The sequence below is a fragment of the Platichthys flesus genome, chromosome 12 (genome assembly GCF_949316205.1).
Source record: "Platichthys flesus chromosome 12, fPlaFle2.1, whole genome shotgun sequence".
NCBI lineage: Eukaryota > Metazoa > Chordata > Actinopteri > Pleuronectiformes > Pleuronectidae > Platichthys > Platichthys flesus.
The window spans coordinates 4602897-4724792 of NC_084956.1; the positions used below are offsets into that span (position 1 = coordinate 4602897).

The 121896-nt window shown below is 41.7% G+C and overlaps 7 protein-coding genes, 2 long non-coding RNA genes and 1 other non-coding gene across 14 annotated transcripts in view; 5 read left to right on the top strand and 5 right to left on the bottom strand.

Annotated features, from left to right (window-relative positions):
* LOC133966089 (uncharacterized) overlaps positions 1-30307 on the bottom strand; it is a 50986-nt gene extending 20679 nt beyond the window's left edge. The window contains exons 1-2 of the long non-coding RNA XR_009923917.1: positions 30024-30307; positions 20516-20569 (exon numbers count right to left, since the gene is read on the bottom strand). This is a non-coding gene — a long non-coding RNA (uncharacterized LOC133966089). The remainder of the gene's footprint in view (positions 1-20515; positions 20570-30023) is intronic.
* LOC133966656 (uncharacterized) lies at positions 571-9167 on the bottom strand. Of its 3 annotated transcripts, none has more exons than XM_062401663.1 (6): positions 8891-9167; positions 7341-7411; positions 3422-4449; positions 3048-3203; positions 2161-2253; positions 571-1897 (listed from the first exon to the last, which is right to left on the bottom strand). In XM_062401663.1, exons 3-6 carry the CDS (start codon positions 4424-4426, stop codon positions 1580-1582), a joined length of 1572 nt encoding a protein of 523 aa, XP_062257647.1. In that variant the 5' UTR covers positions 4427-4449; positions 7341-7411; positions 8891-9167; the 3' UTR covers positions 571-1579. The 3 variants fall into 3 exon arrangements, with proteins under 3 accessions (XP_062257647.1, XP_062257646.1, XP_062257648.1); XM_062401662.1 differs by lacking the exon at positions 8891-9167 and adding an exon at positions 8419-8449; XM_062401664.1 differs by lacking the exons at positions 7341-7411; positions 8891-9167 and adding an exon at positions 4738-4755.
* Positions 30308-36326: 6019 nt separating the features above from the next.
* On the bottom strand, positions 36327-68967 carry anapc1 (anaphase promoting complex subunit 1). The gene is made up of 53 exons (XM_062400847.1): positions 68814-68967; positions 67555-67794; positions 67214-67378; positions 66803-66845; positions 66601-66698; positions 65969-66048; positions 65709-65782; positions 65460-65605; positions 65213-65370; positions 64980-65111; positions 64612-64830; positions 64412-64507; positions 64127-64217; positions 63970-64035; positions 63707-63844; positions 63336-63479; positions 61903-61963; positions 59897-59952; positions 59458-59589; positions 59267-59341; positions 58910-59020; positions 58436-58605; positions 57233-57324; positions 56800-56948; positions 54646-54724; positions 54015-54051; positions 53704-53777; positions 53360-53538; positions 53109-53195; positions 52739-52878; positions 52440-52558; positions 52103-52233; positions 51619-51759; positions 50431-50583; positions 50196-50277; positions 49867-49958; positions 49624-49758; positions 49241-49323; positions 48629-48707; positions 48422-48496; positions 47937-47989; positions 47637-47784; positions 47255-47451; positions 44619-44705; positions 44249-44366; positions 42238-42315; positions 42063-42130; positions 41546-41684; positions 40746-40832; positions 39180-39275; positions 38676-38865; positions 37456-37587; positions 36327-36940 (listed from the first exon to the last, which is right to left on the bottom strand). Exons 2-53 carry the CDS (start codon positions 67768-67770, stop codon positions 36798-36800), a joined length of 5934 nt encoding a protein of 1977 aa, XP_062256831.1. The 5' UTR covers positions 67771-67794; positions 68814-68967; the 3' UTR covers positions 36327-36797.
* LOC133966091 (uncharacterized) lies at positions 45636-48079 on the top strand. Its single transcript, XR_009923918.1, has 2 exons — positions 45636-46482; positions 47269-48079. It is a non-coding gene; the product is annotated as an uncharacterized LOC133966091 (long non-coding RNA).
* An 897-nt stretch (positions 68968-69864) lies between the features above and the next one.
* On the top strand, positions 69865-69937 carry trnar-ccg (transfer RNA arginine (anticodon CCG)). Its single transcript has one exon. It is a non-coding gene; the product is annotated as a tRNA-Arg (tRNA).
* A 6588-nt stretch (positions 69938-76525) lies between these two features.
* Positions 76526-82027, top strand: vip (vasoactive intestinal peptide). Its single transcript, XM_062401295.1, has 6 exons — positions 76526-76620; positions 77470-77574; positions 78053-78157; positions 79306-79431; positions 79907-80018; positions 80390-82027. Coding segments are annotated over exons 1-6 (459 nt in total). The 5' UTR covers positions 76526-76618; the 3' UTR covers positions 80399-82027.
* Positions 82028-88513: 6486 nt separating this feature from the next.
* Positions 88514-92053, bottom strand: fbxo5 (F-box protein 5). Of its 3 annotated transcripts, none has more exons than XM_062400467.1 (6): positions 91920-92053; positions 90598-91224; positions 90218-90388; positions 89982-90072; positions 89606-89830; positions 88514-89241 (listed from the first exon to the last, which is right to left on the bottom strand). In XM_062400467.1, the coding sequence occupies exons 2-6, from the start codon at positions 91179-91181 to the stop codon at positions 88981-88983; spliced, it is 1332 nt and encodes a 443-aa protein (XP_062256451.1). In that variant the 5' UTR covers positions 91182-91224; positions 91920-92053; the 3' UTR covers positions 88514-88980. The 3 variants fall into 3 exon arrangements, with proteins under 3 accessions (XP_062256451.1, XP_062256450.1, XP_062256452.1); XM_062400466.1 differs by having other exon boundaries at positions 91835-91946; XM_062400468.1 differs by lacking the exon at positions 91920-92053 and adding an exon at positions 91751-91859.
* A 2330-nt stretch (positions 92054-94383) lies between these two features.
* mtrf1l (mitochondrial translational release factor 1-like) lies at positions 94384-99001 on the top strand. Its single transcript, XM_062400736.1, has 8 exons — positions 94384-95255; positions 95735-95814; positions 95920-96024; positions 96146-96224; positions 96599-96762; positions 97151-97268; positions 97617-97753; positions 98111-99001. The coding sequence occupies exons 1-8, from the start codon at positions 94838-94840 to the stop codon at positions 98321-98323; spliced, it is 1314 nt and encodes a 437-aa protein (XP_062256720.1). The 5' UTR covers positions 94384-94837; the 3' UTR covers positions 98324-99001.
* Positions 99002-99304: 303 nt separating this feature from the next.
* Positions 99305-114720, top strand: desi2 (desumoylating isopeptidase 2). The gene is made up of 5 exons (XM_062400738.1): positions 99305-99951; positions 107502-107574; positions 107685-107778; positions 109486-109627; positions 110967-114720. Exons 1-5 carry the CDS (start codon positions 99913-99915, stop codon positions 111240-111242), a joined length of 624 nt encoding a protein of 207 aa, XP_062256722.1. The 5' UTR covers positions 99305-99912; the 3' UTR covers positions 111243-114720.
* A 279-nt stretch (positions 114721-114999) lies between these two features.
* Positions 115000-121358, bottom strand: LOC133966040 (cytochrome P450 3A27-like). Its single transcript, XM_062400735.1, has 13 exons — positions 121200-121358; positions 120958-121051; positions 120704-120756; positions 119769-119868; positions 118853-118966; positions 118354-118439; positions 118135-118277; positions 117934-118052; positions 117180-117264; positions 116433-116593; positions 116114-116340; positions 115445-115607; positions 115000-115351 (listed from the first exon to the last, which is right to left on the bottom strand). The coding sequence occupies exons 1-13, from the start codon at positions 121271-121273 to the stop codon at positions 115277-115279; spliced, it is 1494 nt and encodes a 497-aa protein (XP_062256719.1). The 5' UTR covers positions 121274-121358; the 3' UTR covers positions 115000-115276.
* Between the last annotated feature and the right edge of the window lie 538 nt (positions 121359-121896).

Below are 121896 nucleotides of genomic sequence, written 5' to 3' on the forward strand. Positions count from 1 at the left end.
CCACACAACTGTGTTAAGTAACTGCTTATGTAAATTATTGTGTAATATAGACTTAATGAAATCAAATACATTATACACAAGGGAATTGAGTATATTAAATTAAACTTGATTTGTTAATTTTATGTAATATTCTTTTATTGAACCTACTTAATACTGTTATGTTCAACTAAATCAAGTTATAAAATTAAATTGAGTACATTCAATTCAACTATATCGGCTAATTTTTATGTAATATTCTTTCATTGAACCTACTTAATACTGTTATGTTCAACTAATTCAAGTTATAAAATTAAATTGAGTACATTCAATTCAACTATATCGGCTAATTTGTATGTAATATTCTTTCATTGAACCTACTTAATACTGTTATGTTCAACTAATTAAAGTTAAGAAGATATAAAGTTAATGCAGTCAAGTTAACTTTAAGTAAGGTAGTTGCATGGAACCACTTGACATAACATTCTTAATTAGATATTAAGCAACTGAACTGAATTTGGCCTACTGAAATGCCTGGCTCTGTTAAATAGAAAAAGAATGTTAAAAAAGTCATCTCACACACACACACTGTCGTCACAACAAAACTGCATTTATTTTCCAGCAAATTGCAGTTGGGAACAGCGAACTGTTATTGCAAGCTACTTGACAAATATCAATTCTCTCATAGCCTCGTCATGTTCCTTTTTCAAAAACTGACCATTATGTGTATACATGTAAAACAGCAATGGGTTACAACACATTTCTCAGGCAATCTCAGCCTACTCTGAATTTTCCTTCCCTTTAGTAATCTCTCAGGAACTATCCTGTTTAGTGTTTAACAAGCACGTACAGCAAAACCTGATGAACAAACAATATTGCTCATATAAGACACAGTTTGAGGACAATGATCTGTCAAGTGACTTGAAACTGCATTGATTTTGCAGCAATTGGCAGTTTGGTAACTATGGAAGCTCATTTCCGCCACTGTGATGAAGAAAAAAAAAGTTAGCATCTCATTATTATGGGATAGTGTCTCAATATTATGACTTAGTCCCTCATAATTATGACTTAGTCTCTCATAATTATGACTTAGTCTCTCATAATTATGAGACGCTAAGTCATTATTATAAGATACTATGCCATAATTATGAGATACTATCTCATAATAATGAGATGCTAAGTCTTAATTATGAGATACCATTTTTTTTCTCTTCATCAGTTGCGGAAATGGGCTTCCATAGGTAACCGCTACTTGACAGAGAATAATAAAACTGCAACAGTTTAAATACATAAAACCTGAATCCTCGTATATCCTCATGTTCCTCTTTCAAAACTGTCCTTTAACAACATACATGTAAAATAGAAAGGGATTACAAGAATTCTGTAATTTGTTTCAGAACATGTTTACAAAATATTTACTTACATACTTTCAAATGAGAAGCTAAAGTGTATATTACAGCTGAAGTGCATATATAACCATAACACATGAGTTTTCCTCAACCCTTTAGACATCGCTCGGATCAAGCAACTTGAGAGAGCATACGAACAGTTGAACAGTCAATAAAACCACTTCTCCCCCTGCATGGCTCAAAGAGCGCTCACCTCATTCATGAAGTTTGTTCTTCAGTACCTGGACCTTGTTTGAAAGGCGGTTGGTATCAATTCCCATCAGGACTTTTTGAAGAAACTCAAAAGTGTACTTGAGTTCAGGCGGGTAGCTCAAGTTCAGATTATAGATGACCGCTAACAGCAGAGCAGTGGCCGTGGCGGCATCTCCAATGTCCTGGAGCACAGCAACATCCTCAACTATGATCCCTACATCTTCTGGTGGATCGGAGGCATCTGCTCCCTCATGTTTGATGACATAGATCCCGATGGCAGTCCCATCCATCTGTCTCTGGGCATTGTCAAAGTTCACGTCCTTTATCACAAAACAAAATGAGACATTTTATTGAACATAGGAAGGCCTGTGTTGAACAGGTAAATCTATTCATTCTTTCTTTCTTTACTCCCACCATTAGATTGTGTATTTTGCTGCATAGTTAAAGTAAGTTATTTGCAATGCATATAATTTTGTGATCAATTTTGCCATATTATTGCCACTAGGAATCGTATCATAGCCACCACCGTTCCGCTTTAACATACCAATTCTACACTGTTAATGGGACATTTTCTTACACTTACCAGATATTCCTTTATGAGCTTCTCTGGGTCCTCATTGAAATACACAGCCAGTGATTTCAGGTTGCAAACCCTCCTTGTAGCAATGGTGTCATTCTGAAAAAGAGGTAAATGTCACTGTACAACACTTCAATGTCATGAAAGAAGAAATTAAGAATTAAGCCCCCCATACATTGGAGCATTTAGGGAGAGTTTTTTAGTTGAGGCTTAGTAAATGTAAGTGAAAAAGATATCACATTTATTAATTATATTAATTATCAAAATGAGACCACATAGAATAGGCTAAATGTGTGTAATTTGGTTAAAGAGAATAGATTTTGGCCAGTTTAAGTGTTTGTAACCGTTTATTTTTTTTAAACTTCACCAGACATAATATTGAATTTTTATAACTAGGTGTACATTTGACTCAGCACAAATAAGTAAATCCTGGTTACGACTAGACAGAAGTGCTTCGGTGCAACTAATTCCAGGATCAGACTTTGCAAATTCAGTCTGTTTGACGCAACTGCATCTTTGCCCCTTGTGGCTTGACATAATCCAAAGACAGCGATAAAACGTCTGGGATGCCCCACAACATCCCGATGTAAAGAATGGCCTGCTAGACTATCGTCTGAGAAGTCCTTTTTCTCCAATCAAAACAGTAAAAAGAAGATTAATTGATGCCAGATTTGGCACATGCACTAGTAATATTAAACATTTACAATTTTTGCCCCCAATTGTCATGAGAATGAGAGTTTTACAGTTTCCATTAACTGTGGGTACAGGATTGCATAGATTAAGGGGTGATTTTATCCTGACTCAGACATTCATCAAAAACTAATATCTTTTCAGTCGGGTCTCTAGTGTAAAATCAGCAAGACTGAAACACTGCAAAACAACTAATCACAAACCTCTTCAATGACAGCCATGATCTCCGCGATCTTGCGTCCTGCTGCACCTCCCTTCTTACGACAAACTCTGGAGAGCTTGGGAGAGTGGTGGTCAAGTTCTGACATAAACTTGGACAATAGTGCGATGGTGGTAATACGTGTGAATTCTGCGCATATCTGGAAAGAAGAGTTGGGGAGGGGAGACAGAAAACAACTTTTAGCAATTTGACAATAGAGAAATAATAAAAAGCCGCATTAAGACAATTTGTAACTTCAGTAGAGCTCCAATAATGGAAATATAAAAAAAAATTACATTCCAAATTCTGATACAATATTCTTTCAATAATAATTATTTGTGAGTTGTGTTAAGAGTTGGACACTTCATTTTGACTTACCTCACGTTCAGAAAAAAGAGCTGGCCATCTGCTCTTGAATTCTTCAACGGAGGGCATGTCGACTACAACCTCATGCCTCCTGTGGGCAAAGGTTTTGTCCATCTTCATTTTGATTATCTGATGGTTGTCCCTCTTGTTGACCTCAGATAGTAGTTCCAACCTCTCTTTCTCCATACTCTCTTTGTCTTCTCCGGCTGGATAGTCTGGTAAGTAGTTTACTTCGGCTCTCCTGGGTTTTTTAACTTGGTTTGGACTTCTATGCGTGTCGCCTCGTCTGCGTTTCAGGGAATTGATGCTCAATTCAGAGGTTATATTTCTTAGGCTAGTGCGATAATTCGCCATCTTGTACTTTAAACTGATCTTCCAACCATAGAATCCAGTGACAGAACCTTGCTCCTTTAGGCATGCATGCTTTTTAATCAAAGCTTCTGCTACATCATCGAACTCTGCACTATTAGGGTAAGCTTTGTACTTAATTATCTCAGAAGCCAATGACTCTAAAATGGAGGACTTAAGTTTTGGGCTTGGGTTCAGGAAAGTGCCATTTTTTGTATATTCCTGATTGGACTTCACCAGTTGCAGCTCTACTTCATAAGAGAACTGTGGTATAGGGAAGCTTGCTGGCCAGGCTTGAGATCTCATTGTCGAGGTTGAGGATGTTGACTCAGGAGAAGAGAGTATCTCGGTGTCCGTAGAAGAAAAGGAGCTGGATCCCACAAAGAGAGTACTACCTGCACTTGAAAGAGTCACTACACTAGGTCCTTCCTGCGCATTTTTTATCACTTTAACTGTGCCTAAGTTTTGGAGATCTGCTGTTGAGATCAGATTAAAAAATTCGCCGAAATCAGCGTCCTTGTATTGCAATCTGAAGTCCTCTGCAACTGCACATTGTCTTTGGATCTCAAGTTTAAGGTCGTCTACTGACTCTGGTATTCCAAAAGGCAGGAACAATTTTTCGGAATTGTTTTCTCCCAGGATAATCCGCAGCTTTAATGGGTCTGTCATCCTGGTCCAATCCAACTCTTACTCTATATATAAAAAAAAGTACAAAACAAATTTAGACAGAGCCTGGATAGCAAAACTATTATACAAGTCTCACAATACCTATATGTGGCAAGCATCATCTTCAACTAAACCTCAAATCAAATCTGTAGAACTGAGCTGGCCACCTGTTATTGGCTGGTCTCTGGTACCAGGTGATGTCACCACCTATAAAGTGCAACAGGTGATGACATCATCTGGCAACAGAGAGCAGCTAACAACCAATGAAAATGTTAGTCAAAGTATGTTTAACTGTTGCTTTGCCATACATTTACCTGAGGAATGTATGTATCTTTTCAAAGTCACCATGCGAAGTGCTCCAATTCTGTAGTCAAATAGAGGGTATCGATCTGCCAGTTCACTTAACTCAATCAGAGAAACATTGGTTGGAGATTGATCCAATTGGAAGGCCCGGTAGTGTTCCCTGTACCATGAGGGTATTTTTTTCACTATGAATTCTAACTTGTCTTTCAGCACACACATCTGCACAATTTCTGCAAACTCTGGCAGGCCACCAACTGATCCATGTGCTATTACCATGCCACTCCTGTAGTTTATGCCATCAGCACAGACATTCTGGGCAAGATTAACCACGGTAGCATCAGGGTACTTCTGAGTGAAGCCAATTGCTACACCCTCTTTTAGGATTTCAACAGGGACTGTTGAAACTCGTGCAACTTCCAGAGGGTGTTTTTCACATCTTGATGAATGCATATAATGGCCAATCATGAGTTGATGTTTATTTGCCAAAGATTGGGTTATGTTTTTGAAGCAGTTTGTGTGCCTTACAACTTGTTTAAAAAACGTATGTTTTGCTTCAAATCTCATTGTCCACAAGAAAACAAGTGGACCAAAATGGCGAATCATTGATGGATAATGTTCCAGAAAGTGATGTTTTGGCAGCAGTCTTCTTTCTGGGAAAAGTTCTTGGAACCTATATCGGTGCTCTGATATTTTACTCTCCAAATATGCAATGGACTCATTGGTATGGATGGGGCAAACCACCAAATCAACAATATCCTTCAAGTCTAGTATAAGTTGCCAGGCTGGTTCCACCTCTGGTATCAGATTTCCAACAATTAGTGGACACAATCTCAATAGACACCAATTCTCGTGTGCATTGCCACCGATAGTTTTTTTACTTTGAAAGGTACGTGGTAATAAATGAGGGCGATTAGTCTTGTCTCCCCATTTGTATGGAAAAGTCTGAATCATCTGATTTAGAGCATCAAAAGAGAAATACTTCTTGGCTATTAGAACTCCAAAACATTCAGCTAGCTCAACAGGCACTATGCCTTCGAAGAGATCATGAGCAACATCAGGGGGGAAGCCTGAAGTAACCTTAAAGTAAGAAAGGCTCTCAGCTAAAACACATGTATTTTTCACACCAAAACAGTGTTTTCCTTCTTCAAGTGCCCTTGCTACATATACACGATGCAGCTCTTCAGTTCTGAGTTGAAATTGACCAGTTTTAACCTCTTTTGACTGAACCTCTGAGCGTGTGGCAGTACAGAATCTACAGAAATACTCTCCAGAAAAACTTTCAACAAAACCGGCCAATCCGTGAGCTCCAAGATTATCTGCCACTACACACTGGACTGTGCCTTTGATAAATGCTCCTAGATGGTCAATGAACACCCCTTCCTGCTCTAAAGTGACAAGGTCATTCAAAAGGGGCTGAAATATTTTCTGATAGCCAAAGGTCTTTATATCATCACTTTTACATAACAATCCAAGATTAATCGAGGAGAGAGATGAATGAGAACCTGGTGGCAGGTTTCCTAGAACCCAATAAACTGAGCAAAGTTTATGCTTTTTGCGTGATGTCCCCAACGGATTGCAGATTTCAAAATCATCAATATAGAGGCACAAAGATATTCTAAGTTCTTCACCAGATTGAAAATCACTGTTTAGAAAGTGAAGACTATCTCGATAAGATCTATACTGCTCCTGCTTTACTGAATGCTGCTCTGCATGACTATCAACAACTTTATTGATTATGTCCTTCTGTCTGAGTAACTGCTGCAATGATGTCAATATGGGAACATACTGAAAAGTCCGTTTTGGTTGGGATTCGAGTATGTATTCAACCGGATCAACCACATCAAAATGTTCCCTATAATATTGTCTTCGTTTGAAAGCAGTACCTAGTGGGCCATCCTTTGCTACAGCTTTTAACAAAGGGTTAAAAGAAGATAATGAATTAGTCAGTTCTTTAATGACCAGCTGGTCTACACAGAGGTTGTGATTCTTAAAGGTATCTAGAATAACTTTTTTTGTTACAGGTACAGATGCAGAGCTTATCAAAAAATGCAATTCTGTCAGCAGTTCATCAATTGCTGTGCTTGGAACTTGGAAATAGTTTTCCAATTTTAGCAAAAGGGAGGCAAATTTCAGTTCTATGGTTTTTGGGAAATCCTGCGGTTCTGTGTCACTTTCACCATCAGCATTGGTGTTTCTATCTTCTGAGAGTCTATCATCCACTGCGCCATCGGCTGAAGTTTGAGTTTCACTTGTTTTTACAATGCCCAATTTAAAATCTTTTAAGGTATATGGATTGTGCTTCCTATTTTTATGTGACTTAAAAGTACCATAAACATTTGACTTAAAGGAGCATCCCTCAAACATACATTGCACTGTTTCGTGACTCTTCAGGTGGTTGTTAATGTGACAAAAATATTCTTGCGCTGAAGCTATGTGACTGCATGTACACAACTGACAGTTAAAGGTTACCCCATTCACAGATTTTTGCAAAGTGTGATTACCATGAGATCTGCTTAAGTGACTATGAAGAGCATTCCATGTTTTGAAAACACATGGGCAATGAGAATATGCACATGGGTACTGGTTTCTGCGGCCAAAATGGCCATGAGCTAACCTGTAATGCTTCAATAGTAGAAACCTTGTTGACACTGCTGTCCTGCACTGTTTGCACTGCCACATGAATTTCTGTGGGGGAAAGAGAAAGATAAATTAATCACTCATACAAACCAAAAGGTTTGACCATATGTATAAACTTGAAACCAAATAGTGCAATATTTCCTCAAAATCTCATATCTTGATATAGCTCATTTCATAACCAGATAATATATATCATGCTATAGCACATTTTTGTAGTAAATGTAGTGAATGAATAGTCTATATAAAAGGATCAAAAGAAAAGGCCTACTTCTTATTACAGTTAGAATTAAAGGACTAAATACCTGACCAATACAAGGGATTGACTCATATTTGCTTATTTCTCATTTTATAAAAAAAAAAAATTCAAATCTTCTATTAAACATGTTTACGCTGAAAACTCTCATGCACTGACGGTGAGAATAAAGTTGTAATCGGCAGTCTGTCTCTTTAGGGCCCTCTCTGTGTGCGCCTGTGCCTTGTCACGTTCACTCCATATTTGTGTTTGTTGCCTTCATGCACATTTCTAAAATTCCATCCTGCATCAGTGATGTGTGGGAGAACGTGTAGACGAAACATATTGCGTGATTGAGTGTGAATTTCGACCCAACGAAATAAACGATAGACGTTTTTCTATCGTCACACGACATACATCATATCCACTGATGTGCCAGTTCACAATGAAAAATAAAAATGTGTGCGTTCATTTGTTCCGTTTCATATTGGGATGATTTAGACGTCATACTTACGATCATGTGTTAACTTATTAATCCATGGTGTCGGATCATGTATCCGTGACGCGCCGTCACGTCCCGTGTTGTAATGAGCGTGCACATTAAGTGTAAATGCTGCCTCAAACTCTGAAGTGAATCACACAAACTCTAAGTCACTTCATGTACGGATCAGGTGCTTGTAGGTTAAAGGGAGAGCAGGTCAGAGAGGAGAAGGAAACAGAAACTCCAGCACGGTCCAAACCGCCCGCCTGATCCTTGTGTAGCTGCCGACAGACTCTGTATTTGCACCGGTTGTTTCTACTGTTCTTTAACGAAGTCACTTACCGGCTGCTTGAATGCGTACTGCTCTCGATGTGTCTCTCGCGCTGAGCGAGTGGGTGCAGTCCCCGGGGCTTGTGTGTGCGCATGGTGTGTGCGCATGGTGTGCGCACGTGTATGGCAAGCCGGCTTTTCCCGCTATTGGTATTACACATGACGGCCTACACAATGTCGACTTAAAAAAAATAACTCCCGTTAATCATTCGTAAACGGATTCATAAACTTCAGGGTTCACAAAAAATATGATCGTGTTCAATGCACAACACTGGTCATATCGCACAACTCTCTGAGACCCGATGAAATGAACACGCAGCTTTGTAAAACACACAGGCCTCGAGACTTCGGTTTGCAGATTTACTCATAAAATCTAATGAAATGATGATTCTAAAACACAAGATGTTATGCTGACTTTCTATGTTTAAATGTTTTAGCGGCACCATTTATAACTAAAAACAATGAAAAAAAGTAAAATACTTACATGCTTCACAACCACAGTCCATGTGCCAAAGTGAGCGAAAATGGCGTAACACCTGGTGGAAGTACGGCGTATTACGGCGTCGATAGAGGGACAATCTTCAATAAACGGAGAGTCTATCGCGTTTTATTCAAGAATGTAGTGTTGACACAATGAAAAGCTGTTGAGTAAAACTGCCATTAAGCATTATTTCGTTCAAAAACCACAACTGACTAAATTAAACTTAGCAAACCGCACTTGTTTAGTAAATCCGATGAAAGAGGATTCTTTAAACCCAACAATAGTGAGATTTCATTTTTTTGAGTGCATGTGGGACAGAACCCAGGACGGCATGTGGGACAGAACTCAGGACGACATGTGGGACAGAACTCAGGACGACATGTGGGACAGAACCCAGGACGACATGTGGGACAGAACCCAGGAAGACATGTGGGACAGAACTCAGGAAGACATGTGGGACAGAACCCAGGACGACATGTGGGACAGAACTCAGGAAGACATGTGGGACAGAACCCAGGACGACATGTGGGACAGAACCCAGGAAGACATGTGGGACAGAACTCAGGAAGACATGTGGGACAGAACCCAGGACGACATGTGGGACAGAACCCAGGACGACATGTGGGACAGAACCCAGGACGACATGTGGGACAGAACCCAGGACGACATGTGGGACAGAACCCAGGACGACATGTGGGACAGAACCCAGGACGACATGTGGGACAGAACTCAGGACGACATGTGGGACAGAACCCAGGACGACATGTGGGACAGAACCCAGGACGACATGTGGGACAGAACTCGGGACGGCATGTGGGACAGAACTCAGGACGACATGTGACAACTCCTGTGTCTATTTAGCGTGTTTGTGTATCTGGTCGTGTTGTGTGTGTTGCCAAATTGAAGAGGTTGTTTTGCTCTGAGCTTCAGGGCCACCGTAGTTTCTCAATCGTTTCTGTTTCTGTTGTCAGAAAATGAAACAAGGATGAAATAGTCACAGAAAAAACGTGGTTTCTTCAAAAAGTTATGTTACCAAACAGGCACAACTAAAAAACAGCTTTATATATTTATATTTATATAAGTGACATCACCAAACATCCAAGGTTTCAGACAAAGAGAACTAGAGAATGTCCGTCCACGTCTCTGTCGGCTCTCACATGGAGAAGTGAGGCTGCAGAGGAAGAGACACTGGGGCCCTCGTGCAACCGAAGGTAGAAGTACAGTTTGTCCACAGAGAGACAACGAGCGTGAACAATGGACAACAACAGAGCTAATGATACAATTTAAAGTTTATATTGATGAGAAACTTTCAAAGTAAAGTATCTCTGCATCCTGTCGAACTATAAACTCCACCTAAAGCATAAATAGAGCAAAAGTGTATTCATGATCATATGGTGAGAATGACAAATATCATCATATAGTGTAGTAATGTATTAAAGTTTTAACCAATTAGATAAGAAACACTATCTACATCTTAAAGATGAACGAATCTTCTGTCATTTAACGTTTTAATGTTGTTGTACTGAAATAATATTATAACAATATGAAAAGTGAGCATTAGTGTTTGTACAGTGTGTGCAGGCTGCATGCATCACCTCTCATATTAATATACACAGCACCAAACCCACACACAGACAAACTCCACTCCCACTGCAGCTTGAAAACACTTTTCTTACAAATCATAGATTTAAAATCTAGTAATTATGGTTTTGTTAGGTTAAATTGTGTCAAAGAGATTCACCGCAGAGTAGTTTCCAGCAAAATAACTTTAACCTGGTTTGTGACTTCTGATAAATGTGTGATCTCTGTTTTAATTGAAGTCTTCTAATCTTTTCTTCCTCAGAATCGGTAAACATGATAGAAAATGATGTGAAAGTCCAGCTCAGGATGAAAAGTCTGAGTTCTGCTTTAGTGACGTGGCGTCCGATCAGATAAGAAGCTGTGAGCTCGTTAAACCTGCGCTCGAACACATGACCTCTCCACCTCCACCGAGCCCATTGTTCCCTCACACGACACGGTACCATGTGACAGGGAGGGGGGGGGGGATCCATCACAAGTGTTTCTCATAAACAAACAGGTGACGAGAGGCCAGGAGGTGAGCGTGTTCCAGGAATCTGAAAACACCTCGAAAACAAAACATATTTACTCCGATTCTTTTTTATCTCGTCAACTTTCTGAAAAGCTGAACCGAGAAGAGGTTTCGTGGCTTTTAGGCGATGCTTTACTATTCAGGGAGGCGTGTTCGACAGGAGACAAGAGCATGGCTGACATTTAACGTGTGTGTGTGTGTGTGTGTGTTTCTGTGTGTGTGGGTGTTTGTGTGCCATCTGTGGTACCAAACAAAGCCCACACACTTTAAGTCTCATCACTGGAATCATCTTTCTCTCCGCGTGTCCCTCCTCAGAGATGAAGCACCGGGCGCTGGTTCCTCATCACCTGACGACAACACTTATGAACAGATTATTGTGGAGCGGATTAATTATCAATAACACACAATATTTCCATCCCAGATGAATGTGAATTATATTTTTAAAGCAGGATTCACTTGTTTATTTGGTGTTAAATAACTGAACTAATATGTTTCCTGTATGTGAGTCCACGTTTACTCATGTATCTCCACGGTCTATGTTTATTGTGCTTTTCATGTTGAGGTGAGATTCTTCCAACCGGTATCGTAGAGGAATTCCACCAACTTGGTGATGTGGTCATAAATAAATAATTCCATAAAGCTGGATTTTAAAAGGAGATCCAGTCTTAAAATACAAACAGAATCAAAAGAGGTAATTTTTTTGACATTTTACAGCAATTTTAGAAAACTTAATAGAAATAACAACACAACAGTCAAGAACATCAGTCTTTGGCTCTCAACTGACGAACAGAACTGAACAGGTGTGATTTATTTGATGTATTTACTGGTGATTGTGATAAGTTTAATGAAAACTTGTAAAAGTAGCTCACAAGCTAACACACTAGCAAACAGCACAGGAGCAGCTAACTGCAGGTTTACCAGCCAATAGAGACAAAATCTCTTAAATACACTTTAAAAACACGCAGATTACCCACTTTCCACTCAAATACATCAACACAATTGTATCAGGGTATCCTCCGCACACAACCGAGTGAACAGAGATCGACCCGCATACACACTCCTGCGTATTTCTGCATGTTTTCAGCCCCGTGCACAGTCACAGGCTGATGTTTACAGCTGTGTGCAGGATTCAAATGAGACTCTCTCTTGATGTGAACGTTCAAAGGTCGCGCTCGTGGGCTCTAAAGGCCACGCTAGCAACACGTGGGACATCAGGAGCTGCAGCGAGGCGGTTACTACACTGACTGGCAGAAAATCACTCCGCTGCTCGTGCACTGTTCACGGATGCAAAGATATGCATGTGTGTCTCTCTGCTGAAGGAAAACAGCCGGGAGCTCTTTGCATGTGCAGAAGGTTCCACCCTGAGCTCCGATTTCTCCTCTGCTCTTGGGAATTTCTTCTTCTGCACTAAGTGATAAATTACTAAAGACTAATCACTGATGAAAACCAAGTCTTCATGTGTCGTGAATAAATGTAAGAGAACCAAACACATGGTCTCCGTGTGTCTCCTGTCATGTTTAATAATAAATAATAATCTGTAGTTTTATAAGTAGCTGCTGACACAGTACTTCTGATGGTACTGTTTATAGTAATTATAGTAACTTCAATAACAATGGTAGCTGTAGCAATAGTAACATGGGTAGTAGTAGTTGTAAACGTAGTAATAGAAATGAATTGATAACAAGTAGTAGCAGTTATTTTATTACCAGACGTACAGAAGCATCAGTTTCAGTGATGGTTATTAGTAATAGATGTGGTCATGCAGCTGCAGAAGCAGAAATACCAATATCACCAGCATCAATACTTCCACTGAGCCAGATTCATACTAATACCTCAGAACATTTCACATATTTCCAACTTCTTTGAAATATGCTTCAAAAAAACAAGTCTTAACTTCTCGAAAGCTTCAGATTTCATTACAGTGGAGAGAAACAGTGATGTTAACAGACCGAAATCACAGCACAAAAAGTTAAACACACACAAACGCACACACTATCGGAACACACACACACACACACACACACACACACACACACAGCAGGTCTACACGGTCTGTCAACATCCCAGTTTGCCAGATGTGGAAAAACACCAGTGACACATTGTACGTTTGGTGTGTGTGTGTGTGTGTGTGGGTGGGTGGATGTGTGTGTCTGTGTGTGTGTGTGTGTGTGTGTGTGGGTGAGCCAGGGCGACTTTACTGTTAAGGATCTCTCATGTGCTTCGCGGTGGGAGCCTCGCCTGCTTTCCTCTTGGAGCTTCACTGTGAGACACTGAAACCTCCGCCTGTGATATGAACTGTAAATCTACTGACTTGAATTATTAATCTTGTTTGAACATCCTTTCATCTACAGATATCTGGCTCTGCTTTTCCATTATAACAACCAGTGGCACAGAGCTTAAATATGATGGTTACACAACTCTTTCTCTCCTCTCTCTCTCCTCTCTCCTCTTCCTCCCTCTCTCTTCTCTTCCTCATGGGACACCCCCAGGTGTGTTTCTAATGTTAAAGTTATTTATTCAACATCATCTCACATGGAGGCCTTACATAACCCGCTGCTCGCCAACGCATCAACATCCACACCTCACACACACACACAGACACACACACACTCACACATTTGTTTCAGTGCCAAAAAACACTCCTCAACTGTTTTTGCCCAAACTCATAAAAATTATCTAACTCTTTGTTTTTCCCCAAAAAATGTTGCCTCGTGCATTTAATGCAGGAAATATCTGAATGACTGTTGGATGCTTGTATTCAAACAATGAAAACACACAAAAGGTCAATATTCCCAGTATAGTCCATATTAATGCACAGTATCTTTTTGCTGGTGACACTGGGATTATACCTGAGATTAAGTACTGTCCTTTTGAACAAGTTGTGTAACCTGCATCTGTAACCTGGTGGATATGGGCTGAAAGCATTTAGCTGCTGCCCGGGCTCACCTTTGAATTGTGCAATGGTGGAAAACAACAGGATTTTGTCTGTGATTCTTGTGTCAGTTGCTGCGTCAACAGCAGCAAAGTGCAAAGCTACGTTTGATTATAGAACAATCGGTTTAAATTGTGTCCCTGTAGAGAAACATCCCTCAGATGCAGATTAGGAATTCATCTAAAGCTACTTTGTCTAATCTATTTTTTCCCAGTTGTGTAAAAATAAAAATACACAGTCAATTTTTTAATTAGGTATATAAACATATTACTGGTCATCAGTTTCCCTGATTAGAAAGTTTGATATGTTTAAATCAAGTAGACTTTAAGTTTTGATCTTTTTTTAATCTCAATAACAGACCATTTCCAGTCTGTTGTGTTTTTGTAGTTGTCGTAGTTCTGCTTTATTTGTCCACCTCACACTTGTGTGTTGTCTGTTTTCGCAGTGAAAGCAGCAGCTTGCTGGGCCGGGTGTTGTATCTACGGAGTGAAACACAAGTCCAGCTCCCGCGTGAAACACCCGAACGTTCACTTTGTCCAATATCCACGTTGTGCTGAGTTAGAGTGAGAGAGAAGACACAACCGCAGGTGACTCAGAAACACACAAACACACTCACAGCAGAACAAAGAGGTGAAACTTTACAAATTCAAAGTTCAAAGGAAATCTTAATTCAAACAGTCAATTTGATGTTGGAGCTCGTTTACATGTTTTGTGGGTTTTAGAGATATTTTGGATTCATATCACTGTCGGCAGATATGACTCAGATATTGAATAACAGGCTTCAGTCTGACCCTCTTCTCTCTTTAGTCTATGAAATTAAAACCTCCGACAGTTATGACATATTCATTTACATGAAAGGTGCTAAATTAATAAAGTTTGACTCTTTAGAAATTATTTAAAATTCACCTTCAAGAGTTAAAATGGGTTAGGGTTAGGGTTAGGGTAATATCCTTAAAAAGAAAAAGAAATTGTTGATAATGAAGGGTCATGAATTAAAATATTATAATACACTTATTTTCAACGACAGATTTCATGATTTAGTCATTTAAAAAGTGAAAGTATGATTTTATATTCAGAGAACAGAGAATCCTATATATAGTTTGATTTGTCCATATATTGTGGTGTACGTGTGTCTGTGTGTGTTTGTGTGTGCATGTAATCTCTCGGTTTTCATCTCTCTGTTTTGTCGATGCTTTGACATTTTGATGATCTGATATTTAATCTGTTCACATCGCACCACAAAAGGTCATCATGTCTTGTTATTACAGCTTGGTGGGAAATTAACCGTTTTTAATATCGATAGTATCTTTATTTCCGTTTGTATCGTAAACAGCAGCAGCGACAGGTCGTTGCCGTTTGGTTTGAACAGTCTGCGATTAAAATAATGTTCTACCGAGTTAGATCAGCTGTCGGGTTAAACATTATTTAAATTATAAAGAAACGGCGCCATAATAAAAACCTTAATAAATAGATTGATGTCGCAACAAATAAGTTTCAAACTTTAACCATCGAAGGAATGAAACTAAACAAATGGACAAAAAGGTAAAAAACCACGAGTCACATTATTTATTTTTAGCTGTAGACGCGTTTGGTGATTTTTATAAACGTGATAATGTGATCAGATGAAATTCAACTTGAAAACTTCATAAAGAGAAACATTCACGAGATCATTAAAGTCACTAAATCTCCACTGAACAATACTATAATGATAACTTTAATTTACTGTCGTTTCCTGGAGCTGCAGAAGTTTTAAACCAACAACACTATAGTCTGCATGAAGATATGAGGAAATGTTCTCCTGTATTTTTTATAAAATCTTTCGAAGTAGAAACTTGCATCGACATTTTTAACTTTTTTTAAAAGATGAACAGCGAAGTTTGAGTTTATGTCTCATTCCGACTCGCTGCGAAATACAGATTCATTTAATGACGCGCTTCTTACTCAATACATGTTAGTCAAAGTGAAAAGAACCTTTTGATTTAGTTATGGACGAAGATATTGTATTTTTTAATAAGCTCATGTGCAAAGATTTTTTTTTTCGTTTCGGTAAAAAACTCATTTGATCTGTTGTCGTCTTGAAATCCTGGAAATAAAAAAAAACAAAGTGATAAAACGACGCGTGACACATTAAAAAAAATAACCTCAGTGTTTATAAAAAAAGCAAATAAAGTAAATACGAATGAGTAATGTTTTATAATAGAGAGAAGAGAAATAAAAGAAGATTATTATTGAGAGTCAGGAAGAACTCAGCCTTACAATTCAGTTATTAATCACAGATTAGATCTATTATAAAAACAGAGAAATGAATGTGACATGTACCACATCAACATTTTGTCATTTTAAAGTCATATTCATGTTATTTTTTGTTGGTTATTCGGATGAGAAGTGAGTTTTCTTTTGACCGACGGCCGCTGCGCAAAACTGCGGAGATAATAAACCTCCACTAACCCGGAGCTGGAGCTCGTGATGTCAAACAGTCAAACAAAGACTGGTTCGGATTTCTGCTGATTTGATATCGAAATCTGACAGAAAATAAAGTTTAGGAAGAAAAGAAACGTATAAAAAGTCAAAGTATCTTCGACGCAGAGACATTAGAGAGATTTTAACAAAGGAAAAACACTGAGGGAGGCCCAGACTGCTTCCTGTGGGCTGGAGTCGCCCTCTAGTGGAGGGTGAGGAGAACTATATCAAACACACACACACACACACACACACACAAGCACACAAACACGGTGTCATCATGACTCTGTGGCCTGGTTTCAGTTTGTGAACAAAGAGAGCTGCTCCCATCCGCCTAGGTAAACACTCCACACATGACAAGATGACTTTTACACTGCTGTGACACACACACACACATACACACACACACACACGCACAGAGACAGACAGACACACACCTGCAGTGTATCCTGAGAAGCAGGTGAACACCCAGCAACAGAACACTGACCTCAGGCAGAGGGAGGAAGGGACAAGTTTCCACAACAAGAACTCAAACACCTGATATGATAATAAAGTTCACGATCACGAGCCAGTTGATTGCACCGAATATTACATTAACCAGCAACATGTAAAGAAATCTAATGGTGAAAAAAGTGTTATTCACTCTGAGCAATATTGAGTTTTGGTGCGTTTTAGTTCTCTTTAAATTTGAATCCTGTTCCTTGTTTCATGGATTAGTGAAAAAAACTCCACAGATACAAAGTCATGCAAAAACGTATTAAATTTCTCTACGTCTACGCTCCGATTTCGAACTTTTGAACATCATAGGCCGAGTTTCACAACATCACAGAGCTTGAGAGGAGGCTGGAGACTTTGGGGACGTCATTAGAAAATCAGAGTGAATCCTGTGATCAGGTTTCCACACTTTAAAACACAGGGGAGGAGACCTGGACTCGTCCTGAAGTTAAATACCGAGGCAGAAAATGTCTCCTGCTGTAGTCGGCTATAAAACATCAAATATACAAGAGATCACACTAATGTTAAGTTTAGAGAAGAAACCCTGAATGACTCCACAGAGGAGTCATCTCCTCACTTTATAAACTGCTGCAAGGTTAATATTCATGTTAAGTGATGTGAATACACAACAGTCATGGGATCTTCCCACGCACTAAAGTCTGTATTGTGTAACTTTGCAAATTGTGTCATCAGTGGTGAGCAAAATAAAACATGTATCATTGTCCATAAGAGTAATATCTGTATTTTAAGCTGCTATAATCTGTAGACAGGAAATATAGCATGTTTTTAAACTTCTCCTTATGACGTTTATGTATCTTGTGTTCGAGTTCCAATACAATTTATACTGTTTATAACATGTAATTAATCTGAATCTTCTTTTGCAGATTATTCTGCAGATTATAATAAATATTTATAAATTATACATCTTTGCATTTGCTCTGATGTACGGAGACGAACGAGCTCCATGTGATTGAATGAAAATATAACACAACTGGTGTTTTCAGCGTATGACAACTTTAAAACAGTAACACAAACACGTTGAATCACTGTGAACGGGATCAATGCCGCTCAGCACCACTAGAGGTCGACAGCCCCCTGGAGACTTGATTCAGAACCTAATCACTCAATCATCTGAACCTAACATGGTTGACATTTTGCACCGAGCAGTCGACAACAGGTTCAATTTACACAAGTGTGTGATAATCTGTAACATCTGTAAATCAGAGGCAGAAGCAGGGCAGGTGGTCGTTGGACGTCACGTGGTCAGAAGGTGAAGGAGAAGGAAACTGGAACCGAACAAGTTCTAAGACTCTAAGTTCAAAGTGTCAGTTAGAGAAGTTTTAACCAACCAAGGCGACCGAGCCTCCGACTCCACCGGAGGAATATGAGCTTCTGAAAACGTCTCTGTCATTCGTGACTTTTCTTAAAACATCTGAGTAATGAGCAGAGAGGAGTTTGTGGCCGACTCAGTCATTTACTGTATCAGAGCATAATACAAGATGACACACACACACACACACACACACACACACACAAACACACTCACACGGTAACTAGTGACCTACTACGGTTTCCACCTTAACAGGATATTCAGCTTTGACGTGTATTGATCTCGATCCTGACACATGACTCAAAGTGTTGGTGTCATTTAGACACACACACACACACACACACACACACACACACACACATACCCACACACACACACACTGCAGTGAAATATTCATGTGAGTCTTTAATGTTTAATTTAACAACCTAATATGAGCTCAAATGAGATTCCTGTGTTATGTCACCAAGGCCGTTGTGAACTCTAAAACCAAGTTGTGTGACGAACGACTGACTCGTGAATTTCTACAACAAAGAGTTAAAATAAAAAATGTCATGGTTTCACATACAGACAAACCAAAACCTACTTGATTCAGAGCAGTACTTACACACACACACCTATGCCAGCGTCACGCCGCCCCCCCCCCCCCCCAACCCCCCCCGGTTACGGTAAATGTGTGTTTTTGTCATGCGTGGGCCTGGATGAAGTGATGCAGATAGTTTTGGTTTCAGGTCCGGAGCCGTGCACCTCCACCACCGAGAGAGAGAGAGCAGTGCAGCGTGGGTAGGCGTGGGAGGGCTGGGGCTGAGATGACTCAGCTCTCTGTTGCCAGGTAGAGAAGCACCATCCCCCCCCCCCCACCCCCACCCCATCCCCCCCCATACGTTAGAAACACTGAGTCGAATGGAGCCGTCAGTCAAACTGTACCTGGACGATCTGAGCATGACACATTTATGAGCAGGTTTCTCTTTACCAGTGAATGTGTGTAAATAATAAATGAAGTTGTGTTGGTTTTTGTCGTCTTAGGTAGTTTTGTCATCACATTGATGTTTGCTCAGGTGTTTGGTTTCAAATTGTTAATCAATGCTACGAAAAACGCGGTGAAACGTCACCATTGGCCGCTCAGTCTGGCTCCTGATTGGTCGAGCGTGTGAATCGATGGGACCTAGCGTCCGCGGCGCCGTCCCCCGATAGCTACCGCTCCGACTCCGGCTCCAAAAGCACAAGATGGCAGCGCTTGTATCCCGGAACATTTCCGCTTCATCTATGGAGAGGGAACTCGTCGGCCATCTTTAATTGCTGCTCTATGTTTCAGATACACAATCAAGTGTTTTTAGCTCTTGCACAATCAAGAACTGACCAGAGGCTCACACATACACAAGTACATCCCGTTCATTTCCAATTTTTGCGAGAGAGGAGCCAAATAAAACACTGGCTTCCTGCGGCGAGGCCAATGTGTATGTGTCGGTGCCCCTGAGGCCGAGATGAGCCGATACAGACGTTATGAGTTGAGCGAGACGCAATAGATCTAGAGATACAAGAAGGAACAGAATGTGGAGTTGATATTTGTTTGTTTCATGTGTTGAAGCGTCTGCTCTGTAACAAATTACCTCATGTTCCGAGCGATTGATTTACCAAAATATGTCTTACAACTCTGAGACGACATTTAAAAAAAAAACCGCACAAACAGCAGGAAAGCTCTGCATCAGTCATCCCACTCACAACCTCTGTGCTTGCCTCGGTCACATTCTGATATAACACAAGCTGCTCTCAGATCTGATAGAATATGTGTGAGACTCCTTCTAAACGTCACTTACAAACTCTCCACAGATCTTCAATCACCTGGTTCCCTGTGTGGCTGAAAGGTCTCCACTTCCACTTCAGCCCCTCGGAGGCGCGGTCGCTGCGTCACGTTATCACACGGCTGCGTTCGGAGAATCTTTCGCCGAGAGCCAATTATGGAACGTTCACCGCAACCTGAGCAACAACTTCTATTTTTAACTCACGGCTGCAGAAGGCAAAGCTGTGTTCTGCGTGTTCTGCTTCTTATTCAACCGAGAGAGTTCAACGTTTCAATGTGTTTAACTCTCCACACAACAACGTGATCATTTACATCTAGTTCTTGAATTCCTGCTTTTCAGCCCTGTTCCCACCAGTTTGTGTTACCGATCATTTTGAAGCACAAATGCTCATCTGAAAAAACAACACAACAATCCTGGACCAGCCCGAACATCAAAATCTGAGAGAAGATAGTTTCCCATAGAGCTGCGTTCATTTATCAGCTTGATAAAAACCAACCAGAGGTTAAAACAGCTTTTCACTCACCAGTCTGTTTGTCAGTCCTCATCCTCCTCTTCATCAGAAGGTCTCCTCTGAAAACTAAGAAGGGCAAAGAGAGAAAAGAGGAGAGAGGGAATGTTTCAATGACTCTGAAGGAGACCAGCTTATCTTCCCACAAACATTTCTGAGAGTCATACTCAGATAACATACACACACACACGCACACACACACACAGATACCTCCGAAGGTCAGGAGCAGAGGAAAGAAGGAAAAGAAGAGGGGGAATGAGAAAGAGAGAATGAAGGGACAGAAAATAAAGAACCAGATTAGCAGAGAGGAATGAATAGAATGTAGAAAGAAAAGCAGATGACAGAGGGAGGAGAGAGCAGAGAGAGAGAGAAAATGAAGAGCACGAGCTTGGCTGAGTCATTGGTTACCACCACTTCCTTTGTGTGTGTGTGTTTCTCTGTGAGTGTTTGTGTGTGTGTGTGTGTGTGTGTGTGTGTGTGTGTGTGTGTGCAACATGAAAGCCTGAGAAGCGGACCCATGATCTGACCTTACAGCTTGTGTCATGAGAAAACGACAAAACATTCAGAAATAAACAGGGTTTCCCTTTTCCCAGAATTCCCGGGGGCACGGTAACTAAACTTCGTGATACCACTTCCTCCGCTCTCCACACTCGAACTGGACACCACTGGAAAGACGAAGCTATGGGAGCCTCACTCACTGGGCCAGTCCATCGAATTGGGAACAATTCTTACAGCTGAAGGTCTAAGGACGTTTAACTTCTCCACTGGAAACACTGGGAAACTTTAACTGCAGCTCAATCAATATTCACTATGAGGGTACAGACACACACACACACAGACACACACACACACACCCAGAGAGACACACACACACACACTCACACACTAGTTTGATGGGAATTAACTGGTATTCTGTGCAGATCTATCCGGAGGAAGTCATGGGAACTGGGAGCTGACTTCATAAATACACACATCCTCCCCTCCAGTTCCCATGCAAACACACGCACACACACACACACACACACACACACACACACACCAGATTTGACTGTTGTTCTGCATTATTACTAATGAACAGGATATGACTGTTACTGCTGACCTGCAGATGATAAAATATTTAATTTGAATAAACCGTTTTAAATTAGATTTCTTCCTCTCATGTTCTGTTACAGCAAACGTTCATTGGCCTTCAGAGCGGAGGAGACTCATTAGAGACTGATTCCAAGTCAGAGTGGAAACCCACCGTGACATCACCCCCGGTCGGTGAGCTGCCATTTTAGAGTTTGGCATTTTGTCCAGAGTCATGTTGAGTGTGAGTTACCATATTTGGATGGTGCCCACCCACCCTTTACCGGTACAAGCTGTCAATCACACACACACACACACACACACACACAAATACACATCGAGAGCTCTCACTGTGGGAGGATTGTGGGACATTGAGTTTACGGATGAGTCAAGGAGAAGCACTGCAGGCGATATCAGAATGAATCAAACAGTCGGTCTATCTTTATTGTGTGTGTGTGTGTGTGTGTGGAAATTAAACCTTCAACCCACACACAGTCGTTGCTATGGATTTAGAGGTTATAGATAACTTAATAGCACCAACTTGTCGAAAAAGATGTTCTACATGTATTTGACCTTATAAGTTTTCTGTACGCCCCTTTTTCCACTGGTCAGAAACACCCATTAACACCCACTCACATATGGCTTTTATCTGCAGTGGAAATAAAATCAAATGACTCGGCAGCAGAAAGACGTTTTAATCGGCTCCGATCGGAGGACATGGACGTGAGGCCGCCGGGGGGGAAAGCACTGATCTGGAAAGATGACGAGGGGAGAGAGAGAGCCTCAGTTCTCTGTGCACGTCCCGTCTCCTCCACCCAGGCGCCGTCCCTCCGCCCTTTTCCAGATGTGAACACGTCTGACCCGAGCAATCCCCAGCTGCTTCCAGTACAGTCAGCATGAACTGTGAAGAGTCCGGGCATTTTCAGGAGCTCACGACTGAAAACGTCTCGAACGTGTTGAAGTTGTAGATGAAATTCAGTAATGGATCTTAGAGAAGAAGTTTGAAGAGTAAAGTCGTGTGATGCTGAATCGGTGGTGTCACAGAAAACCAAAGAAAATGAGAAACTTCATATCCACTTTTTCCCCTTTTTGAGCCTGATCAGTGAACTACTTAAACTAAAGGACACAACCAACTTCAGCCCTGCCAATAAATAAGCTTCCTTTTTAAACACATAACAACTGATATCAAACAGATGTATATGTCTCATGAGGATCTAAAAAGAACAGAGCTGATCTCTCCACAGAAACACAGAGTCTTCCAAGGCGTATAGTTCCTTCTCACACCAAGTGATTATTCATGGCTGGTTGGTCGTCTGGCTGCAGGGAGCCAGTCGTCTGCCCGTGTTACTGTGGCTGGATTGATGTTGTGTCACATTATCACAACACATGGCAGCAAACACAGTTCTCCAGTCATCTGAAGAGCTGTATCTGGCCCGGAGGCGGCAGCTCGGTCCATTTTATGACTTTGATACCTTGTTAACTGTTTGACTTTCACGCTGAGCCGACAATAAACATGGAGTCCGCAGCTGTTCGTGGTTTCATATGAGCCGGGGACCGCGTATTGATTGAAGACTGGGAATAAAGACGGACGACACATCCACACATTTTGTTGGATCCAGATCAAAGGGGGGCAGATCCAGGAGGTTTTACACTTCCTTTGACATTGTGAGATTTGGGCGTTTTGAAATATTTAGTTGGTTTCTCTGGGAATAATTCAGGGATCTTGATGGAAAGTGTCAGACGTGTGTAGAGGACTGATTTCTATGAGTGTGTCGTCAGATTAGTTTATTAGACTGAGTCACTGCTGGACCCTCAGCGGAGACAAAACCATCCAACCTGAGGCATCGAGCCCGGTGGTCTCACTCAGACACATTTCCTCTCATCTCTGTCACACACACTCTCCCACTGGACCACACACACAACCCTGGCACAACACACAAAACCCCCCCAAAAAGCACAGACTCCTGGTGCAGACGCTCCCACACAGGCACAGGATAATCAGAAACACAATGGGGTCTCAGTCCACCCCCTGGAAACTAATGGTGTTTAGGCTCACAAGGAGGTGACTCATCCTCAGCTGCCTCTGAGTCACGACCTAGACTCAGGCTGGACGCTCTCAGACTGAAGGAGGAAACAAGGCTTTTACAGGGGAAGATGGTTGAGAGCTGAGAGATGAAAGACTTGGGGGGTGAGACAGGGAATCATTTTACAGGCTTGGACAGATGATAATAAACACCACTTGTTAAATATGCTTGAGGCAATGAGGAGTTTTTGTTGAGACTTGTCATGTGTGAGGGTGTAACTTGTTTGTGTTGCCAGTGACCGCTGATCCACTTTGTAGATTTGCGTTTCCTGTGTTTGGTGTTTAAGAGTTTTCACATTACACTTATAAATGATCTGTATTTGGACGTGAGAATAACGTTTCTGGATCTGCCCCCTGATCCAGATCTACACTAAAATAGAATGTTTCATTTCCTGACCCACATCCTGCCACCAAGCTCTGTGGTAATCTATTCACTTATGGAGATTAAAGCAGGTCCTCCTTGATTGACGTAAAACGTAAAAAATACATCTACAATGTAAGTAGCAGTGGAGTAAACAGTGAAATGCAATATTTCCCTCTGAAATATCCAAGAATGGAAATACTCTAGTAAAGTACATTAAAGTCACAGTTACTTTCCACAAATAAATCAATAGATAAAAAAGTATCTCAAGTAATTGTTCATGAGCAAATGTATTTAATTATAAGATGAAAAGTATTTTTGACAGTTGGAGAATGTCAGTTACTGGACATTAACTGATGTTGAACAGGAAGTGATCTGGTTACATTATAGTTATAAATAGAAGAGTTATTCTCTGCCTAGAACTAAACTATATTCAAGGCAAGTAATATCGTGACCTGTTAAAAGTCAAGATAATAAGAAGCTGAAGGTCTGAGGACGTTTAGCTTCTCCACTGGAAACACTGGGAAACTTTAACTGCAGCTCAATCAATATTCACTATGAGGGTACAGACACACACACACAGAGACACACACACACACACTCACACACTCACACACTCACACAATTATCCTAATGCACTGCCACAGCTGTCTTCACTGTGCTGATCCGCTGTGTGAACCAAACCCCGGCTGCTTCTCACTGTTCTCCTCCATTGTTGCCTGTAAGTATGTTGATCAATTCCTCCAGCTGACCCCCCCCCCCCCCCCCCCCATCAACCAATCAATACCTCACATTCCCCAGGGGGGCGGGGTTTCAGATGTGGTATTTTCCTCACTGTGGAAATGACAGAGGTTGGAGGGATCCACGGAAGCTGGTGGAGCTCGAGGGTTCAGACACAACGAGCTGTTACTCTGATGACGAGGAAGACGCTGCCCTCTCATGGCAACAAGCCGACCACACACCGCAGGCACCAGGTTCTGGGATGGATACTTAAAGGTTCAGTGTGTAGAAAGTAGTGACATCTAGTGGTGAGGCTGCATGTTGCAGCTACATACCCCTCAACTCACCCTCCATAAGGAGAACCTGCTTCCTGATATTAATATAAAGTATTTAAATATAAAGGGCTCATTCTAGGGTAAAGAAAACAACAATTTGTACAATTTAGATGAAACATCACTTTGATTATTTTATATTCAATTCCTACCAATAGATCCCGTTCAGCTAAATGGTGGAATCTTCTTTTGTGTATAAATATAAGATGCAGTTTCTTATACAAACTCACATCTTCACACCTGCTGTATAAGTAAATATATTCAGTCATGTACAATACACATGTGCTAGTATATATATATATAATTGAAACTGTAAATAACCTTTTGCAGGTAACATCAATGAGATGAGGGAAATTTAACAAACAAAAGATTGCATGTAAAAGTAAATTAAGAGATAGATTAGAGATGGAGAACTATAAAAAGCGATAAAGGGTTCTGCAGCTTTCAATTTGGAACAGCAGGTGGAGGCAGAGCGGTTCTGTTTGTGGAAACCTGAGGAGCAGAATGTACGAAGCTAACGTTTTCTTCATTGATGAATATTTTGAGTGTTTTCTTTAATTTTAAACTGTCAGGAAAATAGTGAGAAACACCTAGAACAGAACCTTCACATCACTCGTTTTATCAAACTGCGAAGATCTTTTATTAATTTAGTTTCAATGAGACTAAGATTAAGCAGATGCACACGATTTAGATCCTGGAACTCAGACCGTTCGACCATTTCTGGTTGTCATGTCTGTGCCTGTCCACTAAGTGGCGATATAAGCCTGTACATAGCACATGGTGGTGCCTGTGGCCACACATCCACAGTCACATGTTGAGCTCTACATATTGCACTGAACCAAATAACTTAGAGAATTAGAGATGGGTGAGGATAAGGATTTTATTTCCTAATTTTAATTTCAAACCTCACACGTGAATGATAACGGTCAGAAACTCAGATCAATTCATCACTCGCTGCTGTGACTAATAAAACAGTATATCAACACTCATAATACAGTATTTCACTTCTGCTTTTGATAATAAATCAATCAAGTGGTGCAAAACCACAAGAATCATAAAAGCGTGTGTATTGCTGGTGTTCAGAGCAGAGCCCTGTGGCTCCGTCCTCTCCTCTCGCTGTGCGATCACAGGAAGCTGCTGTAGCTCGAGCTCGTCTCAATGAGAAGCAGACATGTAAAGACGCGTTAGTTTTAACAACATTTGTTTGCATGCAAAGATAAGCATCTTAGCATATCAACGCATGGCAACCTTTTTTTTTCTGAACAGAGTTTCAGACTCCACCATCACCACTTCCTCTGCTGTGAAGCCACTGGGTGCAGAGTTTTACTGGAAACCAGTTGCTCTGACTAAAAACTGCACAGGAGTCTTGTACTGTGCACGAGCGGCAGCCGTTACGTTACCAATAACCTGCAGAGTGTGAGAGACAGTTAACCCCTTGGTGGCATCTCTGCACATCCTCCCGCCACCCATCTACACCCTGAGGCAGGGTCTTACTGAAAAACCAGTAGCGTTAACTGTAAACCAGTGTGGTCACCCAATACAAACTGCACACTCAAAAAAAACAACATTTGTGGGTAATGGGTGTGAGTGAACTCTGATTGCGGCGATTATGACAAGAAACAGAGCGAATTCATAGAAGAGGGTTTGTTCCAAAGTTCAGGTGCATGTGAACAAATATAATAAAAAAGTCACTGTAGTTAAACCAGGCAGGATGAACGCAAAGTTGTCTAGCTCACTCTGCAGACCGTTTAGAAAAAAGCTGGAGTCAAATAAAAAGTACACTTTGTAGTTTTGTCTCAAAGGCAGTTTTAGTTAGTTTGTATCACACTGATATATGTTCAAGTGTCAGTGCTTCCAGTAACTTAGGTTTTAATTAGTTCTATGACGCTATAAAAGAAAAAGAGTGGATGATTGGGATCTTGCTCAATCTGTCGATCACTACTGCGAAGACACAAGATGCACAAGATGGCAAATCTCGTATCCGGGATATATTGGCTTAATTTTTGGTAGTTTAAAGAAGAGGAGACATGTCGTCCATCTTTATTTACAGTATATGGGAACCACACTGTTGTGTCTCTAATAGTTTGAACCCTTTCCACCTCCTGTCGGGATGATATTCAACATTTCATCATCGGATCATTCAATTAAAATGCACAAGCAAATCGGATGCAGAGTCTTCAGAGTTCCTTATGCTTGATACGCTCTCAGTGATGTCCTCTAACAGCTTGTCTCTGAGACAGAGGGCTCAGCAGAGACAGTGTCTCCTGTGAGTTTCCTCTTCCTGGTTTGAAAACACTCTATCTGACCTCCTCTTAGTCTGAGTCTTCAGTGTCTCAGGTTGAATCCCCTCAGACGCACTGACCACGAGAGCAAAGGAATATGCAACATGAGTTTGTATGAAGTCTAATTGTTCTCTACTCGGACTCTAACACTGGCCCGCGTCTCAAAGTTTGTGTGAAGTCGATGAAGTTGAACTTGAGATGAACTTCACACCTTTGACTTTCTCTGCAGCCTCTCCATGGCAACACCTCTCTCGTGTTGGTTGTCCTCTAATTTGCCTGAGCACAGAAAACAAAGCAGCCTATAATCAGCCTGGTTCCTGCTGCATCACCCTGCGCACCGACACAACACGCAACACACAACACACAACACACACAGCTAAATATCACACAGATACCATGGAAACTACAATTACTAAGTGGTAAATTAATTCCTGCCGGGCTTCTGGTTTTATAGAGCTGTAAAAATCCACAGATATGAGTCCAAATTTTATTTCAATTTATAAAATGTAGAAAAGAGGTTTTAAATGGGGCTGATCTACATTAACAAACTCTGCACCTCAAATTGTTTATTCACAAACATTAATGGTTTCATCACCTCCACCAACGATGCTGCTCTTGCACACGTCCCTTTGCTTGTTGGTTTATTTGTGGGCAAGATTACGCAAAATGTTACTCAATGGATTACAGATTATGATCCACCATTGTTTTTTTTACGTTGCATTTTTTATAACATTCTTTGACACTGTGAGACGGGGTCATTTTTTGATATGTTCAACATTCAGGCCCATTTAAAGAACTGATTTTGTATGAGTGTGAGATATTTGGTGCAGCTTGACTGTTGTGCGTCGGAGGGGCGGGTCTCACAAACTGTACTTCACACGTAATCTCTCATCTTGTTCCTGCTCCACAGATCAGTTCACATCAGCTCCTTTTCCTCCCGATAAGCATCACACGTACGCTGCTGCCGATGCAACATGATACACGTGACGAGAGGAAGCTGCAGCTGAGGTCACCAGGAAGCAGAATGAGGAAACGACACATGCACACACAGACACACACACACACACACACATACAGACGGCAAATAATACATGAGCTCAAAGAAGAAGCCTCTTTGAAAATAAAGGTTGTAAAAATACAACATGCAAACACACTCCCTCCAAATATGTCTCTCTCTCTCTCTCTCTCTCTCTCTCTCTCTCTCTCTCTCTCTCTCTCTCCCTCCCTCCCACACACAAGCATACACCCACACTCGTTCTCTTTTCCTCCCTCAAACACACTCACTCAAGTATCTGCTGGTCGACAGCTCTCTGCCTCTCAGGCTCCAGCCACATGAATGGAGAAAACAGGGACAGGGAAACCCCAAGTCACTCATTCTGAAACGTTTAAACACACACACACTCACAGACACACACTCACACACTGACGATTTATTTAACTCCTTAAAGGTCAAGTGTGTAGCAGTTAGGATTTTATTTGTGGGCAGAATTGTAATATAATATTCATAATAATGTTTGAATTTGTGCTTATTCACCTGGAACGAGTCTCTTTGTGTTTTTGTTACCTCAGAATGGGGGGGGGGGGTGCCATATTGCACAGCCATTATTCCACTTTAGCTCAGACTGGACAGTTTGGACAAACCAATCAGTGGCTCTAGAAAAAGCTCTCCACTATTTCACCTTAGCTTCAGGCCACAGTGGAAGGGCAAACAAGAGCAAACACAAACAACCCTGAAACCAGTTTGACAACAGAGAAAAATGACTCAAGGTCAAACCTCCAGGCTCTCATCAGTGAATAAGCAAAAAACCCCATCAGCTTATCAATGAGAGCAGATGAAGGCAGCGAGAAGAAGAACCTATCGACTCTTTTTTATATACGGCTGAAACCATCCTTTTTCCAAATGTGTACAATGAACCGAAATATGGAAAATTAAAAACATCTGCAACCCAGGAGCGGAGGAAGAGAGTGTGATGCAACCAAAAGCACCAGAACCTCTACTAAATGGACCTTGAGGCAAAGTCACAACATCTGACTTTAGCCTAGTGTGACTCAACTCAACCCTCAGCTCCATGTGTCTGGTTTGTCCACGTGAGTTTTCTGTCCTAACTCTGGAACCTGCTCTAAACTTCAGGTATTCACGTGACGCCCACTACATTCTTCTCAGAGGCTTTTTCCATTCCAGGAGGTGACGCCCACTAACACATACTTCAGAGCAGAGAAAGATGATCGAGCTCCAGAGGAATGTTTTCTGCGGATTGATGATGATTATGATGATGATGTGGGTGCGGGTGCACGCTCCTCTATGGTGCGCGCGTGCAGGAGGTGGACAGCTGAGCCATTGTGTCACAGATAAAACTGCCTCTGATCGAGTCATTCATTTTTTCATTTTAAAAGATACAAAAGGAAGAGGAAGGTCGCGCTAGTATCTCTGACTGACACCGCTCACTTCCGTCTATCTCTGCGCAAACCGCCCATTACGCACGAGCCTGTGCGCGGGCACTACACGTCTCCAAACTATATATTAACTTTTTTAAGTATTCAACATTTTCTACTAAGTCAAAAAAAAAGTTTTAAAATGTATTCTGTGTTATTTTTTCTTTTGCTAATCAAAGTTACAACCCTGGTTCCAGAATGAGGCACCAAGTGTTTAAAGTGGTGAGAGAAGAAGAAGACTTACCCCCTCATCGTCACTGGCGCTCAACACGTCCTGTCTTTCACTTTTCTTTTTTCAAAACTCAGTAAAGTTGGCTGAGACGCGCATGTGCACGGATTGTTCGCCTGACAGCTCTCTCTCTCTCTCTCTCTCTCTCTCTCTTTCACTTTCAAACGTGTCGCTGCCGTGCGTAATAACAGCCATCCCGACCCTCTGGGAGCCATGTGCGCTCCTCCTCTGCCCCGCTCTGAACTTTCTTCACTCCTGCACCGGGCGGGCTCTCCTCTGCTGCTCCTCCATTCATAGTGAGGAGGCTGCGAGACTCGCACCCTGATACATTTTCGTAGATTTCGGTCACACCCACCAGCCCTTCCCTCTGTGCTGCACCATGAATGGACTTCTGTCTGTCATCGCTGTAGAACTAGATCTCTCTCTCACGCACACACACACAGGGACATATTGTAAAGTACACTCACAAAGGCTGAAGGTACACACACACACACACACCTGTCACTGACCTTTAGGAACAATGGGTCTCAGTGGGTAGGTTCACTGTGTGTGGGCAGTCCGTGGAGTGAAACACACACTCACACGCTGAAGTAATGGGAACTAAGTGGAAATAACAAATGTACAAAAAGTGTATGGAAACCCGTTTTTAAAGGTTATTATTTCCAAAGAAGAACTTCACCCACCTACAGACCTTCTGCTTTCACCTGGTTGGTCATTTTATTTCCATCTGAGACTCACACCACTGAAAATTAAACCTCACAACCTGGGTTCGAACCTGCCGGGGTCTTTCTGTATGGAGTTGCACCCCCTGGGTCTCCAGGTACTTTCCTTCCACAGTCCAATGACAGTTTAGGGTTAAGTGGAGACTGGAAAGTGCTGGTGAGTGAGACTGGAGATGGTTGTTTGTAAAGTCTGAGAAAGAACCTTGAGTTTGAAAAGTCCCTTTGGGAAATAAACCCCTTCACAGGAGCCTTTAGTTCTGTGCTTTTGTGATATAGAAATGCAATATGCTGAAGGCCCCCGTGACCTTAATGGACAGTGTAAAGATAATTGATGGATATCGCAAGAAGATCTTAAACCACCCACAACAACGAAAATGTAAAATACAACACAATAAAGCCCCAAACTTATTTTCAGTGTAGTTTTTAAAATGTCATTGTGGGTGTGTGTGTTCAGAGGATTACAGAGGCCTGTTCTCTCACGGACCAAGAAGCTTCACTTTCATTTACTCATCCCGACTCTCACAGTTTATTCATCCTCCTCAACAAATGAATACAGAAGATATAAATATGTTTAAAGTATATAAAAAAAACCATTCATACCATATTATGAAAAACTATTCAAATGAAATGAGCATGATCATCTTGATAAAGAGGATTTCTGTCTTCCTTCTTCCTCTCGTGCCGTTGTTAATTGTTAATAGAGGAGATTCTACAGACGTGATAAAACACTCATACATAAAGACTGAGGGACGTTCAGAGCGTTTTCACAACGCACACATGGGGAAGTAAAAGCAGAAGTTGCAGCAGAGGCAGGGTTCACTTCCCTGCAGCTAGTTTCGTTCAGCTCTCGATGCCTTGCTCAAAAGAAGCCACGGTCTTTTAATAGAGGGCCACGAGTGTCTCTTTCGGCGCTCTGCATCCGAGGGCGTCCCTCAGTTACGGCTCATGTCTCAGTGTGATGGATACTGTATGTGTGATGAGTCATGAACTGATATGAACCCTGGTTTGGAATTTGATTGAATGCTACATGAGGAAATATCCTGTGAAGATTTACATAATTTGCTCACCAAGCACAAATTGTGTGGAGACATGTGATCTGAGCCAACCGCTGCTTGTAGGTTTGACCCTGTGTGGAGAAGTGGACGTTAGAGGAGGGGGAAGTACAGATGTGGTGTCGGGCCAGGGATCCCGCCCACGACAGATGTTTCAAAAGGTTTGCCCTCCCGATTTTCTTTTCTGCCATCGAATGATCAGGGCCAACCAGGGGGCGCAAAACAAAGACTCTGAAAAACTACGATAAGATGTAAAATGATGACGAAATGAAGAAACTAAATATCTGAAAATGACAAAAAGTGACAGAACAGCCCCGGAGACAAAACGAGAAAGAGACAAAACAACAAGAAAGACACAAAAACCACAATTTAGAGACACAACATTATCGACGATCAAAAACTCCTAAAAACATCAGACACAAAAATAAAACACGACAAACAGAAAGAAAGAGACAAAGAATCACCAAACAAATTTGCGACAAAGAGAGAAATTATAACGAAAACACAAAAAAACTGCAAAGATCAAGGTTCAAGTCGTCCTGCAGTGGTCCTCGGTTCAATTCCGACCCTGCCCTTTGCTGCACGTCTTCCCCCCTCACGTCCTGTCCGTATGAGTGAAGGCCATAGTGCCAAAAAATATAAAAATAGACATAATAGTCATAATAGACAAAAATAAAATACAAAGAGAACGACGACAGAAACAAAAATAATCAGAGAAGCGAAAAATATATGTACTACTACAAAGAAACCATGAAGACACAAAATACAACGGAAGAGACTTCACATGACCACAGGAAACCAAATAAGAACAAAATGGCCACAGAGACGCAAAACCACCTCAAAGAGTTTTAAAATGAGACGGAAAAAAACGTCCACAAAGAGACACAAAGTGATTACAAACAGGTCTTATCATCTGCAGTTGTGTGTGTTTTTTTGTTCGTTTCAGTTTGAGGAGCAGTGACGACGGGACGAGGCCGTGAAGGAGTCGACGGTTTGAATCCCTGGTCGTCTGCAGTTCTAAACTTAAAGTCATGCAAAGTGTTCTTTTAAATATGAGTTGTAGGTAAATGCTCTTGAGTCCTTAGTGTGTCTGTGTGTAATGTTCAGATGTGAGAAAAAGCCACAGGGCTGGAGGGCCTGTGCACTGCGACACACTTAATTTGTGTTATTGTGAAAACAAACACCAGAGGATTTTTTCCAGCAGACAAGGGCACTCATTTTCCCACAGAATCCATAAACACAGACAGACAGAGTAACAGAGAGACAGACACACAACCAGAGAGACAGATACACACAGACAGAGACAGACACACAAACAGAGAGACACAGAGAGAGAGAGAGAGAGAGACAGACACACAGACAGAGAGACAGATACACACAGACAGAGACAGACACACAAACAGAGAGACACAGAGAGAGAGAGAGAGACAGACACACAGACAGAGGGAAAGAGAGAGACAGACACACAGACAGAGAGACAAACAGGCACCAGACAGAGACACAGAGAGACAGACACACAACAAGAGAGACAGAAACAGACAGACAGACAGACAGAGACACAGAGGGACAGACACACAGAGAGAGACAGACACACAGACAGGCAGAGACAGACACACAAACAGAGAGAAGGACAGAGAGACAGACACACAGACACACAAACAGAGAGAGAGGGAGCGAGAGAGACATCACAAACACCGGACTGTTTCACAACACATCCCTCCCAGTTGTCTGGGACCAAACACAACTCGCACACCATTACACAATGTCACATTATGTTTGGGCATTTAAATCTGATCCAGAGCGACTTACAGCAAATCCAGCTGTGGAGCAGTTGAGCATCACATGGAGACAGAGCGACCACCCTGGAGCCGCCCACTCTGACTCCTGAGCCTTTTCACTGAATGTCACTAACTAATGTTTAACTCAAAAACAACTTAGGTAAAGATCACACGTTTTTGAATATATGTATATGTAGGTTAAAGGTTATTAAGCTCGGAGACAGGAAGTCTAACCGTATAAACGCTGCAAACACTACAAAAAATGTTTTTATCATATTATCATTAAACTTTAGGGCCGGTTTAAGTTGACAGGAAATCGTCGACTGTTTTTTTAGTAACTTGTGATGAGACCTTCCAGAGAAAAACCACAGAATCTGTCATTTTATCACATACACCCGGAATCAACAAGAACTGAAGTACAGATGGAACCATAACACAGTTTTTATGAGTTTTCACAGTATTCAGTACTAGCCTGTAGAATTATTTAAAGTTATAATCTTCTTCGTATCTTTCTCCCTGAGGAGCATCACTCATGTTATCTGAGGGTGTTTTCTGAAGTCAATTTCAGTTTAGAAATGAAAACTTTCAGAATCTTGTAATGAGCTAAATCATGTTCAACAAAGGCTCCAGACTTAATGTCTCTTCTCTTTTTTACAATCCTCAGCATCCAGCCTTTGAGTCCGAACACACAGCGGCCCTGCGGCATCACAGCAGCCGGGACACAGGCAGCTCAAACAAGCACAGGAGAGTCGAGCAGTCTGTGAGAAGGTCGGTCAGCGGAGACTCCAGAACCATTAAAACCTCAAGACTTTGATCATCTTAAAGACGCCCATAGGCCCGTCCCGGTTCACCTTGGGTCCGGATTCTCAGTTTACTGGTTAATTTCAAGTGGCAGTTCCCCAGGATGTTTGTTGAGACACGTCGACTGAACGTGTTTCCAGGAAACCACACACACACACACACCCACATTAATAAGATAAACACACAGGAGGACACTGGAGAGCAAACTTGAACTTGATGCGTCAGGGAAGTCAGTGAACGTGGCCTAATAATGGGTTCTTCAAAAACCGAGTTTAATGAAGGCAGTGCCTGTTTTATATATTTCTCTGAAATTAATGCTACATTTTAATTTGTACTTTTGCATTTGTCAATTTCTTCATTAAGGGAAGAAAAACTGGCAAAAAAACACTATTATTGACTTCTTCATATGAAAGGAGGTCAAAGAAAAACCTTCCGTAAAACAGAGAATAAATCAATATATGAAAACTAAAGCCTGAAAATAGAAACAGGCAAAGCAGATTAATATAAAACAGTAAATAAACTGTAACTCCCCAATGTAAACTGAATGTGGCTGGTGGACGAGCAGCCAATGAGCTCTGGTGTCACAGAGCACAGACGGATGTGAGTAGAGAGGAGCTGTATGACTGGACGGTCACAGGAAGAAGCTCCTGTGGTGAGTGAGCACTTGGTCAGTAGGTGTGTGCTCCTCTGTGGGACCAGTGCACTGCGAAGAGGAGACGTCTGCGATGAAGAGGAGGTTGGACAACATCCTGCTTTCATCGACTCCATGCAGATGGTCTGGCTCCAACACTCTGGACTGAGCCTGTTCGTTGAGTTCAGTTTACGATCAAAAATAATGATGACGGGTCGTTACAACATCTGAAAACTTTTCAAATGCTGAAACAATTAAAAGTGGATGACTGCCAGTAGATCAGGGAGGAAAATGCCTTTCATTCCCCTGCTGCAGCATCAGATGGGAGGATTTGTTGGTTTTATATCATTGTAAAGTGATATAATATGAATTTTTTTTACATTTTCCAGAACTTGAAGGTTGAAAGTAAAAAACTATCGTCAGTTTCATTGATAAGGAAAAAACGAATGTCCTGGTTGAGCTTGGACCCCATGTACTGTACTGAGATCGCTCTGAAGCAGCTGCTGGTTCGGTTCCGACCCGTTAAATTAAATAAATAAAGTCGTGCTTAGTGAACAAAACTAAGCGTAACCAGCTAGAAAATATGAAACTCCCCAAAAAGCGATGAAACCCAGGAAGTTTGGAATGTGTGGCATCTCATTGAGTGTTTAAAGAACCGAGTCTCACAGTGATGAGAGAATGAATCATTGTTTAGTTTGACACAGAAGCTGTTTGGAAATAAGCTACAAAGGAAAAACAGAAGAAACCACAATCACCCTCTAAAGTCAACAAAGTTTGGTTTGATCCTTTAAAAAGTCGTGTGAGTCTTTTAATAGTTTGAGTGTTGAGAAGAAGATTCGTCTTCAGGACACAAGACGCTGGTTAAATGTGTAACCTTTGGTGCAAATGACTGAATACAAGGGACAAAACGTTTTTTTCTCATGCACAAATAGAAACGTGTTGTGAGCAGTTGATAACTCTGAGGTGGATGAGATGTTTTCTGATCTGCGTGTGAGGAGCGGATCTGTGTGCTGCATCTCTGTGAAGCGGGTGTGGGCCATTTGTTCGTTTACGGAATGTTTTCCATTTTCACTGGAATGTTGAGTTGGTTAAAAATAATCTGAAATTCCAAGTTGAGCTCAAACTGCACATCCTCCCACGCAACGTCCTCATGACATCAGGGTTTCCGTTGCTCAGTTTGGGAGCGAAGTCGCTGAGGCAGAGGTTGTTGATTTTGAATAGGTTAGACACTAGGATCAAAGCGGTTGGAGGCAATATGATAATAACACACATTTTCCTGAAAGAATTTCTGCCTCATGAGGAAATGTGAACGAGAATAAACCACAGTATTCATGAAGTGTGCACGTTCTTTTCAGTTTTATTGTCTTGTCTCAGTTTTCCTGTGTTCACAGGACAGCAGCCTGAAGTGTGGAGAGTCTTCATTTTGCACTGAGCACTCGTTTCTGTCCTTTGCCTCCCGCTGGACTTCTGAGTGACATCCACTATACGAGTCCCCGTTTGGCATGTGGCACCAGAGAACTGTCTTCTGCACGGCATAATTACTGAAGCCTAAACTTTCTTTACACTGTTAAAAAAAACACTACATACAAATATTATATTACAAAGGGTTTAAATCTTATTAGATCTGTTTTGAGGCTCAGATGGAAACAAAGTTTTTTCTACTTGGTGGAGGTGCGGCCACACAAATGCAGCGAGGACGTCTTATAGTCACATCTTGTCCCACTTGCTGCAAACACCTGCAGGTATCAGCTATCTGTCCTACCTGTGCTCGCAGCGGGAGCATAAGGCTGTGAACTGCGTCGGTATCAAAACGCGTGCAGAGGGAAGCCCGGCAGTGTCTGTGGATTCAACGCAGAGCCCAGCAGGACGGGCACCAGCCTGAGCAGGTCCCTGAGCGGGATGCCCAGCCGGCTGCTGCGTGACAACAAGTCCCCGAGTGAGCTGCAGCCTGCAGGGAGAGAGGACAGAGCTTCAGATGAGGTCAACATCACTGCTACAGGAGTACAACCGTCATTGTTCTGTATACTCAAGTTGTTGGGATGGTCTTTGGTTATAGAAGACTCTATTATAGCATCCTCAGTGGTGGAAGTAGCACTCTGATCCTTAAGTTTAAGTCCCCATATTGTAAAAAGTTAGATTTCTATGTATTTTGAGATTTTAAAGCAGATCTTGGTGCAATATAAATACTGTGAAAGAATCAAAACACTAAATCAAGAGAAATTCACACAGCCTGTATTCAGAAGCATCGGCTGTGCCTCCTACACGATCAATGCATTGCTACAAAAAGTATTTCCAAAGAAGAAATATGGAGAAGCAGGACATTAATATATAATCAAGGGAAGCACCTCAGAATTGCAAGTGCACGATGGAGTCTAACTCCTGCTCTGTGTACTGAGCGTTTGCATGCAAATCTCCTGTGTATCTGTACACACTGGTACACGGTGATGGTATTGTTAGTCTCACCCTCCAGCTGTGTGTGTGTGTTCCTGAGGCAGGGGATGGAGCGGTACACCAGGAAGCAGGCCAACGTGATGGACTGGGTGTCCTTGGGGAGGGCCTCGCCCCTCAGGTAGGACCTCAGCACGGCGCTGTTGTCTAGAGCAGAAAACCCACACGGGTCAAACAAGTATTTCTTATTCATAGGTGAGTGTTTGTGTAATAGATTACCTGCAGTGATTATTTGCATACATGTGTTTTTTACCAGGTTGATAAACTTAAAACAAACAGTTGAGTTTACAAGAGAAATTTAACACTGAACCATGGAAACAAAACTCGCTTCTGATTTAACACGAGATGAATAAAAGAAGCCGTAAAAAATCGGTTTAAAGACGTTTTCCATTGATGAGTTGATGATGGGACTCAAGATGCAAGAAACTAATTTGTTCTGAAGTTATGTATTGAAGACATTTTAGACAGGTGTTCTAACTTAAAAGTTTCCTCTCACACATAATCCACATCTGTCAATCTGAAAATACATAGTTTTTGTTAACATCTGAAGAGTAGAGGAGAATAAAAATAATAAGGTTTGATTTGGACCAAGTGGGATTCATGGGGGAGCTCCAGAGAACAGTAACATTCTTGATGCTTGAGATCGAGTTAGTGTGATTTGTTCTTGGATTCGTCTGCAAGCAACAAGCGTCTCCATGAATCATGACAGTGAAGAGAAGTTTGATCTGTTTACACGATCACAGGCTTTATCCCACGACACCTGTTTCCCACGCCTCTGTGTGTGTGCGCGCGTGTCTGCTTGTGTGTGCTTGTGTTTGCTTGTGTGTGCTTGTGTGTGCTTGTGTGTGCTTGTGTGTGCTTGTGTGTGTGTTCATGTGAGGGCTGGAATGTGTGTTTGTTGAGTGTACACACGGCCTGTTTAATTTCTAAACTATGACATTAGCCTGCTACACCCAGTCCAGGAAAACAAGACGAAACACATCCAGCCTGGGAAATCATCGAGCAGTGACACAGAGACACACCTGACACTTGGTTTCTTGAACCAAAGGCAAAATATTAATTGTGTAAATAAGTGATGCTTCATTTAGATCTCTGTTTAATTTAGATAAAATATATATGAAAATGTTTTTTATATTTTCACTTGATATGGGTCAAACTATAGTCAGATTTTTCAGTTATTTCAGCATGACCCATCTGTCCACACAGACTCCTCCCTCCCTCCCTCCCCTCCTCACCTTGGAGCCAGCTGTCCAGCGCTGCGTCCACCATGTTCTTCATGACGGGCAGGAACTCGGAGGTGAGCAGGGCGTCGTGGCGGTTGGCGGCGGCCCGCAGCACCCGGCCGTCCCACAGCTCCACCACCAGACGGAGCTGCCACAGGGGGAAGGTCTGCAGCAGGTCCCCCCGACGCAGAGCACCGACCGCCTAACACACAGCAGCGGAGACGCAGGATGTGAAAGAAATTGTTGCATGTGCAGATCAGATGTTTATCTCCGACAGTGACGTCAGGTTTTAATAACTAAGAATATCAGTAAGTGCATATTTCAAAATTTCAGCAGCTTTCCTACCAAATTAAAATCAACCTACAGACAATTTACAGTTAATTTCACAGCGTTTACTTATTTATCCAGTGGAACATTGGCTTTATTATTATTTATTATAAATAAAATTATGTCAAGATATGAAACTAAGATGTCTGTGTGTGTGTGTGTGTGTGTGGGTGTGTGTGTGTGTTTTACCTGCTCAATAGCGATATATGTGGGCAACATCTCTGGACACTCCTGTGTCACACACTCGTACAACATGGCCGAGAACAACACCAGAGTCTCCTCCCTCTGCACAAACACAGCACACATTGTGTTAGTCTGTGTGGTCTAGGTGTTACACATGCTGTTGTACGCCATAGGCTGTAATTCAACACCAACGACATGTCTCCATTTCCTCCTATTGAATAAAAACTGAAGCTAAAACAATAAATAGATAACACTGACAAAGAGGCGCGTGTGGAATGTAATTTGGAGCCAGTGTCTGTGCAGTAGTGGTTGTGGTGTGGAGCTGTGTATCGAGTTCCATCGATCCGAAAGTCTGTCTCAGCTTTCAATCATAACCTACCATCAGTGTGGGAACTACCTAAAGGTTTAGTCCATGTCCGGTTAACTAACATGGAGGAGGTGGGTTTTTTGATTCATACTGCAGCCAGACACAAGGAACTGTTAATCATGGTCTGGCTTCATGTCATCCAGCTTTATATAAAGTCTTTGGTTTACACAGCCACTTCAAACCTCTGTGATGTAAACTAGTCATTTTTGTTTTTCAATCATGGGTATGTAAGTTTGTGGGTTTTTTTTGTTGGGACAGTTTTCCTATACACAAAACTCATACATTTAAATGACATCTAAATAAACTGGAAGCAATGGAATGGGGACAAAAAAGCAACTTGTGAAACCTGACCATGGAATTCAGCCTTTGTATGTCACAAAATCCAAAGTGATAATTTGAAATCAGTAAAAGGAAACCACTTGGTTTTCCTTAAAAGATAAAGTAATAATCTGAACTCAGCCAGAAGGTTAAGGTGTACTCATTTAGAAATTGTACAAACTAACAACTACACTATACTTTCAATGCCATCTATCATTCACATCTAGTAGACATGGGGAGATTGGCAAGTCTAGACATGTTTATTTAAAGCTACATTAATAAAAACCAGACACCTAAGAATCTTGCAATTACTTGCCAGGAAACAAAACATCTTAAATGTGAAAGGAAAGAAGGTGTTGACATTAAATAAACAAGGAGATGCAGAGGAGGAGGAGGAGCTGGTGTCACTGGACTGATAATAACTGATAAACATCACTGAAATCTGTTGTCGTTAAATTCAATTACTGACAGTTACGCTAGAAAATTACAAATTTTCTTCCTTTTCACTGTGAAAGCTGAAGCCAGCGACTCAACCAATTAACCTGGAGGTGTGAGGAGGCTGCCTCTTTACTATTACTGAATATGAGTCAAGTGATTAACCAGATGAAGCATCGGTTATCAACGGTTTGTTTTTACATTTAATCAGTTTTTTCATGTTCAGAACATGACTTTAAAGACATTGCTGCAGAGATTACATTTTGTTTAGATATTCATGGCCCTGCCCTGATAGTGAAAGTCACATCAGCCTTGGCTCAGGAGGAAGAGCGGGTCATCCACTGATCAGATGGTTGACGGTTTGATCCCCTGCTCGCCCAGTCAGCATGCTGAAGTGCACTTGGGCAAGGAACTGAATCCTTAATTGTCTATTTCTCTTCGCTCAAACTCACGTGTTTCATTCCTTCAGATGCTTTACAGAAGAACTCGGCAAAGGAGACCAGGGCCGGCTCAGAGGTGAATGTTGAGATGGCTTCCGGCTGCGGAAAAAAACAACACATGAGGAAAGAGTAAAATTATTTAGATTCACAAACACACAAAGGAAGAATAGAGAAACAAGACAAAGACAGTCGAGGACAAGAAAAGAGAATAAGGTAAAGATTTTTTAGACAAAAGGAGAGAAGTGTGCGAGGAGATGCAATCAAGGGAAGGAAGAAAGGAAGGAAAGATGAATGCACAAGAAGAAAAAGATGAAAGGGGGAGGAAAGGACAGTGAGGACGAGTGGAATAAATGACGCGTGTTCTGTGGACCTGCAGGTGTATTGACAGCATACACTAAGACCATTTGGAAACCAGTAATAGTCTGTCAGCCACACAGCTGCCTGGTGAAACCTGTAGTGACAACCTGCCAAGACTGGAAACAGCCAGCCACAGGGGAGGAGGTCACCTAAATTGCACTCGCTTCTATTCACAGCCCGTTGTTGTTGTTGGTGCAAAACTTCTTTCTTTAAATGTGTATCTTAGGCATTTTTGTGTGTATTTCTTTCAAAAGAGGGGTTATGGTTTATTTCTCCATCTCCTTTTTACTTCAGTCTCAGTGTATCCATGAGTATTACTACTCCTCCACACAATAGGGTTAGTTAAACTGTAGTAAGAAGAACAGCCTCCAAAAACAAGTGACCACATGACAAAGCAAAGGGAGAACATGGTTTGTCTGGTCTGCTGAAGGTCTGACTGCGTACGTGTGACAGACCTTGAAGGCTTGGACTCCCGAGTTCCGGTGGTTGACGGTGGAGGCCAACAGGCTCTTCCAGCCCTGAGGGTCGTCTTTGTAGGGCAGCTGGCCGGCCCTTAGTTTTACATACAGCACCCCGTGTCGAGAGAGGATGGACCTGAGGGAGACGGAGAGAGAAACGGTTCCTCAGATCAATTAACCTGATCAATACATGAGATCAGAGTGAATTCCTGGATTCTACTTATCCATCTCTGAGTGATCAGTGTATTTCTGTTATTCTTTTCACGGTTTACATCGGTTTCAAAGACGAGCAGTTTCCTCTTTACTTACTGCTAGAGCTGGGGGAAATTATATCAAGATAATCATTCAAATTTTATTCAATATTTATAATTAACACACAAAATGTCACATTATTATTTATTTTAAGTTTAAAGACCAATGAGTGAAAGTTGAGGTTTAACACTCAGAGACAAACACTTTGAAAAAGTTGTGTTGTGATAATTGCTGATATTTGTTGATGCCCAGCTCCACTTACTGCAGATGCTGTGTTTCTTTGCTGAGATCAATGGACAGTTCCCAGTATCGTGGCCCCTTCACCTTCACCTACCATAGGCAAATATAAAATGTGCATGTTAGATGATGACAAGATGAGGAGATCAGATGTTTCCACTGGGCTACAAAGCTGTGAAGCTGCTGTTCTCAGACTTTACCCGTTTGAGGTGGTGCAGCTCAGGGAGCATGGTGGGAGCCATCAACTCCACCGTTGTCTCATCGTACCACTTGGTCGCCTGAAACAAGAGAAAAAGACGTCATCGAAGCACACACAATGTTAAAGGGTCATATGCAGACACAGTTTCACACTTTCACTTATTGTTAAATCTAACCACAGGTGCATTGAAATTGATCGATAAGATCTATAACCTGAATTGAAGGGCGTACGCGAGGCGGATGAAATAATCTTGCTTCCTGGAAATTAAGAGTGAAGGCAAGAATTCTGCCCAGGCCGCACACGATAGTGAGAGTCATGACTCTGATCAGAGAGCAGATAATCATTGGAGTACAGCTATGAGCTGTTAAAGCCTAAATTCCTTTAAGAGAACTGAACATTACAGAGGCGCTACTGAGTCAACGCAACCAAGTCACAGAGGGTGTAGACTTATTCTGATGAAGACAGTAAAATCTAATAAATTAAGTGTTTAACAGACGGAACGTGGGTGTGTAGTGTTAAGCAGGAGTCATCTTCAACAGCACTGATAACTGGTGATGTTCATGTGACAGTGAAACAGGTTTTTGTGCCTATGAAAACAATAATGTTACCAGAAAGTTGAAATACAAGACTTGAGGTTAAATGTATCATGTCAGCATTTTATGAAAGATTTGCATCTTAATTCTTTATATAAAACAAATTAACAAGAAGATTATAAAATGTGCATGAATGTTTGCAAGAGTCACGTAACGAGTAATTGACGTCGTAGTGTCCATCTGAGCTTTCTGCTGTGAATTTAATTGAAGTGAGGAACGCTGTCAGGCATCGTCCCCACTGTGGACACCAACGTCCTTCTTTGACCTTCAAATCTGTCACATGTGGAAGTACTGAAACACTAGCAGCTTGAATCCACAGCGGGGTTAAGCCGCCGACCGTGTCCCTGATCGAAGTGCCTCCTCCACTTATTGTCATCTCTCTATTGTCTGTAGTTGACGGTCACCATAGATGGTTTTAATCAACTGCATCAAAAATCCTGCACTGACCCACAACATCGCACAGACAGAAACAGTCAAGGTACAGCAGCGCCAAAATTAAACAATACCCTCTGAACGGCAAAGTCAGATTCCTCTTCATCTACTATACTTTCACTGCAATTCATCTGTACTTTTGAAATAAGTCCGGGACAAACTGTGAGAGAAGGCACAGAGCTTGGCCTGAAAGAGCGGGTGTGAGGACACTGAAGCTGTGAGCTGATGAAAAGCAGAACGTGGTGGTTTGGTGGGCAGGAGCGTTATTTTGAAATGAACGACAGAGATAGAGACGTAGAGAGAGGAACTGGCCGCCTGGTTAAGTAACAGAACAACCTATTGCTAAGTTTCATTCTCTAGTGTCCAAATTGAGCTTCTTCATGACTGAATACGGAAGTCCAGCAAATGGTGGAGAAAAATGTTATGTTCTTGGTTGCGTAACATATTGCGACAATATTGTGACAAACTGTAAAACTCGAATTACCGCTCTGAGGTTGCAACATCCTGCCAATGAGTCCATCTACATGTTTCTATATACTTTTTTTCCAGATTGATATAAGGTCACTGTGACCTTTGACCACTGAAACCTTAAAACAGTCTCTTTGAGTTCAATTGACAACTGATCCTCAAGCAGTCTTGAGATATCACATTCACAAGAACATGAGGGGCACTGTGACCTTGACCTTTCACCTCCAGGCACCAAAATGGAATCAGTACATCTTTGTGAAAGTTTGTACCAAATTCCTTCAATCTGATCTTCAGATATCATGTTCAAGAAAAACATAAACATACTTTGTGAGGCCACCATGATCTTAGCCTTTGACTTTTGGCTCCCAAAATGAAATCCAAGCTCAAGGGAATGTTTGTGCAAAACGTGAGAGAATTCCCTCGAGGCGTTCCGGAGATATCGCATTCACAAAAACAAGCTTTCTTGATTCACAGGTGTTTGTCTGCATGTGTCAGCCACACCGCCCTCATTGAACCGACCTTGTAGGTGACCTCTAATAGGGCGTAGCAGGGCTTCAGGGAGTCCACGTCCACTGGGACCAGCAAACGTGGCTCAGCAGCCAGCACGGCCAGATGCCGCAGGGCCTGCAGGTGGTAGCTGCAGCGGCACAAAGAGATTTACCGTCAAATATAAGTGGGCAAGACAGATTCAGTATACAGTAAATTATTACTATGGAAAAACATGAGAAATGTATAAAATTACATCATATCATTTTATAATTTGTGTGAGATGTGACTCCCGATGCAAAGTGTTGTGTTCAGGACGCTAACCAGCATGTGCAGGTGTTTGTATTTACAAGACGTAAACCAAGTATTCACTGCAAATGATTTGAGTGTGCGTCAGTCTCACCGGTTGTCGGTACTGTGAGCGGGGAAGTGTGGGTACAGCGCACACAGCAGAGCAGCGATGGCCGAGTTGGAGGTGCTCAGGGTGTACCTAACAAAAAGCATTAGAAAGACTGTTACTTGATTTGTGTCTCGCACACAGAGACTCACACACCGTTTTCCACAAGCAACAACGAAGTTTGATTTTAAATTGTCCTCATGAAACAATCCTCACAAAGTGAAGTTACTGAATCCAGGTGTGCGTTCTGCTGCAGTTAACGTCATCGCCTCTTAAACGTAATAGCTGCCAGCTGAGTGTCTACTTTGACTAATGGGGTCGTTATCTTTAAGTTGGGTCAGATAATAAAAGGCTGCTTGCACACGGGTTACTTGTAAGAGCACTCGTTAACTGAGGTGAATTACTTTGCTCTCCACTTGAATGGACGGCTTTAGTCGTGTTTAGCATGTTTTAAAAACCTCAACATTACATTCTTCATTTCTTCAGTTTACAATTCACAAATTGGACTCAACAACTGGTAACAAGGGGATATAAGGCAATGGGGATTGGTTTTAAGAGGTCAAAAGCCCAAAAGAGCTGGAATCATTGCTCTACCCTATAGTATGGCTATAGTAAATAGCACTGCTTCGATTAGGAACCTTGATCACACTCTGAGATATCAGCAGTTTGGGGTTTGAAACGAATAACAGTCTCAGACCTTTGCAACCTCAGAAGCGTAGTTCTAGCTGTGTTGACATTTTTTTCTAACACGCACAAAGATGTGTGACGTTAATTAGATGACAGGAAGTCCGTCTTCTACGTTTGACCGACACTGAATGTTTTAGGAGTAGTTGGCCACATCTGACAAACTAACTTCACGTACAAGTTTTGCAGAACCTTACATGGCCTGACTTGGTGTGGGAGGACATTTAACCACTCCCAGGAAAACCACGCAAACATGATAAGCCACCGAGAAAGCCCCTGTCAGCCTGTGGTGTGAGCTGTTAGTCCTACAGTTTGCAGTAGCAGCAATTAGTCTGAATATCAAGTGTGACTTTGGGTTGGAAGAAAAACTCAACTTTCACTTCAGTTTCCTGCTTAAAAAAGGTATAAATGGGAAGAGAAACTAACTGAGCAAATAGAATGCGAGAGAGAAAGAATGGGAAGGAAGAAAAAGAGGTGAGAAAATGAATGACGGCAATGAAGTGCTGACAAAATGCATAGAAGAGCAAAGACATGTGAATGGCAGTGAAATGAAAGTGGGGAAAGGACTGAAAGGACAACAAGCACCAGCAGATGTAAGAAAATAAAACAATGACATAGCAAAACAACAGCTCTCCAGCATGACACTCGCCCTCTGCAGGCACGTGGGAAACACACAACACAACATGACCTTCAAACCGAGGCTCTGCTCACAGCTGGCAGGTCGGAAATAACAACATAACTTGAATACAGTCGAAAAAAGTTCACCTGGTTGTGGCTGTAGGTGGAGCAACATTTGATATAATCAGAAAACACACAGGCCAAGGTCAGTGGTTAGAGGAACTGGGTTTGTGTGTGTTTGCGCGCATGCCATTCATTTTGCAGAACACAGCAGTCAAAATAGACTTGTGCGTATTTGTACGGCTCACCCACATGACGTGTGTGTGTGTGTATGTGGTGTACCAGGTTCTTCGTGGAAACGGCCATCCGGAATCTAATGGGCGTGTTCCAGTTGGTTTGCTATGTTCTCAGTTCGGAGGCTGCTGCAGTTCAAGTACCGTGTGATATTCTAGACAACACCTTGAATATAATTTAACCTCATTGTCTTCATCAAACAGTGAATTCCAGAGTAAACTTCTAAATACCAGGAACACTTGGATGCTTCACGCCTTGCTCGAAGGCTCCTCAGGTCAGAAGTGACACTAGCAGCTTCAAAACACTGATCACTTTCTAAACTCTTGTCCATGTGTATGTGCTTTACATGACTCTTCACAGTGGTAATTTAGTTTTTTTATGTTGTATAAGTTTAAAGGATCTTGTATTTGTTTATATATTTCTGCATGTTGGTGATATGCTCAAGGTAGGAAACTGTCCAGCAGACTAAACACACTGTATCGCTCAAATGAGTGTTTACACTCATTGCAAGGAGCGTGACAGAGCGAGGGCTTGTAAAGAGGGAGGTGTTATTTTGAATCAAACATTTGTCCAACTGATGCAGGAGTGGATAAGAGCATAACAAGAATAAATGCTACTCGGCCGTTCCGGTTGTTTACCCAGAAATTTCTAAGATGTAGAAATAATCTTAAAAGACCACAGACAGGAAGGAGATTATTATATTTTATAACTTTTTGCTGCATTAACAACTACTCAATCTGTTGTGTAAAACCGTTTCTGTTAACCTGCTTCATCAAAGTGCCTTAATATATTATATATAGATGATTTATATTGCTGCTGGGATCTCAGTTACCAAACATAATGCCCTTGGATGCGTACCATGACATAACGTGCCTTATATCACATAAATCAACAAAGATTATTACTTAGAGTGGAGAGCGCTGTCATTTCTATTTATTTGTTTGTTTTTTATAGATTTTTCTACTCAGCTGATTTTGACCCCAAGCGTGTAGTAGGTTTTAAATAGCTGCTGTTTGTGTATGAACGTGAGTGTATGAGCATGTCACCTGCCCCCTCCCAGGAAGAGCAGGCCCAGTGCCATATGATGAGCCATGTGGAAGCCGTAGTTCATCTCGCCGCCAGTTCGCTTGTGGAAGAAGCGACAGAGCTGCAGGACCTTCAGATTCCCGGTGCCAGACATCACCATGGACATAGCCAGCAGGATCATGGACAGACCGGTCTGCAGGTTGTAATAACCAGTTTGCTGGGGAACAAACACACACAGGTTGGCACAAAGAGCAAGAAGGAACAAGGGAGAAACATAAGAAATTACAAAGTTCAACTCATCTCAAAGTATAAGTTAGTGAGGCTGTTGTCATAACTGTGTAACTGTGACCATCTTGTAAGGTCTAAGCACAAACTCTGATATATACAAATTAAAACACTTACAACAGCAGCTGTACCAGCAAAGGACATGATCTTCATGAAGGTCCTGGCGAACTCGTAGAGGCAGTCAAACGCATCAGAGTTGGCGGAGCCAGCGAAGCGTAGGCCCAGAGCCATACAGGCCCCGGCTGTGATGTAGTCCTGGGCTTGCCTGAGAGAAACAGAAAACATGAGGTGCTCAGACATGATGGTGGAAGAGCAAAACTACAACCACCACAGAAGGTGGTAGAAGAATCATGGATTAAGAGAATATTTCCAGGTTTAAAGTTGAAAAATTATGGCAGATTTGATCTCAATACTCACGCCATTGTCTCCATGTTGATGTCCTCTGAAGGGTCAAATGTCCCCCTCATGATCTGGAAACCCAAAAATGTAATTGAAAAGTGTGTGCCAATTACTTATTTATGATATACGTGGAATAAATATAAGTGGCACATGTTTTCTAATCATCTGTTGAAGGTCAGTCCATAAGCAATCACTGCTCTTTTCTTTCTGTGAGTCTGGAGAGCGACACTGGACAACAAATGTGTGCGACAACAAATGAAAAGACTCAAAATAGCTGGAGAGATCATTCTGTAACAACAATCACAGACAAAATATTTAAAATCAGTGTGAACATCTGAAGCAAATTAGCGAATGAAATATTTGTAAAAGAAAAAATTATTAAACCTGCCGTCAAGCATAAAGAGTAACCACAACTCTCAGCTGGGAATTCTGTACGAGTTATAGTGACTTGTGGCATCACAGCTTCAAATACACTACGTCTGCATATGTGTGTATTTTCTCACCTGGGGTATGTTACTCTTGACCCACTCGGTATTAGGGAGGATTTCATCCCACATGATTATACACCGAGCAAGAGTCTGTGAGGGCAGATAGAGAGAGAGAGAGAGAGAGAGAGAGAGAGAGAGAGAGAGAGAGGTATATCATATTAAGAGAAAGGTGAGAAAAATGACTAGACACACACACATACACAGAGCGAGTGCTACACTGACCCTCAGCAGCAGAAACTCTGGTTTGATGAAATCCAGCAGGAACCAAGTGTCCGGAGGTTTCAGCCAATCAGCAATCGACCTAGTGGAGAAAACCACAAAGCGGTAAGGGGGTGTTAATAGCGTCCTTCAACCCCCACTGAGCCAATAGACAGCCGACATCGACGAGCCTCGAAGAAGACAGGAACCTCTTGACCAACTGCAGAAAGCTACGAGACGGAGGAGACCTGTTCTTCTGTAGCGTAATGTGACAACGGGACTCAGGGAGGGGGGAGGTTTTTCATCAGGTGAGTTATGATGCTCTGCTCAAGGATATAGAAAGAACCACACTTTGGCAATGTAATAAAAACTCACGCGTTAACACAGTCACGGTTTACAAGTATGTGTCTGTTATAAAGTTTATATATTCATGTTATTTACTGGATCTGAGGTCCCACATGCTCTTTTTCATTTGCATTATCTTCTTTTATGGTTTGTCTCAGAAGAAAATAAAAGGTTGGGTCAGTAGGAAACCTGATTTTGAGTTACAATAGCACATTAATGTAACAAATCAGGCGTCAGCAATCACATTAAACACAGGCCATTTTTTCAAAGAGGTCATTTGTCTTCTCTCACCTGTTGTTGGTCTTGAGGTAGATCATGGCGAGGGCCAGCGTGGCCCCTGGACACGTCACGTCCACATTGATAGTGTCACCTTCCTGGAACGATGATTGATAGTGCTTGAAGGAAACCTGGCTGTTAGCTAGCAGCTAGCTAACCTAACTAACTGGTCAGATTATGATCAGTTATCATTACTTTCTTTTCGTTTTAATCCTATTCTATCAGTTGTGAAACCGTGTTTTGTGTTATGGTGGCACACGTACCACTTGTCATTTACTATTGTTGTTGATATACTGTGAAATACAACAGGTGTTATATAAAGTAAAGCTTTCACCAGGACATAATCAGAATGATCAAACACTAATATTGTTTATTGATTCTTGGTTCTGTGCATCTACCTTGATCTGGTAGCTGGGGGACTTGTGTCTCTCCCTGTTGGCCCCAGCCTGAGCTCTGCGGTGGCCCCCCACCATGTACTGATACAACTGCTCAGGGACATTCAGGTCCGTCATCCCAATCAAGTTACTGCCATGCTGTAAGGAGAGAGAGAGAGAGAGGGGATGAAGGAAGAGAGGACGGAGGAAAAAGAGTCATCCCTATTTTGTACTTCTAAATACAACTTAAAGACTTCAGTCACTTACCCCCAGACAGACCATGCCCAGGGCCAGTCCAGCAGCGAGTGAATAGGACTCTCTGTCGGTACAGTACTCCATTTCTGGACCAGGGGGGCGGCCTAAGACAATTTCTTTGTTAATTTGTGTTAAATGCAACCAACACCTATTTTCCATATCAATATAGATTAATATGACCTTTGTTTTCTGGATCTATAGATTGATTTGTCTTTAAACAGTAAAAAATATTGAAAAGATTGTATAGAAAAATAGATACATTTTCTTCTAATCAACAAATCAATGCAGCTCATGTGTTTATCGATCCAGACACACACCCACACAAACACACAGACACACACCTATCTCAGACAGCAGGACCTCAGCGTTGTGCCGGTGTCCTGTTCCCTGATACACCAGCCCGATGCCAATTACAGCAGCAACCTGCAGATAAGCCGGGAGAGAGAATTGAATGTTTCAATTTCATACACGGTCATTTCTGATTTTGTACAGGGTTGTACAGCAGATATGCATCATGTGTTCTCAGGTTATTTTGATTATTATGTTTGAACGATTGCAAGCACAGCCACTCTTTACCTGCACATTGTGTGGCACGTCCAGCTCAGTCGAGGTGGGTGGGAGCAAGGCAGGGATGTGTATGCTAAGCAGGCGGGTGATTGACATGTCCATGGTGCCCAGCTTGGCTGAGGAAACACCCAGTATGAGCCCGATACTGGTCATTTCATGGCCCTGACAGAATGACAGAGACAGAGGGTTTGGGGTGAGGGATTTTTCTCTGAACAAGTCGTCTCTTCCAAGTAAAGTGTAGACACCGTGAACCAGATTCCCGCTGCAGCAGAACAAATGACTCTGATCTCTGAAGAATCCAATCAGTTTCCACAGAGCTCAAAGTGACTGACAGCTCTCATTAGACCCCTGTGGATCACCCCTGTGTGTGTGTGTGTTTGTTTGTCTGTCAAATCATGCTCTGCCTGAATGTTACAACACAAATACTCACACAAAAAGAGAGTTGTGTATAATTTTTTAATTTAAATTGTGAAGGAACCACTACTCAGTTTATTTAAATCCAGTCCCTGATTTTGTGCGATCTTTTAAGCTTTTTTCAGAGCTGGCAGTTTTCTGACAGACAGCTTCATTTTAATATAATCACTTAAAAAACAGATTTCTTTAAAATCCGTATTCTCACATCATATTTATAGAGGGATGATTGAGACAGAGAACTCGCTCATCTTTATGAACTGCAGCTGCATTTAACACCTTCTAGCACTATGGGAACTGAAAGTGAATTGATCTCGAACCCAGTGTGAACACATTGGGTTAAAAGAATTTAAAAAAGCTTTGTCTCGTTGCATCCTGTTGTTTTTCTCGCCTGAAAGTGGGAAACCTAGTTTCAAAGCAGAGTTTCACTTTGACTGGCTGCTTGGCTCTGATGCAAGTTACATCTCATACAGTCATCTGGAGAAATGGGTATAAGAATGACTGTGTGTGTGTGGGGGTTTGTGTGTTTGTGTGCCCTTGCAATGAAAGTAGACTGGAGGTATCCTTGCGTAACCTGTATTTAAGTTCATTTTGATTTTACTCTCTTGGATTTCTTTGTACGTTGTTGTGTGTGTGCGTGTACACAACAATAGGAAACAGTATTTAAAAGAACAATCAACAGTAAACTGAGTGTTAAGTTGAATACTATATGGGATAATAAATAAAATGTGTGTATTTGCTTTGTTCCTGCTGTGAAACTGAAAAGTACTGTGACTGTGTGTGTACCTTGGTGAGGTAGTCATGTATGTTGAGCGTAGCCAGCTTGGTGAGGTGTCCATTGAGGCCCAGGGCCATTAGGAAGCCTGCGTACTCATTGGCCAGCTCGGGGCTCTTTGGCTTGTTGTAGGCGATCCAGGCTGAGTCCACCTGAACAAGCATAAAATGAAGTCCAGTATATTTTTCCAAGAATAAGAAAGGGTTGTTTACTACAGGGTACTTCAGAGTATTTCAAAATTTCAAAAGGTAGAACATTCTGAATAGATAGTAGATTGAAGATGAAATTTCAACCTGATGGAGACGATAGAGGAAACATTACAGCTTCACCCAAATTATTAGGGTTTATTATGAAGTCTATGAATATACCAGCCAATTTAATTTGAAAAAAATCTACACGTCAGTCTTTAGAAACAAGTGAATGATCAGCTTCCGGTATGTAGAACTGAACACGAGGCTTGATGAGAGAGGAGAGCCCCTCTGGTTTCAGACAGACCTGTGAAGCTGGAGCTATTTTGAGTCCGGCGGCGACTCCGTTATGGAAACTGGGCCAGCCGGTCATATTGGGAGGAACATCAATGTTTCCACTGTTCAGATCCACCATCGTGTTCCTCGGAGGAGCTCGACCTGCAGAGGAACAAGAGAACTACAGGGTAAAAGAATAAACTACACAAACACTGAACATGACAACATTAACGATGTAATTTCATTATTTCTCCAAATGACTAAGACTCACAACTTTCCAGGTTTGATCATGTCGCACTTTCCGCACGCACGCACTCACGCACACACACCGGTGAGAATGTTCACATCTCAACATTAACCGATTTTACCTGTCAGGTTGAGTTTGGGGACAGGCAAAGGTTCAGTCGGTACAGGATGATAGGAGAAGAGAGTGAAGAGGCCTCGGCCGACCGGGAGAGCCATGGTCCTCTGACACAGCTGCAGGAGTCTGGACAAGATACAAACACAAGGACAAAAAATATATATATTTGTGAGAAATAAATGGATTTCAAACAGCAATAAATTAAACGAATGAGAAATCTTATGGATGAGAATTGTTGCCGCCTGAATGCATCTATATTCTGTTATAAAATCATAGGCAATCAGAGTACACATACATAACACTCACTTGTTCTCTTTCTCCTCTATGTACTCATGGTCAGAAACCTCTGGAAGCTGAACCACACTGACTCGGACCGGTCTGGAACTCTGCAGGAGCCTCCTGACCTCCTGGACCCTCAGATCCTGACTCCAGATCAGCCCAGTAACCTGGAAAGGAGAGAGAGCAGGTGTTAAAAACAAATTCTAATCAATCCAGGCTGAGTTTTTACTGATAGATGTTCAGTCTAGGGATGTCAAGGAAAGTGATTTTAAAAATGTCTGAATCGGCCTCCAACTTCGCAAATCACTTCCAACTTCATACAAAAAAACAAGTTAGAGAACATTTTCTCTGGCAACAGCACAATACTGAAGGAAGCGACATTTGTTTGTTAGTTTACCTCTTGAATTATGTCCGACATCCCGTCTTCCTCCTCATCTGGCTCTGTGGTCACAGGAGGCTCCAAGGACAGAGCTGAACCTACAGACTGGAGACAAACACAAGTGAGACAGATGTTAACAAGCCACAAGGAAAGTTGCAGACAACATGTAATGTCGATATAATTTAATTATAAGCACTGCCCGGAATATGTACTTTAATCTAACTGTTGTTCAGAAAAACAATTTGGGTTTAGACTCATTTCCCACTCACAGCTTTGCTCTTGGCCAGAGTCATCTTGTGAGCTTGTTTGGTCAGATCCTGTCGCCCAATCAGCATGCAGACCTCCTCAGACCAATCAGAAGATGGCTGTTCCCGGCAGCGGTAGATTGCTTCTCTGATGGGCAAAGCAACGCCGAACGGGACAGACTCCAGGTCCTTCAGGGTGAAACCTAGACCAGTGAAATGAGAGGAATGAGCATTTATTTCTCAGTGCCACACAAAAGGCATCTGAAGGCCTACTGTAGAAGCTGTGATGCTGATAAAGAGGCTATGGCATCGGTAAATATTCCCCAGTGTAAATAATGCAGGTGAAAGATTGCTTATGCCCGTCTTACCTTCTGAGGCGAGCCACACCACCAGCTGCTCAGCCAGACTCTCACTGGATAACTTGAATTTGACACTGCTCTGCCTAGAATAAATAAAATTGAAAATTAGTGAGGTAAGTGATGACTGGTATTAAGCAAAAAAATCATGAAATGTAAGAATTAAAAAAAATGAAATTTAAAATCCCTTTTTATAAATATTCTAAATGCATTTCAGCTCAAATGATTTCAATTTGTTGTATTATTATTATCAATAATTATGTTTTAAGGATAAGGAGAAAGAGATGATGGCTCTGAGTTAAAGTTGCTGTGAGCGGAATTACCTTCTGGAAGGTATTTCACTGGCACCGGTCTTGTGGCCTGAGAAAAATAAAGATAAGAATGATGAACGAGAGCAATACTTTGGGGAAGGAGGTTCCACAATTTGATCCATCATCTGCTCATTCCATTGAACTCTCAACTGCATTTTCAAACCTGCACTGACTTCTTGTTGAAATTTGTTGGTAAAAAGAAAAGGGCACTATCATCTCGTTCCTGGTGAGTAGAGGACAACATTTATGTGGGATGACATATGCTATTGTTTTGTTTTATTTCGACCCTGAAATTAGAAAAAAAAAAAGCCATTCTGCACAAAGCCACCCACAAAGTCAAGATCCAATTCTGTGTCATTGGGGAAAAAAAGGACCTGCAGCAACTGCTCTCACCTCAGCGCTCAACCTGCGAAAAATCAGGTGACACACAAATCTGCGTCACAAACCTTTCCCTCTTTGTTTCTTGAGCCTGAAGCCGGGAGTTACGAGACTGGCAGGTAATAAAGGCTGGTTGTCAATACATGGTCACACACACATAGTGAAAGGTTTCCGTCAGAAACACACGTCCCAAGTCCCAGGAGACCAACAAAGATGAGTAAAATGATGCTTGAGCTGGTCACAAGACACACAAACAGAAACTAACCTGCAGAGAGCTTGACCAGGTACGTGGACACATCAGTCGAAGTGGCATATTCATCTCCGGCGATGTAGAGAGCATAACTCTGAAGGAAAAAGGCCAAATGGGACAAAGAAAGGAGATAAAAGAGATTTAGAGCAGGTATCAAAGTCAAAACCTTTTAGTTTCAGTTTTTATCAGTTTGATTGTCAGCAGGATTGCGCAAAAACGACGGATTTCCAGGAAACTGGGTTGAAGGCGGTGACACGCTAAAGGAAAATATATACGTACCATACTTGTGAATTTAATCTAAATGTGCATCTTCTCTAGAACAGTTCATCTGATAAGCAAAAGTAAGTAATGTCTGGAAGACAGAGTGGGACTGACGATACTGGCTGAAAGGAGAGAAATATTTAACTCAGGAGGCATTTAGAATTACAGGGAGGTGAACCAGAGGGCTAGTTAGCTCATGAGCCATTTCTACTATAATAGCATTACTCTTCCAACTGCAGATCCTGGATAATATAACATCCATCACAATATAAACCAGCAGAGTGCACAAGAGCCAAGGGTAAGCAAAGCTAGGACATGCATGCAAACACAGTCCATGTTCACATGCACAGGAAAATACTGTATGAGGGCCTTTCTAATTATAGCCATGATATCAAGCCCCAAATATAGGCTCGGTTAAAACAGCCAGTCTTATTCAACTGCACCCTGCGCCACCATGGGGTGAAGAAAAGGAATGACAGCAGCATTAAAAAAACTGTAACCATAAAGATGCCGCTATGCACCATCTTCACTGATTAGATTCAGTGTAGATATTTAAACTCTGTTGGGCCTTGGGGCTGTTATGCACCGTTCTTGTTTTAGGTGTTGTTAACATTTACATATCACATGTGTTTTTGTAGCATTGGTCAAACAGCTATATATATATATATATATATATATAATATAGTTTAATCCAATGACTTAACGTACAAAGTTTTTTCATACTGATCTTTCTACAGTTTCTACAGAATAAATACTCTCTATATAAATATCTATATCTGTATATCTCTAATGTTTCTCTCAGTCTGGTTAATAATAGCTTATTAACTAAAGTTTGTTCCTCTCCATCATTAAAACAACCAATTGTTATGAAGGCATCGCTAGAATCCAGAAAGATCAAACTTTTGTTAAACTAATAAAATAACTAAATTACACAACTTTCTAAACGCGTCAAATGTATTTTTTTATCTCGCAGAGGACAGAACGTTTTTAACATCACTGGTAAATATTTTTGAGAAAAATGGACACTTCATAAACAGACTGGGGCTAAGTCGTCATTACCTCCGTCATCGTCTAGACAAACAATAGCACCTTGAAATAAGAGTTTTTTCAAGTGTCCTTTCTTCCATGATCATCAAAGGTTCAATATAACAGCCACCCACCCACCCACCCACCCACCCACCCACACACACACACACACACACACACACACACACACACACACACACACACACACACACACACACACACACACACACACACACACACACACACACACACACACACACACACACACACACACACACACACACACACACACACACACACACACACACACACACTCTTTATGTTCCGAAAAACAATCACAGGCCTGCTGTACGAACAGATTATCAGAGTAGATCTCAATCAAGGCTCAACTCTTTACCCTCACTGTCTTGCTCACACGCACAGACTCACACGCACACACACGAAAGCCTGTGAGACCTGCTAAGGACTGTATAATATCTGAAAAATTGTATCCGTCTATCTATAAAAATGTTGTTGCGTTACTGTGACATTTTTATTCAACCTTTCACGTACAGCTGCAGTTCCTCGCTCCCTGTGACAAAATAAATTACAATATACAAATTGCTTCACATCCTAGTTTGGGGATGCTTGTATTATCCGGGTATTGTGGAGTCTCATTGTCATTTGTTCGGTACTGATAATGATGATGAAATTTAACCATGACAAATTCCGGTGTATAGACGAGGAAATGTTCATTAAATCTGCAGTTTCCTTCCTGATTACTCTTACTCCGATTTCTCTACAAACATGTATATGATTTATTATCTCTTGATTGTACAGGCAGTTGTTTCAGATACAGTATCTATAGTCTGTGGAGTTTAACAGATGAAACTTTGGTCGTACCAGAACCAGCAGCCGGGTCCTCTGACAGATGCCGGGCAGGTAGGGGAAAGGTGGACTCTCTTCTCCTCTCAGACAGCTACTGAGCCAGCTCAACACACAGGGAGGCTCCGCCCTCAGGAAGGAGGGATGCTGCATCTGGCCAATCATGGCTGCGAGCAGACAGGTGAAAAGAAGAGAGGATGACAAGTTGGGAAATGGAAACAAAAGAGGAAGGAAAGAGGAGTTAACATGATATTGGTTTGGACAGGAAGTGGAGACGTCAAATCAATTTTCATAGGTAGTCATTGGCCCACATCTCTATATATTAAAAAAAAACAGACATACAAAGAAACCTTACGGCCTTTCTCAACCACAGACCATCCAGCTTCATCTCTTCCACTACAACACATCTCATCTGCTTCCTGACTTGATACCGTAATTAAACAGGTCTTACCCTGGTCTATGAGGCAGCTCTCAGTGAAGCCACTAATTAATGAAGGGTAGTCTCTCCAGTATAGATCCACATATTCATCCAACTGGAGGTCTCTGCAAACAGAACAATTATATTATCTATTAATATCCCTGTGCAGCAATGACTCAGTGTACTTGAACACATCATGCATCATACTCATACTGAAGATATCTACAGCACTATAGGGTCCGAGGTAGGATTTTATTTTTACCATAGTGACAAAACAGTCAATACATCGACCTTGTGCTGCAGGACAATGAAACTAACATCTAAAAATGGCTTGACAAACATTTTTAGCATCTGTGGCATTTAACTTGTCTTTGGCAAGTAATTAAACACATTAATCAGATAGTCAATAGTTTTTAATCCTGGTAGCAAACCCCCACAACCACACAATTGTGGAAATAGAAAGGAAATGTACTTTGGTTACTGTTTAAAAGGTAAATACGAATTATAAAGACGGAAAAAAACATTTCAGGGCTACAGGAGCAGATCAAACGAAGCACTCATATTTAATTTTAATGTCTCATTTATGACTGGATTGTAAATATCAAACTCTGAGATAAAAGAGTTAAAAAAATATAAATGTAATCTCTCCAGAACAATATCACATAAAACCATCAGGATCACCATAATGTTTTTTCTGATAAAAGCAGAAACAGTAAAAAAAAAAAGACACAATACTTCACAACATCCCACATACAAACCAACACAGGCCAATTACTCTGTAGAGCGCTTCACTCTCCCACTCCACCTATTCTGTGAATGTCATCGGCACCAATCACAACGGTCTCTTCAGAACCTGTTGAAGTTTATTTCTCTGTACACGCCACTAAAGAGCCTTGATTACACACAAGCTTTCACTGAACACAATGAACAGCGTGTTCACCTTTTCTTCCTGTGGTAGGAGCTAAAAGTTGTTGGCAGGAAAGTAGATCAGGTTCTTTGTTGTAACAAATGTCACAAGTCTCGACTCGATTTTGTGACATTTGTGTATTAAAGCAACAGTTCTTGCTGTTTCTGCTATTTCATCTTCATTCAGTTCTATGTGTGCATGACTTTACTCCCTTTATCAATCTGTGAATACACTGCAAAATGCTCCACTCACTTGATCACCTGTCACATGCCATTTACTTTCCTCAAAGCAGCTAAAGGAGACCTTAACGTGGGTTCAGCAGTGGTTACCTGGCCATCTGCTGCAGCAGGCAGACCAGCGAGGAGGCTCTTGCCCTCTGTAGCTCGTCCAGCTGCAGCTCCTGATAGAGCAGGTGGAGAACGTAGAAAAGTGCAGGGATGTGCGGGAAGAGAGGAGCTGAACTGTCCAGCTTCAGTGATGGACTGGAGGGAGAAGAGACCTGAAACAAAGGAAGAGGAGAAGAGGGGAAAGAGTTGAAAAGGGGCTAATATGTTTTCATTGTATGATGTGGCAGTAAATTTGTACTAAACAGTCCATATTCAAGTAAATTATAATTTTTTAGATTTTATTAACACAAATCAATGGAAATCGGAGAGTGAGGGGAAGATGATGGGTGAAAAATCTGGAACTACGTCACATCAGGTTTTATTCAAAGAAAGTGCATCATGTCCATCCTTGTCTAAGCCACATGTGCAAACCAACCAACATGCAATAAACAAATCCACCCAGAGTGAGTTACATACAAAGGACATGCCCTCGATTTCTGGGGTGACAGAACTGGACTCCACAGGACCACAGGCAGGCTGGAAGTTCATCTGACGGTGGTAATGAGACCCCAACAAGTAGTCCCAGTCCTGCAGAAGGAAGACAAATTAAAAGCCAGTAAAAAACAGGGGCTAACCGTCTTACCGATGGTTTTCTTTTACATCAACTCTAAGTACAAAGCATTCATTTTTAAAGTGTTTCCTCCAGATGAAACTCTGTACAATTTGTTCTTTCCCACAAACGTGCACCATCCGTTCGTAAAGTACTTATCAATTACTGTCTTTAGTGCTAATTGATCTACAAATATCACAACAGATCATTCTTGAGTCAAACACCTCATCAGAGCCTCCGTCAGAGGGACGCGCCTTCTTGGCTGCAATCACGGGAGAGAGAGGCACTTCAAAATGCAGCTGGGGAGACATGGAGGAGAGCAAGAGAGCAAGGTCAAGAACAAAGAGTAAGTGATCAAAGTCAAAACCAGGTTTGTGAGGCTTAAAATAGAAAAACACTTGTGCAGGTGACTTACATTTCTAGTCCAAGTAAGGCGCTCAGTGTTGTAGCCCATCAGTGTCATGAAGCAGGTGACGAACAGGTTCCACTCTGCATGAGCACTGGGACCGCCGGGGGCGTTGTAGATGTTATACCACTTCACCAAAACCTGCATCATAACATATTTTTTTTACAGATGTTGTAAATCCATTTAGATTTAGGTCATTAAACATAAAAATAGCTTGGATGCATGGATAAAATAATGGTACTTTTCATATCAGACTGAATATGTGGTTGAATAGTATCACTGGTTCTCTAAGAGTCTGGTACATATTGGATATTTGCGCATTAACCAGAAAACAACTACATCGTTATGGTGTTATTGACCAATAGGAAAATGTCAGCCAGCATTTGTTTGACACACATGACACGCAAACTGATGTGGTTTCTTTTAGCAGTGTTTCAGTGCAACAAACCTTCATGGCTGCTTCCTTGGGCAGGATAATACGTATCGCCTGAAGGCATTTCCTCACTGAAAGAAATCAGAGAAAGAAAAAGTGACCATGCAGAAATACAATATGTAATTCTAGTAATAAGTTTGAATGGGTTTGGCAAAGGGAAATGAAGTGACCATTACTTCACTCCTCGAAAGAAATACTGATCCTATATCATGCAACACAACCTTTGACACACACGTCCCCATATTAAGGTTAAAGTTTAGTCCACAGGTCAAAGGAAAAAGGCTCAGATTTAAGAGATAAGGTAACTTAGTAAAATAGTTTAAAGAACTTCCAGTAAATGTCTTCATGCTGCACCAGAACTCTGCGGGGGAAGAGAGTTGAGTTTCCTCTACACTCATTTAAACAGCCTCTTCTCAAGAAAGGAGGAAATTACAAAAGGAAACACCACAATCCCAGTAATGAGTGTAACACCGTCTGCTTACGACTCTGACCAATCAGATTCCTAATCAACGTCCCCGTCAGCTAATTGAACATCCAGAGTGGGAAAGGTCAGGGAAGAAGGGGATAAATGGCATTTCATTAGCGGGAGAAAGCTTCTGCTGTAGGATTGATTAGTAAATAATGGGGGACTAAGACACAAAGGAAGGAACACACACCACAGTGACGATACTTAACTTCTTTCTCATGTACAAGGTAATTAATAAGTTAAGAGTTGGTGGACAACCTTGATGATTTAAAAGTTAACTGTCGAAGCAGATGCTAGGATGTGAACGGAAGCAGGTGGTGGGTAAAAAACTAAAAATGTGGTCAGTCTTATGCATAAGTATGATTTCGTACTTTGTCATGAACTGTTTTTTATATTTAAGAGTGAAACTCAGGGTGGAAATATTTCCCCAGCGACTGCAACAACACTTCGTCATTTCTAGCACTTTCAAGCTTTCCATTAATCAGCTGAATGAACTTTTTCTATCTAACCGCAAAAGCAATATCTGTTTGACATCAAAGTGTTTGTCATGGAAACATAAAACCTAACAGGAACGATGGTGTGGCACAAAACTTGTTGTTTTGGTGTAATAGAAAAATAATCCGACAGTACATGGTTAGTGAAAAGACATTTTGATGGAAACATTCTTATAATTGCTTTAGATTAAATCTTGACGCGGTGGGAAGTTGTCTTAAAAGGGGAAAATGTTGATTGAAATGTGTACTATTTTACATTTTGATGCTTTTTCACGACCGTTAGGCCTCAGCAGTTTCCTCAGTAACAACAAAGAGGTGAGTTATATCTGCTTCTCAATCTCTCAAGCTGACAAAAAATATTTTCTGGCTTTAATTACCTCAAAATATATTACAGTATTTTAATTTTTTCCAATGGAAATAGTTTTTAAATTCTACTCTTATCCCAACAGGACTTAATTATTTACATGTCTTCATTTAAACATAATTCTGTTATACATAAGGCTTCCATGGGACATGAAAAATATACAAGTTCATATGAAGTCATATTTATTTTAGTCCACCAACATGTTTCCACAGAAACATTTTTATTTATTTATTTTTTATAAAAAGGCATGGAAACATCTGTGTCTGATTTTTCTCACTCAGCTACACACTGAAACTTCACTGATATAATGGCTTAATCATTATGAGTGGGGTGCTGTGTGCGTGTGCGTGTGTGTGTTAATGGCATCAATACATCAAGATTATACGTCACTGCGTAACAATGTAGTGCAGCTCTCAAACCTAATCTCCAGGGCTTAACTGCTCTGACTCAGCCATAGGTGTGTGTGTGTGTGTGTGTGTGTGTGTATCTGTCTGTGTGTGTGCGTGGTTGCACTGAAAAGTACACATATTTTCAACAGAAAGTATTATAACCCAATAGTAACAGTACAAAATCGCAATATGGATGCTTGTACATCATCTTTGTTTTGTTCAATTTATTGAACCTTGTCTCTTTGTCTGTGTGTGCAGAGTGTGAGTGTGTGTGTGTGTGTGTGTGTGTGGATGTGTGTGTGTCTCACCCAGCTCCGAGGTAGCGATCTCTGGGACTGAGATCCTCAGCATTGTGCCACTGTTGAGTTCCTACACAGATAAAGAGATTGAACACAAATTCAATTCACACATTCAGATCAGTTTCATGTTGTTGCAGCACAACTGGATCAGCTCAGGTGGTCAGTGCGGTGCCAGCTTCATGACCATAAATCAACGGCTATATCGATTTTTATTACATGTTCCAATAAGCTGTGACAGGATTCATATGAAAGATGCAGCTAGATGGAATCCAGTCATCATTATTCAATGATTTATACCTATGCTTATCTAACAGTGACATGTCAAAACATCTGCTGTAGAAAGGTCTGTTGTTCACCCCAAGGTGAAGAAATAACTCTGCGGAGAATCTAAAACTGTGTGTGCAGTGATTCACTATCTACAGGTAGACAGACAGTAAACGGCTGCTGCTCCTCCCTGTATTAGTCTCACACTGACTCCATGAACAACTGTTACCTACCGGATCCAGGTATTAATAGATTTCTTTAACATTTTGAGATAGGGAGGTTTTCGCCATTTTTGATGATTTTAGAAAGAATAATTCATCTATCTTGATGAAGGGAAAAACATTTTTAGGGAACAGCATCTATGAGTGTGTGCGATTTGGTGCAGTTCTACTAAATGGCATTCTAGTTAACATACTAGCACTGTACCTGAATGATATCAAATAGTGTTTGATGGTCATGAACCAAAGTTAGCAACAGTCTCACCGGGAGTAAAATGCATTTGTGGTGCGTCAATGAAAACCGGTGGAAGGTAGTGGCAGCACAAAGGAGATTTTTCAGCCTTTCACACAAGATGTGGGAACTTGGGAATAGTGAGAAAATGTCACTTGTTACGTTATTGGCATATTTTCTCCAGCGGTGTTGACCCTGTTCTGTCATTATTTCGCTGCACTGCTGAACTGATTCATAAAACAACCTGATGAGAAAATACACCCTCAACCTGACAACACACAGAGCAGCCGGTGCTTTACAAAGTCCAGCGAGCGGCTTCAGCAAACAACCGGTGTCCAGACTCGTACAAGAAGGAGTCAAACCGTGACTTTCTGTTAACGAGTCCCTTGACGGGGGAGACTGTCTATTTCCAGTATGAACCCAAAGGGCAGAAAAATACACAGCTCTGTGGGTTTGGAAGAAATTTGGAAGAAGAAATTGGAAGAAACAAACATTTCTGGAAAGGTTGTTCATGATCATCCATTCAAAATCCATTTTCTATTAAATTTGCCTTGATTTAATCTAATAAGACCATTTCATCAAACGTCTCATTCAACACAAACTTGATCTATCCTCACCTCTACTAGCCTCCATGAATATAAATGCCATTTTCAAATATATGGTTCCAAGCATTTCTACAGATCAAAATGTTGTCGCTGATTCTTGAAAACACACAGAAACAAACCTACCAGAGTGACCCGGTTGCAGACGGGGTCCCGCAGAGCATGGATGTAGGGCATGGCCTGTTGAAAAGAGTAATCTTCCAAGAACGAAGCTTCGTGGTGTTTAATGTTTGGACCCCTCAGCTCTGACACGGGTGAAGGCATCGCAGCCTGAAGGAGGGGAAAAGAAACGAGAGAGGTGAAGTGAAGTTAGAGAAGACAGGGGAAACGCAAGGAAATTATCTTAAATAAAAGACATATTCTAATCTGATTATTTTCTGATAATATTTTTCAAAAGACAGAACTATAAGCAGATGTCACCTGGAGGAACAATTTAAAATATGTAAATTATGAAAACATCAATGATCAATTTGTATAATACATTAACATGGCGTTACCTCATCCAGTCTTTGCATGTGCCTGCTGCCAGCGTTTGCTGGCGTGCTAACGTTCTCCAGTGGCGTGTTCAGATGAGGGAGGTGGTTGGTCAGGTTGAAGGTGGGGGACAGGAGCCCGGGGACAAACACCTTGCTGACCTGGACAGACACAGTTATGTCAATTAAACATTCAGGAATGTTCGTTTACTATTATCAGCTGAGGAAGAGGGTTGTAGATCAAAAGGAGTTGATTTGACTTTAAAAGGTCTCGCGTTCGTCCTCACCCTGGTGATTCCTGTGTAGAGAACCAGACTTCCACAGGCCTCCAGAACCAGCATGGCATCTATGTTCTGTGGACCAAGATATTATAGTCAATAGCATGTTGCAAAACAATTATTTTCATTACATGTAAATTTGATAAAGCACTACTAAATAAAGCACCTGCAAAGGTTCTGCATCTTTGGCAGGGATGGATGTGACAGAGGCAAAGATGAGCTGAGACGTATCATTAGTCTCAATAAACTTCACACATCTGTGAAAACAAAGAAATAGATACAAATTTAATATATTACATTTTTATGTTACATTTTAACTATTTTAAGTGGTTTGTCCTTGTTCAGTAACTATTTGACCTTTAATTTAAATAATCTGTGACTTGTAGTATGTGCATAATAGTGTCTGTATCAAATTGAATTGTGTGAGAACACATTGTGTATGCTTGATGACCTGAGCTGTTGGTGAGACTCCACTAGGAAACAGAGGTATCGGTTCTCACAGACATCAGAGGTCAGGAAAACTTTAGAGGCCTGGCTGCTCATCTCCCTGCGAATGAGTTTAAAAGACAAAGTGGAAATCAAATCAAAGTGAAATTATTGATCGCAGACTCTATATCTATTTTCAGTAGCATCCAGTGCTGGTATATTTACCTGTGACATCCAGCTGTGACCGTTTCACTCCACAGCTGCTCCATGCAGAGGTCAGGTACAATGGGCTCCATCTCTGGCACCAGCATCGTCTCATTGACCGTGCTGTTGGGGGAGGTTAACAAGCCATGGTGGCCCCTGGGTGACGGGCTGTTGAAAGACGTGTTGAAGCGAGAAACTCCTGAGAAGGATGGAGCCGCCATTCCTGGAGAGTGGGCACGGCTGGGACAGAAGGAAGGAGGAAGAGAAAATTAGTGCACATAGTGTGTATTATTGACCACTAGTGGTGTTGTAGAGAACTGTTTCAGTGAGCACAAGAATGCACACGTGCATAAATACATTTTTGCCTTGAAGTTAAGAGTTCCGCTAACCTTAAGGCAGCCATGTTGGATATACTCGGGGAATTAACGCGGGAATGTAATCCTGGTGAGGACGTCATGATCCTGCTCTGGTGGCTGTGAAGAACGCTGCAGTGAAGTGGGGAGCCCGTGCCAACAGCACAACTAGACACAGAAAACCAAGGATGGGGTCAGACAACAGTCATGGAGCAGAGGGTTGACTAAAGTAATGTGTAGTGAATTATCATTCACTTGATTTTCCTTACCTCGTTCCAATCCCAGGACCGAGCCCAGCTGCCCCACTCCCTCCAGGCGAGTCCAGACGTGAGATGTTCCGGAGATGAGAGGTCAGGAAACCTGAGGCTCTCAGACCCAACGGTGTGCCGAGTGGCTCTGCCGGACACCGCAGGACCACAGATCGCTCCTGATGGAGGTCAGAGGCTCAAGATGACGGATAGGAAACATGGGTGAGTGTGTCTGTGTGTGTGTGCGTGCATGTTGGTGATCACTCACATCATTAGTGACCTGCCGCAGGGACCATACAAAGTGTATTCCCTGTAAAGTGTCATAGGTGACAATTAACGAGGGCTGAGAGCAGCTGAACACAATCTTCATGGTGGAGTCAGACGCGTACTGCACACGGGAGCCATCAAACTGGCCTGGAATAGACACACACACACAGGTAAAAATTGGCCTATTATTAGTCATCAAGGAAGAGAGACACTGTGATTGTGTGCGAAAGTGTCTGTGTGTGTTTCATACCTGTAGGCTTACACACTACTGGTGCGATCTCGTCTAGAGGATGCAGCATGCTGAACAATGTGGGCAGAGGTTCCCTGTAGACAAAAGAAAAAGCTGGATGAGTCAGTAACAAGCCAAATGACAATGTGTTGTGTGTACATGAGTGTGTGTGATTAGGAAGAGGACTTCAGTGTAGGTGCATTTATTCAGGAATGAGCTTAGATGTGTGCGACTGAATCTTTGTTATGAGCTTTTACGTGCACATGGAGTGTTACATGTACCCCAGGGGGAGCTGCGTGTCGGTAGCAGAGTTTTTTCGTTCCAACAAAAGTCCAAACTTGGTTGCCCAGACATCTGAGACCTGGAGGAGATGATAAGTTGAACAGGAGAGACATATTTAACAAAATGCTAAATTATTATGTAATAATGAGCACAATATTCATCTTAAATGAATAAAATGTACTTTATGAATTAAGAAATAGTTGCATTAAAAATTGTATGCTTCAGAAGTGCCCTTTCCCTTTAAACTGACCAAAATATGACTTCAAACAAAGACCCATAGGAGAAAAGGATCCAACCAATGAAGCACGCACACACAGGCACGCAAATAGTTTAGACACAGGCATCGGACATGTATTGGGTTCTTTCCCACTGTCAATGATCCAAATTCTCCATTACAACTGGTTATCCAGTCAACAGCTCAGCCCAGGGGGATCTAAATAACACTCACTAGCATGATGATTTGAAATGCTGCCTTTCCAAACTGGATACTTGAGAATTTAGGAATACATCCCTCCATAAACAGGAATGTATTTACAGGTGAAGATGACTTCTGAGCAGAAACTTTTTTCCTTTGAGTCTTGTCCCCTCTTATTATGTGGATTTAAAGATTTTGCGGCGGTGTCTCTCTCACCTGGAACGGTAGTGGTGAGATGAAATCCTTCCCAGTCACAGTGTGAACGTTGACACAGCTACTCTGGACGATACACACAGTCTGTTCCACTTCCTCCTCTGTAAAACATTATTGTGAGACATTGTTTTTATTTTTGTTTTATCAAATTAAAAAATAACTTTAAACAGCAATTGTTTTTTTTAATCTTGTAATGATACCGTACCATCTTTCTTGTTCTTAGGAACAGCAAAGTTGCACCACAAGGCCTGGAGACAGAATCAAAGGATTGACATATATAGTTATTTATTTCACATGGCCTTTTGTGTTACCTAGGAAGATAAATTACATCAAGTTGGCACCTGAATTATTATCTAAAGTTTAAAACTTGGATTTCTGCAGACAACTTTACAAACACTTAATTTCCATCGATCTGCCCGCGGTTTCAGTATTTATGTATATTTCATTTCACACAGCAACACAAACATAAGAGACTCGCTCCACACACTCATCAAAGCCTGCATGTGTCCCTGGAGGTTCCTTTAATGGAATTTCTTAATTTCTCACAGATCCATCCTCATACATAGAATGGCAGAACATTTAGTTTACAGTCTGAAAACAGGGTTCAGTAACCTACCTGTTGAACTGGGCTGTCGACGGTAAAGGCCTTGTATACGCTGGAGGCTTGAGTCCGACTTCCCTGACTCCAGACCACCACATTTCCTGCTGTGTAGAGCTCTTCTTCAAACTCAAAGTCCTCTTGCCTGACTCCCATGCAGCCCTTCCTAAGCTGCCAGCATTCCTGTCAACACAACAAGGACTGAATCAAAAATACACACTGTACTGAGAGGTAAACTTGCCTGGACTGTATTTTCTTTTTTATGCAATGCTGTTAGCTTGAACTTCTAAAGTATTTTATAAACAAGTACTTTTATGCAACAATATAAGCTCCACTATGTAAAAGCCATGAAATCTCACCTGTTCTCTCTCCTGCAGACTGACTTCCTGCAGGGACCCGACCAAGCCGGCGGCACCATCTGAGGACCAGAGCTCCGAGGCAGGCTGGAGCTCCCTGAGCTGCAGGTTGAAGGCATTTGGATGGTTCCTGCAGTGCTCGCGGCCAAACGGGACAAACGACTGCAATTCCCCTGCGGCGATCATCGTGGCTGTCTCTTCATACACGACTTCCGACATGAGTTACAGATATCAGCATTATTTCTGGGAAGAATACGGGATGAAGAAGGAAGAACAATATTTACAAAACCTCAGGGTAATGAGGACTTTCTCTCAGACAAAGCTTGGGTAAAGATATGAAGTCTGACATCACCAAAAACTGCTGTGAAGTATTTATAAGTTTCTGACTCCCCAAAAATACTGTATCTGGACCATCTCATTGTCAGAATCACACACATTTAGGATCTCATTTTGATAAATAATGTAATATTTTTTCACCTAAATTTACCCGAGACCGTTTGAACCCCCCTGGGGAGGAATATCTCCCACTGTGCAGGACAGTTGGGAGAAAAGACACAGGGGCAGCCACTGGTAACCAGTGAAGGGAGCGGAGGAGCGGAGTAGTGCGAGTGAATTTAGGTCCAGTCAAGCTGCTGCATTCTGGATGAGCAGCAGAGGTTGGATGGCAAACCTGGTAGACCAGCCAGGAGGGAGTTACAATAGTGTAGGCGTGAGATGACCAGAGCCTGGTCCAGAAACTGCGCCACCTTCTGAGGGAGAAGGGGGCGTTTATATACTAAACATGGTGGAACATCTTCTGCCAATACTTTGCTAACTTGCTGTCAAGCCAGTGAAGTTCACAACTGTATCTGGAGAATACAGACCCACAACCAGAGTCTGAATCATGAGTGGAAGGAGCGAGACTGAGTGACAGAAAGGCTGATAACACGTGTCAGGGAGGAAACTTCAATTTGTGTCTGTCAAAACAATAACAGCTACACATTCATTGCAGAGAAGAAGAGCAGCGGTTGAGACAGCGGTTGCAAAGTGACGCTGTCAAGTTGTCATGTTGTACTTGAGCGGGTCAACCACACATCAAACAGACACACGCACTGAACAGTGAAGACACAAGAGCATGCTATTATGTGGCATGTCACCGGCAGGCTAGCATTAGCATGCTAAAGCTAAACCTCCCCATAGAGTAACACTGATATCACTGTTAGCGGCTCAAGCTAACGCTAGCTCCGGCTAGCTTGGCGTTTGAGGACCGTTTAGCGGCTGACCTGTTAATAAGGAATCGTCTGGCTCTGGTCGCGGAGTCCTCGTCCTTCTTGTGCGTGAGTCTCCACCGGATGCAACATACAAACACCTCGGGGCAGGAGCCAAACTGTGGATTTGGCTACGGCAGGTTTTCAAAAGAGCGCGGACATGTTGGCTGTCCCGTCATCCTCTTCCTCCGACAGCTAGCCAATCAGCGCCGAGGAGGAGAGGAGGGTGGCGCCGATTGGCTGGATTCACCGAGGTCCCACCTTCATCCAGATGCTGCTCAATGGCCCCGCCCCCTCCAACATCTGCTCTCCTCCATCATCACATCCTGAGGAAGATATTAGATCAGTAGATTAGAAGTTAATCAGAGGATAGATAGATAGATAGATAGATAGATAGATAGATAGATAGATAGATAGATAGATAGATAGATAGATAGATAGATAGATAGATAGATAGATAGATAATTTGATAAAATATAACTAGAATTATAACGAAAGAAAAACATTACTTTTGCTGAATTCTAGTTGTTTAAAAAAAACTATGATATGAATCTATTGTATAACGTGAACTAGATTCATGTTGTAGACAGACAGGCTGTATACTGTACTACTGTCTCATGTAACTCATCCTGCATCTGAGAAATCTAATTCAGCAAAAAGGGGTCATGACATATTACACCTGAGGGCGAACCTGGATTCTAGGTGTCACGGCTGCTGATGGATGTCGCACAACAACAGGGATTGATCTGACTGAGTTAACTCTCCAACACAATATCAGTGTAGCTGCCAGGGTGTGTATGTGTGTGTTTGTGTGTTTGTGTGGCAGAGAGAGAAACAGTGAGAGTATAATATCTGTTAAATGTGATTGAAATTGTTATCGGAGTAAAACATTTATAATTTTTCCTCACTTTAGCTTTTGTGTATTTCAAATTTCAAGGTTCGAAGGTGACATCATCAGTCAAGTTTGTTTATTCCAATTAAAGAGCACTAAATATCACAGGATCACAATAAAGCAAAATTTTATGATTAATGCGCATTTCATAGCAAACATTTTCATTCAAGATGGGACCCAGTGGCCTAATGGACAAGGTATCAGCCTCCGAAGCTGGGGATTGTGGGTTCGAGTCCCACCTGGGTTGTAAAATGTTAGACAATGGAGGGAAGGTGATCAGAAATGTACATCTTCACAATTTGCATTTAGATGAAGTAACATATCTGCAATTCATGAAGATGAAGATAAGAACAGTGCAGTATCACAGCTCAACATGCAAACAGACTTCCTGCAGCATGTCAGGTGTTCTGGGTGAAGTCATCCTGCCATAACAGGTGCTGGGATTTCATTACTGTTGGAGCATCTGTCTGTGGTGACGCACTGCAGTCGACTGTGATAGAGACTCTCCCTGCTCGTCACGGTCACACTAAGAGAGAAATGTCTCCACCCTTGTGTGGTGCTCAGTGTTTTGTTACTCAGCCAATGTTCATGGGTCCGTCTGACTTCTCACACAGGCAAAGTTATTTATCAGTTGTAGTCCGTCCCCAATTTTCAACTGGGAAAGAGTATGAAGAAACACACACACACACACACACACACGGGAATGTGTGTGTGTGTGTTGCACTAATTAAAGTCTCTAGATGGCATCACTGAACGTAATGTCTGCCATGGGGCTGAATCCAGGCCAAATGTATTTATGAATTTAGTTCATTTAGGATGTGATGACGAGCTCTGGAGGTCTAATTGATCCGTACAGGAGGCCACACACCAAACACAAGGCCTCCATTAAAGGAACCTCCAGGGACACATACAGGCTTTGATGAGTGTTATTGTTTGTGTTGCTGCGTGAAATGAAATATACATAAATACTGAAACCACGGACAGATCGATGGAAACTAAGTGTTTGTAAAGTTGTGTGCAACGACCTGTGCAGAAGGTCCATTTCCTGATTTGTGAAGTCTCCCTTTAAAGCCCTTAACACCACCTCTGATGAAACATGTGTGTGATAAGGCATTTTTTGGATTGTATTGGATGATGTGTACATTTTATTTAAATTTCTGGGACAAGACTTATCTTGATTGAATCAAGATTCAGCCGATAATAGTTGTGTTTGATTTAGTTTCACTTGTTGATAATAAACTTTCATACCACAACAAATTATGTTAATTTCATAAGGTTTGAAAACAAGAATCATTAGAATAACGGTCTTCTTGCTAGAGCTGGTTCCCACAGCTTCCAGTCAGTTTTTGTTTCATATCTATAAAAATATGCACAATTTCTACCACGGTTGTCACAAACTAAGTCTGTCAGGCGTGTCCACAATGTTCTGTCCAGTTTCATATACAGAGGGAAACTGTGCGTCCACAAGATTTATGTTGAAAACAAGTCATTTGCATAACAACATTAATATTGCTAATTTCCCAGATTTCCTCCGGCTGTGTTGACCTATTGTCTCCCCTTCCAGCTCGGAACCTGTGTCCTGCCGCAGTAAACCAGGTTCTGCCATCAGGGGAGCTTAGATGTAATTTATCAGACTAATCTCCTCTGGTTGAGGAAAGGCAATCAGTCACCAAACCCAGATGGGTCCACGTCGAGCCAGGAGGAGAGCGGTCTTCCCACATGGGAGACGGAAACCTGTTTGATACCGGCACCTATGACGACATTCCAGATGAGTGTAGAAGGCCGAGGGACGACATGACACTGTCACGTCTGCACAAACACCGTTAGTATGATGCTGCAGAGCTACGGGAATAATACCGTTATGTATGGTGATGCATGTCCAATATTTTTCTATAAATTCTATTTTTAGTGTAAAGTTTATATCTCACACAAACCTTTAATATTTCCAGAGGGGTTAATGTTTCGCTCTATTATAAAACAGTTTGCAGTAGATCCAGTATTTCAGCCATTATCCTGTAAATATCCACACACAGTAGAAAGAATCTACAGATTTCATGTCAGCCTTGGAAATGAAAGGCAAAGTAGAGCTTCATTTAAAAATTCTGGATGATTTTATCATATTTTGTGCCACAGTTGATCTAGATCTCCTTCAATCTCTTTCTTTCTTCTTTCTTTGCTTCATTAGTCTTGTATTAAAAGGGGCGGTTCAAAGTTTTCCTCACATGAGCTTAAGTTTCTTGTATGTATCCGAAAATATATGTAAATGCGATAATTAGTTGTGGCAGCTTTAGTTGTGGTATGTGCTCTCTAAAGCTAAAGTCCAGATATAGATATATATCCTATTTTGAGCTATAACCTTTTACTGCTCTGTGTTTTTATGGCTCTGTATGTGTATAAAACCCTTTACTATGTTTATATAGAAGATTGATTCTTATCATTTACAGACCCGCAAGCAAATAAATGAATGAAATAATTACCCTGTTTTATCTTCTTGATTCTGTGAGCACTGTTTAAACGACCTACTTGAAAACTCCCTAATTTACTGTTGATCAATCGTTTTTTTCATCCATCCCTTTCACTCAGTCACACTCATGTCTTATCTCTGCCTCAGTTTATGTCTTAGATACCATCTCTATTTCACACTCTTCCTATGGTCATTTGTCTCGATCTTATCTCCGGGTCTTTACTCCATCGCTCCACCTGTGCTCTCGTAAGAGGGAGCGACAGACAGAGAGAGCTCGGTGAGTGTGGTCCGGCTGCCAGCAGTAATCTGCCATCAGAGTCGTCACTCTGCGGTTTGCTAATTGGATAATGTGGCACAGAGCAGGCACTCAGCGAGCCGGGGGATTCCCCTCGTCACACAGTCTGGTGGGAGAGTCGTGATGCAAAGTGTCGGATCATGAAGAGATCCACAGTTTGGACCTGAACCTACATTCCACCACTGATTTTCAAAACATGTAATTTTTATTTAATATAACTCGTAGTCTAAAAGTAGCAAGTACAACAGAGTATATATATACTAATAATATAATATTATGAAATGTCCTTGTTATAAAACGAAACAACCACGAATTACAGTTTGCGATTAAGAAAACAAAATTACCATAATATAGGCAGAAAAAACTTTAACTCTCAAATAAATGCATTATTAATAACATGACATATCCAGAAACGTTCACCCAGAACACTGAATAAGTAAGAAGAGCGGAAATTATCTGAAAATAAAAACCTGGCATTTTGAATTGTAACCTTAAATGAATGAAACTTATTAAATATTTACTTTAAATCCATGAAGACAGATTAGATAATCCCACTAAAGTCTTGTATGAAGCTTTATCTGTAGAAGTGGATGTGATATTAGAAGTAATGAAAATGGTAACAGTAAAAGCTGATTCATTATTGGTGGTATCAGTGGTGATCAATAAGAAAATATAAGACTTTATACTCTTCGTCAACTTCAGTTCTCTGTGTTGTACAGAGTCGAGTCTGTTATTTGTCCATAGGAACTTTTTTTTCTCTCTTTCATACATTCCATCAACATCATCATAATAACGCTGATGTTTCCTCCATCAGCTTCCTCTTCCTGCAGGGATCTGTCTCCAATCACTGCTGTCAATTAGACCAGCTCCTTCTCCCATGGACTTCTGCGTAATCCACTTTCTCTCTGGACTGATCACATTAAGGTTCCAATGGTGCCATCATGGTTGAGTAGAGGTCGGAGGAGGAGGAGGAGGAGGAGGAGGAGGAGGAGGAGGAGGAGGAGGAGGAGGAGGAGGAAAGGTGAGGAGGAGAGGGGAGGAGAGGGGAGGAGATGGGGGTGATCTGCTGACTGGGAGGAGATTTCAATGACCCATGAAGACCAGAGACACTGTTGTCATGATGCAGAGGTCAAATAAAATCCATCATCAGCTACGCAATCACACATGCAAACATAAATGAACCATATCAGTGAATCCCTTACGTGTTGCATTTTGCTGTGTTAAAGAAAATCTGAAATGAAAAACATATTAAACCACGATCAATATATTAATTCACGGGACACAGGTGAGAGGCTGAAACACAATAACACTTATGTAGGGTTGAAGTGGCAAACAGCTGAAATCTTCAGCATTGATCAGACGCAGAGCTACATCATTGTTAATTTGATGTCTTGTCTAATGAATCCTGCTCATTTAGCTCTGTTTTGTTCTCCACCACCTCCTGAACACTATACCTGGCTCTTGAGCTGCTGAATGTGTTCATCACATGCTCGCTGCTGATTGTGTCTGACAGGAAGTGAACAATGTGTTTATCAGGGCTGGAAACGATTGTCTGCTTCAGCTAACAACAAGGTTGATGAGTTGAGACTGAACCAAAACAGTCAAGATGTGATGTGAGCTGTAAAATCAAAGGAACGAGCCAATACACCTGTGGCGTTAAGATAGCTGCAGAGTTGGTTCATCACCTTTTATATAACAAGTATATTCTTTATACTATTACATTTTTTTATTACATATATTCTTAAAAAACAACAACATTGAAATACAAATAATCAACTATGTGAGCGTGAAATTCCTGAAGTGCAAAACCCTTAAAAACTGAAAGTCAGATCCAGAGGTGCATCTTTCTTTCCAGATGTGGAGTTGATGACGAACTGACTTCATAAATTCTCCACGTTTTAAGGCCCGTGTGCTCCTCAGTGAGCAGGTGTTGGTACAGAGCTGCGTCACCTGATGGTGCAGACACCTTGTTCAGACACCCAGATGTCCCGACAGGAACAAAAGTCAGATTTCACAAATCACAAATTTATCTCAGGGAGTTTAACAATCTGTACAACACTTGACAGCAGCCATCATTTATTCAGCCATTCAGGGGATGGGTTGGGGGGGGGGGGGGGGGGGGCATAAATCTGAAGAAGAGCAAAAGAGCAGGGATTGCTCTTCCAGACAATACCCACACTTGGAGGTATTATATCGACTGCAACCTTACTTAAGTTATTATGTAATATGTAATTTAAGGTAAATGTTGATTTGTTTCAGGCAAATGTAAATTTAGAGAATATTACATGAAACTCTCATGGGCCACAGAAAGTCGGTCCCACGACAAATGTTTGTGGTTAATAGGAAACTTTGTCAAATCACTGTCTTCAGAACAATATGATGAATATAATTAAAGGTCCCGGATTAACTATCGACAGAATATTCTCCATCTGCGTAAAAATATATCAATAAAAATCAATAAAACATCAATTGAAACGTCTTCAACACAACTGTTTAATTAATGTAAATATTACATTTCTATCTATTGATGTGTTTATCGTTTTTATACAGACAGAGGGATGAATGAATGAATGGATGGACAGATGAATGGATGGATGGACAGATGAATGGATGGACAGATGGATTGAGTGTCGGCTGATATCACAGCTAATTCATGTGCTGTGCTGGCAGAGCAAACCGGCCTCATCGAGGACACTGTGGGTGGATTGGGAGACACTTCAGTCCTGCGTGGTCTTTCATAAAAGCCCAACACAACCTGAAATATAAAACCATGCCAACACCTTCTAAACATAGTGTTGTTGTGTTTCTTCCACCTGCAGGATCAATATGTCTTTATCTCACATGTGGGGGTAAACCAATGGGTGGGAGGGCAGAAGCAGGATTTTGATTACATTGTTAGGGAATTAAGAATTTGTGTCATCGCATGACAATGCATGGGATATAAAAGGAAATGTAAATTTAAGCTTTAGGAAATATATGTATTTTCAGTCCAATACATTGCACACAAATCTATTTTTATCACAATAACCATACAGGGCCATTCAAACTGTGGTACCCTGTGACCTGTCTTTTAAAAAGTTTGCACAAATATCAGGTTCTGGTTTACTAAAAACTTTATAGCATGTGTTTACAATGTGTTTAATAACCCAATAACACATGAAACCTTATAGTTTTGTTAGTATGACAGCATTGGATTTAATATCATCCCAGAAACTGGAGAACAAGAACAATCTGACAACCAGAAAATATAACACTGTAATTCTGGACCTTTTTAACACTCAATAGATTACTGCTTAGGACAATCATCTGTACACGTTACTCTCAAACACAATGGGCATCTATAGGCAAAACTTTCTTTCGATCCACAGTTGCAGTATGGATGCACCCCTGAGACTGAAAAAGAGGCTCGTAAAACGTACAGAATATTGACATAACTTTGCACAAATCATATTTAAGCTGAGGTTTGTCAAACATGTATAAACAAACTATCGATCTCCACAATCATCCTTTTGGTCGATATATATGTTCATAAAATAAAGTAGTAGGGGATTCAAAGTATCCAAAGTTTATCACCTTTACCCCAAATGCTCCCTGGTCACAGAAGGTCTATGGAAATGTACTGAATCTTTTTCATGGATATTATATTTCTTGAATCTCGTTGATAAACTTGTTTTATTTAATGTAACTTGAATTGATCTGAGAGGTTTTTACCCTGTAGCCAAAAACTTTGAGTGCAACTTAGACTCCTCAGATCTGGTATGTTTCCTGTCCAGTTTCCAGTTACTCACATCCTCCCTGCAGCTGACCCTTGATGTGATGGGATACGAGAAATGATCAGATGAGTCAACCCTGGTCGTATAAATGTATTATTCCTACATTAATTGGAAGAAAACGACAAAAACACTCCCCACTAATTTCACCATAGGTCTATTTGGTTCTGACTGTGAGCGAGTCTAATGACGAAGGCAGCTACCTACTGACGTCTCAAGCCCCTGATTGAATGATGTCCCCTCCTGCTCTGTGAGAAACATCCAGGTGTATAAAACAGGCGCGGAGCCACAGACCGAGCAGAAGGAGACAGTCAGGAAACGTCGGATCATCAGTGGACATACAGTGAGATCAGGACTTTGGAGGAAGAGCCAAACGCAGAACAACTTTCTCCAGAGCACATGTAAGATTTCATTTTTACATCCAAACTATTTTTTTTTAATATTGAATCGTTTTAAACTTTTTACGCGCTCCAGACATGTTTTTGATGAGAATTTAAAAACGAATGTTGCTGAGTTTTATTTAGAATCAATTACTTGTTGTAATTTAAGCAGCATTTTTTACTTATTTACATTGGATTTTGGTCTTTGGCAGCAGCTAAACTGCAGCGTCTTCACGGAAGATGTCTAACCATTCTCTCCGCGCTCTGCGTAATTACGCATTGGTATTTTTCTTTCCTCTGTCAGAATTCACCGTAAATCGAGAAGTTTGCCAGAGATCAATGTTCGAAAAATTCTTAGTGTCAAATCGGTTTTGTTTCTTTCAAGAGACAAGTAGCGATTGGTAAAGGAATCAAAGATCTGTATTGTTAAAACTAATCTTGGAAAACGCACATTTCCACAGCTACATTTATTCACAATGTTTTAGTGGAACAACTTAAAGCTCGATGTGTTTAAAAATGAGCCAACATAGCTGCAGTATCTTTCTACGAAGTGTAATAGAATGTTTAGCCCGGGACCGAGCCGTGCGTAATTACGCATTGGATTATTTTCTGCGTTCAAACATCAGCGCCATCGAGGAAGTTTGAATCTATTTCCAAACGGCTCCTCGGCTTTAAACCATTCTTCTTTTCTGCCTGAGAACAACTCACCAGTTGTTTTGGACCTGACTGTTGTAAGATAATGTATAAAAGCCACAGGGTTCGTGGTGAGAGGATAGTGTCAGATCTTCTTTTCCATCGATTGAAAGAACCTGGAATGCTCATCGTGTTCAGGTTGGAGGGAGAATAACCAGTCAACATTTCCACCCTCAGGTGTAAAGCGATGTTACAACGGACCGGCCCCCAGCTGCTTCTCCTAATAGCCCTATGCAGTGTGTTGTACTCCCGGACTCTGAGTCTGCCATACGCATCCATGAGGTGAGGACAAACCTGTGTTCTTTCTACCACAGAAAAAAATCGAAAACATCGAGCGCTTTATAACAAGACCTGTGGATGGATTTGACTCCTGCTCCGGTTCATTCAAACGGCAATTTCTGCTTTTTAAATGCATGTTGTTATCACTAATGTCAGAAATAGCTGTTGATTGCAACATTTCACTTTCTATAATCTGTCTATAATCTATTTCAAAATATGTAAATAGATTGTTAATACAGGTAATAGCCTGTTTTTGTATCTAATTATTAGATAAACCTGCTAAGACTTTACATGTGATCAGTAGAATGAGATGAATAAGTACACAAGTTTCCTGCGTAAAAACCAAACCTCCTTTTAGTCCGATTATAAACCAGGACATCAGAACTGGAGCCGGTGCGCGTCCATTCCGCATCTGCAGCTGTTGTAATCCATCAAATGTGCTCAGACTTTAATGCAGCTACTGTCCTGTGATGCTGTACAGACCGACGAGACACGCAGACGGTCTGTTCACCAGCGGATACAGCAAGCTCCTGGGGCAGCTCTCAGCGCGGAGGTACCTGGAGTCTCTGATCGGGAAGCGGGTCAGGTAGGTGACCTTCCCCGTCCGCAGAGCTCCGGAGGGCGGAGGGAGACACGGGCAGGCAGGGGAAAAGGCTGGATTTAGCTTTTGGAGTCGAGCGTTAAAGCATAACCTCGAGTTGGGTTCATTTATTTATTGGCTGATTTTTACTTTAATCGCTATATCAGATTTTTAGGTCACATGTTAATCATGTTTGGAATATTTGGATATTGTCAAATTCCAGGTCTTAGCTTCAAACATTAAACAGTACAGTACAAAGCGAGTAGAAGAACATTTAGAGGCTTCAGAGATAGTTTCAGATCCATGACTCCAACCTCAGCCTCCTCCTCTTATGAACTGATGACGTCAATCTGAATGAATACTGCTGAATTCATGTGGAGTTTGACTTGGTGGGTACTTGTTATGGGAACAAAATGCACGATGATTTATAAAAGTATTGTTGACACGGTGATTAATATGAGGCATTTTCATTGTTGTGGAAAACATGAAGAAGTTAAAGTATTTGTTTTTTTGTATAGCCCATATTCACAAATTCCAATTTGCTTCATAGGGTTTAATAATCTGAACCAGGGGCAGAATCCTCCGTCCTTAACCTTCAACCACACAGTGAAGAAAGACTATTACCAGGGTTACAAAACATTTAAAAATTAGCTTGATGAACTGTCAAAAAGTTCTTTATAAAGCAAACGTTCAAAATCTGATTTGATTCCCCAAATTTCATCAATGGCATATTTAGTTTAATGTACTGTGTTTGATTAAAACCACATTTTGAAACTTTTAAATCTGTCGTCCATAAATAATGAAAATGTAAGTTCCGCTGTAGGAAAGAGTTTAGGTTTTATCTTTAATGTTCAGTGTCAGACGAGATGACCTGACATTTACAATGAAAGGACCCGACCTGCTTTATGATGCATTTTGTAATCTACCAAACATTTTAAAGGTTAATTTATACCATTAATGCGTCATTACATGTTTTTTTTATACAGCCAGGAGGGACACACACAGACACACACACACACACACGCACACACACGCACACACACTCTCACGATGAATCAGATCCTGATCTGCACTGACTCTGTCGCCCTCTGACCTGCAGTGACACTCATACCTTCACTCTTCTCTTTCCTCCGCCTGATCTCTCCTCTGTGCAGTGACGAGCTGATGGAGGAGCCAGTCAAGCGTCACTCAGACGCCATCTTTACAGACAACTACAGCCGCTTCCGCAAACAGATGGCCGTCAAGAAATATCTGAACTCAGTCTTAACGGGGAAGAGAAGGTACGAGTCCTCCTGAGACCTTTATCTGTGAAGCTTGGTATCATTCAGTAACAAGTTGATGACTGTAGGTAATGAACTTCCACCTGCAACTGTATAATAGCTCAGGCATCACCTGAAGTTACTGCCAGTACCATAACTTTGCCTAAAAATATCATTCTAAATCTTCAGAAAACTCTGCAAAGCTTATCATATATTATAAATTATCTGTCTTCATGGTCGACGACTCCTTTGAAATTCATCCTTAGAGCCATTTTAATGTATATATAAGAATGAATGAAGGTAAATCATCCCTGATTGTGAAAGAAATGCTCATTGATATAATGATTCTGCAGAAAATGCAGATAAACAATCATTGTAATGTATGTTCCAGTGCTTTAAGCCTGTGAGGCATTTCTTTATGTTTCCTAATGTTGGAGATACTTTTCAAAGTTTTGTTTCAAGTTAAATAATGTGGAACCAACCTGTTCGTCTGCAGCCTGGAGGACCCTGGAGCCAGCGTCGTGGAAGAGTCCAGGGACGAACCCAGCACCTTCCAGGAGAGCTACGACGACATCAATGTAGATCACCTCCTAAACAACTTTCAACTGGTGGGTGCTGACACACACACATACACACACACACACACACACGTTTACGCACTTTTACTTATAGAAGCGTGCACCTCATTGATATATTGAAACATTTCTTAAACCTAATTATAACTTTAAAACCTAAAACAATGTCTTAACGGTTCTTTAGAGAAGTCACAGAAAAACCTTCACATCCATCACATGTCCTAAATCTGAAACTCAGATTCCTCCTCATAGAGAAATAAACACATTCATGTCCACATTAATTACAAGAAGTTAACAAACTCATGAGGACACCCTAACATTAGAACAATCCTGAATAAGTAAATCTTATCTCAGTCAGAGATTTGTTCCAGATGAATAACTTCTCTTCTCTTCTTTCCCTGCAGCCACTTTGAGGAGGGGCCTGCGTTGAATACCTCAGCTCATCCTCATGAAACCGCCCATTCCAAAAAAACAGCACCGTGTTAATCCAAAGGACAGTCAAAGTCAAATGAACCAACGATGATGTGTTTCTCTATCTATCCATCCACACCGTACATGTTTACACTGTATATACACAGTATATATATATACACACAATACTAATCACTCAAGATTTATGGCTCAGTGAGTTTTTTTGGGAGGTTGAACCGAGCAACGTGTGTGTCCACGAACAGTTTGGTCAATCAGCGTTAGAAGATGGCGTCCGGAGACAGTTAACATGAGCAGCAGGACCAGAATTTACTTTATTTCTCAGATCAACGTTGTTCCATTGACTTTCAATGGAAACATTTTTGCCCTGATGGATTTTGTAAGGAGTCACCATCCTGTTAAAACAGAGGGGGAAATCTGTCCAGTTATTTGAATGTCAGTAGAGCAGCGCTTAGTTCTGATTATTGGTTTTCAGTTGATCTATTGTTACCTTTCGTTTTATGCTCGACCAACATTTGTTTATTTATTAACAATATTTATTTGATATGAATTCTCGTGCATAAAAGTTCCATTAACTTTCAATGGAGGACGACATGTCCAGTTCCTCCTTGATGGGACGCTGGCACCATGAGCTTTCAAAATGACTTATCGACTCCAACTGGAGCACAGCCCCATAACTTTAAATAGAAATATAGTTACATAAAACATGAATGTAATATTTGTCACTTTTTGTTTCAAGATTATTGTTGCACTATAAACCTTTAATGGAAATATTTCCTGAGAGTAATTTTGATGGAATAAATGTTCCAATAAACTTGAGTGAAATTTGTTCGACCTGTTGAAGTTTAATTTGTAATGAAACTTCTGTCTTATTGATTCTCAGCATCCTTGTCAGTATTTAGGATACTCTGTTTTATTGGAATAGCTGCTCTGCAACCGATTGTATCACTGACTGAAACGGATCCCCGGCCCAATTTACTCTTAATATGATAGTAACACTTTTTTATTATCCATTGACCTTCAATGGAGCAGTAAAAATATTTTTGGGTAAAATTTAACCGATTGATATTTGACCTGTTGAACATCAATGGAACATTATTTTTTTTAATTATTTCATCTATTTTCAGGAGACCAATCGAAACACTTGTCCAATCAAATTTAAATAGAACATCTGTGTGATTGGGTTCGGATCAATTTTCTGTCAACTAATTGTTTGGTTAACTTTCAATACAGCATCATTACTTTTCAGTCAAATTTCAAACTTATATCCATCTACATATACAGTAATAACAACGGAGAACTTGATTCATTGGGCTGTTAAAAAAAATGTTTAAAATGTAATGTACTATGACACACAGGGCAATTAAATGGGACATCTGTCATGTTAAATGTTCCATTAATTTTCAATGGTGCGATCATGATCTAAATGCTGAGTTGGTTGTGTTAGAGGATCCAAACGTGGTTATTTGTTTTTCAAAAACAGACACAGAAGGAAGGAGGACACATTTTCAATGCATATAATCACTTTATACTATCCACTATGTAGAGCAAAGAAGTTATAACTGTGCATAGACCTGCCTGTAGCGCATATAGTGATGTACACCACTCACCAAATAAAAGATGTTGGTTTATTTTTCAAAGCTGAGTTGTTTTGTCTGGCTGATTGTTTGACGATTTCATTAGTTTGAGGTTCAGGTCAGCGCCTGAGTGTTTCCAAAATGTCGAAAGGAAACAAATGACCTTCAATTGTTGACGTTAAATTAAGTGATACTGAGATGAAAACATCTGGGTCCGTGCTAAAAGTTACTTTTGCCTTAAAATAGCTCGTTCAATCTTAGAAACTGAGTCCGACCTCTTAGCAGCTTGGAAAAGCAGGTTTGAGATCTACAGGAAAGTTTGGTTTGAATATCTCTTTCAGAAGAATCCATATATCACATTCAAATCGACAACGTGAGCAGACAAAAGTAACACAAATATTCTCTTTTTGCCGAATGTCCTCATAGAAACAAAAAGAAAACAACTTTACGGCAAAGTATTATCAATGGAAGCACCCCTGTATTCTTTTACAAACAGTTTCCTTATTTGTTGCTCTGATGGGGGCTTTTTCCAATTCAGACATATGATGAGTGTGGATGAATCTGATGGACGGATCGCTGGAGAGGTTGTGGAGCTGGAAGCATCAGAGCAAACCACTGGACTTCAGGACTCCGACTTCTCTTCATTTGAAAGGAAATTGATTGTTGTGGGTGTTTAGACTTGAAGCTGAAGGTCTCCTGCTGGGTGAAGGGATCTTTGTTTGTTTGATTCCCTTTGTTTAGACATTCAATAAAATGTTCATTGAGGAAAATGATGAAGGGAGAAGGAGAAGTGAGCCTGAACACTTCAGCACCACGGACAGCGACACTCAGTTGTATACTGACTTGGTTTGATCAAAGACATTTATGGTTTTGAATAAACTGCTCATAAATCTGTTCCAGTTTTCAGTTTTAAAAGCAGTTTTTATTCATAAGGGCTTTTTGAAATATTTCCAGAACCCAGACCAGACCATCATTCGAGTCATGTTCACTTAAAACAACAGCTGCCCATTGTTTTAGGAGCTGTATTCGCCTTTAATATAAGCAATTGACTGTATATAATTCAAACTATGGAAACAAAACTCTCTGTACCATTAGAACATGAATAATAACATTAAACTACATTAAAGCTGATATTGTAGCCTCCAGGATACGTTTCCTGTTACACCTTTCAATCGGATTCAGCCAGTTTTCACGGTTTCAGACGGTTGTGAGGTTGTGTAAAGGTCCGAATGTAGAAATGCTTTCAGTCGTGTGGTCACGCTTCGCACCATTAGCAGATTTCTCTGTTTGACCACGGAGAGTTTCCACAGCTCGGCTCTGTGATGGCTCCGCTAAGAGGAGGCAGGTGGTGGAAGAGGCTCAGGTGTGAATGGACTGTTTGTGTTCACTCTCGTCATTAAAAAGGTTTTTTTCTTATTTTCTCTCTTTAGTATAAAACCCACCGTCCTGAAAGAGCCAGAGCAGCGCGTCGTCTGGTGATGATTTAACCTCATGGGACCTCACAAACCAATCTGCCAAATTCAGACCACACTCTGTAACATGTGTGCTGCTCGCTGCTCCCTGTCCGAGTTAGTGACACACTGGTTATTCATCCTATGCATCACACATTTGTTATAATGTTATCATTATATGCAGCTAATGAACACAAGGTGGAGCTTCTTTTATTCTGAGAAAAGTGGGAAATATGTGGGTTTCAGTTTCTCTTGCAATGTCTTATCGATGATCACCGTCCTTCTCCCCATGTAAACATGGAAAGGTAGGAATACAAAACAAGTGGAATGTGAATTTAAGATGAACTAAATATGCATATTCATATATACAAGATTATCCCATAATATATACAATATATACAACAATTGTATCTAATAATTAAATAATTGACCATATTATAAACTCAAAGCTTATGTAATCCAACTTTATTAAACCAAAATGCAATGTAGGCTCATATTTATATGATTAGGTTAATTCAGATCAGGCTACAGTTGAACCCGTTATATTCTCAGTTGTTGTTGCTGTTGTCGGGCAGGCCCCCGAAATAAGCAAACACAAAACAGCTTTCCAATCCTCTTTCCTCCAAACAAATACTGTCCAGCATTAAGTTAATTGCTCGCCCTCCCTGCTGTGACTCACTTTGTTTACATGTGTCAAAATGGCAGCGGATATTTGACTCATAAATGTCATAAGCAATGTTCTGCAGGGCTGCACCAGGACCAGCTCGTCCTATAATTAGAAGCCAATGTGTCAGTCTGGGAGAATGACAGATTCAAAGGAATGTGCTGATTCAGCAAAATATCGCTTTCAATCAGATGGCTTGTGTGGTAAAAATAAAATAAAGTAATTTTTCGCATTTTTATTTAGGCAAAGGAATGTTTGGGTTAAAAAATGTAATACTTCATTTTGAATAAAATCCCCCATTCCTTAGAGGACACTCATTATATTATATAATTACTGACAAATTGTGTTGCCACATCCAGTCCTGAATTTAAAGATTGCAAAACAAATGTACAGTCATACATTATAATAGCAGGTCATAACATGATTAAACCTTATATGTTCAAAGACTATGAGTTGTTATCACATGTGTGTGTCTATGTCTGTGTGAGTCTTTGTGTGTGCACATTTAATTGACTGTTCCAGAGTGAGTCAGATAGGTGTGTTGTCTGGCTATGTTTGTGTCTGTGTGTGTGTGTGTGTGTGTGTGTGTGTGTACGTGTGTGTGTACGTGTGTGTGTGTCCAGGACTTTTGTGTGATTACAGCCTGTTTTGTGGAGCGGCTTCATTCATTAACTCTCATCACTGCTCTGATCTTAATGGACCAAACGGAGTAAAAATAGAGAAAGTGCTGCAGCCTTTTATCACCACAGGATGTGTGTGTGCGTGTGTGTGTGTGTGTGTGTGTTTGTGTGTGTGTCTGAATCTAGGCTCTGTATCCTTTATATTGGATGTGAGAACGTTGCCTAATCACCAAAAACAATTTCTACCAAAGTGAACAAACTGATCTCATGGGAAAAAATAATAATTTACCACAGCCGTTCCCAGTTGATGGTGGATACCAGCTCCTCCTGGCCCCTGCAAAGCGTTCAACTAAACCAGTGTCACCACAACCACAAGGCCTGTGGTTGTGATCTATACTTAACGGAAAACCACACGAGGGACCATCTTCGTCCCAAACGGCCGATAATAAACTTCATGTTCTCTCAGTCTGAAAACTTGATTCACTTCCTGCTCCCCCCCCCCCCCACCCCTTGTTTCCCTGGAGGTGATTGAGTGACAGCTTCATTTCAGGGCTTTTACAGTTCAGCTTTGGTGACATGCGGCCGATCGGCATGTGGACGTCACTGTGAATCAGGATCACCGTCAACCTGACACACACACACACACACACACACACACATAAAGGCTCACATGGTCCGGAAGTGCCCTGTCATACCCCCCCCCCCCCCCCCCCCCGCCCTGCCTCTTCTCTCCTTGGGCACAAATGAGCTATTTTTGCAAAATAAACAGAAAAAGCTTGAACTTCAAATGCTGAGCAGATAAAATGCAAAGCAGACAAAGATTTCCAGCTTTTCTTTCAGGAGAATGTTGAAGCAAGTTGCTCTAAAGGCCTCAACCACACAGGCGGTGTCACTGTTCCAGGCTCCATTGTGCACAAATTTATTAACACACACATACACACACACACAGAGTGAGACGTGGAAGCCCTTTCACAATTAGCAGCCGGTCTCACTGGGTGGGAGATGTGTGTGTCGCTGCAGCAGCCGATCAATAAATCTGCCAGATAAATGATCCTGAGTCTCTGAGGGAGTGAAAGGCCACAGCACAGATTAATCAGGCACCGCCGCAGCCGCCGCAGTGGCATCAGCGGCTCTGACGTGTTACAAAATAGTCCATTTAGCTCCGTCATCATGACACTTTCTCACATGAAAACCTGCTGCTCTTCTCGCTTTCACACCAACACATGTATCATTTGTGTTGTTTTTTTAAAGTCGACAAAACAGTCACGTATCTTCATTTGTGTCTCGATCGACCTTGTGATGCGAGTGCTTTAAAATGACTCACGTTCTTATTTGACTCTTTGCAATTACAAGTGAATAAATGTACTGAATTGACGAAGAGGAGGTTTGTTTACAGGATTTCAAATGTAGCTGCTGTGGATGAAAACAAGACTATGTGAAAACAAGGGGCATCTTTATTATATGATTACATTACATCTGTAATTATGTTACTGTTCCTCCCTGGATGAGCAAGCACCAGGAGCTAATGCCTAATCATTCAAATTCAGCAGAAGACACAAACATGGGTGAAGCTCGTGAACTTGTAAAATGAGCTGCGCTGGTTTATAAAATGTTTGAAAATAAGAACATTAAACAAGACGATGGAGAGCGATGAACCAGAAAGAAGAAATAAATTAGAGAGCCGGACAAATGTCTGTGATCCACCACTCACATATCGGCATTTCAGTTTGCATTCTCAACTATTTTATTTCTAACAAAAAAATCAGGGGGGGAAAGAAGCATTTATCATATTTTAATTCAAGTTCTATATATACGGTTGTATTTGTATTTTTCTTTTTTATACAGCTATTTAAAATAAATGTTATAAACTATGAACTGTTTTATTGTGACTGTTGTGTAACAAATGTGTAACAGGGCAGAGCAGCGGGGGGGGGGGTGGAAGTGGTGAGATGGGGGCGGGCGACAGGTCAATCTGAGGAGAGCTGTTTTAAATGACCCTTGTGGTATTTTGACAAAAGTATGTTACAGGCAGCATCAGCAGCCAGCGAGAGGCATCAGGCCTTTCTGTGTTAACTCAACACACTGGGCTGCAGTCTGAGTGTTGTCCTGAGATCTGTCCACGTCACGGGACATCCGGCTGAACAGGGATCATTCCCACGCAGCAGCTGACACACGCACCAGAGTTGACTGATGCTTACATGTGTCATCACGAGACACCAAAGAGCAGCTCAGCCACGGGAGGGAGACAAATGGGTCACGCTGCAAATGTCAGAGGTAACAGTGGAATGTCACTGATGCTATTCGCAGCTTCTTCACTCCACTAAACAAGTGATGACTGTTCTTTTAAGGGGAAAGTGGCAGAGGCCATTTTCTATCCTGAGAGGATTTTCCCAAAAGCTGGTGAGTGTTTTGGATTCTTCCTGAAGACTAATTCAGATGTGTCAGAACCTCAGGAGCTGCAGCTCACAGGGAATCACACCTGAGTGGCATTGACCTTTCAGTGATAATAAAGATATAACTTAAGAACTTTAAGAACTTTTACAATGATTTACTGTAAGAAAAGTCTGTGTCTCCTGTACTCTGCTTGTGAAACATTAAAACTGTTTTCAGTGTCGCATTTCTTTCACAGAACATCAAGATCCATTAATTTTACCCCTTGACGTTTATGAAGATGTCCCAAAACGTCTTTCTATTCATTTAGATAAAAGGCTGCAACATTTAGATCCACAGTCTTTATAAACACTATTCAATTTGAAGGATCTTTGTCTGGTGGAATTTAATGATCTTACCATGCAACAGAGACAGATGAACTGTAACTCATAAATAAAGCTAAATATTTCTTACACGGTCCCACATGGATTATATGACGGGTCTCAAAATGGAAATAAAAAGGAAACCAGGTAAAATATATATATATACTTGTACTATGTTACATGAAATATGTCAATGAATGCAAGCTTCAATATACGTGATGAATTATAATTCATGAAGTACTTTGAAGGCGTTATCACATTGCACCTACTGTACTTAGATATATTTCTAGAACATTCTATGCATTGGTTTGTACATTACCTACAAATCTTCTGAACTTTTGTTATGAGATGATTGTATCTTAGATTCAATATATGACTTTGAGGCTGAAAGAGAAACTGGCTCTTATCTTTATTAATCTCGAGTGATGTTGGCTTTTCTCTGCGGCTGCAATAAAACGTATCATTCAAATCCTGATCAACGCTGCCATCTAGTGGAATAAATGATACCTGGGTTGAAATGGCCTCGCTTCATAAATAGGACTGACACAAAGATAATCAAAATAGCAAATAAGTTTCAATTCAAATTAAAACAGTTGGATAACACAGACATTTAAAACAATGGAAACTCTGCTTTTACTCTAAGAGTAGAGATATCAAGTCTTTGTTATATGGTGAAATTATTTTTTCATTTTATATTTGCATGACATGAGGTTGTGCAAAGCCAAACTATTTACACACATTAACACTTGTGTATTGATTTCTGTACTCAAGGTATTGAGTGGTACTGCAGAATGTGCAGGATCAGATCTGTCAAACTGGGATAATGTGTAAAAGTGTTTCAAATGCTTTTAATGAATCAGTCAAGCTATAAATTTAAAATATGTACTTGTCTCATTTTCTTTTGTTCTGGACAATGTTAACATTAGTGGAACAAATCTTACCAGCTTATCTTTTCATGGTCAAATAAAAAAAAACCAACATGACTTTATATCTGGTTTCGGCTCTTAGTCAAATAAAGAAACACAGGAAAACTGTTAAAAGTTTATGAAAGATCTATTTACAGAAAATATTTCCTGTCATTTATTTAAAAGTAAATATATAAACGTACAAAACAATCTAAAAGTGACGATACAATACATTGACATCCATTTCAATTTAAAACATGATTAAAATGTTACAATAGAAAGCATATCAAGCTCCATTTCTTTCTTTTTTGGCATCAGATTTGTTTGTCGCTCACAGACGACCACAGTTTTAGCCAGATGACACTTCTCTGGTTGATTGTCCCAGTTGTCTTGTAAACAAGTGCTTCACTCAGTGGATTCAGATGTGTAGAGCCATGGCTCTGAGTAATACTATATGGTGCCCCTACAGAAGCCACTTCCAGGCTCCCAGGTTGTCCTTCAGTCAGAGTCAATGGAAACACTGGCAGTGCAGAGAAACACTCCCCCCGCCCGCCCCACAGTTAAAACTGTCCGTGCATAAAAACTCAGTAAACCCGTCACAGGCGTCTGACGTTCCTCTTGCTGCGAGCACTAGCCGGTAGGACCGGGGTCGCCCTGGAGCTGACGAAGTGGGACCTGGACTCCACCGCCCGGCAGGGCGTCGAGCCGTGGAACGTCTCTTGGCAGCAGGTGCAGAAGTCAAAGAGACAGTTGAGACGTGTGCACCTTGCCCGCTGCATCTCTGCCGAGTGTGTCGCTGGTGAACCGCAGCGCTTACAGCAACGCAGAGACTCATGCTGCTTCAGGTTGCTGGCCGCCTTGACAGAGGAAGAACATGTGCACGTTTGTTAGGGCTTGAAGTTAAAAATGACATTTACATGGCTGTATTCCCCATATCTTGAAATGTATTGTTCTTTCAATTGCATTTAAAAGCTTTAGCACACCAAAGCTATTACACCACCCTTTATACTAGGTTATCAATTAACAGACCAATAGGAAAGTGATCAGCAACCATTCAAGTAGTCCCTGGCTCTAAAATGTACTTCCTGCAATTCCTCTTCTTCTATACAACAAAGTGAATATATCTGGGTTTAGTGTTAGATATCAGATGTCAAACCAAGAAATAAAAGTAGATCCAATTAATAAAAACAATCAACTCTAGTCCTTGATATTCAAACGCACCTTTGTGAATTCTGTGAATCGTGTACATTGGGAATGGGGCGTGTTGCCCTTGTGAGAGGGGGGGATCCGTCTGTGGACCCTGCTACTTGTGGAGGACGAGGATGATGATGATGATGATGATACCGTGGTGGAGGCCCGGGTCTGAATGCAGGACAGCACCACCCTGGACACCACCATGTCTCTTGTCAGACCAGAGTCATTTTGACTCATGGAGCTCATTGACTCCTACAAAAAGAATAAAAGACAATATGAGAAATGTGCTCTCATCTGAATGAGGACCACAGGTACAAAAATAACCAATTCCTTTAAAACCTTTTTATATATATATATTTGAGTTTTGATGAGCCGTGTGTTTGTGTTGTCTGTATATCCTCACCCTGAGCGACTTCTCAGTCTGCAGACACCTGTTCGTAGTACTGGTATCTTCATCGATGATTCTCCTCCACGTCCTGCTTACTCTCTTACAGCTGCAGGGTCAGAAAAGGTAAAGATGTGATGAATATAGACAAGAAAATAAGTGTGATATAGAATACTAGGGTATTGACTTGGTCTCAATGAAACCACACACAAAAATATTGTGATTCCAGCCGAGTTGAGTCTTTTCTATCGTACCTAATGAGGTCCATGTCTCCCAGCAGAGCCAGGACGTTGCTCAGGATATTTCTCATGTTCCTGGACAGCAGGTTTGCAAACATGTCGACGTACTCCAGTCCCATCTTGCCTCCGATCACCCGATCCAAGAGATGGTCCTCAGCCACTTTAGTGACGATGCTCCAGTCGTACCTGAAATACAGGAAAACCGCTTTAATTCCCTTGTTTGCCTTCCTGACAGAGACAATGTGAAACTCAACAGCCTCAGGTACAGTACGAGTCGGCTGTTGTGGATTCTGAAGGTTTTTATAGGAATTTGTACTTTTTAGTGTAAATGATGCAATGAATGGCTGGAAACACATTTGATGCCCAAGCTAAAATACTGAGGTGTGTAAATCTACCTCTTATTCTTCCGGTAGTTCTTGGCGAGCTCTTCACACACAGCCCGCTGGAACTTCAATATGGGCAGGTTGGGGTCACTGTGACTATCACAGGGTGTGGACGACAGTATTCTTCTCCTGGGACGATCCACGGGAGTGGAAGCTGCCACCACAGACACCCTGTGACCTGCTTTACATTTGGCGGGGGAGTTGTTCGGTGATATCGTCCTCTCCTGGTGCGTCGCAGAGAGCGACAGTGAGGATCTGCTTCTCCCCTGGCTGTTGTCATCCTCCTCCTCCCCGTGGTGCTCATCAATCTGGCTGTTGTGCTGGGACAGGTAACCACTGTCCTCCAGGCCCTCATCCAGGGTCCTGTCGTGATCCCGGCTGCTGCTGTTCTCCTTGTTGTGGACCGGCCTGGTGTCATTGTTGAGAGAGAACAAAACCCTGGTCACTGGTACAGGTGGGAACTGGGGTTTGATGGGGACGGGCTCCTTCACTGGGGAAGCTTTGACGTGTGGCACCTTGGCCATGACAGCAGCCACATTATCAGCACTCTTCTCCATGTTGCAGACTCTGGTGGTGTCGTAGCGAGGACACTTCATTGTGTCTTTCTTCGGATGAAAACTGCAGGATGTCTGGAGATTCCTGGATGGAGGAGACAGATGAGGGGAGGGGGGGGGGGGGTTAGACCTCTGACAACATGGCTCCTCACGTTGCAAAGCTAACTTAGCTCCCCCTAGCACCAAAGCTAGCTATAAAACAGGTAGAAACCCCACACTGAGACGACACGTACACAACTGGACTTCATGTTAAACGTCCGGGTGAACTCTGGACTTGCTCACACACTCTGCCGCCAGATATTTAACCAAACAATCGATGGGTTTTGGCGCGGTGGTGGAGATTTGGCGGAAAGTTAACAGCGGTGACGTTGAATGTGCGGGAGACAGGAAGCCAGAATCCTTAAAAATCATCTGTCAGTGTTTCCAACATTAGCTTCTTGTTGTAATTCAAGCAAATGGCGGTTAACGGGACAATGTTCGATTGCATAAAGCGTCGGGTAGTAGCCTCCATTTTCGCGCGTACATTCGTTTGTAATTGGAGGCGAGCTTTCTTTACTAGCTTTCGTTTTTTTTAACTTAACGTGTCAGTGGTAAATATGTCTTTAACTTACGAGTAGTTAACGTTGGTTTGGTTAGTAGATATTCAATTCCCGTAGCTTTACGCCGGGAGTTAGTAGCGCTAAGCTAGCACGCACCGTGACTCCCGCTCGCTACCGTCGCCCACAACCCGGTTAGTGTGGTGTCTTGTGGGGATGTCAGCCGTGTGTCGAGTCGTCTCACCGTGAACTGGTGTCGTTATCCGGTGTAAACCTGAGCTGTTCCCCCGCTGAACCGAGCGGCGATGTGACCTGATGCTCCGCCGCTGCACTGAAGAATGCGGCAGTCGCTGCTGGGCATTTGAAATCCGTGCGTAAAACGCGCCAGCCAATCACAGCGCAGCGAGGTTCGGCCCTTTAAAGCATCGACCAATGGGAGCCGGGGTTGAAGCACGGTTCGAGTGACGTCAGCACGTAAATACGCGTAGTCCCGCCATGTTTTTTCCCACCAGACATAAAACCTTCAAATCCGTAAGTGACGAATCTTAAACACTAGGGTTTATTAGTAAAAAATTGAGGAACTGAATATCAAAACAGGAAATGGTTTTAACTATTGTTTCGGAAACAAATAAAAATATACGCTATTTTTTTATTATATAAATGAAATGGACAGCAAAATACTTTTATCATTATTGCTCAAAAGCCTGATAGTATCTTCCCAGTTCAATTCAATTCATATTTTTAGATATGTATATAACTTACACTTCAGTATTGCATGTTATGTATTACTTACTGATGCCTATTTTGAGTCTTGCTGCTGTAATACAGCAGATTTCCTCAATGTGGGACTTGTAAATTATCTTATCTTGTCTTAAAATATTCCATTCACCAATGCAGACTAACTAAAAAAGAAACCCAGACACAGATGAATGGAAAAAGCAATAGAAAAAGTAGAAACCGATTCCATAATGTTCTTTTCCACATGATAAATGACGTATCCAAAGGTGACAGGGCCCTTTTCTGTCTCGGCTCCTAGCCCGTGGGAACCATCTTCACTTAGTTGTGAAAAATGCAGAGTCCGTCAACGGCTTGAAGAAGTTTGTTTACAAAAACTCACCTATTTCCTAAGTATTTTAACTTGGTCTATTCCTGGTTGTCCCATTGTGTTTGCCCTCTGTGAAGTTTTAATTTTTATATTCTTTGTATGATTTCCTGTCTTTATCTTAATGTTTGCTTTATACATTAAGCACCTTGTAACTCTGATTTTGAAAGGGGCTTTATAAACAACATTTTCTTACTGACTGTTGTTTTGTCCTTTGGAAAATACTTCCACATCCCTCTCAGTTCAGAACATGGATTAAGTCTCAACGTTTTTATTGCATTGATACGGTAACAATTAGCACTAACTACTCATAGCTTTATTTTCCTTTACAATGTGCAAAAATGGTTTATGTAATTCAATGTTTAAACTGCATCATCTCCCCTGAGACTATGACAATGTGTATAATCCTTCCTAGTTCTGTTTCAGGTCACCTCACCTTGTTATTTTGGACAAATACTGTAATTGAAACTAAAAATCCTCCTAAAAGAACATAATTTAATGTCGAATAAGTGACTGGGATTCAAGCAAAGCAAACTCAAAAAGAGGAGACCGAGCTGAATTCTCGTCTGTCAGTAAACCTGCTGTTTGTGGAAATGAAATGCTAAAAGGACTGTGAGACACAGGGCTGTTTAGTTCACACCTCTGCCTGGAATGTGGGACTCTTTCATTGAAACCTGACAGGGGGCAGTTGGGGGATGTGGTAGTTTGGTTTAGTTCACATTAGCATGTGTGTTTCAATTTGAACTTTTCCCTGTTACATGAATTTTATTGTAGAAAATAGGCAAAGAGGCCAGGGAAGAAATCCACCCTCAACCCGGGACCAGAATCTAATAAGGTGCTTTTTGATATTGATATCCAATGGCAGATAAGAAAGAGACAAGGAAGTGAAACTGTAGAGTAGATTATAAAACTATCTGAAGTCAGTGACAGACAGAGACAAGGAGACACAGAAAGTGTGAAGGTGGGTTTATTTCATGGGGGGTTGACACCTTCTCAGCATATTGCATTATTCTAATGAAATGCTTCCAGGATCGACCCTTGTTTAAATTCAATGTCCAATTTACACGTCCACAGAGTCATTTTAGTTACAACTACAGAGCAGGACGGGCACAGCAGGCCACTGACAGCTCAACACTTACTGTGTATTTTATGTGCAAATATCCATCAGCAAAACTGAATATCCACTTAGGCCTTGAGTCCTGCATCTCTCCCTTATCCAGACACCTCGTCTTTTAGAGTGGCCCTGAGTTAATGTTTTACTTCACATTCTTGCATATGTTTAAATTTAACTCAGATTTTATCGAAATTACCAATTGCAACCCTTTTAATATATTATAGGGAGCTGCGGATTTATAAAGTAAGCAATCTAAGTTATGGTCTTATATTATTTTCTTTATCTTGTATGATATTCCCTCATATTTATTTCACTCTCCAAGTTTTAGTGGGCATGTGAATAGAGAGGAACAAGGACTGAATTAAAAAAGGACGAGACTTATCATATTATAAGGAAACTGGACATGATCAGAAAGTGTAGGAGTTACACACCTCCTGTAGATGGCAGTAATGCAACACCGTGGATACAAGCTGCCGCTGAACCCCAGAGACGAAGAAGAAGAAGATCCAATATGGCGGCGCCCTTGCGTGAGGTGGGGAAGGAGCAATACTTCTAACAACAACCCTCGTTTGTGACCCGTTTAATAACCTTTAACACATTCGTGAGAGGAAACAGGTTCGTTTTAGTTAAAGCGATGTTTCTGATGACAGGAAAAAAGTGAGAGAGGCGTCCTACAGCTTTTTATCTGACTTGAAGGTCTCTCATTCGATGACGAGGAAACTGTCAGTAAAGTGTTCAGTCCAGGTCATATGTAAAATCCATTGTTCAATAGCAACCAGCTAATTTACATCTATTTCTATGAGTTTCAACTTTTCACTTCAAGTGATTTTTGTTTTTGGTGACGTGAATCCCACCAAATATGAAATTTCATTAAAATATAGTCGGTGGAAACTGGACATGTTTCTGTCGTGTTACAGTCAATCCTCATACTGAATCAGCTCGTGCGATGGCTCTGAGAAGAGCTGTGAGCCTCCTTCTCACAGGAAGTGAGTGTGTCTTCAATAGGTTGGCACATTCTTTTCAGAGATCACCAAACATCCTCAGGCAAACGGTTGGATTTCATCACCACCGATGCAGTGTTGCAAGAACTGTTCACACCTGTGCACCGCTGCTGGGGGCCAGGCTACTGTCAGTGGAGGAGCTGTTCGCCCGCAGTTCTCTGCAGGAGTACCTGAAGAGGGTGGAGACAGAGTACAGTGAATGTCTGACAGTAGTGAACAACAGTGCGATGGAGGAGCGGTGCAGCGAGGAGGAGCTGAGGACCAAGAGGAGCAGAGTGTCGCTGCTGGCTCCTCTCGTCCAGAGCATCAGGGAGCTGGACACCAAACACAAAGAGATCACAGAGACGGAGGCGCTGCTGAGAGGTGAGACTGCTCTGCTGCCGTCCCACAGGGACAGTTCACAGGGACAGTTCACAGATGAATGAAGGTGTGGGACAAACTCAATCTGTACTTAATTCAAGGCTGGGGTTATCAATGGCAGATAGGAAGCATACAGAAAATGTACCTACACAGTAAATTTAGTTTTAGAGGGCGCACTCACAAACCTTTTGATTACCTCCCAGGTAAAGTTTCAGGCACAGCCCTTTCTTCCACAGCACAATGTAAGCACTACTGATGCGGCAGTTGTCAGATATCATTGATAAACGTCCTCTACCCCTGTGTTCTGTAATTGTATATTGCAACATTGACTAGATGGGAATCAGGCAAGTTAAATAAAAGAAAAACAACTCACTATTGCTATGAAGTAGTTCAGTACAATCAGAGATATGAAAGGGTTGGCTCCCATGGTTTAAACATTTAGGTAATTTTTGACAATTTCCGTTTTTGGTTTCTCCTGAAAGATGAAGACCCTGAACTTCAGGAGCTGGCCGCGCTGGAGAGAGACGGCTGCTTGCACGATATTCAAGACCTTAGACAAAAGGTAGAAGCGAGATGGTTCAGTTCAGTGACATCCTAAATATACATGGTCACTAATGTTAAGTTTTAACTAACTGAAGATGTTTCCATTTGCTGCTTCACCAATCAGATCCTGGATCTGTTGATCCCTGAGGAGGAGGCTGATCTGAGCGACCTCATACTAGAGGTCACAGCTGGTGTTGGGGGTCAGGAGGCCATGCTGTTCACTAATGAGGTGTGGAAATAATTATAAGTACCTGAAGAGTAAATAAGTAACAAAAATCATTAAAATAGATTAAAAAAAAACTAACACATTCTGTGTATTTGCCTGATGAATGGTCTCATCTCCTCTGAAGGTGTTTGACATGTACCACGGATTCGCTCACCACCATGGCTGGTCCTTTGATGTCCTGGAGCACATGACCAGTGAGATAGGTCAGTGGTCAGCTCAATCCAAGCATAACAAACTATTCCTTCATGCATTAAGTTTTCACCTCATCTAAACTATTCATTTTAAATATTTATTGAATTTTTGAGGAAAACACTAGAAAACCTACAAATGCCTTCAGGGACAAAACACTCCAAGATATGATGTGGAAAGCAACTAGTTGAATAAATAAAAAACTAATATCAGCAATATTCAGCATATCGTGTATATATTGATATCCTATAAACTAATAACTTATTTTAAAGTATGGAATGACTGAATCTCATGTCCACCAGTTTGCAGTGAGACTCTAAAGAATCCCCTCTATCATGAATTAGTGACTAACATTCAAGTATTGGTGTTCTTGACCCTCCTCATCCAGGGGGACTACGTCACGCCTCGGCCAGTATCAGCGGACCTGAGAGCTACAAGAGATTGAAGTTCGAAGGTGGAGTCCACCGAGTGCAGAGGATTCCCAAGACTGAGAAACAGGGTCGAATGCACACCAGCACCATGACTGTGGCTGTCCTCCCCCAACCCACAGAGGTACTGTTTAACAGGATGGATGGATGGCACGGAAGAAATCTGTTGTTTTCTTACAGGAATCATTGCAGTGAAAAAGTGATGGATCATTAAGGTAAAAAAAGTTATTTTGTTGAGATGGGAGTATTTGTTATATTTTGGCAGCTACTGCTTGTTCTATGTTAGTCAATCAGAAACAAACAATCTACTCAAATACGTAAGAAAGTCTTATTTTGGGTTTAATTTGGGGAAATTTTCCTTTGTTATAATAGAGCACCTGTTCTAACGGTTCCTTTCTTTCTCATTAGTGTTTTAACACTTATTTACCATTCAGCCAGATAGAGGAGAACTGCATTCTTCTGCTTCTGCTAATTTAGATGAAAGTAAATAATTGTTTCCGTGTTCTATTCAGATCTCTTTCACAATAAACCCGAAGGACCTGCGGATAGACACTATGAGGGCCAGTGGAGCTGGAGGCCAAAGCGTCAACACCACAGACAGTGCAGTCAGAATAGTTCATCTGCCGACAGGTAAAACAACTTGTAGTGGATGTGTTATGATGTTCCCCAGACACGTGAAGCCATGATGCTGTTAATAAATTTCATAGAGAGTGAAAAACCAAGAAAACAGCTAAATATCTATTTTCAGAACTTGGAAACGTCAAGCTCTGATTGGTGCACACAAATACACCTCAATTGATCCCTGCCCACTTCCATCCAGCAAATACAAAAGTATTTCATGTAAATTTAAATAACCAACCGAACAAAACTGTATTCATGTTGGAGAAAACAGGTTCTCAGGACCTTTTGCAGTGACTAATTTGTACATGTAAATTATATGGCCACACAAGAACAGTTGTTTTGTGTGTGTTTTATTAGGTGTGGTCGCAGAGTGTCAGCAGGAACGATCCCAGCTGAAGAACAAGGAGAAAGCCATGAAGGCCCTGAGAGCAAAGCTGTACAGCAGGAAGCTGGAGGAGGTGACCAGCAAACGCTACAACCAGCGTAAAGTACAGGTGAAGATAGTGAGATACTTATGACGTTTAAATATAATATTAAATGACTGATTAATGATGCAGTAATGTTGGGCCCAATGCTTGAAGAAGGAGATATGAGTCGAAATCTTACCCTGGTGCTGAAATTTTGTTTATAGTATGTATTCATCATATACTATTGAAATAAAATGTAATTAACCAGCTGAACAAATGAACACATTGTAAAAAGCAATGTTGTGTCTTGTCTGCTAAAAAGTGGTGTGAATAATAATCCGTCTAAAAGAAAAGACAGCAAAGCAAAAACAAAACATTGTAGAAGTTAGAACACAATGTCAACAAATGGACCAAACAGTTGTTGATAGTTTTCTCTTCCTCCAGATTGGCACCAAAGGCCGATCGGAGAAGATCAGGACATACAACTTCGCCCAGGACCGAATCACAGACCACCGGATCGGCATGACCGTGCACGACGTCAAGAGCTTCCTGCTGGGAGAGGAGCTGCTGGAAGAGATGAACTCTTCGCTGCAGGAGTTCTCCAACCAGGAGACGCTCATGGAACTGCTGGGAGAAAACGACCAGGGGGGTTCATGAGTTTGTCTCAGAGGAAGAGGGATTTTGTGGAGCAGTTCTTTTTACATAAATTTACAATATATGATATATTGTATGTGATTGTTGTTGTTGTGCGTCAAATTCTGCTGTGGAAACCTCAAGGAAAAGGACCAAGTCTCAAAGCTTCTGCCCATTCAGATTTACAAATATGTTGATTTTCTTTTATACACATGGAGATACAGGAATCCATTCATACTTATTTATTTAAACACACCTATAAGTGGCAAATGAAGAGACTGCACTATGGAGTGGCTCGGCACCGGCTCCCCTGAGAACTTTCTGAAGTAGTTCATGTTGTATTTTTATGTACCAACAAATATTTTGACAGATTTCCACAACATTTAGAGGAAATATATGGGTCAGGAAAAACCCATTAAAAAGGATGTGACATTTGCAGCCCTGTTTGTTTGTTTGTAGAAACAACTGAACAGACGTCCACGAAACTGGGACACGTGGAATGATGCCGTTTTGGGTCAGGGAGGAACCCAGAGACACGGATAATGGACGACTCACTAAATTCTCTTGATTTCTCAGGGAATAATTAATGGTTGATATAACATGTTTATGGGACTGACATCTACTTCAAAAATACTTCATTAAACAAGTGTTTTTTTATGTACTTTTAAGTTGATAAGAATAAAAGTGACATGCATTTCATTTGAAAAAGTAGTTTTTCCCTATTTCTTTTCACTCATCTCCCTCCATTATTATCGTCATATTACTGATTATGTGTTTATAAACAATTTTCATGTGAAATATAATTAATTTAATTTTAACAGCACCTTGTTTCTGAAACACCTAAACGTGGTTGTGACATCTCGTCTTTACTTGTAAACTCATTTTTGTAATGCTGTGTCGATATAGTTTATGATTATTATTGAATATTCTTTTGGTTTTTTATCATACGAACTACATCACCCACAATGCCCGCAGGTTGATGAATCGAGTGAGGTAGTCATCGCTCCGCTCGCCCACCCTCCCGGACCACCGTTCCCCCAGCGGCCGCATCTGCCCCCGGCCGCCAGCTCCGGAGCTACCGTTAGCAAGCGGAGAACAAGGGAGAAGGACGTCGTTGTTTCCGTTGGAATATCTCCGCGTCATGTCGCTTGGCTAAATAATTTGGTCCTCGGTGGGTGAAGATGAAATCACAGCTCCTCCGTGTCAACGCGGCTCCTGGAAGACACATCCCCCCTCGCGAAGTCCGCCTTTTCAGCCCGACCTCGGTTAGCGAGTCCGTCCGTCCTGCCAAGCCAGAGGCTCCGCTGACCTCCGCCGCCGCTGGAGCTCTGTGAGACGGGGGACGCTCCGGACAAAGCCCGTCAGATGTTGGACGGTGGGAACACATCCTCGGACCCGCCGCGATTTGAGACCAGGCTGTGGGGCTGAATTGCCAAAATCCGTCGTGGGAAGCACCGGGAAAAACCAAGGTGGAGGACCGAGGTCTATTTTCAGAGAGGGTGAGAGCTCGGATCTCTCACGGGGGGAAAGGGGCCGAGGAGCGGGGGGTGTGAGGAGGAGGAAGACCCGCAGAGAAGAAGGGACGTAGCGGGAGGAAGCTGCCGCTGCCAGTGATGGCAAACGAGCCGATCATCCTAAACGTCTATGATATGGTAGGTGGAGAGGTGCCAATGGGTGTTTATTATTAATTATTCGCTACTTTATCAAAGGACAACGGTTCAGTGTTGTTTTGGCGTAGCCATACCAACGATCCACGGACGTTCCGCCAAACTCCATGAAAAAAAACAGGTGTTTTAAAGCTGAATTCGTTTTCAGCAGAGGTACAAAGAATATACCTAAAGACTGAAGCTGGATTACCAATAATCTTATATCGATCCTTAATTTGGCCTTCACCTGAGATGTATAACTCGGCTAATTTACATTTTATTTCACATTGAAGGGATTGGTTCACCTGTACTTTTCGCAGCAAAATACACAATGGGACCTGGCAGCGAGGAGCTGAATCAGCAGCAGATAGTGACCCGAGGTGTCAGATGATGCTAAAACACGCAGATACTTTAGCAGCACCATCTCAAGTCCAATCAAATATACTTTGTTGTTCACAAAGTATATTTGTACTCGTTTTTCATGGGCCAAAGTAGCAGCTGCAGAACAACACAGTGTGTAACAGACATCTAAAAAACAGTACACGAGGACATAACGTGTAAGAGCCAGAATAATAAAGCAGAATAAAAGTGAGTTGAATTTTGCACCTTTACCCTCAAAACACTTAAAAAGATAAAACACAAAAAGGACATAACGCATGAAAGAGGAGTTTAAAATATGCTTTTTAAAATGGGAAATAACCCTTAGCTCACACACACACACACACACACACACACACACACACACACACACACACACACACACACACACACACACAAGTTTCCGTATCAGGAATTGAGCCAAAACGGTCCTCGGTGTACTTTCTAATCCGCTGTTGCCAAAACAGCAAAGTGATACAAGTGAAATATTCACAGCAGAACGTGGTCACCACAGAGTCAGGTTTTCATTAACCCGCTTTCAGCCTGATGTCATAGAAAAAACATGGGGTTTGAAACCAAAATGCTGCTAAACCACAAGTGGATGTTACATTTCACCCAATCGTCTCTTCTCCTGAGGAGTAAACGCACGTCTCTTTGTTTCAGAAGGAGAATTTTAGTCATTGTGCTGTCACCAGGCAGGAGTGAGTCAGAAGGGGGGGGTAGAAAGTGATGGATCTGTCAATGAATCATTGATTGATATAGAGTCAGTGTTGGACAGACTACGCTGACAGCTGGACTTGAATCGGCGGGGCTTAGGCGGGAGATGTGCTTTTTTGTTTTTTCAAAAATACTTTCAAAAGTCAAGAAGACACCAGGAGACACCTGAGAAGATGTCTTTCTATTCCTGGATCAATAAAAGATCCTCCTCCGTTTAGAGAGAGACCCGGTTACTTTACTTCTATTTTTAATCTGATTTATTGCTGTTGTGCCCCCTTTTAGCTGATGGCCAATATATCATCTGGGGCCTGAGGTCTTAACGTTGGAGGCTGTTTCTTATGGATTAACACTGAGGGCTACAGGGTCGTTAAACAGGGAGAACCTGTACAATTCATTTGTAGAAAATAGTGGTACAATAAAGTCATATATAACCATAAAGCATTTGTTCCATCTGGTCTCTCTTCTCTATACCTTCCTTTCTACTGCCCCTTGTCAGTCTCTCTTCCCTCTCCTCCCCCCTCTCTCCCTTTCTCCTCTCCTCCCCCCCTTCCTTCTTTCACTTCCTCTTGGCTTTTCACTTGACTTGCTGTCCACATTAGTTCCTTCTCTGTAAAGACCACTGAAGAGCTTTTAGTTTTCTATCTGGTTTCCCTTCACATGCACTGCTGCAGGGTTTCCTCTGCACACGTCGACACGCTAACAGAAGCTTCACATGCTACACGTATCAAACACGCATGCATGGAAATTACTTTTACAGTTGCTCATTGTGTGCATGTGAGAGTGGGGGAATGATTGCGCATTTTGCTCAGTGAAGGAATTCCGTGGTCTGTGCATGTGCTTGCACATCGACTCACACCCATGCATATTTTTGTTCTTCCTGCTCGTGCTGCTGTGGTAACCAGACGTTTGGATTGTTTGCCGTGGCGTCCTGGTGCTCAGTGAAATCAAAGGGATGATGGCTGCTCCTGATTCAGTCTTTCCGCTATACGCTTCCTCTGTGAATCGATTTGAGAGCTCAGACTTGAGTAGTGTCGGACAAGTGGCTGACTGTGTTATGGGGGTTTGGAGTGGCTGATGGCTTCATGCTCACTGACTGACCAGTGGACTTTGTGTTTACTGGCTGATTAGTTGACTTACAGAAAAGAAAAGTTGATTATGAGGCCAAATCTTCTTCATGTTAACGTTTAATCAATTCTGAAACACTGATCAATTCCAGTGAGAGCTGGGGGACTGATTCTCTGACCCTCTGTTGCTGAATCGGTGCTTTTCAGACCCGCACTCAAAATGCTCCCTGTACTTTCCATAAGGGGCTGAGTGTGAGAACACAAATGTCCCATGTGAGAATACGTCATTTCTGGAAACTTCACAGCAAGTGCGTGGACGTGTTGAGGACATTTCTCACACGTGACAGATGGGAGACTAGAAGATGTCAACTTGGAAAGACAATGAGATTTGAAAGCTCCCCCCCCCCCCCCCCCCCCCACACCGCCATCATCAGATGTTCACACTGTGTGAGCGTGAGCAGTGTTGGTGAGTGCTGGCTGAAGGGCCGCCTGGTTGTTGGCAGGGGCTGACATGTTGGTCAGTGTGGGATTTGTTCCCTCTAAGAAGGCACTGATACACCTTACCCCCCCCCCCCCCCCCCTTACATTCGAGGATCAATAACGTCACGTGACTTTCAGGAATATCTGGCCCCGGCAGAGACAGCCCCTCACCCTCTCCTTCATCCACCATTCCCATTCGGTCGAGTCCTCTCCTGCGTCCCGCTCCCGTCTCTGCTAAGTGGATTTCCTGGCCAGCTCTGAGTGCTTCAGTACGCTGCTCTAATGAGGCAGCATTATCTGCACGCCACCTGCCTGTCTGTCTGCCTGCCAGCCGAACACCGTGGGCTGCTGTATCTGTGTGTTTGGACGTTAGGGCGGCTTGTGTTACTCTGTGTTGGTGGAAGGTTTTGTGTTGTTGTGTGGCTGCTGCTCGGGATCTGTCAGGGACGTGCAGCAGTCATTTCTTTTACAAGGAAACGTGTGTCAAGGCTAAACGAAACACATGAGATAAATCAGTATGTAGTTTCACTGTGATGTTTGTGGGAGACCACAGATTCAGCTGGTGAGGTGTAATGAAGCAACATATAGCACTGTCTAATTTAAAAGTCTTGCACAGTTCAGAAGTTGAATAGAAACTAACACTAGAGGTTTAGGCATTAACACAGTTTATAGTGTATTTTTTTATGCATTGAATTCCATTTACATGTTTTTAATATCCCTGTTCAACTTCTTGAATGCTATTATTATTATTATTATTATTATTATTGTCATTGCCAGCCAAAGTCGCTGAGGAGCTTCTTGTCACACTTCTTTCTAACTTCTGAGTATATTTCTATCAGTCGTGATATTTGTTTAAATAACTTACTGTTGCGATTATAACATGTATATCAGTTTTGACCCTGATTGTGGTTTGATCTTATTACAGGTGTAATATTTGTGGCTTTCCTCGAGTTTCCTTCCCTTCATTCTGTGTGTTTGTCACTTAGGTTTCAGTTTACATGTTCCCGCTGCAGCAGTGACACTAAAGACATTAAATATCTCCCTGCTAATTATCCTGCTCGACACTGTCGGCGGTGATAATCCTTTAAAGAGGAACGTTACAGCCCAGAAATGCATCACGTGACGCTGTGATGATTTAATATATTAGACATTTAACTGCAGCACCCGGTTCCTCTGCGTTCATCTGTCTCCCTGTGTCTCCCTCCCTGCACTCATCCATCTTAATTTCATACATTAACACGTAGATATACTGCCGTGCTCCCACAAAATCATCTCATCGTCCGTGCTGAGGAGGAGGAGGAGGTGGAGGAGGTGGAGGAGGTGGAGGAGGTGGAGGAGGAGGCTGCTTTTAACAGGCTTTGAAGTAACTAGCGTTAAGATAAGTCTTATTTCACTAGCCGGGAGGAGTGGGGGCGTAAACCTTCTGTGTTGTGAACAGATAGGGAAGCAATCCGCTTCTTCTCACTGAGTCGCTTACCCAAAATGTTTTCACACACACACACACACACACACACACACACACACACACACACACACACACACACACACTCAACTTACATGGAGGTTTTCACTCGCACTGTAGCTTTTGCAATTACAAGTATCTAACTAGCGCTCCACTCAGAGGGATTGGGCGTAAACATAAGCTGCTTTCAGACAGGAACTGAACTCAAGTATTTTCCCTGAAATTTTCCTAGTGGCTCTGTTTGAATAAAATTCAAAACTGGAAGAATGTTAATGTCTCTGGATGATTACAAGTTGCCATAGACACAGACGAAGATTGTCAACTGGGAATGAAAACAATGTGTTGTAAACACTTTGCTCTCCGCAGTGGAATCTAGTCGTCATTCTTCTACCCAGACCCCACCCCCCATTGTTGAGAAGGACCCAGGAAATCTCCTGCTGCATTCTTCATATTTAAAATGTGTCCGAAAAATTGGGTCTGGGTATTTTCCTGAGGGTCATGTCTGAAAAAGGAGGTGAAAAGGCTCAGAGGCGAGTGTCACAACCTCCATCTGGGCCTGAGCTTCCACCTCATGAGCTGTCCTCTGAGAAGAACTGTTGTGAATCCAGTTGACTAAAGCAGCTTCTGTGTGTCTGTGACACCAGCAGATCTAAACACAGACAGATGTAATTCCCAGGCTCAGAGAAACAAACACAAAACAGAATCAACAGGATGTCGGTAATGCTTATTACACTGATTACATAATCCTCAGTTGAGATTGAGGGAGACATTTATCTTGCCTGGAAATAAAGTCACTTGTTGTAACCTTTTGTTTTTATTTAACATATCTGACTGTGTGTAGGTCAAGTAGCTGTGTGAGACATCAGCCTGAAATGTTGTGACTCAGCGGTCCTCTGTTGTCTGTGATGGGTCAGTATCATTTACTTGCCCAAATAAATTATAGGATCATTAAGGTGGTGGATGCACTGCTGTGTATCTGCAGTATTATAAGTTTGAAGAACAGTCAACTACACTAGGGGAGGTGAAGTGTGTTTTATAATGCAACACTGTGGTGCAGTCACAGTGTGACTCATTGTTCTCCAGTATTTTCTCGTAGTGGTATTACAACACCGAGCCGTCCGGTTAACAGCGTCACCCCCTGACTAGGTTCTCTGTTGAAACAGATCACTGACGCATCACCCTGAGGTTGATAAAGACTGTTCTGTGTTGACGGTTCATGAGAAAGACGGTATTATTGAAACATTAGTCCATACTTAGCCATTTCAGTTCCACCCACGAGTGCTGCGTGAGGCCACCACTGATGAATGAAGTGTTTTCATGTTTTAGCTCAGCACTGTTTTCTGCCTTCGTTAACCTTCTTATTCATTCTCACGTGAGGAAAAATCCACTCAAACCTTGACCCGTCGTCTAACTTTCCTCCTTCACTTCACTTCACTGCTCATCCTGGGGTCGCTTCTCTTCACAGAGGAGACTCTTCACTCCAGCTTCACTAAGTACGACAGCATAAACTCAAAAGCTCTACAAGTTTGTTATAGTCTGTGACCTGTAGGGAAGAGCTCTGTATTAGGTACACAAATAAAACCCACAAATACAACCAAGTATAAAGAATGTGAATTCAGAAAATGTAAACTTAAATATACATCTTTCCTGCAGCGTTTATTTTGTAAAATACAAGTTTTCCTATTGGCGCATATCAGCAACATAAACACTGATATGTCCATTAGGATTCATATCTGTATTTCTATATATTTGTCAGGCTTTACTTTCAATAAGTCATTAAAACTGCTCGGTCTGTAATGTGATGCAAACAGCCAGAGGTCAGTTAAGTGTCCCCATTACTTGTATGTGTGTGGCAGACCAGCAGCTCTGCCAACACACACGATGTGCAGTTACATGCTGTACGTGTGTAACCGTAGACAGGAAGTATGAGCAACAGTGTTAAATGGCTCACGGTGGTTGTCAGGCTCCTCAATTCGTTTTGCATTGTGGATGTTAGAGTCTGAACAGCAGAAGGTGGAGACTGATTGTGCAGAGAACTTGATACTCTCTCCACCTGGTGTCGTATTGTAACTGGAGATCACTGTGGCGTTTAATCTGAACCTGTCTGAGAATCACCAGGTTTTTCTTCAGTCTCAGAATGATCCGGGAACAGTTTGTCTGTACATCTGTGGATGCATTCGAAACAGGAAGTGATCATAGTTACTTCACCCTAAACTTCACTCATGCTGATTTACCTTTTTAGTCTCAATTCTGTCTGAAGAAGGTTCCAACGCATCAGCCTTTGAAAAGACTTACACACGTGATATTTCTATGTGATCAATGGATCAGTTTAGTTTGAACGAGAGAATTAGCATTCCCCTCGGTATGAATGTTGATAACCTAAGTGATCCCCAGACCTTTCATATTGCCTTAGGTCAAAAGGTCAAGATAGCGAGCATGGTACTGGACCAGCACCATTCCTTAATACTGTGAATCATTCATGTCGCTCAATGTGGAGTATTGTTTGTAATGTATGTATTATTTTACCAATTCAGCACATTTGGATATTTTTCATACTAACGAACTCTGCCGAGCAACAGCCCGTCCAATCGCCTTGTGGCCACGGCGTGTCTGTGCTGAAGAGGTGGACGCTCATGTCCCAGATCACTGATTCTTAGCGCTCTGTCCTGTGTGTTTGTGTGTGTGTAAAAGATCTTGTGTAAACACCAGAGACTCTCAGATCTTATTTCAAGCAGATCACAGAGTGGTCGAGTGTCAGGGAGACAGCGGCTGTCATCGAACAATAAGCAGTTGAGGTTAATTCGGTTTTATGGATCTGTATTAAGTCTGTTTACACACGATTCTGCTCATGGATCCTGTTTGGATTTTCCACCGTGTGTTTCTGCCGAATGAAAGTTTGCATTGAGGCATTTCGCTGGCACAGCACAGCACAGCAAGCCATCAAGGGATTTCAAGCGTGATCCAAACATGGATATTGGCTCTGGAGCTGCCATCTGTGGGGCTCACACAGTCTTGTAAATGTTTCCCAGTGGAGGTTACATCATATAAAATAATTAGAATTTGAATTGTGCAGTGATCTGCTTCTTGAATGATTATAAAGATGTGATAATAACTTGTTGACTATTTTATTTGTATTTTTTATCATGCTATCTTTTAGTCTGAGTCCACTAAAGAGCCAGAGCAGCAACTGGAATGTACAGACAGGGTATTTCAGATGTACTGATATTCTGTATATGCTTTTCTTTGCAGGTGCTGTTCTTTAATTGTCAATAAATTGTGTCAGTCACTTTTCAAGCAAAATAGGGAATTGTGTTCAAATATCTTCTGCTGCAGCCTCTTAATCTAGAGGATATCCAGCTTCTTTATTATTATATGTCATTGCAAACTAAATATTTATTTTCTCATAAAAAAATAATAACTTGAAAACATCCTATTTGTGTCTCTTTCTGTCTCAGTACTGGATCAATGAGTTCACCAGCTCTATGGGAATCGGAGTGTTTCACTCAGGGATTGAGATCTATGGAAGAGGTAAGACTACACAGATTTATATGACACCACACATTTCAGGTCAACTGCTTATGATTCTTCTTCTTCTGATAATATGCTCAAATGTGTGGTTTTGTGTTGTGTGTGTTTAGAGTTTGCCTATGGCGGACACCCGTACCCATTCTCAGGGATCTTTGAGATCACACCCGGCGATGCCACTGAACTAGGCGACACCTTCAAGTTCAAGTAAGTTGGACGTATTTGGTTAAACTGTGTGTAGCCTAGGTGTGATTCTGCAGTACCAGAGTTAAGAAGAAAGTTTTATGACTTTCTATTTCAGCCGTAAACCTGATTTCAGGTTGATTTTGTCAGAAGACGTCTTGATCATGAAATAATGCTGCTGTGAGCCACCCTGCCTGTCACACATCAGCTGCTTTTGTGTTGTTTGTGTGTTTCCCTGTGGACAAAGACACTCATGTGTACACACCGACCATTTTAACACAGACATATAGCTTAGGTCACACTTGGGTCAGCAGTCAGTGAGCCTGCAAGATTCAGTCTTTCGGCTAATCGGTGAGTGGATTGACCTGCAGTCAAGTAACTGAATGTCTTCAACAAGAAACCCCGTCGATCAGATGGTTTCTCCTGTGAAACCCAGATTTCTTCTTCATCTGCCTTTTATGTTTCCAAAATAAAAGGCTGCCTGTTATTGTGCATTTACAGTATCAAGGTCACTAAAGTGGATGTAATTGCGTGGAGTTGTATTGAGTCACATTCGAAACAGTCTGTAAATCAGCTCCGCTCCACATTAGATGAAAATTTTGATGGAAGCGCTGTCACCGAACTAAACGTGACCAGTGAGTCAAGCGCTCGTCCTCCAGAGCTTCTGTGTGAACCCAGTCAGTTAATGTGTCTTCTTCTCACGAGTTCTACTGCTGTTAGCTGCTGCTGGAGGAAAGGGAGATAGAATGAAATACACAAACGAGAAGGAGCGAGAGATAGAGAAAGCGAGATCAGCATGTGACAATTTTTTTTTTAGATTTCACACTCTTTTCCTCCTTTCGTGAGGCAGCTGATTCGTCTTGGAGTGAGAACAGAAGAGACAGAACAGAAATAAAGTGACAATTTCCCCTCGTTTTCATGAGATACTGTACGTGAAAGAGACACTGGGATAGAAACAGACACACAGAATCACATTCAGTTTACAATATGAAGATTAGCACATGTAAAGTCAAGCTTATTGAAAAGAAGTAAATTAAATGGAAACGTAAAAGGCTGCACGAGGTAATGAAACCCGTGGGATTTCAGAAAAACCAAGGTGTTGAGCTGAGAACAAGTGGGTTTATAGGAACTGCAGAAATGAAAGTGCAGTGTTGAAGTTGAACTATGTGTGTTTCGGTGGTGAGACAGTGAGTTCAATACGTTTGTGTGTTCCAGTTGTTAGCCAAGGGTCTGTGTTTGTGTGTCTGTGACTACCCAGAGCTCCTGTGCTGCTGTGTATTACTTCTGCTCTAGTTGATCTGCCCTGTGGCACAAACACACACACACACACTCACACACACACACACACACACACACACACACACACACACACACACACACACACACACCGACACGCCCCCACAGATATGGTGCTCAGACACACTTGCTGTCTCCATGCAGGCCACTAGACAATAAGTTGTGTTATTTTCTCTAAAATGTTCATTAAGGAGGTTTTTTTACATGAATGCCAAACAGCAGTTGTTCTCTTTTAATGTGTTTCACAATATTGCTGATATAAAAATGTTTGAATGGAAGGTAATAGGAAAAGTAGTGTCCTCCTACATGGAGGACAGTATTGTCATGTTACAATACACAGATTTAAGTGTGCGACAATAATTCCATGTAATCCTTGTGTGAAACTGTGCGGAGATGGAAGTGGGTCAGTAACAATGTTCACACTTGCCTCTGCAGAGAAGCCATAGTCCTCGGCAGCACTGACTTCACAGAGGAGGATGTGGAGCGGATCGTGGAGGAGATGGGGAAGGAGTACAAAGGCAACGCCTACCACCTCATGCACAAGAACTGCAACCACTTCTCCTCAGCGCTGTCAGAGGTAGGTGTACTTACACACACACACACACACACACACACACACACATACAGGCTCAACTGGACTTACCTGACATGAGGTCCAAAAACATCCCAAAATAATGAAGTAATGTGTTACCCTGTGTGTGTGTGTGTGTGTGTGTGTGTGCTTACGAGCAGCTTATCCCTGTGTGACTAATGAGCAGGGAGTCTTACAGTTAGCATCTAGCACTGAGACAGGGATTAGGACACTGATACAAGCCCAGACACGCAGAGCCAGCTGACACACAAACACACACAGTAACAATATTCAGTAAACACCACAGCTGAAGATACTCTGAAGGAGAAATACACAAACAAGTGATATGATATAAACAAAGACACAGTTTACCAGGGGGGGCTGTTCTGCCTGCAGGATTTAATTTTCATGTTTGCTGTCACCTCATTAAAATGTATGGTGTCCTTAAAGAGGAGATGAAAAGGATGGAACACGTAGGTTGGTTGTTGCAGCGGCTTTGAAAAATCAAGTGTGACGATCAATTGTGCAGAGAGCATGTGTGACGTGCATGACTCCCTGCAGCCCGTTAACACTTTGGTTCGGTCTCATTATGTAAGTTGATTATTTGGATGATGCCACTGCACAAAGAATCACGTCCTTAAAGGGCAGCAGAGATGAAGAGATGTTTCCTGAGGGGCGGTTTGCTGTTGTTTATGTTTATGTGAAGGTTCTGAGGGTCACATTTCCTCAACGATAACCGATTTATGCCTCTTCTCTTGCCTCCTAGTCTGCGTGATTATCTCCAGAGTCATGCTCGGTGTCAGCTCATGTTGGTGATTTGAAACTTTGTTGTAAAAGCACTGAGAGAGCTAAGTGGTGATAATAAGTCCTCACAATGACAGTGTGGGTCGGCTGAAGGCAGAAGGTTAGAGAGAAATCCAATCCTCCAACCAACTCATGTACAAGCTGCTGGTCCCTTGAGACACTGTTTGTTCCTTCAAGGCGCAGAAAGTCAGGAAATGTCACAACGTCCCCCGAGGTTTGAACAACTCGGGTCACCTCACAAGAGAATGGCAGGAAGTATTTTCAAGTTACACATGGATGGTTTCAGATTTGTTTTCCTTCGTCTGAAATCTCGGCTGAACTCGGAAAAGACTGACTTGAAAAACATGAACAAACCAGGAGGAAGTAACAAGCGTTTGTTTTGGTGAACAAAGGAAAGATTTATTTAAGCCTTTAGTCCATTATGAAGGTTCTTTCTCTTTTAATTTACTAATCAATGAATCGACTCATTGTCACAGCCCCAGAGCTGTTTCATGAACTATTTTATAACATTTTCCTCTTTCTCCTCCTTTGCTCTTCTCAGATCCTGTGTGGCCGGGAGATCCCTCGCTGGGTCAACCGTCTGGCTTACTTCAGCTCCTGCGTGCCCTTCCTCCAGACCTGCCTGCCCAAAGAGTGGCTGACCCCGGCCGCCTTACAGTCCAGCGTCAGCCAGGAGCTCCACGGGGCGGGAGAGCTGGAGGAGGCCGAGGACGCGGCCGCCTCCGCCTCGCTGGCCTCCATGTCGCCCTGCTCACCCTCTTCTTCCTCCAGCCCCAACTCCTTGCCTCGTCACTCCCGCTACCAGCCCCGCCGATAGGACCTGGGAAGCCTGCTGGGAAACACAGGGCTGGACCTGTGGTCAGCAAACAGAATAGCTGATGAGTCCAGCTACAGGCGGTCAGGTCCTGGACTGCTCCCTGCTCTGGGTAAGAACGTCGGCCAAATCCCTGCAATGATCCAGAGCACTGGAATCGTTTCTCCTCACAGGGGGAAGGAGATCTCGCCGCTGGCAAAGGCTGGATCGTCTCCCGGTGACCACGGCTGACCCCCCCCCCCACAATTCACTGTTTCCCCCTCAAGACTCGTTCATTATTTTACCTGCCATCTTACCGCGCAGGATGGAAACAGGGCTGGTTTCTTTCTCCACCAAAGTGTTTCGTAACTTAGGAACATTTACCAGCCACATGTAGATTTTACCAGCAGTTATTTAATGGATGGTGCTAAACCCAGAAAGAGAGAACACTGAAAGGGAAGAGCAGGTCTGGATCATCTTAAAACCATGAGTCCAAACCAAACGTCCCAATAACCGTCTTAATGGGGACAACTCTGACTTTTTTCTAAGGTTGTCGCTTCAACCTTGAACTCTGACACGGGCGGAACACATACCACCCGTCAATCGTTTTAAAGATGTTTGCAGCTGAATAATCTAAAGCTGCTTTTAGACACATTTTCAGGAGGTGCTTGTGTGTAAGAGTCAGTTGCTCCGGACATTTTCTGGACCTTCTCCTGCCAGCCCCCCCTTCCTTAAATATCGAAACTGGAAGAAAAAGAGCAGCCGGAGAAGAAGACAACGAAGATGTAAGATTCACAAGACAATGACATTTGAGAGCTTTTGAGCGTGAGGGCCCTAAAACCAACCCCCCCCCCCCCTCTGAATGATCCCGGACAATCTCCTGCTGTGTGTTTCATATGTAAAAGGAAAAGTTCACAAAATGTCTGGACCCGATTTTACGGATATTACTACGGATTTCCTGTATGAAAACGGCCCAACTGCTCTGAGCTCAGTCCGGCGAGAAGCCTTCACTTCCACGGGTGGATTTAAGGCCCAGAGAGAGCTGTCAATCAAATCAAACATGCAATAAACATCTAATTCACCTCTCGTCGAGCACTGGTATAATTTGACTGTGGCTGGTAAATAAATTCTATATGATTTGGTTTGTGAAATGTTGAAAGCAGCCGGTGGATTTTGGATTTGAAACCCTTTTCCTCAGAATGCTGTGCGTGTGTCGGGACCTCAGGCTTCTTTTTCTACCACAGAAAGCTGGAGAGACTTGAACCAAAACTACAATCAGTCTCAATATCCAGACACAGATGAACTGATCCAGGACCAGAGTCTAAATGGGAGGAAAATCCCCATCACACGTGGGAGGGGTTCAGTTCCAGCTCATCTTTAATGACACAGGTTTCAAACCTGTATCAGCCTGTGAACTAATAACTGGTTGTTCCTTCACCAATAATGGGATCACGTCAATTATTTGGGTTGCAGCGAAGGGACTGAAAGGTTAGAAGATTTTTATAACCGAGAGGGTTCTGGGTTCTGCGAAATAAAATAGTGAATTATTTCTTAGTAGCAACTGCCAAGGTGCCTTTGAGCAAGGTACTTAACCTACAAGCTTCCCAGAGGCCAGCAGTAGAGGACTACTGTGGTTTTACTGGAGCGCTCCCAGTCGTCATCATCTGTAAGTGGGAAGCAAAGTGTTTCGTCTTCACTCCAGTAAGTTTAACTGACTTGAGGTCAGAGGTCAGACTCCTCATGTCTGTTCAGTTAGGGATGTCGCACACTGGTGTTAATTTAAAGCATCACAAAATCATGTCAAACTTTTATTTTGAAAGATTATACTTATGTAATACTTACGTTGGAAAAACTGATTGAAATCATCGCGTCGCTCTCGTTTAATCACCTTAAAGAAACAAATGATGGGTTTACAAGACAATGCTGCTTTTCCCCAAAAGACCAGCACCTCATCTCAAACTCTCTAGATGCTGTTAACACCACGTGTGCTGCACAATGCGTGTCGTCCCAAAAAGGTGTCAAACATGTGTCTCCGTTGATTTGACATGTTTCCCTGGACGCCTGAGCACCGGACGACAAGCAGGAAACTGTTTGTTTAAATCCTTTATTGTATTTCGATGATATTTTATGGACTCTGGCCTTTTTGTCTGTTTTGTTTACGTTTGATAAACTCAGGACTCAAAAAAGGCTTTGTAATATTTTCCTTTAAACTTTTTTATCCCACGGTCTACGTTTGCGTTGCCGCTGCTTTTTCTACTGCAGTGGTCCCTCCGTAGAGCTTCTGAAGAGCGGGGCACTGTGGCGGTGCAGGTTTTATACTCCTCTCTTTGATTAGAGACAACAAGAAGCTTTTGTTTACAGCTCAGATGTTTGTATGTGTGCTGCTCTCGGTTTTCCTGTGTTTGCACACTTGTATTATACAGTAAGTGGTTCGTATCAGCCATCCACTGTTTATCTAGATTGAGGAAGCACCTCCCCTAAAACCAACCTTACCAGGAAAATTTAACAAACATCAGAGTGATAAGAAGCACCTCAAATGACAGAATCCATCTTTGATATAAATGTATTTTAACGTGTACATTGACTGTTGACCTTTTTATTCGGCCCGTGTCCCATCCAATAACATGGCAGAGGTGGGGGTCATGACCTTTAATGCATCCAGACACTTTGGCTTCACTTTTTGGGCAGGCGTCATGTCGTCCATCTTTATAAACAGTTTATGACGTCAATAACCTGCCAACTGGGCCACACTTCTCCACATCTCACACATACACAAACACACACACACACACAAACACGTTCTCCCCCCCCCTTGCAGCGTTTCCAAGTTATTTCTCTTTTAATATTCCTTATCCTCAACCGATTGGATCTCTTTTAAGCGTTGAACCTTTTCTTCCTCCTCAACCCTGGATTCAGGAGGTTTTCAGTTACATGATCTCGACTTTTATTTTCTGATAAACAAACCGAACAGAATCAGTGTTAAAGCGCGACGCACTGTAAACCAGCACATTCTTCTAATTCACTCGATACGAGACTCATTTTAAATGTTTTTTTGTAGTTCTGAATGTGAAAACTTTACTTTGAATGCACTGACACAGACTGACTCACACATTTGTGTACTGCTAATGTCGGTGCTATTTGGTGGCTGGTATCTGTACTGTTGTCTGCGTCACACAGACACTGGGGTTTTTCCTTTAACCTTCATAGCGTCACAAGTTTCCTCAGTTCTTCTCAAGAGACATTTGTTTATCACAGATTTCTTATTTTCAATGGAATCCCTCTTTGAGTAGTAGTCGTTTTAATGATAATAGTAAATGTCCTGTCAAATTGTTCTAGTTTCACCACACGTGTGAGCTATGAATGTTAATGAGGAAACCCCAGAACACCCCCCCCCTCCAAAAAAGAATGACTTCAGCTGTTTGTTGGTAAATTGTAACAGAGACTTCAGAACAAATTTATACCCTTGTTTGAAAGTTATTAAAGAGAAGATCTGCAACTGTCATTGTGTCTTTGCTGTTTTCATACATTACTCTACTCGTTATGAACGTGTTTTTTATTTAGAAATTTAAAACTGAAGCTGTTAGTTAAAATACTCATGCAGCTAAATGTTCAGATTATTAAGGCAATAGTCCGAATAAGACACAGACATATAAACAGGATTTACTGATTATCTCAACCCGATCATACCCTGAACTAAGCAACAATCAAACCAAGACAAACACAATAATTTAACACAAAATTGTTCAACAGGGTTTCATCAGATGAGAGGCAGAAGAGATGATGCTGTGATATAAAGTATATTTATTGTGCAGTCGATTTTTATAAAAAACCAAAATACTTAAATTTCAATCAATGGAATCATAAAAAAATATAGGGGAAAAAAAATGTTCTTCTTAAGCATCAAGACATAAAGATGAAAGACTATTTATAGAAAAGTACGTTGTTGAAAAGTGACGTTCAGCAGAATGAAATGACACTTGACCTGTCGTCCTCTGAGTTGCTGCGAAAGGTGAAAACAAAAATCAACTGTGACATAATTTCTTTTCTTCCCTCTCCGACTAATGTTGTCTGGGAACAAACTTGAGTTTTATTGGTGTCTTCGGCTGAAACTTCCAGTCGTACTCTAAAGGAATCTAAAAAGAGAAATGGATGTAAGATCAGCACGAGGGGGGTGAGTCTCAGTGAACATGAAAGTGTGTGTGTGAGTGTGTTGCTGTTATTCTTACCACAGTGTCTCTGCATGTTTCGAAGGTGTAATCCTGCAGGAGACGCACAACAATCATTTTCAAGGTGAGGAGAGCGTAGCGCATCCCAATGCAGTTACGAGGCCCAAGCCCGAACGGCATGTACGCGTACGGGTTCACCTCCTCCCCACCGTCCTTACTGAACCTACACACACACACACACACACACACACACACACACACACACACACTAGATGAACTCAATGCAGCTGCAGAAGTCAAACAAATGCTGTATTTCTATTGTGGCACAATAATAATAAGAGGAAACAATCAAATACTCCACTGTCAAAAATCCAATACATTTGAAATGAAGAAACACAAAAGGAAGGAAAATTTAATTGAATCTAATCTAAAAAAAATCGAATCTTCTTTCAATGACCTGGAGTTTATGTTATGAATAAACCAAAATGAGAAGCAAATGGATTTGATACTTAAATGCCAGTTACACTGTGTTCCTGCAGCACTGAGTCATTTCCTTGACTTGTTCCATCTTTTGGTCTCCTGTTACACAACTTCCCAGCATTTACCAGTATCCTGTAGTGATGCTTGTAACCAGTGCTTTTTACATTTGTCAGCCGATGGTTTCACAGTGAAGAAGAAAGCGAGCGATCTTTCTCCTCCTCGTTAATCGTGTACAGAACGAACATTTACCTCTCTGGTCTGAAAAGTTCCGGTGTGCTCCAAAAACGTGGATCCTTGTGCAACAGGGACACAGGAATCCCAACGAGGGTTCCTTCAGGGATGGTGATGCCGTTGAGCTGGGTGTTTTTTTTGCACATCCTCTCGAGCCGAGGCGCGGTGGGAGTCAAGCGCAACGACTCAGAAATGACCTGGTCCAGGTACTGCAGACGCAGCAGGCCGTCGTACGTAACCGGAGCCTAGAGGTGAAATACCAGCACAAATACAAGCTTTCTTTATAAAAATAAAAAACGAAAGTCACAGAACAATGTAAGACCAATGAATTACTTACATCTCTCGGTAGGCTGCCATCGATTTCCTCCTGCAGGGTCCGCATCGCGTTGGGGTTCGTGGCCAGATTGTAAAACAGGTAGGAGAGGGTGGTGCTGGTGGTGTCATAGCCTCCGAAGATGAAAATGAAGGCCTGAGAAAGGATCTCGTGTTCAGTAAGACCTGCAACACAACAATACACAATGTTCACAACAAGAAATGTCTAAACACAACATCCTTTGAACTAGAATCCCAGTTTCAGGTCACTGTGACCTCTGACCTCTGGAATCTTATGAGTTTAGCTTTGAGTCCAAGTGACAGCTAATCAGAAGTTTGATTGAAGAGGTTCCCTAGAGGCAAACTTAAGACGTCATATCCCAGAGGCCAAAAACGTGTTCAGTCAGGACACGGTGACCTTGACCTTTGACCTTGGACCACTAAATTCGAATGAGTTCCGTCTTGACTCCAACCGACTTTGTGCCAAATCTGAAGACATTCGTCCTATCATCATCTAACACCCTCAGTCTGCAGGAGAATTGAATTCAAGGCAAATTATTGGTGTATTCTTTGATGACATAAATCTGAGACGACAACTTTAAGAAGATCAGGGCTGCGTTATTTTTAAGGTAACGTGAATTATAAACATCGATCTCCAGTTATCTTGTTGCCTAATGTAGAAGCCGAGCGGTTGTGTTTTATCCTGCAGCTGAGAGACTTGATGAAGGTGAAGATGTAACTGGATGAATCTCCCTCTGTGGAGAAAACGCACCTTTACTGGGCTGCTCCTGCTCGTTCTCTATCGCCGCGTCCGGAATCTCGTTTTGAAGCATCACCTGCAGGAAGTCTGATCGCCCCTAGACCAGCACAGAGAGAACCAGCAAAAATATTGTTGAAATAAGTGGATAATAAGAAAATTCAGAGGGTTTAAAGGAGCAGTTTGGAGAGAGGGGTTGGATTAGAAGATGAATTGCAGTCTCATGTAGTCAGTTTGAGCTTAGCTTAGCATAAAGACTGGAAGTAAACAGCTAGCTTGGCTCCATTAATGGTAAACTGATGGACGACGCAGCTCCACTTTCTCCCTTTGTACGGAAAGGAAGCTAAAATAAATATGATACAGGCGCTGCCATCTTGAGCTTTTGCCATAATTTGAAGTCTCTGCACAGTTTCAATCTATAGGGGATGGAGCCTGACTGATATACGTGCTCGACCAATCACGAGTCTGTCTCGGCTGTCAATCATGACGTTCCACGCCGCTTAACTTAGTCATAACCTATTTAATTCTCTGTAGTTTCATTTTCACTGGGACAGACGAAATAGGGGCGGTGTGGCCTAGGTGGTAGAGTGGTGGTTCTCCAACAAGTAGGTTGCCGGTTCAAATCCCACTCTTCCCCATCTGCATGACGAAGTGTCCTTGGCAAGATACTGAACCCCTAAATGGCCCCTCATAAATGTTGAGTGTAATAATTGTAAGTCGCTTTGGACAAAAGCGTCAGCTAAATGAAATGTAATGTAAGAATACTCACAGACTTGTCTGCACTGTGCTGCTCTTTAAATCTCTGGATGACATTGTAGAAATAATCAATACTGAGTGTGTCCATTAACTCAATCCTCAGCAGCCTCACCAGACGATTACCGAAGATCACTGAGGGGACGACAAAGCGCTGTTCAACGGAGGAGTGGTCAAACAAGGCCGAGCTGGTAGCGGAGGTGGAAGGAGGACTTACTCATTAACATGATCGGCCACAGTCTGAAGCCCAGAAGCTTCTTGATGTGAACGATGAAGGGGTCGTCTGGATTGTTCATGGAGTCGGACTCAACCCCGAAAGACGCGCTGGTCACAACGTCTAAGCTGTAAGGTGCCACCAGTCTGAGGCAGAAGCAAAGGATGAGATGTTTTACTTTTTAAAGACGGGACGTTGATTCATGACCGAGTGAGAACGTACTGTTTGACATCGATCATCTCGTCCTTGTGTTTCTGTTCCACTTTCTCCACGAGCCGGTCCGCGTAGCGAGCCACGATGGGAAAGATCTTCAAAGAAAGAAGGGTTGTGTCATGTTCGGTTGGGAGACAAGTACTTATATCATTTACTCAAACCAAAGTATCAATTCCACCGAGTAAAAATACTCAAGTTAGGGTCCTTTATTCGGGACATATTTAGAAAACCTATTCTGTCCCTTGTTAATCAATCAAATTTGACTTGAATAGCTCATATTCACAAACCTCTGACCTGTGACTCCTTTGTTATTATACATATCATTAGACTTTTGTTATAGCAACACTTTATAGCCTTTTATTATTGGCTTCAAATAGAAAGGAACGTGGCAATATTCTGAACCATCAATCACAATTTGTATCACCGCATACTTCTCTCAGTGAGTGTGCCGTGTGTGCAGCAGACACAGACACACACAGTACAGACAGCTCAGATGTGATGCACTGACCTGTTTCAGTCGTCCACTGGTGAAACAGGGAGACAACGTGCTCCGGATCCGTTTCCACTTGTCATCTTTCACATTTGTAATCGCGTCGTCCATCGGACCCGCAATAAAGCTTTCCTGTGAACGAGGAAACTCTGAATTAGCGTTTCCTTACATCTGGAAAGTGCGATATTCAGTGTTTGTGTGGGTGTAAGGGAGTGTTGTCGTCAACAAACCACACCTGTCAGACTTTCTCTAATGAGAACCACATGTCTCCAATGTGGTGACAAAAAATAACACAAATTGAATGAGTAAATGTAATATTATCGTACGTATAAATCAGTGTATACTTGGGTAAAGTGGGAATGTATAATACAGAGCCAATCCAAGTAAAGCAATGATCACATGAGAGGTTTTCTTGAGTTTGTGAGGTTGAACATCCTTTGTCTTACTTCTCCAATTTGTGTGAGTATGTGTCAGTGTGTGTGTGTGTGTGTGTGTGTGTGTGTCAAGAGTATTTCCTGTTGTTTTTCTCCTGGTGTAATCCTCCACAAACCTGCGAGTGTAAACTACATTACTTCTAATCCAAACGAGCTGACTAGAGGGAAACCTGCTAATCGGCCTTGTCTGCACTTCAGCTTTAGTAACATATGTTTCAAATGAAATCTCTATTATTCTGCTCATTTAAATTGTTTGCTTTTTTTGCTCCCTTTCAGTAAATGATTTGAATTGTGCTTTGAATCGATTTCTTTGAACTCTGTCTGTGTTGTTTTTGATGTCCTTGTAAACCTGCCTCTCCTGAACCAGAGAGGCTGTTGCTCCACACCAGACACGTGGTCTTATCACAACTACCTTTCCACCTCTACTGTTATTATTATTACATAAGTGCAGATGACACAGTGGGATAGTGAGCTGAGTTCTTATCGAGTGAGGCTCTTACCCTGCGGTTGGTGAACACGGAGTAGCAATCCTTCACCAACACACTTTTAATCATGTCCAGGTCTGACACCATCAGAACTGGAGTGCGTGCATCATACAACCTGCACAAAAACACAACAACATCAAGAGTAAATCAAACATGAATGTAGTTTTATTAAACAATCCACGTCTCCAAGAGAGAATATAATATGTTGGAATAATAAGGAAAGAATTATCTCTTTTGTTCTGATGCAGGTTTATGCTCAGAATAAACACTGGTTAGTATTGATTATACTAATTTAATTTAATATTTGCGTTATACTTTACTCATTTATATATTGGGATTAGCAAGCTTCTTCTAGTTCCACATTATTTTTGCAAAAAGTATTTTCTTCATCTCATACATTCAAAATAAACCCGTTCTTTAAGATGAAATATAAAATCAGCATTTACTGAAAATAAAAACAAAGGGCTGAAGTTTACTCTCATTTGTACTTTACTGATATGCCTCCATTTTCAGCTTCTTTAAATTTCTACTCCTAATTATAATTTTCATTGGTATTTATTTTTAATATTCATCTATTCTATTGGTCTTTTGTTACTATAAATTCCCCTACATTTCCCTTAGGTTCAATAAAGTATTTATCTGTCCATCTAGTTTCTTTACAGATGAGAGATCATACGTTTACATAAATACACTAATACAAGAGGCACTGATCAGCAGATTCCACTTGCATTCCACCTGTATGACTTAGTTTTACACAATGAGGTCTTAACAGGCAAAACAAATCGGATATTTCGTGGGGTAAGGTTGTAAGATTACAAAAATCAGATTTTTTTCCTTATAATATGGCGCTAGCAACACGTCTAGGTTCTGTCCCATGAATCATCTCATCAGCTCTCAGATTCAGCCTGGGACCTTTCGTCCACTCCTGACAAGATGAGGCAGTGACTCACCCCCAGACATCTCCGTACTTTGCTTGACACTCGCGATCACACTCATGAATACCCTGTGAGGAAAAATGAGAAACAGTAAATGTAGTGAAAACATTAAAAAAGATACAAGCCTAGTGTGTAGAGAGAGGTGGAGCACAGAGGGTCAGGATACTGAGACTCCTAAATCACGTTTTACTGTCAGTATTACATATATTACTCACAATGTGTGTGTGTGTATGTGTGTGCGCGTGTGTGTGTGTGGGAGTGTGTGATACCTTTCTAAAGTACATCATTGTCCCCACAAAGGGCTGAGGCCTTGGTCCGGGTATTCCAAGCTTTTTAAAAAACCTATGAGGCCATATGCCATACCTGCAATTTAAAACAGGAAGAGTTGTGTATGTTACATGAACAGGAATCGAAGATAGCTGACAACTTCACACAAGTTCATTTCATCTGTAGGAGAGTACATGAATAAGGGCAGCTTGACTGTGTCCATCCTGATCAAGAGACTACTCACAGAAACAGGAGGGCGACACACAGGGCCAGGAGAGTCCAGGTGGTGGCCGAAAACAACGTGAAGGGGAAAAACATCTTGACCGTGGAGGCAGAGCTGTGCACGAACTGAGAGGAATGAAGAAGACACAACTCCAGGCACAGAGAGGCAGAGGCACAGAGGGAGGAGCTCCAGTGAGTCCAGTGCCTGGTGTTTATATAACACACAGAGCAGCAGGAGCGAGGAGGTGGCCGGTGACATTTCCCCTGGATCATGTGTCTGCAGCTTCTGATAAACTGATCTGTTGTCTGATATGCAAACAACCGGACTCGACTCAAAACTAGAGGATTCTCCAGAAAAGCAGAACAACCTTAAAGGCTCATCTCAATTAGAACAAAAATACTTTTATATAAACGCTGCATCCACATTGAGTTCCCCCCAAATAGTTTATTTATTTATCTATTTTTTGTGTTTCCCACAATGCAAAACACACACAAATAATACAGAAATAAATGAACACAAACTACTCTAATCAACCTTTCCAATTGATCTACTCTTATCTCATTCTCCCTTTTAATACAAATGTTGTTGTTGTTTGTTTTCAATACCTTTTCTACCTAACCTTGAAGGGGTCGATACTGTATTAAATTAATGACTATTTGTAGGGAGAAGGAAAACAAACCAGGAGCTCAAACTACAGCAGTTAAAACAAATTTTATAA

Excerpts from the sequence above, each read along its gene's own strand:
- mtrf1l (XM_062400736.1), top strand. The coding sequence starts at position 94,838 with ATGGCTCTGAGAAGAGCTGTGAGCCTCCTTCTCACAGGAAGTGAGTGT. Across the intron at positions 95,256-95,734 it reads GACGGAGGCGCTGCTGAGAG|ATGAAGACCCTGAACTTCAG; the intron begins GTGAGACTGCTC and ends TTCTCCTGAAAG. Across the intron at positions 97,269-97,616 it reads AATAGTTCATCTGCCGACAG|GTGTGGTCGCAGAGTGTCAG; the intron begins GTAAAACAACTT and ends GTGTTTTATTAG.
- fbxo5 (XM_062400467.1), bottom strand. The coding sequence starts at position 91,181 with ATGAAGTGTCCTCGCTACGACACCACCAGAGTCTGCAACATGGAGAAG. Across the intron at positions 89,831-89,981 it reads AGACTGAGAAGTCGCTCAGG|GAGTCAATGAGCTCCATGAG; the intron begins GTGAGGATATAC and ends TTCTTTTTGTAG. Across the intron at positions 89,242-89,605 it reads GATTCACAGAATTCACAAAG|GCGGCCAGCAACCTGAAGCA; the intron begins GTGCGTTTGAAT and ends TCCTCTGTCAAG.
- desi2 (XM_062400738.1), top strand. The coding sequence starts at position 99,913 with ATGGCAAACGAGCCGATCATCCTAAACGTCTATGATATG. Across the intron at positions 99,952-107,501 it reads TCCTAAACGTCTATGATATG|TACTGGATCAATGAGTTCAC; the intron begins GTAGGTGGAGAG and ends TTTCTGTCTCAG. Across the intron at positions 107,575-107,684 it reads GATTGAGATCTATGGAAGAG|AGTTTGCCTATGGCGGACAC; the intron begins GTAAGACTACAC and ends GTGTGTGTTTAG.
- anapc1 (XM_062400847.1), bottom strand. The coding sequence starts at position 67,770 with ATGTCGGAAGTCGTGTATGAAGAGACAGCCACGATGATCGCCGCAGGG. Across the intron at positions 65,606-65,708 it reads AGTAGTGTGTAAGCCTACAG|GCCAGTTTGATGGCTCCCGT; the intron begins GTATGAAACACA and ends TGTCTATTCCAG. Across the intron at positions 63,480-63,706 it reads ACATGCAAAGACTGGATGAG|GCTGCGATGCCTTCACCCGT; the intron begins GTAACGCCATGT and ends CCCCTCCTTCAG.
- vip (XM_062401295.1), top strand. Across the intron at positions 77,575-78,052 it reads CTGCCATACGCATCCATGAG|ACCGACGAGACACGCAGACG; the intron begins GTGAGGACAAAC and ends GATGCTGTACAG. Across the intron at positions 78,158-79,305 it reads CTGATCGGGAAGCGGGTCAG|TGACGAGCTGATGGAGGAGC; the intron begins GTAGGTGACCTT and ends TCCTCTGTGCAG.
- LOC133966656 (XM_062401663.1), bottom strand. The coding sequence starts at position 4,426 with ATGACAGACCCATTAAAGCTGCGGATTATCCTGGGAGAAAACAATTCC. Across the intron at positions 2,254-3,047 it reads TCATGGCTGTCATTGAAGAG|AATGACACCATTGCTACAAG; the intron begins GTTTGTGATTAG and ends CCTCTTTTTCAG. Across the intron at positions 1,898-2,160 it reads AGCTCATAAAGGAATATCTG|GACGTGAACTTTGACAATGC; the intron begins GTAAGTGTAAGA and ends TTTGTGATAAAG.
- LOC133966040 (XM_062400735.1), bottom strand. The coding sequence starts at position 121,273 with ATGTTTTTCCCCTTCACGTTGTTTTCGGCCACCACCTGGACTCTCCTG. Across the intron at positions 118,278-118,353 it reads GAGATGATCGATGTCAAACA|ACTGGTGGCACCTTACAGCT; the intron begins GTACGTTCTCAC and ends CTTCTGCCTCAG. Across the intron at positions 117,265-117,933 it reads AGCACAGTGCAGACAAGTCT|GGGCGATCAGACTTCCTGCA; the intron begins GTGAGTATTCTT and ends GTGCTGGTCTAG.